Source organism: Lissotriton vulgaris, chromosome 3_1 (assembly GCF_964263255.1).
Source record: "Lissotriton vulgaris chromosome 3_1, aLisVul1.2, whole genome shotgun sequence".
In the NCBI taxonomy this organism is placed as follows: domain Eukaryota; kingdom Metazoa; phylum Chordata; class Amphibia; order Caudata; family Salamandridae; genus Lissotriton; species Lissotriton vulgaris.
Window position 1 is genome coordinate 719,485,532 of NC_141689.1, and position 144,179 is coordinate 719,629,710.

Below are 144,179 nucleotides of genomic sequence, written 5' to 3' on the forward strand. Positions count from 1 at the left end.
CTATATCTAACCGGAAAATTCCAGTAGAATAGCACCCCTCCCTGCGCTCCTGCAAGAGCCCCCCTACCTCTCTATTTGTGCCTAAAAACAAAACGGAGACCAAAATTTAAAGATGTCAGCACCATATATAAATAGTGAAATACACACTCTAATTTGTGTTTTCTTAAACCCATTTCTTATTTTCCTTCTGTTGTTTATATATTTTACACAGAAAATTATTATTATTTTTTTTCCTTTTTTTTTTTCTTCTACCAAACTTATTTTACTACTGACCCTATTCTGTGTATTGATGCTTACCCATACCCTACTCCTGATACACAAGAACTTACTCGGGATCTCCTAGGATTTGCTACCCAATGATAGTAAGAGCTCGTTGGCCGCCTGCACAGATCTTAAATTAAACATTTTATTATTGTGCGTAACTTTCAAAGCCACCGGGAACATCAATTGCGCTGTTGCCCCCAGCCCCCTAAAGGCATCCAAGCGCCTCCCAAATTCCCATTGTTTTTCAAGTGTGGTGCGTGATAAATCGGATCTTATTAGGAAGGCAAATCCTTTACCTTTCAGTGAACGCTGTTTCAGGGCAAGATTTAGAATATGCTCCTTCAAAGCGTACTGTTAGACCTGACATCTTTTGGCGTGATTACCCCTATCTTTTTGCCTCTGCCTCCTGTATTTTTGATGCTGTGCTGGATTCGTTTTTGCTGGTTTAGATGCTTTGGACACTCTGCCACTGCTGATCAGTGCCAGAGTGTAAGTGCTCCCTAGGTAAATTGTTATTCTGATTGGATATACATGTTTGGCATATTTGTATCACCATGAAGTCCCTAGTAAAGTGCACTGGGTGTGCCAGGGCTGGTGATGACAAATGCTACTAGTGGGCCTGCAGCACTGATTGTGCCACCCACAGGAGTAGCTCCAAAATGGTGTCTCGGGCCTGCCACTGCAGCGCCTACGGGCAGTTTAGAACTGCCATGTCCTCCTGGTCCGCGTCCCCGCTGACCAGGCCTAACCCTTCCCTTTTCGTGCACATCAGTCACCCCTATGGAAGGCCCAAGGTACCCCCCTGGGCAGGGTGCAGCGTATGTGAAAGGTAGAGCATGTACTAGTGCAGGTACCATGCTCTGGTAGTGAATTACCGCCATTTTCGTTTTTCACTATTGTAAGGCTATCTTGCTCCATAGGTTAACATGGGGGATGCTGGCTACAGTGGTTAACAGCATTTCTTCCCATAGGAACAAGATAGGACATAAGTATCTGGTATCCCTGAACTCAGAATTTAATAATACATCTTTTAGGAAAGGTGGTTTTTAAATCCTGTGTTTGAGAACAGCACTTTTAGAAAGTTGCTGTTCTCTTGTCTGACCCTTCTGTGTGCCTGGGCCTGTTTGTGTATTGACTGTCTGGTTTGTGAGTGACAGGGGCTGGGGAATCCCCCCAGAGGCTGGATGAGTCAGCACTAGGCTGAATGAAGCAATTGCAACCTGAGTGGTGGGAGGAGTTAGCACCTGGGCTGAATAGGGCTGTGCCTGCCTGCCACAATGCTGGCTCCACCTCCTGCTGGGCGGCTGAGGACCCTGCCCCTCACTCTGAAAGGAAAGATGCAGCCAGCAAAACAAAGTACTCAGGATCCACCCAGAACTGGTTCGGACCGGGCTCAGGGCCCACATGCACAGAGAGAACAAAGACTTTAGGGGTATAAGTACAGGACCCCTGACAACCGAAAATTAGATCATCCTGGAAATCAAGAAGGAACCTCTGCCAAGGAGAAAGCTGACGTGGAAGAAGGAAGACTGTCCTGCTGTTGCTCTGCTGGACTGACCTGCTGTTGCTTTGCTGCCAAGGAGAGGGGAAGGACTTTGCTGTGAGCTGTGTCCCCTGTCTTGAAGGAATCTCCAAGGGCCTGAGAAGAGCTGGCTCCCTGTTTCCGAAGTCCCAGGAACAAAAGGACTTCACCCCCAGTCTCCCTGAACTCTGCTGAGAGAGTTCTGTCCTTCCTAGAGCGCTTGATCCAGTTGTGGGGCCTCTGGAAGTTGAACCTGAGCTGGGAAGCTTGAGACTAAGCTGAGAAACTTGTGAAGCTGAAAAGTGTCGCATCGCTCGCTTGCGGAGCGCATCCCCGACAGTGCGAGAAGTTTCCCGCCGCTACGAAGGTCGAGATCGGCGCAGCGCCTGACATCGCTGCCGGAGCCGTCGCACCCTTCGTTTGCGGGACGCACCAGACCGGTGCGGGAGAACCGAACATCGCTGCGAGTGTCGTCGCAGAGCCTGTCGTCGCTGGATGAGATCGCCGCACCGCTTGCTTGCGGACCGCATCACGTCGCTGCAGACATCGCTGCAGAAACATCACATCGAGGAGCTGCGAGAGAGAGGATCACCGCTGGACCGCGCATCGTCGCCCCGGAGATCGTCGCAGCCCCTCCGAGATCATCGCATCGTGCCTTTGCGAGAACAGACTTCCCACGGAACCTACGCACCGGAATCTACGCAAGCTGCCTTCCTCCCCATACAGATCGGATTCGTCGCAACACGCCCGCTGCTGCAGCGGGGCTGTCGCATCGCCTCCCCAGGGTCTCAGGAGTAACGCATCGCTTGTTTCCACCGCACCAGCTTCCTGCTTGTGGAACTTTGTTGCATCTAAAAGGTACTGTGAGTAAACGTGACGCAACTGTGAATTTTTCACGCATCTGTGGATCATTTGATCACAACTTAAAGAACTTTGATTACAACCTGAAGAACTCTTTTGAAACCGTATCCTTGAACTGTGTATGTTGGATTTTTGCCGTTTTGGTCTTGTGTAGTTTAGAATAAATATCTTTATTTTCCTAAACTGTTGTGGAATCAGTTTGTGGTGTTTTCACTGTGTTACTGTGAGTGTTGGTACAAATACTTAACGCATTGCCTCTGGTTAGCCTAGACTGCTCAGGCCAAGCTACCTTGAGGGCGAGCAGGGGTTATCTGAGAGGATTATCTCCTTGTCCTGACTAGAAGCAAGGGTCCCTATTTGGACAGTGGTACCTACCTCTGCCAACTAGAGACCCCCAGTTCTAACATTGGTGGTCAGGCGGTGGGATTTGAACTTGTATTTGTACTTGACCCACAGTAATTGGTGTACATCACTAGTGAGTGCAGACCATTACGCCACCGCATACTACTGGTTTTTGAGTTTTTGAATTCTGTTGTTGAGTAACTCTTCGAAAAGCATCATGTCTCAGAATGGGAAGGCACCCAGTGAGAGGGCAGAAGAAGCAGAATTAGAGTTTTGCATTGAAGATTTGTGTTCATACAGAGTTGAGCAACTGAAGAAATTCTGCCTTGAGTTTGAGTGCCCCATAAAAAGCACCTACGGAAAGGAGGAGCTACAGAGAATCTTGAGAGCCCATTGGGAGGCACGAGAGGAAGATGATGTGGATGTAGAAAATGCTTTTCAAAGCACAGATCTGCCAGTGGGCAGAGTAGGCTCAGGAGCTGGCAGCAACCTCTCCGGTAGGGGCCTCACCCCAGAAGAGTTACAGGAAAATCAAAGAATAAGAGAATATGACTTGGAAGTCATGAAAATGAAACTGAGGCAATTGGAGTTGGAGAAAGAAAGGGCAGCGGAAGACAAGAGAGAGGCCCGCGCCTTAGAGGAAAAGAAATTGCTTTTGGATCATGAATTGAGAATAAAAGAGCTGGATCTGAAAAACAAGGAGGTGGATGCCAGTTCTAATGGTGGCAGCGCGCAGCCAGTGCATGGGGGTAAAGTATATATTCCCAAGGACCTGGTACAGAATTACCATAGGAGTGAGGATATTTATGCCTGGTTCACTTCGTATGAAATTGCATTGAAGATGAATGATGTGCCTGACAAGTATTGGGGGGCGGGCCTGTGGAAACATTTTGAGGCGTCTGGGAGGAGTGCTCTAGAGCCTTTAGAGTTGACAGGTGCCATGACCTACCCCAATATGAAGGAGGCCTTATGTCTCAGGTATGGCCTTACTCCAGAGCAGTACAGACTGCAGTTTAGAAACTCCAAGAAGAAAGAGTCTGAGACTTGGATGGAGTGTGTGAATGGGTACTCGCGTGCACTGGAAGGTTGGATGAAGGGCAGTAAAGTAACTGATTTGAAGGGGTTGTTGCATTTAATCAGTTGGGAGCACTTGAGTAGTCTTTGTGTTCCAGAGCTGCGCCAGCATCTTTTAGACAGCAAGCTGACAGACCCCATTGAGCTTGCTAAGGAGGCGGACCGCTGGTCCAGTACCAGGGTCCACAAAGGAGTTGTGGGTACCACAGCCAAAGGTGGGCAGGGTCCCCAGCAGAAGAGTGGGGGGGACAAGGGTAACCAAAAGGAGTTCTCGCAAGGGCCCCAAAGTAGTTCCCAGGAAAAGGATTCCCAACCCCCCAAGCCTAAACAGCCATGGCCCTCTAAGGGTAGGCGGGACAAGAGAAATAACCAGGGTCCCCCTACCTGCTATCACTGCAACGAGGTGGGCCACATTGCTCCGAAATGTCCCAAGAAGAAGCCCGCACCCACTGGTGCTCCCGCCCCAGCGTTAGCTAGTGTAGCTTTGGGTGGGGATTTGGTTTCTAGTGATTGGGGAGAGCTAGCAGTTATGACCCTTGTCTCGCTAGGAGACCGAGAGATGGTCCCGGAAACCTTACTGCCCTCTAACACTAAGAAATATGGGCAGAAGGTGACCATCAATGGGAGGGAGGTTGAAGCTCTGAGAGACACCGGAGCCAGTGTGACATCCGTGAGGTGTCAGTGGGTGTCTGACGAGCAAATCATCCCTGGTGTACTCCGCCCTGTAGTGGCCGCTGACAGCTCAGTGCGCCTCTGCAAGATAGCGAAGGTTTCCTTTGAATGGGGAGGAGTCTCTGGTCTTTTGGAGGTAGTTGTCAGTGATGCCTTGCCTGTGGACTGTCTGTTAGGCAACGACCTGGAGAGTTCTCCATGGAAGGACATAGAACACCGAACTCACTTGGAGATGTTGGGTCTGCCTGCGTGGATCTGCGTGACCACGCGTGCTATGGCAGCCAGTAAGGGTGAATCAGCAGAACTGGAGCCTGAAACAGTGGCCCAGAGACCTGCCAGGAGAGGAAGAGGCAGAGGGCGCGGGAAACCAGCCCCAGCCGTTCCTACGGTCCAGGAGGAAGCAGAACCTGAGGGGGATGCCCTGGAACCTACAGGGGAACAAGTGGCCGAACTGGGAGACCTACCTGAGCTGACCCATTGGCAGCAAAAAGGTGGTCCCTCCAGGGAGGAGTTCTGCAGGGAGCAGAAGGAGTGCCCTTCCCTCATTGGTCTGCGGCAACAGGCTGTAGATCAGGCAGCAGGTGGAGCAGTCAAAGATCACTATGTTTACTGGGAAGGTGACCTACTTTATAGCGAGCCTAAGTTTGCTGAGCCCGGTGCAGCCCGTGTGCTGGTGGTACCCGAGCGCTTCAGAAACTTCCTAATGGGTCTGGCTCATGACGTGCCTCTCGCAGGACATCTGGGGCAAGACAAGACCCTGAACCGGCTTGTCACCCACTTCCACTGGCCCCAGATGAGGAAGCACGTCGGTTCCTTTTGCAGATCTTGCCAAACCTGTCAAGCTAGTGGCAAGACTGGAATGAAGTTGAAGGCTCCCCTTCAACCCTTCCCAGTGGTGAGCACCCCTTTCGAGCGGGTGGGCATAGATATCGTAGGGCCCCTGGACCCCAAGACAGCCTTAGGCAACAGGTTCATCCTGGTCTTGGTGGACCATGCCACCCGGTACCCGGAAGCAGTCCCTCTCAGGACAATCACAGCACCCGTGGTGGGCCGTGCATTGATGGGGATCTTTTCCCGTGTGGGGTTCCCCAGAGAGGTGGTCTCCGACCGGGGTACCAACTTCATCTCTAGGTACATGAAGTCTCTGTGGGAGGAGTGTGGGGTAACTTATAAGTTCACCACTCCTTACCACCCTCAAGGAAATGGGTTGGTTGAAAGGTTCAACCGGACCCTGAAAGGTATGATCATGGGCCTAGCGGAGCCCATGAGACGTAAGTGGGACGTCTTGTTGCCATGCCTTTTGTTTGCCTACAGGGAGGTGCCTCAGAAGTCCTTAGGGTTCAGTCCCTTCGAACTCCTGTATGGCCACCCTGTCAGAGGACCTCTCTCGCTGGTGAAGGAGGGTTGGGAAAAGTCCCGTGGGAAAACCCCCCAGGATGTGTTCAGCTATGTGCTGGCCATCCGCAACCAGACACAACGCTTCAGGAAACTCGCTCAGGCGAACCTGGAAGCAAGCCAGGAAGAAATGAAAAGATGGTACGACCAGAATACCACTCTGGTCGAATTTCAACCTGGGCAGAAAGTGTGGGTGATGGCGCCAGTGGAGCCTTGCGCGCTCCAGGACAAGTGGTCTGGGCCATACGAGGTGGTGGAAAGGAAGAGTGAGGTAACCTACCTGGTTAACCTGAAGACTCCCAGGCAGCCCCTGAGAGTTTTGCACGTGAACCGCCTCAAACCACACTTTGAGAGGTCTGAAGTAACCATGCTCATGGCTACAGATGCAGGGATGGAAGAGGATAGCGATCCTCTCCCTGACCTCCTGTCAGTTAAGGAGCACGATGGGTCAGTGGATGGTGTGGTCCTCTCGCCCACCCTGACCCCAGAACAGCAGAATGACTGTCGCCAAGTGTTGGGTCAGTTCTCCTCTCTGTTCTCCCTGACCCCAGGAGTCACCACCTGGTGCGTCCATGATGTGGACACTGGAGACAGTCTGCCAGTAAAACAAAAGTTTTACAGGGTAGCCGACAAGGTCAGGGCCAGCATCAAGGAAGAAGTTTCCAAGATGTTGGCGCTAGGGGTGATTGAGCCCTCCAGCAGCCCCTGGGCTAGCCCAGTGGTCTTGGTCCCCAAGAAAGCTGCTACCCCCGGTGGCCCGCCAGAACTCCGGTTTTGCGTGGACTACCGTGGGCTCAATGCGGTCACGAAGACTGACGCACACCCTATCCCCAGAGCTGATGAGCTCGTGGATCGGTTGGGAGCTGCCAAGTACCTCAGTACGTTCGATTTGACTTCGGGGTACTGGCAGATTGCCTTAACTGATGGGGCCAAAGAGAGGTCGGCATTTTCAACGCCAGAGGGGCACTTCCAGTTCCGTGTCATGCCCTTTGGGTTGAAGAATGCCCCTGCCACGTTCCAGAGACTGGTTAACCAGGTACTGTCCGGGCTGGAGGAATTCAGCGCCGCATACCTGGATGACATTGCTGTGTTCAGCTCCACGTGGGAGGAACACTTGCAACACCTCTGCGAAGTGTTGAAGGCCCTGCAGAAGGCAGGCCTCACTATCAAGGCCAGCAAGTGCCAGATAGGGCAGGGATCTGTGGTGTATTTGGGACACCAGGTGGGGAGCGGCCAGGTGGCGCCCCTACAGGCTAAGATTGATACCATTCTGGCTTGGGAGCCCCCCAAGACCCAGACAGAGGTGAGAGCCTTTTTAGGACTCACCGGGTATTACAGACGGTTTGTCAAGGGATATGGCACCATTGTCGCCCCCTTGACAGAACTCACTTCCAAGAAGTTGCCCAAAAGAGTTGACTGGACTGACGCCTGCCAAACTGCTTTTGAGGCCCTGAAGACTGCCATGTGCACAGCACCGGTGCTCAAGGCACCTGACTTTTCCAGTGAGTTCATAGTTCAGACGGACGCTTCAGAGCATGGTGTGGGAGCAGTACTCTCACAAGCCACTGAGGAGAATGGAGACCAGCCAGTAGCTTTCATTAGTCGGAGGCTACTCCCCAGGGAACAGAAGTGGAGTGCGATTGAAAGGGAGGCTTTTGCTGTGGTCTGGGCTCTGAAAAAGTTGAGGCCCTACCTGTTTGGGACTCACTTTCGTGTTCAGACCGACCACAGGCCCCTCAGGTGGTTAATGCACATGAGGGGTGAAAATCCAAAACTGTTGAGGTGGTCCATCTCCCTACAGGGAATGGACTTTACGGTGGAACACCGCCCTGGTACAGAACACGCCAACGCTGATGGTCTGTCCAGGTTTTTCCGCCTTAGTGAAGAGAACTCCCAAGAGGGTGGGTAGTTCTCCCCACTTTCAGCTGGAGGGGACACGTGTTAGACCTGACATCTTTTGGCGTGATTACCCCTATCTTTTTGCCTCTGCCTCCTGTATTTTTGATGCTGTGCTGGATTCGTTTTTGCTGGTTTAGATGCTTTGGACACTCTGCCACTGCTGATCAGTGCCAGAGTGTAAGTGCTCCCTATGTAAATTGTTATTCTGATTGGATATACATGTTTGGCATATTTGTATCACCATGAAGTCCCTAGTAAAGTGCACTGGGTGTGCCAGGGCTGGTGATGACAAATGCTACTAGTGGGCCTGCAGCACTGATTGTGCCACCCACAGGAGTAGCTCCAAAATGGTGTCTCGGGCCTGCCACTGCAGCGCCTACGGGCAGTTTAGAACTGCCATGTCCTCCTGGTCCGCGTCCCCGCTGACCAGGCCTAACCCTTCCCTTTTCGTGCACATCAGTCACCCCTATGGAAGGCCCAAGGTACCCCCCTGGGCAGGGTGCAGCGTATGTGAAAGGTAGAGCATGTACTAGTGCAGGTACCATGCTCTGGTAGTGAATTACCGCCATTTTCGTTTTTCACTATTGTAAGGCTATCTTGCTCCATAGGTTAACATGGGGGATGCTGGCTACAGTGGTTAACAGCATTTCTTCCCATAGGAACAAGATAGGACATAAGTATCTGGTATCCCTGAACTCAGAATTTAATAATACATCTTTTAGGAAAGGTGGTTTTTAAATCCTGTGTTTGAGAACAGCACTTTTAGAAAGTTGCTGTTCTCTTGTCTGACCCTTCTGTGTGCCTGGGCCTGTTTGTGTATTGACTGTCTGGTTTGTGAGTGACAGGGGCTGGGGAATCCCCCCAGAGGCTGGATGAGTCAGCACTAGGCTGAATGAAGCAATTGCAACCTGAGTGGTGGGAGGAGTTAGCACCTGGGCTGAATAGGGCTGTGCCTGCCTGCCACAATGCTGGCTCCACCTCCTGCTGGGCGGCTGAGGACCCTGCCCCTCACTCTGAAAGGAAAGATGCAGCCAGCAAAACAAAGTACTCAGGATCCACCCAGAACTGGTTCGGACCGGGCTCAGGGCCCACATGCACAGAGAGAACAAAGACTTTAGGGGTATAAGTACAGGACCCCTGACAACCGAAAATTAGATCATCCTGGAAATCAAGAAGGAACCTCTGCCAAGGAGAAAGCTGACGTGGAAGAAGGAAGACTGTCCTGCTGTTGCTCTGCTGGACTGACCTGCTGTTGCTTTGCTGCCAAGGAGAGGGGAAGGACTTTGCTGTGAGCTGTGTCCCCTGTCTTGAAGGAATCTCCAAGGGCCTGAGAAGAGCTGGCTCCCTGTTTCCGAAGTCCCAGGAACAAAAGGACTTCACCCCCAGTCTCCCTGAACTCTGCTGAGAGAGTTCTGTCCTTCCTAGAGCGCTTGATCCAGTTGTGGGGCCTCTGGAAGTTGAACCTGAGCTGGGAAGCTTGAGACTAAGCTGAGAAACTTGTGAAGCTGAAAAGTGTCGCATCGCTCGCTTGCGGAGCGCATCCCCGACAGTGCGAGAAGTTTCCCGCCGCTACGAAGGTCGAGATCGGCGCAGCGCCTGACATCGCTGCCGGAGCCGTCGCACCCTTCGTTTGCGGGACGCACCAGACCGGTGCGGGAGAACCGAACATCGCTGCGAGTGTCGTCGCAGAGCCTGTCGTCGCTGGATGAGATCGCCGCACCGCTTGCTTGCGGACCGCATCACGTCGCTGCAGACATCGCTGCAGAAACATCACATCGAGGAGCTGCGAGAGAGAGGATCACCGCTGGACCGCGCATCGTCGCCCCGGAGATCGTCGCAGCCCCTCCGAGATCATCGCATCGTGCCTTTGCGAGAACAGACTTCCCACGGAACCTACGCACCGGAATCTACGCAAGCTGCCTTCCTCCCCATACAGATCGGATTCGTCGCAACACGCCCGCTGCTGCAGCGGGGCTGTCGCATCGCCTCCCCAGGGTCTCAGGAGTAACGCATCGCTTGTTTCCACCGCACCAGCTTCCTGCTTGTGGAACTTTGTTGCATCTAAAAGGTACTGTGAGTAAACGTGACGCAACTGTGAATTTTTCACGCATCTGTGGATCATTTGATCACAACTTAAAGAACTTTGATTACAACCTGAAGAACTCTTTTGAAACCGTATCCTTGAACTGTGTATGTTGGATTTTTGCCGTTTTGGTCTTGTGTAGTTTAGAATAAATATCTTTATTTTCCTAAACTGTTGTGGAATCAGTTTGTGGTGTTTTCACTGTGTTACTGTGAGTGTTGGTACAAATACTTAACGCATTGCCTCTGGTTAGCCTAGACTGCTCAGGCCAAGCTACCTTGAGGGCGAGCAGGGGTTATCTGAGAGGATTATCTCCTTGTCCTGACTAGAAGCAAGGGTCCCTATTTGGACAGTGGTACCTACCTCTGCCAACTAGAGACCCCCAGTTCTAACACGTACGTATGGAAATTCACTAGAATTTTGCGTGGTTTAGTCCTTTGGGGGTTACGTCGAAAGGGTCCCTATGTACTCGTTGGATATCAAGGGCAAGATCCTCCACTGAGTGGGTTAGGGACAAAGACTCCTTTAACAGAAGGACAATAAATTGCTTAATTTTGGACCCTTCAGAGCCCTCCAGGACATTAAGAATGCGGATATTACTTCGCCTCGAGTTGTTTTCCAACGATTCCATTCTATCAGCTAAATCCATATCCATTTTTTTTTTGTTTAGAGATGTCATCTTTAGCCTGATCCAAGTGAACCGTTAAAACTGCTACCGTCTCTTCCAGGGCTCCGGTTCTGGCAGTAAGACCATCTATCTTATTGTCCAGCAGCTCACAATAGTTCCTAATCTCCAGCTGATTAGCCGAAGACTCCTCAAAACCCTTTTTTTATGTCTTGAGACAAAGAAGAAAACATTACTGCCAGGGGATCTAAAATAGCAGCCTGCCCGTCTGTTGCAGAGGTAGATATCTGCACTGAGGGCCCTGGATGTACATTTCCAGGTAGACCAACCCTACTAGGGCCCCCCGTGGGTATAGCCAGTGTTTGGTGATCAGGAAAATCATCCTGCAGACCCACCTGAGAATCAGGGCTAATAGGATTAAGGACTGAGACAGATGAGCCAGGCAAGAGGGCTAACGCCATGACTGTTGACACTGGGCCCAAAGCTCCCTCGGAGGAGGACAGACAAATTTGATTAGGAGAGAGGGCAACATCAGATGGAGGGGTCACAGTCTCACACCCAGGCAATGCAGAAAATGCAGGCAATGTAGCAGGTAGTGTAGCCATCTTAAGAGTATCCTCCCCTAAGTCAAGCACCTGTGGGACAACCTTAAAATAGGAACGTCTAGAGCCCCAAGGGAGGTTTGACTTCAGTTTGTTTTGCCGACCTGAGCCAGTGCGCCCCCGGGTTTCTCCGGGGCTGCAGAAGTGGGTGGTGGCCGCCCTGGAGTTGCGGAGGGGTAGGAGAGTGCGAAATTTGATTCCAGCAGTTGGGGGCAAGTCCGGTGTGGCGCAGGGGCGAGATAGCAGCTTCAAAGAAACTGTGTTTGAGGTTGTGCCTGTCTCTTTGCCTGAAATCACGGCGGAAGGTGGTACTGAGGTGTCTCCCGGGAGGGGTTGTGACGAAGGGGCTAAAAAAAGTGTGCAACATTTAGCTTTACCCCTCTCCTCTCCTAAGCCTCATAAAGTAAAAGGCAGTCGAGGGCGAAGGAAGAAAGAAGTGCCTAAGGAAGTAATTGTGGAAGTTGAGGTGGATGATCTTCCTACTCTCCCAGGCAGGTCGGAGTTGGTGAAAAAGAAGGCCTCGTCCTATTTGTCTACAAAGGTCAAAGCAAAGAGTCTAAGATCTGCTAAATCCTCTAGAATTCTTGGGGGTAACCTGGGCACGGACTTAAAAATTACGCCTTCGCTCTGTTCCTATTTTAAGGTTGTCCCACAGGTGCTTGACTTAGGGGAGGATACTCTTAAGATGGCTACACTACCTGCTACATTGTCTCTGGTGCATAGTGTGCACTCTTCTTCTTGGTAATAAGCTGCTAATAACCAATGATCAGATCAAAAGGTTGTCAATAAATAAGCAGCGCCCAAATGTTCCACTAGCTCATTCACTCTGGGAAACTGTGCAACTGCCTAGACCACCTCATTGAGGGCACCTAGTCCACACAAAAATGCAAGTCTGTGGATCGTTGCTTGGGCACTAATACCACTTGACTGGCCCAAGGAGTCTGGGAACTCTTAAACACCAAAAAAGCCCAGCATCTTAGCAACCTCTGCCTTGAAGCTTTTCTGGACTCAGTCTGATATCCTGTAAACCTTGCTCTTCATTGCCAAGTTAACCCAGTATCTATGTTGTGCACACAGCAAAACAAGATGGGAAAATCATCCCAGCACCACTCAACATTTTCTTTGCTGCTTAAGTGTCAGTCAGTTGAGGGACAAGTTGTACCCAAGCCAGAGAGATATCATCCTCATTGCTGTGTAATTGGTGAGCAAGTGGTTCATTGCATTAACCAGACTTCTCTGATATTGTCAAGATGTTGAATATAAGATCTCTCTACAGGTAGAGTTTAAGCCTGTTCTTTGGCTACTGCATAGCACCTCTGGTCACCAGGGGCTCACTCTAGAAACCTTTAGAACTTCATTGTATGCTCAACACCACTTATCCTCTAAAGCACTTGGACAAATTACCTTAAACACCAAATCCTCGTGACCTTTTTGGTACCCAGTCAGCTTTCTGATCATACCATTCCTTTATCAGCTTTCAGTTTGCCTTAATGTTTGTCTTCATCAAACTCATGCATTGAGCCATCAGCTTCCTGAAGCCAATCACATAGTCCCCCACATCCTTTTCAGGTGAATGACGTACCCTCCCTCTCGACTAAGGTGAGTAGGACACACACTGGGTGCCCAAACAGATGCTTAAGGGGACTTCTTGGTGAAAATGAATTAGTGTAAAACTGTCAGGATAATTTTTAATCATGGAAATTATTGATCTATGTGTTCTAGAAATCATTCCTAACTAAACATTTATTAAATATAACTGATTACTTTATATATTTTCTATTTTAGAGTCATGTTTCGGAAGGAAAATAAATATCTGCGGATTTCACTAATTTTCACAATTACTAACATGGACTTAAAAACAAGGGCCAGAGCGGTGGAAGAAGGGGCCAGGTGGCAGCCACGGTCTGTAGGAGGTAGCAAATGATAGGGATGTGGAAAGCGTTTGTGTGTGCTATTTTCGTAGACGTGCACGTTACCAGGAAACGTCTACAAACAAAACATTCCATTGATTATTTTAAAATTATAGTCATTCTTCCGAGTTCCACGACTTAAGCCTGTTCCAAAATTGAAACGGTGGGCGTATGGAGCACTCTACTCCACTAGAGAAACTTCTCCGTTGGTGTAAACAAAAACCAACTCCAAAACGCTAAAGTGACATGTTGAGGATCAGGCAGCGGCCATGGCAGAGTCAGGCGACATTCCAGAATTAATTTAAGTCTGTGCCTGACCCCGGCTCTTCCACAGTAAGAACACGTTTGTCCTTTGCTAACCTAGGTATGTTGAAAATAAAAAACACTTCAATGACCAGCTGGAACGTTCTAACCTTGCATTTACTAAGGGTGGCCGTCAGACGCATTCGTCCTTCTTCACTTTCTATTTAAGGGTTCTGCCTTCCGAGAACTTAACACGAGATCGGTGTATCGTCGCTCGTTTATTAATTATTTTTTCCTAACTGACGCCCTCCTAATATCTATCAACAAAGTGGAACATCGAACTTGAACCAACACCTTTCGTGTGCGCTCTCAGCCTATTCTTTGTTTACGTCACAAGCGGAGCCCCGCCTTCTTGCGCCCTAATTCAGCGACTGTTGCGTTGGAATGCGGGTTCTTTAGCAGTTCATTGGTTGGTACGAAGCTGACAGTTGCGTTGAGTCATCGGAGGTAGGTTAGGTTGGCTTCTCTTCCTCTTCTAGCAGTCAGTCGTGCTGCTTAAGTCCCCTGTCCGCTTCCTGTTCCGGGGGCGCCCGAAGAAGGCGTCGAGCGAGGTGCCGGCTAGTTCGCGTTGTTTTATGAGTCGAGGGTGTTGGCCATGGAGGAGCGGGACGTCCGACGCCATTGGAACGGTGGCTGCAGAGCTCTGTGAAGGTAGCTTTAGTCCGGAACGTAAACGGACTGTCAGGAAGGTCGGAAGGCGGGGCTTTTTTTTAAAGGGGCGGAGCTATCTGGATCCTTTTTTGGGGTTCAGGGAGCTTGTTCTGATGGTTGTTATAGTTAATGTGGTCTTGTTTTGGGTTCAATGGGTCCTGTTTTTGGTGTAGATAAGGTAATACTGATGTGGGGCAGCAGTGATTAAGTGATCTTTATTAGAGAAGAGGGATGGTGCTAGCGGTGGGGTTCCCAGTACTTGGAGTCAAGAAGCAGCTGTTTGTGTGTGGGGGCCAGTGTTCTTGTAATTCTGGGTTCGTTGATTGTCATGTGACATTGGCTGGAAAGAAGGCATGAATTATTTTTGGGGAAAATTTATTCACGGCATCGAATTGATCGGTCAGTGACAGATTCATATTTGGTATTTTACTTGAATTCTGACATACTGGTCCTTTGAAAGGACGGGATTTCCGCGCGACAGATGGTATTTCTTCCCTGGAGATGGCACTGTTGGCTGTTCTACCTGACTGCGAGGTTGCTCCTTTTCTGAATGTGGTGGGTGGGCCTACGGGCGGTGGAAATAGTTACTGGAGCCTCGGAATCCCTGCTGCTGTAGGGGGTGAGTGAGTCACAGGCGGCTACAGAAGCCTGGTCTCAGCTCACGCAGAGACTGGTTCCTGGGTGTCCCGGGGAGGCAGTCTACATACAGGCGCTTATGCCTTCTGATGTGATCCTACATGTGCACCTGCCTGAATGGAATTCAAAAGGGATGGTGAAGTGCAGGATCTCGGTGTCGGGCGACCCTCCGAACAAGTGTGCCAGGCTTGGTGGTGTGGTGTATGACCGCTATGTTCTTCTCTCCCCACAGGTGTGACCCTGGGATCTTTGGGACGGATGCCACCCGCCACCGCTGAGCCTGCGCCGCAGCCATGGATCTGAGGACGGCCGTATTCAACGCAGCCCGCGATGGTAAACTGCGGCTTCTGGCCAAGCTGCTGGGCAGCAAGACTCCGCCCGAAGTGGTGGCACTGGTATCGGAGCGCACGGGCGGCGCCACCCCGTTGCTGATGGCAGCACGGTATGGCCACCTTGACATGGTGCGGTACCTGCTGACCCAGTGCAGGGCTCCCGTGGAGGCCGGCGGTGCTGTCAGTTTCGACGGGGAGACTATCGAGGGTGCACCTCCACTCTGGGCTGCCTCGGCCGCGGGCCACCTGCCAGTGGTGCAGGCGCTGCTGGAGCACGGGGCCTCGGTCAACAACACCACCTTGACTAACTCCACCCCTCTGCGGGCCGCCTGCTTCGATGGACACCTAGAGATCGTCAAGTACCTGGTGGAGCACAAGGCCGACCTGGAGGTGGCCAACCGGCACGGCCACACCTGCCTCATGATATCCTGCTACAAGGGCCACAAGGACATCGCGCAGTACCTTCTAGAAAAGGGGGCAGATGTGAACAGGAAGAGCGTGAAAGGTATGAGACAGAGAGCAAACGTGAAATTCAAGATCACATGTGCCCTAAGGTATGGGGGGCACACATGTAATAGTCATGATGTAATAGTGTCTTGGACAGCTATATACTCTATAGTGTTTGCCTTAAACTGGCAGAAGCACAGATGATGGGGCAGTCATTAACGTACATTGGTTTTTTTTTTTTATTTTTTTTATTTTTTTAGGTCTGACATGACAGTTAAACTGTCACTTTGCCTTTAACCTACACCGATGTTATTCTACAGTTCTCTACTTCCACACGAATACATATTAATTCCCATACTATTTACTTGGAATGCTTCACATTACCATGCTACATTCCTTTAAAGCCAGGCCTATTGGTATTGCCAATGTGTTTTATTTTAATTTTATTATAATCAAGTGCATTTTGTAGTACATCATCACTACATAACAAACATAACTGTAAAATGTTGGAGTGTAAAAGCAGATTACTTGTTTGCCTTTTTTCCCCTTAGTGCTTTTAGGTTACAATAGCAGGGATTCAGTTGCTCCAAGCTCAAGGGAAACATGTAATTAAACAAGCATTGGCAACACACTAGAGTTGGTGGTGGTTAGTAGTTCTTAGTTTTGTTAATGCGTGTTTTATTTAGACATAGTGTTTGTATAACTTTATTGTTGTGGGGGCTGATGGCTCTTCAGCAACGTAACAAAAAGATTAGCTGAAGGAAAAGGTTTTTTTGGTCTTAAAGCACACATTGTCATTTGGAGTCCTTGGCACTGAAGACAACGGCTTTGTATGCTGGTGGGCGTTTTGCGAAAGCTAAAGGTAGTCACTCGGTGAAGTTAGCCACATAGAGGTTTTTAAAATCGTTTTAATAAAAAGAAAAGGGCAATGGTTATTTCTGGACGTCATCAGGGGCTCAATTATTAAAGAAAGACACAAAAGTGCACCCTTGGTATATGTCCTTGCGTTGGTGCAGATTTACAATCTTCATGAATTTACAGAAGTAGGCCTGGAAACCTTTCTCTTCTCAGGAGTACATTTTCCAGCACCGGAAGAGATTATTAAAAAGATGGTGAAAAGCCTTAAATATGAAAGTTTGTAGGTGTGCACAGACAAAATGATTACAACCTTGGAACTACCACTTCCAGACCGTTATAAGGCAATTTTTTTTTTTATTTTTATACTTTTTTCTTCATAAAAAAACAGCCTTGTTTCATTCATACACAACAAGCTTCATCAGGGCTAAGCACAATTATTCAAATCCACAATGTGTTGTCGTCTGTGTTTGATCCTTAGCTTAAAAAAATAAATACGTTTTTCATAACAAAAGCCATGGGGCAAGTGAGACTTATCAGGCAGAAAAGAAAAAGAGCTGTCTAAGTAGACAAAAATTCCCAAATCAAACCTTGCATGTTATGGTAAAATTAACAAACCAAACAAAGGCTAGAAATGTACGACAGAAGAGAAAAATAAATGAATGGAGGAGAGCATCGTGAAAACCCTAAAACGCCACAGACTGAGAGTACTGTTCCTGGGAAGCAGCTACCTCTGCCAACCACCCCCACACTGGACCCCCCCCGCCCCGTGCCAACACCAGTTTAGCTAACGTGATAAAGAAAAAATAAAACCCAGATAAAAAAAACCGGAATAGCTGACGAATGTCTCAACGTGATCAACTTTAGATATGCAGCAATCCTCAACTTAGAGATGCCTGCTAGTTTAAGATGCAAAGACATGTACCTAATTGCACCAGTGCGTCCACAATGGAAGCAGTGGCAATCCAACCGAAGCTTCATAGCATAATGTGGGGGGTGGAGGGGGGGGGGGCTGGAAAGTCATAATCTTGCCAACACCAGTCAAGCTAATGTGATGGAGAAAAATTAAAACCCAGATAGACAAACCGGAATAGCTGATGAGTGGTTCAACATGATCAACTTTGGATCCCCAACAGTCCTCAACTTGGAGATACCCCCAGATTGTCAAAGACAGATTCCCAGAAAGCAATGAATGCTGGACCGGACGCAGAGACATGGATCGAATTGCACCAGTGCGTCCAGCAGTGGCTAGCCAACTGAAGCTTCATAGTATAGAGATGGTGAGGAGTGTAATGCTAGTCTTTAATACATTTAAGATGGCATACCTTGATACAGGGCACATTCAAAGCTGAATGAAACCACATATTGCAATACCTAAGATCAGTGCATGTGACTTCCATGTTGAGCAGAATACTCCACTTATGAGCCCTCTCCAGAAAAATAATCCATCTGGTTATTAGATGAGATAGTTTAGGGCATAAACCAGCCCAATATTTCTCTTGGATAGAGCATTCCTAATAAGGTCAAGACAGTGCTTGCCCACACAACTCCAATCAGCTTCTTTAAGGCTAAAAAGAAAATTACACATTTGCAAATATCTAAAAAGACGGTTGATGGGAGAGGAACCTTTTGGATTACCAAATGAGGTAAAGACTGTGCTGTCGAATAGCTGGCCTAAGGTCAGAAGATTGACTTTTACCCAAGTCTCCCTGAAACCCTACTGAATACAATATGGAAAGTTGGGATGTGAGCTGGTTGAAAGGGGAAATGCCAAGAAATATTCTCTTCAAGGAACCCCAAATAAAATGGAAAACGTAATATATTAAACAAGGTTTGTTTGAAATATATCGTATCCAATCACCCCCCCTACCCCCCCCCCCCCCCAAAAAAAAGAAAGAAAACGAGAGGAACTCACTAAACATACGGGCCAAGAACCAACCAAAGTTGGGAGAAGAAAGATGCCCGATAATAATGACTTGCGACCGGGAGTGAACCCCGCCCCCTCTCCCTTCCTTGGACTACTGTAAAAATTGGATCTTGCAAAGGGGCTTCTGATGTGACCAAAATAACTTCTGCCCTAATGACTCGACTTTCTCTAAAAAAGAGAACCAGTAGAAAAAGTGGGATAGTGCAAAATAAATTGAGATACTGAGGAAGGATGATCATTTTAATGAGATTAGTGTTCGATGAGCCCCAGATGCAAACTGTTCCACTTGAGAAACACCTCTGCTGAGTGTTGAAACAGCTTACCATAGTTATTTTCTAAGATCTCAAGAGTGTTAACAGTTAATGTAACCCTAAGGTATACCAGAGACTGACCTCACCTCCTGTCTGGTCTGGAGAGACCACATTGGATATAATCTGAGTCTTCTGATTTAACTTGTAGCCGGCAACTTCTCCAAATGAATGATCATGTAGACCACTAATTGGAGAAGGGGTTCAAAACCGTGGTCGTCCACGTAAGCTAACATTTTTACTTCAAGATTAACTTCGGGTTGTATCTCTAACGTAAGGGACTGAATAAACAGTGCAATATAAAGATCAAATAACTGAGAGGAAAGAGGACACGCCTGCCAGGTCCCACGGAGTATGGAAATGGGAGCTTATTGTCCCTATCCTACAAATCGAGAGAATTAAACAGGTCCCTCAAAACTGGCGCAAGGTACTGTGAGAAAGTAGCATTAAACTCTTCTGGTATCTGATCAAGGATCAGACGCCTTCCCTCTGGCCAGAGAGCTAATGGTGTCATTGACCTCCACAAGGGTAATGGGTAACTCCAACTTAGATCGCTGGGTACAAGTTGCCATGCGCTCAAGATGCTGCTGGCTAAATAGAGAGATATCCTTGGCGGAGGATTAGCAATCCTCTTTATAAAAGGCCTGATAGAACCTACGAAAAGTATCGCATATTGCTGCAAAATCATCAGGGATAAAGAACCATTCTTGTCCCTGATCTGCAGAATGCTATTTGAGCTAGAGCGGTCTATTACCCTAAATGACATATGCCCATTTCCTCATTATTTTCAAAATAGGTCAACTGCCTAGCCTTTCCTTTTTTTAACTGCTCGATTCCCAGATTTGTTACCTAAGGGAGGCTCTCAGAATCATAGCCAACTCTGTCAGTCGGTCGACCCATGGCCCATCCTTTACCATGAGACCATAGCCGAGGTCTGTTTCTATAGCACAGAGCCAGTCTGGCCGCCCTTTCCTCTCTCATTTCTGCCTTCAATCGACAGGTGGGAAATTGGAGAGTCTGTCCCCGATATGAGGCCTTAAGAGCATCCTGAACCACCTGGAGTGGAGATGGTTCAATATTGAATTCCAGGAATTTGCTTAAATGTACATTCATAGCGCTAACCTACCCATCTTTCAATAGCTTGAGTTCAAATGCCCACTTAGTAGAAAGGTGGTAAAAGCAGGGCATTGCTAGAATACAAACCCTGCTGTAATGGGAGTCCTGGCATAACCAGAGAGGCTATTATCGGATTTCTAACACAAGAACACTCCATAATTTGTCACCTCACTGCATGGTACCAGAGGGCCAAGTGACTTTTCTTTTACAAGACACGTAGATTTATGAAGCATCCTGGCCCATAGACAAGCAGATATTTTATAAAATTCCGCATCCACTGGTTAAAAAAGGTGATCCAGGGAACCCAAATTCTTTTTGTGGTATGCAATAAGATTAATATGTGAATTTTATTCTTGATGCCATGAGTTTGATTCTGTGACATGAATGTTCACTTGTGTAGTGATTCGATAAACACATTTTGATAATGCAGCTCCACCCAAAGACAATTTGTTGGCCTGGAAATGCTAATGCATATGGTATTAACACTTTAGGAAATTGCGTTGTAGTTATAGGCTATTGAAAAATATGCTCAACTGTCTTGAGGTTCAAAGTTCTATTGGGGCTTTCTCATAAATTAACCTTTTTTATGTGTTTTAAGCTCTTAATAATTTACATTCTAGAAGGTAAATCTAACATTGGTTCTACCTGTCTGGCTTAATGGACCCAAGATCACTTTCTACATGTTGGCTTTCTCAAGTTTAATGTGAGAAGACAGCAAATTTCTCCTCTTTAAGGGACTCAAGTTGCGCAAACTTAACAGGCACATTTTTTTTGTATGAAAACTGCTGAATATAGTGATATTCATAACGTTTAGTGGCGCATGCCTCCTTTTCATTCTGCATGCAATATACCTGCTTTTTTAGGGCAAGCATTCCAGCTGGTGTCATTGGGTTTAAACATAGCTGAAATCGGAGCCCTGGGAGGTTTTGGAGACAGTTTTTTTTTTTTGTGGAATATTTTTCATAGTTTGGAATAGTCCAAAAGGTCCAAGAATACACCCTATTGGGAATTTGTTGAAATGTGTTGTAGATCTAAATGTTGGCTAGGCCATTTATATCTGAAAAACAGCACATGCTCCCAGGAATGCAATCCTGCAGAAGAGAAAATTGCTCCACTGTCAATTTTTTCTTCCCTACAAATAGAAGCAGTTGGTTTCTCAGTAAATGTATTGGTTAACAGTGTGTTAGCTTCATATTGTGCTAATATTTCTCTGTTTATAAAGTGGATGTTGGTCAGAATTATGTTTGATATACTTGGCTTTAACTTTTGCCTTCGTCTCAATCATTGACCAGTGATGCTGTTTATATTCGCAACTGACGGAAGTAGGCATGTTTACGTTTGAAGTCTGGTTTCTGAGAATACCCACTCCCCACATTTAAATTGATCGCTCCATTTCATTCATTAGAATTACTGTCACTTTCAAAAGTAACTATATGTATAGTACTGGGGCAACAAATGATGGATAGAATGCTGAATAAATCAAACCCCCGCCCCCCCACCTCGCCCCCCAGTTAACAGATCTGGGTTAAACCCATCGTTCTTTTGGTCACTATGCCACTTCAGTTTGAGGTGTGCCATATGCATATCAGTATTGACCCTGTTTCTCATGGGATCAGTCCAGCCCAAACTGCCAAGCTAGGTCCTCCCTGTACCGTAAACAACCATCCTGGGACCAGTTTCGTTGGTATATCACCTTTTCATCAGCCAGGTTGTCACTGAATCCAGTGGTACAGCGAGCAAGGGACCCACATCTGGGCATACCCATCCCCCTTAGGGCGAAAAGTGCTGCGGCAACAAATGATGGACAGAATGCTGACTAGGTGGGAGTGGTTGAAAAGTTTGGTCACTCTGTCTATCTTGTTGTGTTTGCTATGTTTGCTGTAAGTAGCCAAGGGCACGCCCAGACGTGGATCCCTTGCTCGCTGTGCCACTGGATTCAAGCTAGTCTGGCTGATGGTGGGCGAAACCCCGAAACAGGACCCAGGATGCTTGTTTCCGGTCCAGGGAGGACCTGGCCTGGCAGTTCGGGTCAAGACTGATTTGCATGTGGCTGGGTCCAAACTGGCTTGGCATAGTGAGCAAAAGAACAAGGAATAAACTGAGATCTCTTGACTGGAACTCCCTCCATCATCTTGTTGTGTTTTGTTAAAACATGTATAGGCGTTTAATTTGTCAGCAAAATGAAGCTGGAAAACATAGTATGCCCTTTTTATACCAGTTCTTACTTCAGACATTCTCAGGGTCTTTTGGTGAGTTCTTGATCTGGCCCTAGTAACAAAGTAAGACGTTGTCAGCTGTCAAATCAATTATCTTGTCCATGTCTGATGGAATATTAGAACCAATTACTAATTCTGCATATGTTGGCTGAGCCTTAAGCAAGTGTTGAATTTGAGCCCTTCTGATAACCGTTACTTTGTCACATTTTTTGATAGAAATAGAACATAGATGGCCCTGCTTGTCGAACTACTGTACTTTAGATATGACCGTGTGGAGACTGAGGGCCAGGCTTTCACTGCCCTTGGTTTCTTGTGTTCAAGTAGTGCAAGGGTTAAGAATTGTTAAATTCCTAAATAAGTGTTAAACACCACTACATGTTCTATTTAATTCTCTTATAGCAATGGTAGTAGGTGATAGTCATAGCTGTAATATGATTTGTTTTCTTTCCATTCACTAGGATCCATATCATAGGCTACCCCGTTTTTATGATGAAAGTTACTTTATCCTCTGTCCTTTCATGTGCATTTTCTTATGGTCACTGTGCTCCCTAACAATCACCATTCATCACCCATAACACCCCCACCCCTGTTGCCCTATGGCCCCTGTAGTGTATTGCACGGTCTCGCCTGTAGATTGTCTACTTCCTCTCCTGGTTAGTATTGAATATGATTGTGTTTAGGTCGAGCCTAGGCAGCACTTGTACTGTCTCTTCGAAACATGTTGTATATACTTTGTGGGCTTACAGCCTGCCCATTGCTTTTCACTTGTTTCTTCGAGTGTCCTTTTAATAAGCATTGCTTCCTAATCTTTCCTATTTGTTCCTCCTTTCCCTGGGTTGGTCCCTTGTAAGGGGCACTGCTCCCTTACATGTAGCCTTGCACTTATCCCATTTAGGAAATGTTTTTGGGACTACTTTAACAGCACTTTTCATGATTCTCGTGTTTTCACTCACTCCCTTGTTTGCACAAATACTAATGCCATACCCTCTGCTCTCTCGGCCCATTCAGCACAACGCCGTTGTAGCCTTCTTTCCTCCGGAAGGCTCGCTCTGTACTAAATGCCTACCGTTCACTCACTGCTCTGGCCTCATGCCACTCCACCTTCCCCTTGTTAAAGGCATGCACAGTCTACTTGGCGTATATATTTATTTTTAGGTTTCACCTGCATAGCTCGTGAAATTGTTTTTAGCATATCTTAAATCAGTGGGGAACTTTTGCTGCCCTTGTTGCTGTTGCTCTGCTTTGCCCACGAGTCTTCTGTGGACCCCTGACTGTTTCCAAAGACCCGCCCGCCTGTCTCCCGCTGCCCGGCTGCTCTGTATCCAGCTAGAGCGGGGCCGCCGAGAGGAGACCGGCGAGGGGCGAACTACATCCCCCCAGAAGCCCTTGCGGTGATCCGTGTCACCTGGGAGCGCCAGGCGGCGCTTTAAAACGGCATCAGACCCGTCTCGCGGGATGCCGGGTGAAGCCCGGGCCGAGGGCGGGCCCGTCCTATCCCGTCGCAGACCGGAAGAGACTGGACTGAGCCCCCCCTCTAACAGTGTATACAAGGTAATTCTTTTATCCTGCCTGATATACTGTTGCTACACTCATTTGCGCCTAGACAGCCTGCTATCATAATATAACAACATATGAGACTGCACTTGGTCATCGACTGTCTTTCTACGAGTGTTCGATCATCTTCCTCCATAACAAATGTCACAGAGGGGTACCAGAAGTAAAACACTTCTAAACATGGCTAAAACCGTTGGGCCCATTGATCAATTCATTACTAAAGCCAACCAAACCATTGATCAGGGTATAATACTACTAGATCATCGAGTATCGTACGAACTGGCACAAGCTAGACGGTCGTCATTAGGACCCCTGATGTTAGCGCAAACACCTCTAACTCAACCGGAGAAGGAAGTTGCTCCGGAAACACGCGCTGACATCCATAGCATCCAAAACCTGGTCGATCTGTCCGCGTCTGTCATTGTTGGACTCGCAATTGACCCAGGCGCTTGAAAAAACGCCCGATATCTTTGCGAGTCAGCCTCTACAGGACAACGACCCCGACCAGAACGAAGAAAGGGGGCTAAGGGAGGGAGCAATTCCGAAACAGAAGAGCAAAAGTAAAAAAAAAAAAACAGACGTCAATGCATCAAAAATAAGCAAGTTACAACCTACGCCACGTCCCAAGAACCAGAGAGGGAAATAAACCAAATGAGCAAAGGCAGAAAAACAATACCTCTAACGAAGTTAGAGCAGACAATTGTGCCATTAATTCCCATCTCAGCGCGAATGAAAGTAATGATGACAGTGCTCATAAGGAAGATCTTGACACTGACAAAGGATCCAAAATAGGCGATCCAGATCAGCATCTGTTGGTTCGGATAGCTGAACTAATAAAGCATCAGCTACAGCCCATTCAAAAGAGTCTGGAATTTATAGAGAAGCAAATAGTAGTATTAGCCGCCACTCTAAAAAACCCTCCAAATTTAAAGAACTTAGGGCTGACAAATACGGGAGGATCAAAAAATAAAACTGTTAACACCATGTCAGGACAACCTTCCAAAAATGGTATTGCTGTAAGTAATACCCCTATCATTAAGATAGGAGAAACTGTCAAACTCAACTAGGGTCCCTGCAACTCCAACCTCAAAAATCAGGTCCCCACAAAAGCCCCCTAAGAAAGTTTGAGGTACAGAAAAACCCACCTACAACACATATTCTCCCCCCCCCCCCCACCACGAAGCCACTTCCAACAAATACTCCACATCATGAACATCCACAGAGGCATAATACACAGGGAGAACGGACAAAGAAAGGATGGACTAAGCCCATAAACCTCCCCCTGAAGCAACCCCGTTTGTAGTTATTTTGACAGGGGTGCCTGAACTAAGTTATGACACAGATGAACCAACTTGGTCCCTATTAAACAAAGTTCGGCATTGGTTGAATGCCAACAAACCAAACCCGCAAAACTATGTTACTAGAATTACCACAGCACAAAGGGTTTCATGGATAGGACACCAACAAAAAACAATCCCAGGCGATTGTGTTATAGTTAATTTTGAAAACCCTCGGGCAGTGGACTACATTTGCTCCTGGGATACAGTGGACAGGAATGGAGGTATAAACACCAAAGTCTATCCTTTTTTTACCCCCCCGATATCCCATTATCCTGAAGGCCCAAATTGGTCCGCAAACTGGTCCTGGAATCAGACAGACAACGGGCAAAGGGGTTGGAACCAGGGAGGATGGGGACATGAAAACAGAGAATGGGCTGATTGGACAACCAATGGTAGGAGAGTACAGCTACAATCACAAAGGGAACCTTGGGGTGGAATACCAACATTCAATAGTAACAGCTGTCTAGAGATGGTTGATTGACCACCATCACAAAGGGAGTGTGACATGATCAGCCCAATAAACACCAGAGATATAACCACTAATATATATTAGAAAATCCTACAAACAACTGTCTCCATGAGGGATGCCGTACATCAGCAAAAGGATCAATTGGACTAATTAATCCAATTGTACACCCGATCATGGTAGATCCAACACACGAGCTCCCTGCCTCTCTCAAGGATTCCACTGATACTGTTTCTTCCACGCAAAATACCATAGAGGCGCGGGGAACCATTCCAAAATCGAACCACGAAATACAGTTAAGTTACCCTGAAGGAAGTAGTACTCAGAGTAGGATATCAATCGCTGCAAGTTCCAACTCAGAATTAAGATTACTATTTTGGAATGTGGCGGGTTTAGCCTCCAAACACTCTGAAAGTAGTTTCCTTTATTTGACAAATTTAAGTAATCTAATTTTCCTCCAGGAAACTTGGCTTAACGACCCTATACATCTCCTGGGCTACAAAACATACTTCTCTGCAGCCATAAGATCTAATGCAGGTAGGAGTAAGGGAGGGTTAGCAACATATGTCTCAAATCTCTGGCCCTGCTGTGAAATAACTCCCTTAAAATTAGAGCAGAACTACCAGCTTATTATTTTACGTGGAATTAGACAAGAGGTCTATACCATCATCAATTTTTATAATATGACCCTACCTGAGTTAACCAGGGTCTTTAGCGAGATTCCCCATCTGGTACACGATCTCGCCATAAAATATGTAAAGGAATTCCACACAGTAGTTTGGGGAGGAGATTTTAATTTACATCTATGCAACAAGAGCGATACCCCTAACTGTGGGATAACTGATGAAGACGGAAACTGTCTAACCCACTTCACACACACATCTGAGGGTAACAACATGCAGATGATAATGGTAGAACTGGAAATGGGGTTCGCCAATAAATTAAAAACACCTATAACTGAATTTAAGCCAACCTTTCATGGCAGGGGCTTTAAAAGCTTGATTATGTTTTAGTGTCTACCAACAAAGCTTCAAATATTAAGACCTTTGAAGTACTTCACAATGCACTTAGTGATCATTCCCCCATTAGCATGACACTTCAAGAACCAAAACCACACCAGAGACGAGATATGGTCCAGTTAAGCCTGTTACACCAACAGACATTAACATTGGATAGGCTAAATGGTTTTACATTAAAATGGGGCAATTCAGATCAGGAAGCCATAACTACAAAAATAGTAAAATCCAGCAGAAATGAGATAGAAAGATGTCTAGATCCCTCTGCAACTCCAACTGAGATCTTGGCCAGTTACGGTGATATTGTAGAAAATATTAAGAAAAAACTAACCAGGGACTGCAAGCAAAATAAGAGCACCAGAAAGGGATGGTTTAGTACAGAATGTACCAAAGCTCATACCAACCTAAAGAAGGCCCTAGCTAAAGCAGAGAGAGATAGAGAGGAGATCATACAATTAAGAAAGGCCTACGCGTTCGCAATTCGAACCAGGAAAAAGGAAATACAAGCTAATCTATGGGCCCAACTACAGAGAAGTAGCATCCTAAAGGACAGCACAGCCTTCTGGCAGATAGTGAAATCCCCTTTCCTAACTGATAAAGTAGATGCACCATCTCTAGATGTCGTAATTAACGCAGGGGACTGGGTGCAATACTTCTCCGAGGTTTTTAGCAGTAAAAAAGTCCCTGAATCAGAACATCCAGATTCCCTGACACCAGTGAAATATCCACTAGCCCTCCACTTTACATTAAATGAGATGAAGAAAGCAAAAAAACTGCTATATCCGGAAAGGCACCAGGACCGGATTCAGTCCCCGTGGACCTTTTTAAACATAACCCAGATCTGTGGTCCCCATTACTTACTAACGTATTGAATGCTGCCTAAGAGATCGGCTTGGTCGATTCCTGGTCGTCCTCGATACGGATTCCGATCTTCAAAAAGGGAGATAGAGACAGTCCTGCCCGCTATCATCCCATCTCGCTCCTGGATTCGCTCGGGAAGATGACAGGGCGTATTCTCCTCGACCGTCTTCAGGAGTGGACGAACGACCATGAGGTAATCTCGGATCTGCAATACTGGATCAGAGCAGGATTGAGTACGGTGGATCAGGCCCTAAACTTGACATTATTAGCCGGAAAATATGTAGAGGCAAAAAGCTCTTCTTTGCATATGGTATATGTGGATCTAACAACAGCGTTTGACTGCGTTGTACACTCAAGGCTATGGACAATTATGCTACAAATGGGAATTGATCCCCCAATAGTTGACTTCCTCCGTGAACTATATTCAGGGGCAACGGGGAGAGTCAGATTTGGTACTGGAGGCCAGCTTACCGATAGTTTTTTTATAGAGAAGGGGGTCAGACAAGGGTGCGTGCTGGCACCTTTCTTATTCACCTTGTATACTAACGGGTTATAGGCCGCAATGCTCGAGGGTGCAACAGATCTCCCAGCTGTCGGCAGATACCAGCCTTATTATACGCCGACGACGCGGTGATCCTAGCCAGAACCCCAGTCCAGCTCCAACGGGTTTTGAACAAGTATTGCTCGTTTATGACCAGCTTAAATCTCAGAGTAAATATAAAAAGACGTACGTGATGCATGCTGGCATAAAACGTAAAAAACCCAAGACAATTTATGTGGAAAAATCCCCCCTTGAAAGAACGGAAACATATCCCTATTTAGGAATTGTAATTGATGAGGCTTTTAAATGGAGGGCAGCTGGCAATTCCAGCAAATTGGCTTTTTTAAGGGCCGTTGGTGCACTGAAGGCTTTTTCACTCCGGTTAGGTAAAAGACCCCCGACCGAACTGCTTAAAATATATAACGCAAAATGTCTCAGCATTGCGACTTATGGAGCAGGGGTCTGGGGTGGGGCAAATGTAGATCAGCTCAGAAAAATTGAAAACTCCTTTTTAAGGTTCTTGTTGGCAGTCCTAAAAAGTGCCACAACATATGGTTGTCACCTTGAACTTGGATTGGACTATATTTCTGACATTATCAAAATCCAACCAGTCATGCTGTGGCGAAGGATTTGGGCAACAGAACAATGTCATCTCACGAGAACAATTGTCCAAGACGGCATGAAACTTGACAATATGGGGAAGATCAGGTGGCTGGTTTACGTCAAAACATTCCTCACTGACATTGGACTTGCAAGATTTTTTGATGATCCCCATCAATAATGGACCTTTCGAAAAAAGATCTAAAAGCAGCATGCTTGTCCCATCTATCCCAAACGCGTCTAAGTGAAATAGGGAAACCAACTGTACAGCAATGTCTACTAATACAGCTCGTTCCCGCTATCCAACCATACCTACAGTTTAATTTAAATCACTATGGCAAATTTCTGTTGACCCATTTTAGGTTTAACATCTTTAATCGTATGATTTCCTTTCCTTCTCAAAATGATTGGTCTTTAATCTTTCCCGCAGCCCTAGCGATTTTATTTCTTTACAATCTACTATTCATGTAATTTTTAGGTTTCGCCTAGCGGAAGCTGCGCTCTGCGCAGCTTTTCCGCGCAGGCGAAATCCTGTTGAGAACCGTAGGGTGCTTTGGTTCGGCCCTCGTCGTTGATTGGCTGGCTCCGTAAACGGAGCCTTGCCATTGGACGAGGGGCCTGTCCGTCAATGCCGGACCAGACACGGGGGCGTTCCCGACATTCTTTGGCTTTTGCCGACGTCACACGACGCCGGGAACGCCCCCGTGTCTGGTCCGGCATTGCCGGCACCCGCCTTCCTGCTCCGGCCGTCGTCAGCGTCTCTCCTCCCCCTTTCCCGCCCCCTCCCGCTTGCTTCCTGATGCCTGCCTTCCTGCTCCGGCCTCTCCTCCCCCTTTCCCGCCCACTCCCGTTTCCCAGTGCCCGTCTTCTGCTCCGGGGCTCGGGGAGGCTCTTTCAATCCTGAAAATATCTCTCCTCCCCCTTTCCCGCCCCCTCCCGCTTGCTTCCTGATGCCCGGCCTCTCCTCCCCCTTTCCCGCCCACTCCCGTTTCCCAGTGCCCGTCTTCTGCTCCGGGGCTCGGGGAGGCTCTTTCAATCCTGAAAATATCTCTCCTCCCCCTTTCCCGCCCCCTCCCGCTTGCTTCCTGATGCCTGCCTTCCTGCTCCGGCCTCTCCTCCCCCTTTCCCGCCCACTCCCGTTTCCTGGTGCCCGTCTTCTGCTCCGGGGCTCGGGGAGGCTCTTTCAATCCTGAAAATAATCCCCGCCGCTCTCCTAGGACAGAAATAGTTAATCTCGGCGAGCAGCGCCGCGGAGGGGGAGTTGCCTGGCCTAGGCAGCAGCAAAAACACGAGCGCGCATTCCTGCTTCTCCTTCAGCTGCCAACATCTGATTAGAAGCGGCGGCAGCACAGTCCGCCCGGCTCTGAGTGGCTGCTCCGGGCTGTCGGGGAGGAGACTGCGGACAGGGAGCCGGGTAGGAGGTACGAGAGCGGCGCAGACTGCCGGACGGTGGCTGCAGGCCCTTGGCAGCGGGAGGAGCCGGCGGACACCCCAGCCCCGGGGGACGTGCGGAGAGCCTGAGGCGTCAAGGACCTGCCTGCTGCCGTAAGTAACCGAGGATGCTCGGTGGCTCGTGCGCTGCCGTGGGGTGTCAGATGGCAGGGTCTCCCGAGGGGGGCCGGGGCAGGCAGCATGTCACAGCGTGGGGCGGTCACTGCAGGCGCGTAGCTAGGGGGGGTACCCAAATAAATTATGAAGGCCGCCGCAACGGGCCAGTGCCGTCCGGGCCGCCGTTTGAAGAACAAGCGCTGCGCACGCAGCAGCACCGCACGTGACTTCCTTACTGCAGCGTCAGTGGGTGTTTGCATTGCCTTGCTCTCTCCGTGCCTGAAATTAGTTGTGTGAGGCCGGGCGCAATAAGCGCGCCTCTGCTCACAAGCACGCAGGAAATATTTTCAAAAATGTGTCTCAGTGGCTGCTACTGGACTCACCCGACCCAACGAGTGCCAGTTATCAGTTTCCTAAAGATTAATGTGTGTTGGAGTGGAGCGCGGTGCTATTCGCACTGCCGGCTTGTATGGTGCGTGCTGCAAGCCTCTCCAAGGTGCTGCGGCGTCTGGACCGGAGTTGGATCTGTTGCTGTTCAGTCCGGGAGAGAAATTAAGAGGAGCTTGCAGCGCGCCTAATGAGTCCGGACCATAACTGCCGGAGTCGAGTTTGGGGCCTGCTGCCTCCTAAAAGCTTGTCTGCGGTACCGTGGCGTTCACTCTTGAGGCCTGAGTCTAGACACAGGTAACATACATCCTAATTATATTTAACGTTAAAGCATGAGCCATACGTGCCGAGTGCCTGTTAACTCTGCGTGAACATTGTTTTCCCCGGGAGTTATTGCGGCTACTACGAGGCAGCTGCGCAATACAGAATTGCCGCACGTCTTGAGTCAGTGCATAGAGTGAAGTAATGGTATCTCACACTCTGCTAGTTTCTCATAACAATAAAGATGTGCTTACTGCCTTTTAAACTAGCAGCGCCTAGTGCGCAGTCATGATTATCTTTAGCTGCCTGCTCTGTTACAAGCTGTAATTTTGCAGTCACTCACAGCCTGGGTCAGTTGAATCACTCGTTTTCATGAAACGCCCCACTCCACATACAGCCACACTAAAATCGTGTTAGGCCGTTCGGTGTTTTTGAGCCACACTGTGTCACTTAAGTCAATAGAGCCTAGTAAAGCTCTGACAGTATGTGGGGGTCATGGTGTTATCTGTGCCTTGGACAGATAGAGGTTCCCTAACCGGGGGAGGGGTGGGCGCAGACCTCTCAGGGTTAATGATTTTTACTATTGTTGGTCAAGTCAGCTTTTGGAAAAAACATTCCTACTCATTTATGTTGCATTTTTTTATTCAACCCCAGTGTGTTTCCCCCGTCTTCATTGCTTAATGTTACTCTCGTGAAGGTTTCACTCATTGTCATTGAAATGTCACTAATAATTTCACTGAAATTATGAAAGGTCACACATAGCAGTCCGAAACCTTGGCAGCTATGGTCCTTTCTCTGTTATGTGTAGAGGAAGTGGGTTGCAGGCTCTGGCCTTGGACACAGGGACAAGCCAGCACAGTAACAGGGGGAGTGTTTTAAATGGGCCTGCACTTCAAAATACTCTTCTCTTCAGTGATAGAACTTTTGTTTTGCAGTTTTGTAGCAGTACAGAGGTGTTAAAAGTACTACAATGTTCCTTGTATATTGAGCAGTTTTCGGGGCACTCACAGTGTCAAGTAAACTCTGGTGATTAATTTACCTGCTGGAGAGAGATGGGCGTTTCCTCTAGTGGCAGGTTTCATTTGTGTGAGGTAGCACAGGTGGTCGACACATAGCAGTCCGAAACCTTGGCAGCTATGGTCCTTTCTCTGTTATGTGTAGAGGAAGTGGGTTGCAGGCTCTGGCCTTGGACACAGGGACAAGCCAGCACAGTAACAGGGGCAGTGTTTTAAATGGGCCTGCACTTCAAAATACTCTTCTCTTCAGTGATAGAACTTTTGTTTTGCAGTTTTGTAGCAGTACAGAGGTGTTAAAAGTACTACAATGTTCCTTGTATATTGAGCAGTTTTCGGGGCACTCACAGTGTCAAGTAAACTCTGGTGATTAATTTACCTGCTGGAGAGAGATGGGCGTTTCCTCTAGTGGCAGGTTTCATTTGTGTGAGGTAGCACAGGTGGTCGGTGGTCAAACCCAGTGTGGTGGACTGGTCTGTAGACATTGCTGAGATCATGGGCGGGGCAGACAGGGGACAGGGGACAAGGGTCCTGCACAAGCTGTGATAATATTCGTGAGATGTCACAAACAGGGTAGGTAGAACTGATGTATGTTTTGGGTTTTCTTCTGCTTTTCCTTCAGCGGCGTAGCTAGGCGGAGGCGGTCCACCCCAGGTGGCACTATTTTGGGGACGGGGGCTGTCTAGCCCTGGACCGTGTCATGTATGTGCATGTAACTTGCATGATCGAGGTAACTTTAGCGGCGATACTACGTGTTTCTCAGACCTCTTTCAGGTGCTCACCGTCCTTTTTCCCCAACACTTCCCCAGGGGGGCGGCAATCTGAAGGATAGCCCCGGGCGCCACAAGCTCTAGCTACGCCACTGGGTCATTGGGATGCCCGGCAGGCCCTGGGGGTGAGCCGCATTCTGCAGCACATTCACCGCTCTCCAATGCCTCCCTCTGCAGCCGGTCGCCGGCCCGCAGCTGTGACACCCGCATTTCTTCCGCTTTGTCCCTGCCATGTTTATTGTATCACGATCTATTTCTAGGGGGTGGCGGCGTGTGCCGCTGGCTGCACACAGCATCACCCTCATTTGTACTCCGCCTTGGTACTGATTTGATGAAAAGCCCGTGTGTTGTGGCAATGCATGAATACCTTCGCGTGTTCTGTTAAGAGCACCTATCGGCGACCTTCCATGCTCGCCTCAGGTGGTGGGGTGTATATGCAGTGAATTGAAATGGCCCCAAGTAAGATGTGCACGTCTAAGTAAACTGTGGTGTCTCACTGGCCCTTGGCATTGTCTGCTTTCTCAACACTAGAATGCACAGGTGTGCATGTAACAAAAGGTACATTTGACACGTGCTGGATGTATCCAGTGAGCGCATAGACTTATTTTGTTTCTTTCTGTTTATTGCGCATTTTCTAGTATTTTTCTTGCATTTTTTTACGAAGCCTTGGAGTTGTCACTGGTGTACTGTGGACGATGTTAAATGATATAATTTTTGTTTCTATTTCACTGTTGGTTAAATTTCTTTTTGTGTAATTAATGTTTGTAAGCGAAGGAGGCAAAAGACCATGCAGAATATTGTACCTCTACCTTTAAAAAAAATGTTTCATGCTGCCTGGTGAAGAGATACAGTGAAAGATATGGAAGAATGTATTTGTGCACTATGCGCCTGTGTGTGGTACTGCTCTTTCTGTTGAACAGAAGAATGCCCTTCTTTTACATTGGCTAGGCCCAGAAGGGCAAGAGATCTTTTAATACTTGCCTACCCTGACAGCGGATCAAGCAGGGGAGTTGAATGATTTGGAGATATGTTTTAAAAAACATGATCTGCATTCTTTGCCCAAGACTTCAACGTTTCTCGAAAGATATTATTTTGGCGGGAGCATGCAGAGAAAAAGGGGAGAATGTTAAAGAGTAGATAACTGTTTTGAGAAAACTTGCTTCTATGTGTAATTTGGAGTGGAATTGAGATGAGCATTTGTGAGAGCTGTGTGGGCTGTGAGAGCTGTGTGGGCTGTGAGGGCTGTGTGGGCTGTGTGGGCTGTGTGGGCTGTGAGGGATGTGAGAGCTGTGTGGGATGTGAGAGCTGTGTGGGATGTGAGAGCTGTGTGGGATGTGAGAGCTGTGTGGGCTGTGAGAGCTGTGTGGGCTGTGTGGGCTGTGTGGGCTGTGAGAGCTGTGAGAGCTGTGTGGGCTGTGAGAGCTGTGTGGGCTGTGAGGGCTGTGTGGGCTGTGTGGGCTGTGTGGGCTGTGAGAGCTGTGAGGGCTGTGAGAGCTGTGTGGGCTGTGAGAGCTGTGAGAGCTGTGAGGGCTGTGTGGGCTGTGTGGGCTGTGTGGGCTGTGTGGGCTGTGTGGGCTGTGTGGGCTGTGTGGGCTGTGAGAGCTGTGTGGGCTGTGAGAGCTGTGTGGGCTGTGTGGGCTGTGAGAGCTGTGTGGGCTGTGAGAGCTGTGAGAGCTGTGTGGGCTGTGTGGGCTGTGTGGGCTGTGAGGGCTGTGTGGGCTGAGAGAGCTGTGTGGGCTGTGAGAGCTGTTGGCAATGTAAATAACAATGCCATTTATTTATGAGTTAAAAAAAAAAAAAAGAAATGTCATGAGCAATGCCAATAACTCTAACTTTTCCAAAGGCGAAACCATTGCATTGTAAATGCTTGTTTCTGCAAGTTTTATGTTTCACCACGTAGGCGGTGGATAATACCACTTTTGAAGGTTCTAAAGTTGCGTCAGTGTCGTCCAGCCTATCTGGCCTTACAGTTCTTGGAAAATGAACCTATGACAAAATCTATAGTGCACTTCCTTAAATTTTGTGTTAGACATCGCACTAACCTATGACAAACTGTTTTACGTGTATAAGAAAAACCGGTAAAGAATAGCTTTTTTTATACCTGAAACTTGAAAATGTAAATTTTTATTATTGTTTTTAAAGGGTTTTTATATATATGAATATGAAATTTTTATGGTCTTTCAAAAATTATGGAAAACCGAATAAAGATGATTTGATTTGACATCCTAATCAGTGAAACTTTTTTCTTACATTAAAGCTGCACAACATTAACTGTTTACAGATACTTATCTTCCTCTGGCTGCATTCATTTAGGATACTTCTCTTCTACTACAGCTGTTCACACTGTTTAAGCCTCATTCACTGTCACAACTTCAGAGAATGTTTAAACTGTAAGATCTCTTCCCAGGGAAAAGGCTAACCGCTTCTAACAGTATGTGGGAATGATTGCTTTTTTGTTACTTTGTAGTGTAAAGCAGATGATTTAGCCTTAGAACATTTGTGGTATTTCCTATTCATGCATCACTACCTATCTTTGCATTTTGTAGGCATTATTGGATCGATTTTACTACTATACAGTCAGTCACAATTGCAGTTAAGTGGCTTAATTGGTACAGCAGGTGCAGTGGCAGCTGGCCCAAATGCTCTAGGGACTCCGAAAAATTGCTACTTTTTTAGGTCTCGCCTGTCGATGCGCATGCGCATCGAGCAAGGCGAGAGTATTGCGAGTTATCCACTCTTTATCTGCACTGCAAGGAATCGTGGCGATTCCTTGCAGTGCCCGTGACTTTTAAGGTCAATGCGCATGCGCATTAAGCTTATGCGCATGCGCATTGACCTTAAAAGTCACGGGCGCGTGCATGTCCGTCTTTGTTTACCCGCTCCGCCCCCTTCCCGCCGTCTCGCATTTCCCCCTGCCGCATCAAAGGCTTTCACGGCCGGCCGGCCATGCTTTCAGTTTCACGACCGGCCGGCCGTGTCAATTACATTTCTCTCCCCGCTCCGCCCCCTGCTGCGGCCGTGTCGCACTTCTCCTCCCCCCCCCCTCCCCACAGCAATGCCCTCCGTCTTGTTTCAGTTTCTGTCACACAGGCAGTAGAATCGAATGTACAGAATTTCCCGGCTGTTTTGTTCAATAAAAAGCTTCGTTAACATTGCACCTCACCAACACTCAGAGAGGTGGGGCACATGGTTTAACGCCAGAATGGGCAGTAAAAACGCATACATTTGTGTGATGGATGTTGACCGTTCAGCGATGCACTACATCGAAGCCGGCCATTCCGGGGGCACGAACGCTTGTATAAAGTACCAGAGCCAGTATATCGTTTGCACTGGTCCCAGTGTCCCGGCTGTTTTGTTCAATAAAAAGCTTTGTTAACATAGCACCTCACTCGACCAACACTCAGAGAGGTGGGGCACATGGTTTAACGCCAGAATGGGCAGTAAAAACGCATACATTTGTGTGATGGATGTTGACCGTTCAGCGATGCACTACTTCCGGGGGCACGAACGCTTGTATAAAGTACCAGAGCCAGTATATCGTTTGCACTGGTCCCTGTGAATACCTAGCTCGGACGCAGAATCTAACGGGGTGCACCAAAGATCTTCCTCGCACGTCACCGGCTTACTCCTTTTGGTAAAGGTGGTGAGGAACTGCCATTGTAGGCTGGCCCGACCTCAGGGATGAAGGACACCGATCCCTGCAGCACGCACAAAACCCGCCGTGTAACGGTGGCTGACACGTGGGACTCATCCTGTGCGACGCAAGTCACACGGTGTTGTTGAGACAACAACCAAAACGCCGAAAATGCCCCCGTTCCATCTGCCTCTGTCTTGTCTGGCATTGTCTAATGGCACTAGGAGTAGAAGCTGATGGCATGTCCGGCTCCCCGGCTCATGCAAACTGCCCTGCGTACTGCCTAGCTCCGCCCGTCTCGGCATTAATGAGCAAACACACACGGAATGCTTCTCCCTGCCTCTTCACCTTAACCTTTCTCACATCTCACTACTTCCCCGTGTGTCACTTTCGCAAGACACACGCTCCTTCTTACTCTTCAGGACGCTGTGAACATTTCACGACATTTCACGTGACATCTCCACCTTTCACTGTATTTACGTGTGTAAAGGAGACAAAGACAGCAGGTCTCTGTGTTCTACGATGGTAATAAGCATTAAGTGCTTAGTGTAGTCACGTGGAAACTGATTACTGTGCAACTTGTATCATGTGCTCAGTGCAGCCGGACACAAATGTAAACAACTCAATATTCATAGGGTGTTCTTAGTGCGGTCAGACCTAGGTTGCACACGGGACTATATGTGTCATGCTTACCGCACCAGACATATACAAATAGCAAACACTGATCGGTTTGCATCATGTGCTCAGTGCAGCTGGACACAACTGTAAACAATGCATCATTCGAGAGTGTTCTTAATGGGTAAGACTTAGGCTGCAACCACTGGCACATCACATTTAGAGCACTAGACGTACACACATAGTAAACACTGCACTGTTTGCATCATGTGTTCAGTGCAGCCAGACACAACTGTAAACACTGCATCATTCGTAGGGTGTTCTTAATGGGTAAGACTTAGGCCGCACACACTGGCACATCACATTTAGAGCACTAGACGTACACACATAGTAAATACTGCACTGTTTCGATCATGTGCTCAGTGCAGCAGGACACATCTGTAAACAACCAATATTCATAGGGTGTTCTTAGTGCGGTCAGACCTAGGTTGCACACGGGATTATATGTGTCATTACCGCACCAGACATATACAAATAGCAAACACTGAACGGTTTGCATCATGTGTTCAGTGCAGCCGGACACAACTGTAAACAACGCATCATTCGTAGAGTGTTCTTAATGGGTAAGACTTAGGCTGCACACACTGGCACATCACACTTAGAGCTCTAGACATGCACACATAGTAAACACTGCACTGTTTGCATCATGTGCTCAGTGCAGCCAGACACAACTGTAAACACTGCATCATTCGTAGGGTGTTCTTAGTGCGGTAAGACAGGATACACACACTGAGTTATGTGTGTCATGCTTAGAGCAGCACACATACACATAAACACTGCACTGTTTGCATCGTGTTTAGTGCAGACACAAAAATACATCTGTAAATAGCGCACTATGTGTTTCATATGTTAAGTGCAGACAGACAAGCAGCAAACCTTGCACTAGGTGTTGCCTTTGTAGGGCAACCAGACAGATGTACTGTAACAACGGCACTATTTGTATCATGTGCCTGGTTTAGGCACACACAAAATATACCCTGCCATTTGAAGAGCATCATATGCATAATGCAGCCAGACACCTGAACATTATCTGTAAATACTGCACTGCGTGTATGATGTGCTAAAATCACATGTAGACAGTCTCCAACCAATGCAAGATGTTTATCATGTACATAGTGCAACTAGATACACACACACAAACTGTAACACTACATTAGTTGTATCGTATGTTTTTAGGTCTCGCCTGTCGATGCGCATGCGCATCGAGCTTGCGAGACTATGGGGGCTTACCAACTCTTTAACCAACTTGCAAGGAATCGTGGCGATTCCTTGCAGTGCACGAGAAATTTAAGCTCAATGCGCATGTGCATTGAGCTTAAAAGCGCGTGCACATGCCCCCAGCCGCCTGCCTTGCCTACTCTCTCTCTCACTGCCTCCCCCAGCTCCGCCCCCTCACTTCTTGATTGCACGGCCGCTAGGCCGTGCCTCCCCTACTCTCCTCCCCCTCCCCCTCCGTGTTACGGTCTTTGCAACTCCCCAGCCATATGTTAAAACCCCTCGCACTCCAGGCCCCCGCTCCGCCCCCTCCCCTGCCCGCCGTGTCGCATTTCTCCTCCCCCCTCCCCTTATCTGCCTTCCCTCCGTCTGTTCCCTCTCCCCGCTCCGCCCCCTCCCCTGCCCGCCGTGTCGCATTTCTCCTCCCCCCTCCCCACAGAAATGCCCTCCGTCTTCCCGTACTCTCCTCCCCCCTCCTCCTCCTACTCTCCTCCCCCCTCCTCTTCCTACTCTCCTCCCCTGCCTGCCGTGTCGCACCTCTCCCCGCTCCGCCCCCTCCCCTGCCCGCCGTGTCGCATTTCTCCTCAACACTCACTACAGCTGTTTCTTTTCCAGGTTCGGGCCCCTCCTGCTATCTGCCCCAACCTCTCCCCTCAAGTGGCTACGGGCCCTGTCAGTGCTTTATTATCAAATGACCACCTCTTCTAGATGCCCCCCCTTGCAGGAGCCTGAAGGCGTACTCATGCACATGCCACTCGTGCCGACACTGCTCCCTTTCCACCGCCGTTTGCATGAGGTTCCGAGGCTTCTCCCTGCGTGTATCCCCCCTCTCCCCCGAAGGCTCAGCCCCCATCCACCATGCCCCCTTCTAGAAGCCCCATGGTGTATTCCATGCAGAGCACACTCCTTCATGTACACACCCCTTCCACGAGCCCCCCCCCCCCCCCCCCACACACACATAAACACCCCTACAGACTCACCCTCCTTTTCATTAGGGTCAGGCATCTATCTCCCTGGCCGTATCCTGTGCAGAAACTACCCCCCCCCCCCACCCACCCCCTCCGCGACTCCACCACCATGCCCCTTGTAGGAGACTCATGTTGTACTCCATGCACATGCCACTGCTGCAGGCATGCGGGCGCATGTCAATCAGGCCCTCTCATGTGATAGCTGTTGCCAGTGACGTGCCAGCCATATGCCCTGGCACCGCGGAGGGTACTCTGCTTGAGATGCCACTCTTGGAGGGAGGAAGGAGGCAGCACCTTGAGGAGCGGGCTGGGCTCCCCGAGACGGCAGAACAATGAACTAGGCGCCTCCGCCAGCTCTGGAGGTAAGGGCTGGCACCCCACGCGCACTCCTGCCCTCATCCACGCGCTCACCTCTCCCCCGCACCCCTCTATCGGGCTATGCACCTCGCTCCCGCCGTGCCAGCGTCTCATACCTCACCTGGCTGACTCACACGTCTCACCCGCGACCCTCCTCGCATCTCAACCCTCACCGCATCCCTCACCTTACCTAGGCATCTCACCCGAAGCCCTCGGCACGGCTACTCGCCTCGTCGTGCCATGGAGACCCCGTACCTCACCTGGCTCACATCTTTCATCCGCAGCCCTAGACCCAGCTACACACCTCGCCCCTCACCGTGCCAACACCTCGTCCATCACTCAAGGGAGGGCGTCTCACGCATACACCTCACTCAAGGGAGAGCATATGATCCTCACACCTCACTCACGGGAGGGCATCCCACGCATGCACCTCACTCAAGGGAGAGCATATGATCCTCATACCTCACTCACGGGAGGGCATCTCACGCATACACCTCACTCAATGGAGGGCAACGAACTCACCCACAGACCTCACTCTAAGGAGGGCATCTCGTCCGACTCCACACCCTTCACTCAAAAGAGGGAATCTCACGCATGCTCCTCACTCACGGGAGAGCATCTCGCGCATACACATCCCTCACTTGAAAGGACATCACAGGCTTACAACCCCTCTGTCCTAGGCATGCACTCAGGCAGAAATACTCATTAGGCAAGCCCCACGCCGGCCAGGAGACCGAGTCGCCTCACCCATCAGACCTTGCTTAAACGGTCATGTATTTCTCGGGCGGAGATTTCAGAATAATTCAAAATAATAACAATATCTATCTTTGCCAAACAGTTAGGGGTTTCTTTTTAGGGGGGGGGGGGGGATGCGTTGTGGTTTTAGATGCGCAAGCTGGTTTGCGGTGTGTTATTTACATTTTGCATTTTTTAAAATTAATTTGTGTGCTCCCGTTTTCCCAGAAGTGGTCCCTTGCAGAAAAAAATAACATGATTGTGGAATTTATTTTAAACTGTGGTACGTTGTTTAAACTCCACAAACATGTCCTGCTGCACAGGGTGCAATCTTCGGTCACCGTCGCTCGCGGTCCCCCGGGGGATGTTTCTCCGTATTTACAGACTTCGTTTAATGAAAATGTGCAGAAAGAGACAAAAAAGACACTCTTTGACCCGCATTTCGTTCTATTTTTGTGGGGAGCGCGATTGGGGAGATCTTCTATTAGAGAGGCAAAGGGGTCTCTTCACCCCAAGGCCGGATCGGCCCTCGAATATTTTATTCAATTTGTAAGTTTGAGTCCTTAGATTTCTCCGCACATCCACCACCACATCCACCACCACTTCCACCGCATCCACCACCACCACATCCACCACCACATCCACCACCACATCCACCACCACATCCACCACCACATACACCACCAGGTGCAAATGCAATGTTCTTGGATTTTCGTCACAATAAAATACACTGAACATAATCTTCACAAAATTAAATTACAGACGATTAAGCTATTGCCATTTATAAATTACAATACATTTTATTTAAGTATTAATTATTTACAAAATTAAAAGCCATTGTTATTTGCAATATCAATACATCTAAGTCACGTAAACACAACACACATTGCATTACAAATGCTATAGGTGTCACATTTGCGAAAGTTAAAACTATTGACATTGTAACTGACAAAGCTATTACTTTTGCTATTTTCAAAACCAACACATAAATAAAAAAAAGTGTCATTTACAATACCAATTGCTCAAACTTTCCTAATGCGAGACCTATTGCATTTCCAATGCTTGTTTTCTTAACGGTCAGTCACAAGTGCTAGGGTACTGATTTCAATGCTGCTGCAGATGCATTGGCACCAGTGCCAAAAGTTGTCAGAACTCATCTAAACACCAAATATTGCTCTATTTAACAGGCAGTCACAAATACAGTTATCTTGCGGGCAATAGGGTCATGATTTGAATAGTACAGCAGGTGCAGTGACATAGAGCCCACAAGTTGTCAGAACTCCTCTAAACACATAATATTGCTATTACATCAATTCTATTATTGTCTTCTTTAATTTTTCGAAATGTTGCTATACTCTCACTATACCACTAGTAACGGCTCCATATATTGCATTTTTTGTACATAAACAAGTCAGAACACTTTAACAGACTTTCTGTTACTTGTACAACTACTCGGCAAGCTACAACTTAAATCAAAAACAGCTTACCAATCATATAGGCAAAACCTAATGTATTTAGCAATGCTTGTTTTCATTACAACATTATAATTGCATCCTGTCATTAATAACCTTTCAGACCGATTAATACTGTTCGTTTTTTGCAGTGCACAAGACTGGAGTGCAGAACTGCTATTTGCTAACATGAGGGGCCTGGTATGGCGTTTGTCTATAGCTATGGTTCATGAAATTGGCTATGTTGCTCCGTCCTGTCACCACCTAACCCGAGTTGTGCCCTTTACGGCATCATTACTAGTGTAGATGCTTTATTGGGTGGTGAAATCACCTTCTAGGATACCTGCATTTGCCACAGTGATTCCAGGCCTGCGATTGCTCTGTAGTGTTGTAGCGGGATCTGTGTATCTTTTTTGGTCTTGAGGTTGGCAGCATCGTCTTTCAGTACATCTCAAGCTGTCCATTTGTTCATGGACGCATACTGCCTCTATGACCCAGTCAGATATTTTTAGGTGCGGGAGCTCTCCCCCAGCTCAACGCTAATCTGCATTTAGCCAGTATCAACATCATTGTTACAAGACTCCTATCTGGCACAGGAGTTTCTTGTATGTATCTTTACCATGCCAGTAATTAGGTGAAAGAAAACACCATAGCTAATGTTTGATAGCGTCGCGTCCACTTTTGTCAAATATTTAAATACCTTTTGAGCATTGCCAAGCCAGATGTAAGAAACATGCTGTGGTTGGGCACATCTTGCACAACGACCGTCTTATCTGAGCCCTAACTTGTAATAGGCGACTGGGCTATGATCTATTCTTTTTTTTATATTTGAAATGTATCAAATGAAGTTGTTAGTTTGGGGTGAGCTCACCAGTCTGAGCATAGCAGTAGTCCATTGCACATCTGTGGAGGAAGCTAGTAACTCCTCCCCCTTTTGTTTAGACTTGGTTTGGTATATTGGCGCTGCCTCCTGCATTAACTTGTAAATGTGGGGCCCTAGTTTCCTGGTGGATGGTGTCTCTGCAGTGCTTTCTAGTGTGCGAAACTCTTGCAGGTGCAGTAAAGGTAGGATTATTTTACTGTATGCTTTGTAAATTCTTTACTACAGGAAAATATCTAGATGTGTATTCTCCTTATGGTCGGCCACCTCACTTGGATGTATAAATGTCCTTGTCTGGTATATATCTCCCACATATCGGAAAACCATTACCTGGACCTGCATGTATGCTCTTTGGTCGCATGTTGATGGAATGCTCGGGAGGAAGGCTAGCATCAGGCTTGGGGTGCACAAAGTTTCTCGTTTTGCACAATTTTTAAGTTTGCCCTAGGCCCGTACCGTGAATTGTGTGGTATCCGTTTCAGCTAGTACTGTTTCATGGTTTATATGATGTCTGGTAGTGCCAGAAGTATATGCTCTGTACTTGAGCACTGAGGTAATACACTTGAAGTCTGGCACTGCCATCCCTACCTATTTATAAAGAAGAGTCAGTCTGTCCCACCTTAGTCTAGGGTGCTTGCCTGCCCATGCAATGCGAATCAGTTCGGTCAGTAGCCTCACGGAGGATGCTTTAGTTAGTGGCTTGGGTATATTTTTGAACTGATATAAATAATGAGGCAGCATCACTATTTTTGCCAGTACTAGATGTCTGGGCATTGACAGGCAATTTAATCTGTTTCTCTATTCCATTTTCACCATGGCTACTACATATTTCTTGCTTATTACAACATTGACATTTTTATTCCCTCTAATTCCTTAAGTACTTTACCATATGTTCTTTCTATTGTGAATGATGGTCTTAAGTCTAATCAACTCATATCTTGGTCAGTGGTAAAATTGTTTATGGTGATGCCAGCCTGTCTTTTTTTTTTTGTCTATTCTTTTTATTTGATTTTCATTGCGCACAATAGGCAACTTCATTAGCTGTTAAATTTCACATAAGAGTTTGTACATGCATTTTAGTATGTTATCATTTCAGCTGTAGGCATTGTTATCATTTATCACTTTACTGCTTCACTTTATATTTGGTTTAATTATAATAAAGATTTGAACTTCATTGTGTACATCATAGCGGTATTTGTCACTTTTCATTGGTTTGAATAGATGCATAATATTGCTCCGCAATGGGGAAAATAACTTGAATCGAGGGTGAAATCAATTGGGATAGACTGTGTAGGAGGATATAGATGTTGCTGGACGTAGGCAAGCCTTGTAGTGAGTTTTTTAGTTTCTAGCCACTAAGTCTGAGCTCAAGAGGGAATGTCGTAGCTGGGTATGAGATCTAGTGTTTGTGTTTGTCCCATATCTATACCCTGCGGGTTAGGCGCTGTGCGCTGCATGAGTAACATTCTTCCTGGGGGGCCTGAGAGGAAGGTAATGTTATCTGGAGATACTGCATGTGGTGTAGTATGCTTTAAGGTGTGGAGTAGTGTTGCCCTTTGCATGGAGGTGGGATGTTTCCGAGAACCTCAGACCTCTTCGAGTCTTAGCACATCTTCCTCTGATGCTCCCCATTTAATGACTGCTCCTCTCCAAGCCGCCAATGGAGGTCCCACCGGGGTCCTCCAGTGCATAGCTTAGCTTCATTTGGTTAGTAGAAGAGCTAGAGATGCAAATTGCATCTCTACTTTGTGATGTTTCCTACGCGTGAATATACCTAACGTACTGGCTTCCCACGTGGTAATATCTGCAAGTCCTGTCACCTTGTGTGGGGTGTATCGTGCTCTAGTAGGGTTGTAGTGTTGGACAACTCCAGAACATGTGGAGAAATGTCGCCCTAAGTTGTTAGCATTTAGGGCATACGAATTCGGGTAGTAACAGTGGACGGTGTCTGGTGTTGGGTATGCCCGATGAAATAGAAAGTATTGTATGATTTTGAATTGGTGATTACAGGATACTTTTTTAGGGAATTCCAATGCTTGTTCCCATTCTCGATCATGGAGTGACCTCTGACATTCCGTCTCCTACTTTTCCAAAAGAAGGGTGAATGTGACCGTGCCTAGCTCTCGGATTGCCTTCTATAACCAGGTCCCTATTTGCCGTCTGGGACCCATCTGTAATATTGCATGAATGACTGGGTGCGTAGATGGCTCTGTGTCAGTCATATGCCAGGTGCGGCAGCAGTCTGCCACCAATTGCCCATGTGTGAGAAACTGTCCTCTCATTAGATCCGTGTTGGCCATTAGCCCTGCGAATGAGAGCAGCTGACCGTTTGTAAACGGGGAGCTTGCTTCTGTCAGTGAGTGCGGGGAGCTTGCTTCTGTCAGTGAGTGTGCTGTCAATGTGTGTAGCGTTTGCGCTGTATAATGGTCACAGGGGTGGGGGCAGAGTACAGAGGGGTTGCACGTGACATCCAATGTATAAGTTTCATTCAAGTGTACGCTATTGTCATTTGTAGTGGGCACCTTAGCGTAGGTTTGGCCCCCGGTAATAGCGTACGTCAAAACACTGTGGCAGCGATTGGCCCAGTGCTTGTATGGGTCTCTCCCAACGTAGGCCCCGCCATCCACTGCGACATCCAGTGTAATTGAGATGCTAGGAAGTATGCCTCAATAGTCCACCCTGGTCTATTGGTAGTTGTAGTTTGGTCAGGAATACCAGTTTGCGACTGAGGCCACAATAATGTATCAAAGGCCTTCTTCAGGCACGTAGCACGTGGGAAGCGACCTTGGATTTGATCCTACACATGAAACAGCCTCTGAATATTATGGGAGGTGTTTCTCCCTGGCACAAACCCACACTGGTATGAGTGTATTAGCAGAGAATTGAGGAGTACCGGTCTACTAGGATTTTGCCATACTTTTTATAGTCTATGGGTAGCAGGGCTATGGGCCGGTATGAGCCCAAGTGACAGGGGTCTCGGTCTGGCTTTAGGAATGCGACGATTATTGATTCCCGCATAGAGCCTAGATTGCAGTAGATCGGCCTCCTCCATTGCTGCTTCGTATAGTTCTACCAATCGGCGGAATAACTGGACTGAGAAAGTGCGGACGAACTCCACGGCAGGGCGCCCAGACCTGGTGCTTTGAGTGTAGCCAGTGAAAAAACAACACTGGGTGTGGGCTTCCCACAGTAAGGCCAAGCCTCATCAATACAACTAAACAACCAGAAAGCCAATACTGAGACCTCTATTTAACTAAAGTTTCCTGCGCGCAAAGAATTGAACTAAGTGCGGGACAGTGACACAGTTCACAGATTACATCTTTTATTTATGAATACATTTTTGAAAAGACTTAGTTGGTTCAAAGTTTACCAAAGATTCAACCCAATTTAGAACACAAACAATACAGGGAACAATATTCATAATAATGACTTTTTTTAAAAACAAACATTGATAGCACAACAGTTAGTGAAAAAACATACTATCATACCAAGTTGATCAACATTTACAATCATAACTCACTCTCTCATACACAACATACACTCAGGACTATATATACAATTATAATGTCACAAACGAATTATTTGAATGAAAATGAATGGGGGAGGGGGAGCACTATAGACAAAAGCTTTAGAAAAGCAAATCAGCTTCTTTTTATAAATTCCCAAAAATATTGTTTAAATTTGACGGTCTTATGGTGTTGTAGAATGGTCTACACATTTCGAACCCTTAATAATTTCATGGGGTTCTCATCAGGACCTCATAGCTTGTATGAGAACTCATACTGTGAATGGACACCCGGACGTTGGCTGAAGACACAACGGTGTGGGATAGACTAATTATTTGTATGATGTGCTCAGTTTTTTACAAAGGGAAAGTTGTCAGATGCAGTGATGCTCAAATTGAATGAATCACGGGCCTTGAATTGAAGCCGCCGCCAGTCCTCTGTATTGGAGTCAGCGAGACACAATCCGTGTCACGGCTTTGACCTCGATAACGTGTTTTTTTGTTTCTTTAATCTTTCTTTTTCACTCCTCGTTTATCACATCGTCACGCACTTTGCTTCTCGCATTACTAAAAATGATGGCTTCATATAGTCTACTGTTTATGTTCACCACATGATTATGCTTTCATTGGTACTATGCCTGTTGCCTTTTGTATATAGCTTTTTGTATATAGCTCATTGTATACAGACTTTTTACATTATCTCTCTTCAGATTCCCCTGACGAAGGGCGCGTTTTATTTGCCCGAAATGCATTGGGATTTATAATTTGAAATTCCCCACAAATTTGTTTGGACTTCACCTTTCAATTTGAAATTCAACTATGAACTTTATGTATGGATATAAAGATATTCTTCATACAGCTTCAAGGATTACATGTCTTCTTATTGCTTGAAATGTTTGTTTTGAAATTGTAATGTTTGTTTTGTAAGTTGTAATGTCGCTCAAAATGTTTCTGAAACGTGATAGAGACTATTGTTGAGCCTAGTACACTCATTTAGAGTGACTTGGAGCAGTGCACCGGGGCTACCCGATCACCATCTGGTATTCCTTTGTTTTAAGAAAATTTCATTTTTATGAATATTGTTCCCTGTATTGTTTTTGTTCTAAATTGTGTTGAATCTTTGGTAAACTTTGAACGAACTAATTCTTTTCAAAAATGTATTCATAAATAAGAGATGTAATCTGTGAACTGTGTCACTGTCCCGCACTTAGTTCAATTCTTTGCGCGCAGGAAACTTTAGTTAAATAGAGGTCTCAGTATTTGCCTTCTGGTTGTTTAGTTGTTTTGAGTGTAGCCAGGACTTGGATAGCTTGTCACTTCTATTGCAGTGATATACTCATCTGGGGTGCCTTGGTCATTTGGTGTTATACAGAGCAGAGGGTGTGCATCCAAGAATCTGTCCAGTATGTCTGGGACTACAGGGCTAGGAGCCTTATATAGGGCTGAGTAATATTCCCGAGACGCCTGCGTTATGAATGCTTGGGAGTGGACTTAGGTTTCTGTAATGGTGCGGTAATCGGCTGTGAGGCAGTGTCTTGTTTCACTAGCCAAGCTAGCAGTTCAACAGCTCTGTTTACTTCCTTGTGTACTCTGGCCGCATGTGCTCTAAAGTTATATCTTCGGAGGTCTGCGAGCACCTCTGTGTATGCCGTTTTGGCCTCTATTACCTGTGTCGGCATGGCTTCATTTCTATTATCTTCTTGTGTCAATGAGGCTAGTTTTTGTTCTTTTTCTACTATATGCTGTTCTAGAGTTTTATGCACTCCAGAGATGTGTTGGATACACGTGCCCCTTATCACTGTGAATGTGTCCCAATCTACTGCCCTGGTTGTTGCTGTGTTAGTGTTTTCTCTAAAATAGTTTTGGATATGTGTTTGAACACTGGGTCTTCTAGGCATTCTCACGGCAGGCGCCAGCTGGGAACTGGCGACGCAATTGGTTGCCATGCTAGGGTAAGCGTATGAGCCGATAGGACCCGGCCCAGGTACTCTGAGTCCTGAACCATAGGAATTATGGGGGGAGAACATAAGCGATCGAGACTGACTAAGGTCATGTGGTGTAGAGTGAAATGAGTACAGTCGTGCATCGGGGTGCTTGGTACGCCATGCTTCCGCCAGTGCTCCATCCATGTATTAAAGCGCTTGGTTTGTGTTTTTGCCGGGTAGGCTGAATGCGGCGGGCAGGATCTATCTAAGAGGATATTTTGTACACAGTTGTAGTCCCCTCCTAGTATCCAGGGCATCTTGGTGTATTGGGCCAGATGGGTGGCACATTGGAGAGAGAGATACAGAATTTCTCGTGTTCTGTGTTCGGTGTGTAGATACTTCCCAGCAGGACTGGTTGGCCATCTAGGAGCCCTTGTAATAAAGCATATCTCCTCTCTGTATATATTGTTTTGGATAGTTCCCGGAACTGAACTACTGGTCGTAACCAAATAAGTGTTCCCTGTGCAAACGCAGAGTAGGCTGCGGCACACAATGTACCGTGCTAGCGTCTATGCAACTTTTCAAGTTCTCCTGCCACTAGGTGCGTTTCCTGCAGCAATGCAATCTGTGCGTTTTGTCGTTTTTATGTAGGCGTATACTACCTATCTCTTGCGTGCTGTGTGCAAACCGTGCACATTGTGTGTGAGGATGTTAATATCTTTATGTGCCATAGGGTGCAAGGAGGGTCTGGGATCGGTTAGTCCAACAGGGTGTGGGACAGTATTGTGGCATATGCACCTCTCTGAGTTTGGCCTCGTTGCCCCATTCTAGTTTAAATGCCTCATCTATCTGCAAGCAGCTCTTCAGTGTAGTGGTGGGTAACAGAATTGGGGCTATCAACTGGGGTGGGGTACTATCCCAATACAGGGGAACTATCACAACAGGTGGTACGTCCAAACAAAGCATATTGCAACTCTTGTGGGGGTTGTGGTTTCTGCTGCTAAGGCTACTCTGTAAAGGGGTACTTGCAGGATTTTTGTGTGCAGGGGAGCTGATCAGTAGTCTATTGCGTGCCCTGTGTAGTATTGCAACATATCATTTATGATAAGGACTAAGCTACTTTAAAGTGCATGGCAGTAGTGGCGGCGGGGCTATAACAACGTGGGGAAAACATGGCGGCCGCTGGCTAGGGCGGTGCACGCGTCACTAGCAGACCTCTCCTCCACCCTGGGGTAACGAACGGCGTTCATCGGCATTCGGCATTCGGCATTCTGCTTGTAGTCTTTCGCGAGTCCTCCACCCGGCAGCCTTACAGTAGAATAACCCCCGGAAAACACTTTCTACACTCGAACCAGCACCTCGAGGCGGCGTGTCAAAGACTGCTCCCTTTCGCCTGGGGATTACAGCCGATGTGCTAGAGCCTGAGCCTGACACCGCCCGCGCCTCTCCCGCGGTGGAGGAAAGCCGCGGTAGAGCTTCGACAGGGCCGCAGCGCGGCAGCGCGCGGTCTCCTGAGAGGGAGTACTCGCATCTCGGGTGGAGAGAGAGAGTCTGAGACTCTGCCACAGACGGAGCTGAGGACTGCTACGACTACTGCAACAACAGTTTACGGATCTCTCGCAGTGCCAGGTGACAAGATTTCTAGAAGTAAGGAGAGGGCACGGGGGCCAAACTTTGAGCAGCTTAAAAACAAAAAGCATTACTATTGGAAGGCGTGGGGGAAAGGTCAAAAGACAAGGGAAATGTGCCAGAGGAGGCAATTCTGTGGTGGGGTCAGGTATGCACGAACTGGTCTCAGAAGGGGCAGGTGAGCCTGACTGTGAAGTGAGGGCGGAGGTTGTGGCTTCTGTGGGCAAAATTCATGGGTCCACCATAAGAGAGGGCTCTGCCTGCCCTACATCAAGCACAAGAAATGGCGCCAGTTCTGGAACCCAGCTAAGAGGTAAAAATAAATCCAAAGGGGCGCGCAGGGGTTCAACACGAATTACGCCATCATTGCGTTCCTGTTTCAAAGTATTGCCCCAAGTCCTCGACATTGCCACCGACAACCTCTGTTTTTTGTACAATCGTGAAAATATCATGAGTGACATTAACATGCAGTTGGGAGAGTCCCCTGCCTCAGCTAGCACTGTAGTGGCGCTTGAACCAGTGTCGGCAGTAGATTCTGGGGGTACTAAACACATTAACAGAAGGTGTTGTTTGTACAAACGTTGGTCCCACCATTGGCATAGAAATTGGGGGCAACTCGGTGGAGGAACTTGTAACGGCAATGAGGGAAGAGATCAAAAATGGCTTTGCTGAATCTAAGCTGAATCAAACCGAGATCAGGGCGGCATGTGAGTCCCTGGAAAAAAAGTGGATGGCCACTTTGAGAGAACTGAATGCTTGGAAGGGTTAGTGGCGGTGTTAAAAGCTAGCTTGGAGTCTGCAGAAATCAAAATCCAAGGCCTTAGGAGAGAAGGGGACGTAATGAAGGACAGGGTTGAGTCCTTGGAGAACTACTCGCGAAGGAATAACCCCAGGCTCTTAAAGATCCCAGAGGGGAAAGAGGGGGGAGATATCAAGGCATATGTGGTGTCTTTGCTGAAGAACGCCCTTAACCTGGAAGAAGAAACGGAGGAGCTGGAAAAGGACATTCAGAGGATCCACAGAGAGCCCTTCCGCCTTAACCCGGGGAGAGTGAAGTCGAGGAAGATCTTAGTGAACTTCCTCACCTATGCCATAAAAGAAAAGATTTTGAATCTAGCTTTAAAAGCAAAGTCGCTAAAGGCACCCGATTTCACTTTTGAAGTCCGCTCAGACTTGTCAAAAACTACACTAGATAGACAATGGGAGCTGGGTCAGAAAATGGAGAATTTTAGGGCCTTAGGGGCAACTGTACAGATGAGAGTCCCCGCCTTATTGAAGGTGATGTACAACAACAAAATGCATAACATCCATTCCCCTTTAGAGGCTGACTAGTTACTAGCATCCATTAGCGATCACTCAAGGGGGGGGTCACTAAGGTCCTGCTTCCCCAGTATAAACTTCCATACAAAGGTCTTGGAATTGTCACGCTTAATGTCCTGCTTAAAGAAATAAATAAATTAATATGTAAAAAGAGAGTAGTGCACTTTAGTAAAACAAAAAAAAACAGGAATTCCCCCCCCCCCAAAAAAAATAATATATATATATATATATATATATATATATATATATATATATATATATATATATATATATATATATATATATATATATATATATATATATATATATAATTTAACAACTCGACTAGGTGTTCACGTTGGTTGCACAAGGTTTTGAATCCTGTCACAAATGTCATAACTGAGGGTGGGTGGTGGGACACCCCACCCTGATAAACCAACGCCTGCATAACAATTATCCAGTAATGAATGCCTGTGTCTAGCTGTATCTCATTTAGACATAGGGTTGGCAGGGCAAGAGGAGAGGGTCTGTCTAGACGCAAAGCTGGCTATCAATCTGGTCCACGTAAGTAGGGGTGGGTTTTCAGAGGGGGTGGGGTGGGAAAAGGTTAAAAAGTCCTTATATGCCGGTCCTCATTTCTAACGTTTTGATTTGTAACTTCATTAAGCGCCCCATTAATAGGGCAAGCCAGGGTAATAGTTGGCGCACTGAAGATTTAAGAACTGATGTCTCTACAGGTGGGTGGGAAAAACTGAGAGGAAAAAGGGAATGATGGGGTTGCAGTTCCTATCCTGGAATGTTAATGTCCTGCGTGTCAGGAGTAGGAGACATAGAATCTTACAATACCTGAGAGACTCCCCCACGCAGGTCATCATTATCCAGGAGACGCATCTACTTAAAGAGGAGGTCAACGAGATGTTGAAGAAGCTGAAGTGGGTTGACAAATATTTATGCACGGACCATAATGCTAACATACGGGGAATCCTTATTATTTTAGAAAAACAAGCAAAAGTTCAACTTATGGATTATGAGGACCACACTGGCAGATGGCTTCTTTCAAATATTCGGTTAGACGGCTGTCCTCTCACACTAATGGGGTACTATGGCCCGAACCTCGATGGTCCCTCATACATGAATAGGATCGAGAACCATTTGATCTCTTCCCCAGACCCAGTAATATGGGTGGGAGACTTTAATATAGTTTTAAATCCAAAGCTGGATAAGACCCCTAATTCCCGTGCGATGAAGCAGTCAAAATCTAGGCAAACCCTATTAGCAATAATGCCAACTCTGGGTCTAGCGGATATTTGGAGGGAGAGAGCGGGGAACACTTTAGGAGTTTCCTTTCACAACTATAAATATAAACATAAATCAAGAATTGATTATGCCCTCCTCAGTTACTGTCTTAAAGACGTATTGAAGGAGTTAGTTTACCTCCCCTCGCACTTGTCTGATCATTCAGCCATCCTTTTCACCTTACATCTTCTTCAGCAATCAAACACTCCTCCTGGTCCTTTGACCGATCGATCTTGCTGGAAGAAGAGGAGACAAATTTTCTTACGGCTGAATCAGTCTCCTTTTTGGAAATTAATGTGAACTCGGCCAAGATTGTGACTGTATAGGAAGCTTTTAAAGCCTATTTAAGAGGGTGCATAACCAACCGCGCCTCTTATAGAGCAAAGGTCTATAGAGAAGCGACCACAAGTATAGAAAGGGAACTAGCTCTCTTGGATCCGGGGAGCGACTTAGTCACAGGATCTTTAATCGACCAAGAGAGGCGGGCGGAACTAAAATTAAAACTGGAAAATCTACTTCAAGAATGGGTGGCTAAGAAGTGGGAGGCAAGTAAGCTCTCACAATTAGAGTATGGGGAAGCAGCAGGTAAGGTTCTGGCATGGAAAATCAAATCAGACCAGGCCAAAAAATAGATCAGAGAAATAAAAGTGGAAGGGGAAAATACATCTAGGACCTCAAACCCAGCAATTGGAAGTGTTTTCATGAATTTTTTCGGAATATCTATAAGGAGGAGATTGTAGATAATCAAACGGCCAGGGACCTCTGGCTAGATGCAGTTAGATTGCCCACCCTCTCACCAGAGCAGAGCAATTGTCTGGATGAGGCAGTAACTGAAGCTGAAGTCAACACAGTTATCAGTAAACTGAAGTGGGGGAAGGCTACCAGACCAGATGGCCTTCCTGGGGAGCTCTACCGAGTACTGGATCCAGCTGTTATTCCAACTTTGACTGCCCTTTTCAATGACATCTTTGTGAACGGGGGGGCAACTCCTGAGACGTGGAATGAGGCAACTATTGTTTTGATCCCCAAACCTGGTAAGGACCCGTCTGACTGCAGATCCTATCGGCCTATCTCTCTCCTAAACGTCGATTATAAGATCTTCGCTGCAACTTTGTCGGCACGGCTTGGGAGAGATATAGGCTCAATTATCCACCAAGACCAGAAGGGGTTTATAAGGGGGTGCCAGATGGCAGAACTCACGCACGACCTGGTAGGTGCAATAGATATTGCCTCAGCTTTTGGTCTCCCCCTGGCTACCTTGAACTTGGATGCTACTAAAGCATTTGACAGGGTCAACTGGCCCTATCTGGCTGCAGTGATGAGGAAATTTCAGTTTGGAAATAGATTTTGCCGAACCATAAAACTTCTATATCAGGACCCTAGACCCAGACTGTTAGTCAATGGTGCCCTTACTGAGTCTTTTCAAGTTATGAGGGGTACGAGGCAGGGCTGCCCTCTTTCCCCGCTATTGTTCAATCTATATATTGAACCCTTCGTGCAAATATTGAGAGGAACATAACACCCCCCCCATTTGAATTCAGAGGTTGGGAAAAGGGGTAGGACTCTATGCGGATGATATCCTGGTGTATACAATCGATCCAGTTCAAGCTTTTCCTGTAGTAGTAAAAAGGGGCGGAGGAGTTCGGGCGAATCTCGGGGTATGAAATCAATGTGGGAAAAACCGAGATTATTACCTGGAACATTGACAACCTACAGCTTGTAGCGACTCCATCCATGCGCTACTTGGGAATAAGGATCACTCAGGACATCAATACCCTGGCACAGACCAACTTGGATAAGGTCTTTAGAGAATGTAGGGCGCTGTTAAAATCTTGGTCTTTCCTCCCTTTGACTGTTCTCGGGGAAAATAAGCTTGGTGAAAATGTCTTCTTCCCAAGTTTACGTTTCTTTTCAACTCCATTCCAGTAGCCTTCGACTCAAAACAACTATATAAATGTCAGCAGGAAGTATTATTTGGTGCTACAAGGCAACCAGTCTGGCATGGAAGAAACTAAGGAGGAGAAGGGAAAAGGGAGGACTTGCACTGCCAAACCTAGAATACTATGCTTGGGCATTCTTGCTGTTTCATTCAAGGATGCTGTTGAAAACTCCCATCAGACCCGGCAAAAGGGATCATGTTTAAGGCTATGTTAACTGGGGCGAATTTACCACTAGATGGATTCCTATTCAAATTCGGAGATCAGAGGTACTTCAAGAAGGTGAGGTTGAAGATTCTGCAATCCTTGGCGAAGGCTTGGGCACAAATTAAAAGAAAAGTAGGGTTAGCTTCTATTCAGCCCTTGCTCCAATCTGGGATTCCCCAGGGCTCCTGTTGTGCTTAAAGGACAGGCTTGCGGTCCCCATAAGGGAGGCAGGAATTCTAACATGGGCGGAGTTACTAGTAGAAGGATCACTGGTCAAGTGGGAGGGTTGGTCCTGCCTTATCCAAATTCAAATATATACAACTTGTTAGTTGGTCCCAGGAGTTGATCAGGAAAAAGGCCCCAGTTGGGAGGAGCAGCCCTTTAGAACAACAATTGGTAGAGAGGCAAGTGGGGGGTAAAGAGGTAGCCTTCTAGTACTGGACTATTTTAGAGGACGTAGATGGGGAATTTACTCTCCCGGAAGAACTATGGGGAGAAGTCCTGGGTGGCCAGTGCGAGGATTTATGGACAAGATCGTTTACTCTCTTGTTTAAAACAGTTAAGCCTGCTTGGTTGAGGTGTAATCACTTGTTTACGTTACACCGTGCTTACCTTTCCCCACTTAAATTATCCAAGTTTCAATCTGGGAAGTGTTGTAACAAGTGTCTCCTCCCCGCAGCTTCCAACATTCATATGTTTTTGGATTGTCCGCTTATCAAAGTTTTTTGGGAAGAAGTAAAGGGCACTCTGGACTCGATCCTTAAAACATCAATACCTTTCACTCTGTCCCTTTTTATAATATTTGGTTTGGATGAAATATCACCGGGCCTGCAAGGACCTTCTTGTTCTACGCAATTCTCCTCGGGAGACGACAGATCTGCAAATTCTGGGTTGAGTCAAACGCACCATCACATGCAGGCTGGCTAACGTCTCTGTACGAAACATCAAAGGTGGATTTGGCCAGGTCCTGTAGCAAGTCACCTTCTGGAACCTGTTGGTCCAGCGGAGTTAGATCAATCGCCAGGTTCACCTGTTTTTTTTTTTTCTTTTTTCTCCCAGGTCAAATGATTAAACTGACACACTGCTCGAACCTGCTTATGGCTTCGCTCATTAAAGTGGGTCCAACAGGTTGTAAGATGCCTTGACAGAGCAAAGATTCCTTAAAGCTTCTCACGCCACTCTGATATTGTCAATCTGGTCTGCGACTATGGTTTCTACACTGTGCCAAATGTTACTCAAGGTGGTTGGTGTTTTCTATGGAACGAGAGTTCGGCAAATGAGGACACAAAAAAACGTGTTTGCTGTCTGTGGCGTAACCAGTGGAGGGGTCATTGAGCCTGCTTATGACTCTGTTTCTTCGCTGCCTTCTTCCTCTTCTGATGTGAAGATGTGCAGATCTTTGTCTATATCTGTTGCTGGTGAGGTTGCCGTAATTCTGCCACTGCCTGTAGGGCTTTCCTGCACTCTGCAATGATTTGCTTCAGGTCCGAAAACCCCATGGACTGGGTGTAAGGTTCCGGGTTAGGATGCTTGTCTTGTGTTTTGGGGTGACGTCTATTGCTGCGCTGTGTGCCTAAAGTTCAAGCTTGGATGTTTGTTGCAGTTGTGGTACACCCAGTTGTGGGCTGCCTCTGGGTCCGTGAAGAAAACAGTAGCTCCACCTTGCATAATTTTGAAGCGTGCTGGGAATGGCAGTAAGTATTGGATTCCATCTTGCCATAGTCGCCGCTTCACTTCTAAAAACTAAGATTGCTGGCTTTGCACTGCTCAAGAATAGTCCAGAAAGAGCATTATTTGTTTGTTCTCCACTTGAATGGGGCCATGTTGTCCGGCCGCTTGGAGCACGGCATCCCTGTCTCTATAGTGCAGGAACTTCATGAGCATCGAGCGAGGTGGGGATCGTGGTGGAGGTCTTACGAGCTGGCACTCTGTGGGCTCTCTATTGAGAAGAACATGGTGTGGTGTGCGTCTGCAGGGCTCGATAAAACTTTAAAATGTCACTAGACCTGCAGGTCTAGTAACTTTAATAATCTACTCGACCTAACTGTAATGTTCTTAACCTGTGAACTGGACTCCAATTGTGTGATCCTAGGCAAATATTTTGTTGTATGGCGTAGCCTTTTTTTGATTCTCAAATAAAGCACCTTCAAATATGCAAGTTCACTATTTCTGCTGAACAAAACTTTTTATTTATTAGACTTAATGTTTGCTTCATGTATACCCAGAATCTGATCATATTTAGGTTACACATGATTCCTGGCTTGCCTCTTTGTTTACTAATGGCATTGTCATCTGGGCAGGAGCAGAAATAATTCTCAGTTCATGTTTAAAAACTCACTTTTCATAAATAAATTACCAAACCATGATGTGGTAGAGTGCAATGTCATTTACGGATAGCATATTTTCCATTGAAATGGACACAAAACCTTCCCACTGACATGTAGTTTTACTGATAATAGCGCATAAACAATTTTTGCAAATTGGGTTTCAGCAGAAATATTTAAAATTTGCACATCAAGTAAAGTGTTCTAATTTGTTCCTATAAAAATATTTTTTTCACCACAGAATTACAAAAATAGGTCTTCATAACTAGTGAAATATATTTGAAATGTTTGAACAGTCCACTTAGCTATTTCAGTGTTGTTAGAAAAAAGCCTGACCTGTTAAGCCTTTCATTTATCATGCTTTGCACAGTTCAATCGTCACACAGTTCACTTTACAAAATCCTTTAACCTAAGGCAGAAAGAAAAATAAATGTAATAAGATAAGCTGACATTTGACCTCTGATTCTGAAAGCCAGCAAATATGACACAATAAAAAGATTTAATGGCGTTTTTATTACTCTTTCACTTTGTAAGCAATAAAGATACATTTAAACCTGGTTTTCTTTTCACTTTTACTCTGTTTTCAGAGACCTAGGTCAAAAGTCAGTTTGTCTTCCATGAAGACGGAGGATTTTCAACCCCAGAAAGGGCAACTAGTCCCTAAAAATAGCTAGTCCTGAATAAATCTTGCTTGACCATGTGAGTGGGTGAGTGAATTTTTCAAGGCCTGGTCAGGAGTGAACGACCTGGTCCAATTTTCCATGTACTCAATGGCATGGGTTCCCTCAACGCCCTCCGAAAGGCATAGGTCACAGATTTTACATTGTCTCAATCATCCTGCGAGGTAATCTGTGCGTTCCTTCATGGTATGTCATCCAGCCTAATAAGTCTGCAATGTTTCTTGGTGTGTTTTGACTGACGGTGGCATAGTAGCGATTGTTTTCTCCCACTCCGCCACACTGTCTGCAAGTGTGCGATGATCGTCTTGAAGCAGACTAAGGTCTTTATCTAGGGTGCCAAAACGCTCTTCCATTGACACTCTGGAGTGCTCAATAGCTTTTGAGACCTTGTCTAGTTTCTTGAACATGGTCCGTTCAAGAAGAGCCGCCATGCCTTTCTGCGAGGCTTTGCACTCGTGGGGCCATCTGGCGTTGCAGCAGGCGTAATGGAGCTTTGTGTAGGCACGTGGTTCCCTCATTTTGTCCTTAATTAGTTGCGTTTCGCAGCTGAGAAGCCTGCGCACCGGTTCAAGATTGAGGTTCGGTCGTTTGCCAGACTTCTCAATACAGGTATCACATGACCTGCTTATTTGTGTTAGTCCAAGCGTATGGTGCTCCGGGGACCGTGTGAATTTCTTTTATTGCCCCTGACCTTTTCACACTGCCTCTGTAAGTGAATTGGAGAGTGTGCTTAGTGATCGCGCTGTTTTGGTCCTTTCGATTGGTCCCTGTGTGTGCCCTTGATGGTAGCGGTGGGGTATGCTGTGGCATCTGTCTCGTGCTGGTAGCTTGCTCTAGCTAGCGTTGCCCTCACTCAGTACCTCGCAACGTAGCTACTGCCAGTTTCTGTGAGTCTTACACTACGTGGTATCTCCACGACTGAATATTGCCACGGTTCGTCTCAGTAACTACTTGTGGTTGCCACTTGGTTTGTCTGGTAACCAGTCTCTGAGATGTGAGCCCAATTTGGTGGCGTGGGGGGGTGTAGTATTTCTTTCCTGCTGACGTTACTTGGTCTTGTGCTTGAACACCTTTGGTGAGTTACTGTGTAGTTTCCCTTTGTCTGTGCCCTGGCTCTTGAGGGGTGGTGACCTTGCCCTGTACTCCGGAGGAGTTCTGAGGGGCCCAGAGCGGCTGCTCAAGTGGATGGGGGGGCCTGCCTTTTGCGCTGATAGTCTCAGGGATTGCCTGGGTATGCGCTGGGGCCCCCGCTCACTTACCAAAGTCTTCAGTCATAGTGGCTGCCTCAGACTGTTTAGTTTCCTGCTCTGTGTATTTTAGCGCAGCCTCGCGGCTCTCGCTGGGCCTTGTGTCCTGTCTTGCCACTGTTGGGGGGGGGGGGGGAGAGAAAGGGAGTTGGTCGTGTTATACCCAGCTCTGCGGCAAACCCCCTCTTGCCTCTGCTCTCGCCAACTCCCTGTTCCACAATTGTGTTGCCGCCTTCGCTGGATGCAGTGGCTAGAGCCCAGTGGAGACGTCCGCAGCTACCTGATCTGCCTTACCCCGTGGGGCCTGCCATGTTGGATCCGGGTCCGCGAGGGCTTCACAATCCACCGTCTCGTGAGTCCTGGGTGAGTGCACGACCTGTACGCGCTTCCACTGTTGTTCAGGTAGCTGTAGGTTCGTGCATGGCTCCCCTGGTTCGGTGAATCTGGCGAGGTTTGTACTTGATGTCAGAGCTTCAGCTCGGCACGTCTGCCATCGTAACCTGCTTGGCCACACCCCCGTGATGCCAGCCTGTTGAGGGAGCAAACTTCAGGAAGTCTTTTATTAGTGGTGGTACCTTGACTCCAGGCTGCCTGAGAGATAGATAGATATAGATATTCTGTCTCCACTGCTGGGGCGTGTATCCGACCTCATGGTCACAGGCTCAAATCCCGGAGGGTCTACTTAGCCTTTCATCCATCTGAGGTTGATAAAATGAGTACCATTGAATTGGGCGACAATAAACGTCTTTCAGCGCCAAGATACCTTTGGGTGAACGTGCGCTTTACAAATTCATGTTATATAATAGGACTTTGTCTAGATTTAAAGAGTATGAGCCTTCTAGAAGAGCATGATGTTGCCGTAGTCTAGCCCCCAGGCAGCAACTCCATCGATATGGCAACTAATACAGGTAAGAGTGGGCAGTCATGTTACTCTGGGTATGAACAATGGTACTGATATTACTCTGTTTAGCCTAATCCTTGCTGTAGGTGCAGTGTTGAGTGGTTTAACACATTAAAGAAACTCTACAATAAATCCCATTCTTCTTAACAGTCTAAATGGGTATGGGCACTCTAGGGAATCATATGCTTATGTAGTATCCAAGAACACTGCAGCTGCGTCAGGTTTAAGGTTGAGCAGTGTAAATAAAGAACAGTGGTTTGCATTATGGATCTCCCAGGTATGAAACCTGCTTGATCCTTTCTCAGCAGGCTGGCTAGCAGTGACCGAATCGGATTTGCTGGGAGTTTGGCAGTGATCTTGTTCTCTGTGATAGGCGCCTGTGTGAGTTGCTTTTTTTTCAGGAGGCTTATTCGGTTTTATTAATATAATTATTATAGCTTCTCTTAGGGTTGGGGAGATTGACTTTCCGGTATCAATCTTTGTTCATGGCAATGAGTCTCAGTTTTATTAGCTGCACATATTCTTTCTAGAACTACGCTGGCGGCCCGTCCGGGCCAGGGGCTTTTCCATTTGGTAAATTAGTGATTCCTTCACCAACTTCTTCGGGGTAATGGACATCACTAGATAGTGCATTTGGACACAGGAGTTTGAGGAGATCCCTTATAGCCTATTTGTAGGGTACACTTCCCCCTGACAAAAGGCCTCCAGGACTGAAATGCATTGGGGATCGGGGAAGCATGGGGTTGTAAAGCCATTAATTAATGATGATGAAATCTAAGAATAAAGTGGTTACACACCTGGATGTTTGTCATACCTTGGAGAAATACTAATGAAAAGAATGATTCATGAACATTGGATATTTTAGGTTAAGATGGATGAAATGAAACTACAATAATGTTGATTAAGAGTAGACAGTCCTCGCAGTACCTGAAGGAGTGCTTAAGGGGATGAGTGTAGTTTTCTATACTTGCATATGGTGTTTGACTTTGTCTCACCAATGAGTTGAGTAATACCCACGAGCACACTAACCAGTAGAATTTTGATTAACTATTTATAAATTGGAGTACATTGAGTGCAAAGTTTTTTTCTTTCTATTATGCCTCCCTAGATATTTCCTTTGTGTAGCCCCTAATAAGGCACGTTCACTGGTATCTAGAAACGTAGAGCATCTGCATTCAGGTTAACTTGGGAGGTGTTTTGGCTCTTCTAGTACTCTCCACTCTGCTGAAATGTGTGTGGCCTTGTTTTTTTCTTAATTTGACCTCCTTCTCTAGCCCTGTAGTTTATTCATCTTTCTGATTATTATTTTTTACCCCCAGGAACTCGGCTAGCGTTTTACTTGGTAATCTTGCCCCAGTATGATCTAGCCATGGCTTCTTCACCTAAATAATTTAATTTGCTTTGTGCAGCCTCGTATTCATCTAGATTAGCCTTCAGCTAGGCTAAATGTTTTGTTCTTCCTTTTTAAAGGTGGTATCTATCCAATGTTCCGAGATAGGGTTCCACCTTTAGCATTCCCTCCAGTTTGGCAGGTCAGAACCCGGTATGACTGGTCTAGATGTCTCCTTATACTGAGGGGCTGGCCACTAACTCAATTGGTAGGAAAATGCCTCAGTCTCTTGCCTAATTTAGTCTGTGGTGTCCAGTCCACATTGTATGGTAAACTGCGTCCCTCTCCTCGTCGACTGCACGGACAGCGTGGCCTGGGCCTCCGGGCACTGGGGCAGCACCTGCTCTACCGTATCTCACACAGAGTGGGTGTAAACGGCCAAACAGACATGACCTGACATGACATACCGACCGCAGTCCCAAGCTGGAGGAAGAAAACCTCTCCTTCCCAAGATGGTCCGTTTTTTGGATTCCCTATCAGGTGGTGCGGTAGGGAATGCGCCTTTGGGCGTCGAGGCTTGGATCTCCAAGCTCTCAGGGGTGGGGTGTTGGGAGAGGAAAGGGGGTCGTCCGGTGCCGGGCGGTGGCGTCAGGCAATCATCCTATCCACAGGAGTCCGTGTTGGGCCTGTACCAGGTGCCCAAAAGGATGTCGGTTAGGGCTTTATTGAACGGCAGCAGGGGCTCCAAAGAGCTTGCTGCCGGTTGAAGTACCTCTGTCAGGAGGTTAGTCCTGACTGCCACCGTAGATAGCTCCAGGTTGAGAGACTCTGCCGCCCTATGCAACACCACTGCATTAGAAGCTCCCTCCTTTTTAGCCACAGTAGGAGGAGACAACTTGCCATGGTCTGCGGAGGTTTTCCAGACCACTGGCCGTCCCCCGTCCCCCCCCACCCCCCAACTCATCTCTCTGGGTAAGGTGTCTCCAGGACCCCTCCCAGTGCTCCTCACCCTCCTCTGGTTGCCAATCTGGCCTGAAAGGAACACCAGGGTTGAACAGGGGTACAAAAGTACCAGTCGGTGCCGGATCCGGCGTCGGTCCGGCTCAGTGTCCATTCATGGTGTAGGCCGGGGTCAACACTGGCTGCGGACATAGCTGAGTCATCTGTGGACATGGTGTGGTGGAATCTGTGCCGGGGGAGTTGTTAAAAGGTCGACCGGTACCGATCCGTATCCGGGCCTGAAGGGGACCCTGTGGTGCCGGAGCTGCCGGTGTTGAAGGCCCAGGCCCCCTAGCCATGTCCGCGGGGCACCAAGGCGTGCCGGCGGAGTTGGGTTGCCCAAAGATGGCATGCATCACTTTGTGAAAGCTTCGAAGCTGGGCAGGGGTCGCTCTGGCTCCCAGAAAGGGAGGGAAACTCAGAGCGGACCCTTCGGGCTCTGCCAGAGGGGCACTGGCCACAATGCTTCTTCGACTTCTTCTTCTTGTGCTTTAACTTACCTGAGGAGTGCCAAGATCTCAGACGAGTGGTGGCTCCGCGACCGGGACCTTGAACGGCACGGAGCAGACTGCCATGCCTTAAGAAGCTTTCGGTACCGCTCCCGCCAAGGCTTTCGTTCATGGTCCAGCAGTCTGAACACGACTTGGAGTTGTAGTTGTATTCCAGGCACCACAGGCACACTCGGTGCAGATCAGTCACCGACATCCACGTACAGCAGGACACGCAAGCCTTCCCTACGTGCACCAGGAGTCAGTAGCCTCAAAAACGGTGTCAAAGTCTGTCAAAAAGTGACTGGAGGTACTGCTCTCTGAATCTGCGCTCCAACGTGGAAAAAGAGCTGACATCCGCGCGTGAGGGCGGTGTCCAAGTAGATACCGTTATGTCATTCAGGCGACCACAACGCCATCGATTAACGCGCAGTCGACCAACACCACCTTTTGACGCGCAGGGGTACCCCTGGTGAAAAAATTCTCCGGATTCAGACTGACGTTCGGGGGTAATTCTAAGGTAAGGAATCTATAATTAATCCAATTCTCTTACAGATATATTGTTACTGAAGTTAAGTAACTTGTTCTTCAGAACCCTGTATGTCTCCCCTTGTACTGAGGGACTGTCCACTAACTTAATTGGTAGAAAAATGCCTCAGTCTCTTGCCTAATTTTCTCAGTGAACACAATGTCCTAAGAGCTATATTTGGGAGCCTCCAAGAAAGTTCTCAGAGCCTCTGCCCTTATATGCTTATCTTCAGTAACACTGGATAGTGGCTGGAAACTGTTCTCGGAAGATGATCTACACAGGTGGCCCATGGATAGATGTCTTTTGAGAGCAGCCAATAATATCATCTGGACTTGGTGCAGTCTAAGTTGGACATGCATTTTCCCTCGTGTATCTCTGGGTTTCTAGCATGCGATACATCGGTTTGTTCTCTTCTATGATCCCAAGCAAATGTTTTGTAGCAATGGGATGTGGGTGCCTGCTCTCGCTTGATCTGGCTACACTCTGATCTAGTATTACATCAAAATCGCCACCTCAGATATTCGCCTCCTCCAGTTTCACGGTGCCACCTTTTGCCATACCTCCTGAAAGGAGGACGGACTATCCATGTTGTGGCCAAATGTACTTATTATTGTATATGTGCGTGTGTACCGGAGTATGAAGTATAACGTAGTGATCCTCTGATTCAAGGATTTAGTGTAAGTGATGGATTGGGGGTGCAATTAGAATGGCAGCCTTACTGGTGTTTGGCTCTTTTTTTGTGTGAAGTGCATCTCCTACAGTATGCTGATATCCATTTAGTGCCTTTGTTGGTACATCAAGGCTAGTCTCCATTTCACTGGATCATTACGTTCATTGATGCTTCATATAATCCGCTTAATTGGTCATATTACTTGCCTCTGGTGCACCCACCCTAGATGCGCACAATGCAGCAGCCTCCTGGGATATGTTTACTTTGTAGGACTGGGACCCACTATTACTGGATAGTTAGTAACCTAGTGGAATTGTATTCCACCTTTCATAATACATTGGTGCCACAGCTGGAGCATTTATATGCCTCCTTCTTGGAAAGAGGTGTGTTGCCCCTACCATGGAACAGGCCCTGGTGAAGCCCGGAAGGGTGCCTGCTAACATGTCGTCATATAGGCCCATTTCACTACTAAATACAGAGTACAACATCCTGAGTAAAGTATTGGCTCCTAGGCTTCTCCCCCTACTTCCTAAACTTATATCCATGTGGCCCAGTGCAGATTTGTACTTGAGCACAGCTCTAAATATTCTCCAACTCTACCATGTCATGGATGCCGTCCCCACAGGCGGGTTGCCTTTCGTTAGATATCTGCCAAGCGTTGGGACACCTTGAGCTGGTATTACACGTTGGCCATCCTTAGATGTTTCCAATTATATATGTTGGGTTGAATTGCTACACATCTCTCCCATGGTGAGGGCTCAAATAGGGGTGTACACTTAAGGCTTCTCTGAGGCACTAGAAAGGGCTGCCCACTCTCCCCAATGTTATTTGTAATTGCGCTAGAACCACTAGCACAGAGGCTTCGAAAAGATGCTCATGACTGGGGAATCTCTATTGGGCCTACTGTTCATGTTTTGTCGCTCTACGCAGAAGATATTATATTGCATTCCAAGGATCTTCACGAGAACCTACAAACATTAGCCCAGATGTTTACACACTACATTGGTTGTCCGTCCAATGCTGATCAGTCGTACGCTTTTCTCTTTGCTGCCATGCCCCTTGCCCGACTGTTCCAATTGGAGATGAACAAACCAGGTAGCACCCACTACATTCAGATACTTGGAGTCAAGTATACAGAGACACGCTGGATCTACTGGAAGGGAGCCTTCAGAAGGCGATCACTTCCCTACTCTCCAATTGCCTTTTAGTCCTTGCGGTCACTCTCGGTGGCCGGCCGCCTGCCTAGCGATCTCCAAATAGGTGATTCTTCCATGCCTTCTCTACTTGCAAAATATACCAGTAGTGCCACCAGCTCAATATTTTAAAACCCTGAATAATCTACTGATAAACTTGGTGTGGGGTCATGGTAAAAGGCGCATCTGTTTTGATAAGCTGCCACTGCCATCGGACGGCAGGGGGGGGGAATGGGAGCACCAAACTTTAAGTCTTATTGCCTTGCGGACCAGCTACAGTGGCTTTCCTATTGGCTGGCCGGCCGCAACCTTGATGAGATGCATTACATGCAAGGCATGGTCAGGCAAGGCAAATTACACTGCCCTGTCTCATCCCCTCCCCTCCACAAGGGCCCCATAACTACATACTGGAAAACAGCCATGAGATACTGGCCCAGCTGTCCCCTACGCCCCTAATATACCTTTGCTCCACGACTGCTGGTACACTAATGTGGTGCCAGCTAAGAGTGTAGGAACACAAAGGAGTAACAAGGGGACTGTTGGGCCATCCAGACTTTATTAATGTGCAGGGTCTGCCGTACTCTTATCAAAAGATACTTACATGTGTCAGGAACAATGTCGGACAACCCTGGACCCCGGATGCGATAGAACCACCCACACACACACATTCATACAGTCACTGCATAATAGGCAGACATTTGAGAATGTGGCTATATCAAGGACTTCGCTCACATCTATTAACCTCTATGGCTTCTTTAAAGGCCTGGTGGGAGGCGGATATGGGTCGAGAGTTCAAAGATAATGAATGGACATTCCTCTTTTAATTCCCTAAAAACAAATGCCCAGCAACTGATTTCAATTTATACCACGCTCTATTTTTCACTGCGCATACCTTACACTACGTAGACTCCATGCCATATTCCTTCTCAACATGCGCCAAATGTTCTGAACAGGATGCTGACCTGATGCATATTCTGTGGGCTTTCCCCTCAATATCTTCATACTGGGCACAGATTGGAGCCACACTGGAGGCATTAATTGGTGGAACCAACTGGCATTCAGCCGAGAGTTGTATTCTGGGTCTCTACCCACGCCTCAAAGGCAACAGGGTGGGTGCACGGTTTGCGTGCATGGCACTCTTTCTGGCAAAGTGCCTACTGACAAGGAGGTGGAAATTAGCAACTCCTCCAATGCTATTCCTGTGTGTAGGGTGGAGGTAGAGAGGTGGGGGTTTATCAGAGAGCGATGTTGTTCGCCTGGATTAATATCATGGGTTGTGGAAGCGACCAATAGTGATGGAATGGGACGTACTGCTGGAATCCTTTAAGGCTCTAGGGTTGCCCAATACCTGAATACTGATACTTGCAACCCAATGTGATACCCTAGATATGCGGCAGTTTTGACCCATCAATTGTCTCTGATGGGATGCAACGACTGTGCGTCACCTATGGCTCTACGAGTCTGGGGACTGACTGAGGAGCCATATTGCTAGAGACTTTCTGTTAACTGCTGGTATGTTCGCTAACTGACCTACTTGCTACCTAATGTGCTGAAGTGTTTGAATGGATGAATGCCATGTTACGGGGGAGGGGACTGTTAATTTGAATACTGGTTATCACCAAATTCATTTAGGAAGCAATGTTTATTGCATTATCCTACACTTATGATGTACGCATAGACGAGAGTAGCATGTAATATATGAATTCTTCTATATGTTCCTGTTTGACATGATTGCGGTAATGTCAATCCTCCAAGCTGTGTCTTTTGTAACTCTGTTTGTTTAAAATAAAAAAAGAATGTATAGTTGACAAATAATAAAATGTTACACCACATTCTCTGTGTACTTGTACCACGGCCTGTGTCTGATACCCCATCCAGCCCCCCCAAAAAACGTTAAACCTCAGGTACAATGCAGTATTAACAAAACTGTACAACTTAATGGTCTTACATTTGAAGTGGGTCTTAACAGTGTGCCATCCCATCTTGTTGTTCCCTATATTTTAATCTTATCCGTTAATAATAAATCCATGAAGGGGGTTTCCCAGTGGTGAGGGCAGAGGGTTGAGAACTGTGACTAGCTCCCAACTCATTACTGGAGTTGGTAGCCGATGTTGATCTAGGTCGAAGCATCCAGCTTCTACACCGTATGTTACCAGCACTGGACAGTTTGCCATGATTTTAAAGTTTTGAGTGCAGAATTCAGGATATCTGTTGTGTGCACAGTGCATACCCTCATTGGTGATTTTCGCTGCCTGTTGGACCATCTCTTCTAGGGACCTGAAATGTTCATTCTCACACTAATTCAGTTTGTTGCTCATGCTGCTATGTTTGGTACTTTGGGTCACTTCTTTGCGCGCCGATGAGCATAATAGATTTTGCTTTATGAATTGGTTAGCTGGTGATCCTTGAAAAACGTCTATGGCTTTCAATTCATTAGTATGCAAAACTTCTCATACTATAGCCTGTATTCTATTCCTGCTTTCAGTAAGCCTCTTTTGACTAGCTTGTCTATCTGTGTTCTTTTAAAAAAAAAAAAAAAAATTATTTAAAAAATATATATTTTTATTGGTATTTACATGTTACAAAAGACAATGTGACCAATAACATATATCAAGTTTCTCGGACATTCTCAGAGGGCAATGCGGTGGTTGTTTTTTCAGTCTTCGCTTGTCTGCCCCACCGTCTAGCACACATATAACACTGAACATTTAAGTTATGCGATTGGACGCGTAACTAGTTGGTACATAAAATATAGAAGTGTTGGGTGGTTGTTTAGTGACAGAGCGCCGGGCACTTGTGGAGTTGCGTATAGCTGCTTTGGCATATTTTGTTTATGGGGGTTTGTCTGGATTTAGGAATAGATCTAGTTTTAACCACATCCCTCTGTTGGGGTTCCTCCATGGTGTGAGTCTAAGTGCAGTGTTGTCAGCCCCCGGGAGAAAAGTCACCCAGTTCAGCCACCCCTTGTATGTGGCTTTGGAGGTGTCCTTCCATTTGGTTAGTACTGTTTTGACTGCTGTCTTCAGGAGGAAGTCCAGAAGGTTTCTATCCTGTTGTGTGGCGATGTCTGCGGTTATGTGTGCTGTGGTAGTTGTGGCAAATGTTTGTTCTAGATTACAGCCTAGGGTTTTGTTGATGAAGCTGAGCACCTTCCCCCAGAAATTGCTGACCTTTAGTGCAGTGATAGATGAGATGTGCGAGGTCTCCCTTTTCTGTGCCACAGTTCCAGCAACTGTTGTGTCTCAAGCCTATCAAGCTAGGTGAGCTGGTCTCCAGTATGCTTGATGTAATAACCAGAATTTCATCTCTGCTAGCACTGGAATATCCTATTTTTTGATGGGGCCGCCCATAAGGTTTATAGTTCTTGTTCCGTGAGTTTGGATCCTAGCTGAGTTTCCCAGTAGCTGGTGTTCTTAGCGTTAAGTTTGGTGGCGACAGGACGGAGGAGTTTGTATAGGTGTTAGACCTGGTGACCTGTCATGTTTATGGTTTCCATGTACTGAAAGATTGAGGGTTTGTGCTTGGCTAATTTTGACTTTGTTAAAGCGGTTCTGATTGCCAGGAGATTGTATAGTTCTATGTCTGGGAGGTCGTGTTGTGTTTTCAGGCTGTTGAAGGTGTGGGGGACCCCCCCCCCCCCCCCCCCCCCGCTTCCAACTGAGCTGGATCTGAGAATCCTAGTTTTCTCCATGACTCTGTAGAGGGGCTTTCTCCTGTATTTAATCTTGGGGTTTGCCCAGAGTGTTTCCCAGTGCGAGTTTTTGATGCTGTATTCAAGCTACTGGTCTACTTTGAGCAGCGCGTGCCTTGTGATCTTAAAGATCGGGTTGTTCTTTTTTGCCTGCTTGTTGGCAGTGAGGAGAGTTAAAGGGTCTGTGTTATTTAGAGTGGCTTTCTCTATAGAGAGCCATGTCTGTGTGTATTGCTGTTTCGGAAGTACCCAGTGCATTCCCTGTCTGGTTATGAAGGCTAACTGGAAGGTTCTCAGGTCTGCCACGTTGAGACCTCCCCAGCCCTTTCTCTAGTCTTAGTTTTGGGAGGCCTATTCTGGGTTTCTTATCACGCCATATAAATTTGTTTAACATTTGGTCTATCTTCCTGTGAAATTCGCCCGTGAGGGCCAAGGGAAGCATTCCTGCTAGATAGTTAACTATGGGAGTAATCATCATATTTACTGTGTCTTTTCTGACCCACCAGGTGATGAACCTGGGCGACCAGGTTTCCAGTAGCCCTTTGATCTTTTCCAGGGTTGTTTTCTCATTTTGTTCTAAGGTGTTTCTTAGACTTTTCCCGAATTGAATACCCAGGTATTTGACAAACCCAGGTTGCCAGGCCAGCCCTGAGGGTCCCATTACCTCTCTGGTTGTGTGTATTTTGAGGGGCATGCATTCTGATTGATCTCTGAGTTTGTATCCCTAGTGTTTAGCGTACATTTCAATGGTGTGCATGAGTGCTGGTAAGGATTGACCGGGGTCCTCAGTTATTATGAGTAGGTCATCTGGGCAAGTTTGGCTGTGGTGGTGTTAATGGTTACGCCTGCTATATTACTGTTTGCTAGTATGTCCTTAATCATAAGTGCTAGTAGGAAAAGCAGCAGGGATAGCGGGCAACCTTTTTCTCGTCCCCCTCTCAAGGTTAAATTGGGCCAATGTTGTTCCGTTAATAGCTATCTGTGCTTTAGGGTTTTTGTAAATTGCCATGACTTTTTTCATGTAGCCATCTCCTAGGTTGTATGCTTGCATGCTCTTCTCTAGAAAGTGCCAGGATACCCGTTCAAAGACCTTTTCTCCATCTAGCGTGATTGCTACCGCCGGGTTATATGATTTAGAGGAGTGCTCTATGACTTGGCAGAGGAGTCTTGTGTTATCGTGAGACATGCGTGTTTTCAGGTAGCCTACCTGTGTGTTCCCAATCAGCTGTGGTAGTACTTGGTTAAGTCTTGTCGCTAGGATATTGGCGTATAACTTGCAATCTAAGTTTGTAAGTGAGATGGGGCGGTAGTTGGTTTGTGACATAGATTCTGTTACTACCCCCTCCCTTCCGCAGTGATTCCAGACTTTAGTCAAGACTGGAAGTAGCTAGTCTCTGAAGGTTTTGTAGAAGGGCACTGTATATCCATCTTGTCCTGGGGCTTTGTTGTCTTTTCGTGACTTTATAGCTATAGTGATCTCAGTCATTTTTATGTCTTGACCTTGTGTCATCGCTTCCTCTGCTGTTATCTTGGGTAGGTTTAGTCTGTCTAGGTAGGCTGAGCAGGCCACGTGGTAGAGATTGTCGTCTCTTCTGTAGAGCTCTTTGTAGAGCTCTTTGTAGAATTCCATGAACCTGTGTAGGATATCCTTGTGCCGGGTTTGTGTCTTGTTGTTCGCATCTGTGATTGTAGAGTTACAGTGTTGTCTTTGTTTGTGTTTGAGATGTGACGCTAGGATTTTCCCTGCTTTATTAGCTTCGCAGAGGTGGATTTGTTTGTATTTTTTCTATCCATAGACCGGCCCGTTCGCTAAGAATCCTGTTGAATTCATACTTTTTCCCTGGAGTTCTACAAGAACGGCTGCGTTTGAGGTGTCCCAATATGCTTAGTTTCTAGTTTTTGATGTCCCATTCTAGCTGTTCTATATGAGCTCTTGTTTCCCTGTCTCTTCTTTCCTGATTTTTATTAGCGTACCTCTGGTCGCCTTAAGGGCGTCCCATAGGTTTTTTAGATCTAGGTCTGGTGTGTCGTTTTCTTTGATATAGTCCTTAATGGCCTTCTCTATTCTGTATTTGTCCTCCTGTTTTGCCGTCGTTATGTTGTTGAACCGCCATCTACGGGTGATCTGCTTGTTGTGACGACCTGTTAGCTGTAGGCTGATGCAAGAGTTTTGAGATTATTCTTGCTGCAGTTTGTGTGTTTTATCTGGTGTGTGTGCCTGAGATGAGTATGCAGTCAATTCTGCTGTAGGAGTTGTGTGGGTTGGAGTAGAAAGTGTAATCTCTGGTGTCTGGGTGTTGTAAGCGCCATGGGTCTTGCAGGTTGAATCTGTTACATATGTTCTTTAGAATGTTGTGGGAGGCTGGAGGTCGGGCTTGGGTCCCTGATTGTCTATCTAGGGTATGGTCTAGAACTAGGCTGAAGACACCTGCCACGATAGTCATGTAAATCGACTGATTTGCCTCTAGATCCCTCATCACCCCCCCTCCCAGTATGTTTTGTTGTCTGTTTGGTGCATATATGTTTGCTACATATATGTTTGCTACTAGTATGGTTCCTTCGCCTCTTTTCAGTTGGGTGATCAGTAGTCTACCTTTGTTGTCATATTGTTCTTTCTCTATGGTTAACTTGGATTTACTGTTTCCCAGGGTGATTACCCCCCGTTTTTTGCCTACCGCCGGACAGCAGGCTAGCTGACCTATGCATCTCGCCCTAAGCTTTCTCTCATCGTCCATGGAGAGTTTGGTTTCCTGTAGAAGGATAATATCACTTTTAGTCTTTGCCAGGTAGTCTAGTACTTTTTTTCTTTTAATCGGGTGGTTTAGACCTTTGACGTTGAGGGAGACCTTCTTTAGGTCCGCTTGCAGTGTGCTGTTGTTCAGTGTGCTGGCATACAGATCGCGGCTCTACATGAGTGTACTTACTGCGGTCTTAGGGTGTGTGGTCAGTCTGTGTGAGTCAAGGTAGCTGGTAGTGGCGGTTGCTTTGACCCGGACATTCTGTCTGAGAGTTTGGTGTGGACATAGACGAAGACGCGGACGAGACATACTGGGCGAACTTGACAGACCGGACAAACATAACAAACGGAACAACCCCTCTCCTCCCTCTCCCCCTCCGAAACCTCCCAACTCTCTCCATGCCCCCCCCCCTTCCTAGTGCGTCGTACTGTAGACGTTCGACAGCAAGGTCCCTCCCCCCGGGCTAGTCTAACACTTTGATCTAGTTTGCTTATTCTATGCTCGCCGCATTAAAGGGCATGCATGTCTATTGCATTTCACTCCTAGCACCTTTTCATTGGGCCTCTTTGCTGTGTTTTCAGTTTCCGATGTGTTTTTTTACATTTTTTTTAATAGAATTGCCCCAGTCTTCCTCCTTGAGTTCCCACATGCTCTGTCATGCAGTCTAGTCAGTCCATTAATGTATCTATGTATGAAAGTCAATAGGTCTGTAAGAATAGATTGTTATTACACTTTGGCAAAGCCTTTCAACAGTTATTTTGTGACATGGACTCTCGTGGATTACCATAGTAGGTTGCTTAACTTCTCTAACAAGTTCTAAGGGTTGAAGATTTGACCTTTGACAATCTCGTATGTGCACATAAGAGTGGTATACATAGTTTTGTCGATTATTTGGTATGTATTTGTAAGGTTATGACTGTCAGTGGTTGCCTTGAAGGAAAACCTATGTTCTGTACAGTAGGCTAGAGTTGATTATGGTGACATGGTTATGATAAATTCTGTCGGCCAGATAGTTTCGTTGGGAATATTTATATCCAATGCCATAGGTCTGATCGATTTTATGAAAAGATGTAACTAAAGCAATAGAATTAATGGGAGAAAAACACATTACAAAGCAAATATGCTTGTTTGTTACACAGAATCGTCCGTGATACCATAGCAGGTAAGGATTTTCTGGGTTGTTACCTTCTCTGACAAACCCTTACGGCAGAAGATTGGCATTGAGAGAATCCCAGTTAGGCTCACCTATTAGGTGATGTACATTTTTTTGGTAACTGTCATTTTGCACTGATTAGCAACTTTATAACTATTGCCATGTGGGGGATTTTTGTTTGTGTGCTCAATACAGTGGGCCTGAGCTGGTCATTCCCACAACCCAGTGAAAAGATTATAGACCGGATTAGTTCGCTGGGAAGAGTTTTGCCCGATGCTATATACTTGATCTGTGTTAAAATCAATAGGCCTTTAAGGGTGGGTAGATATTGCATTTGTTAAATCCTGTAGACAAGCATGCTATTGTCACAAAGTATCTTAGCGATTACAGTTATATGTAAGAAATGTTTTGTTTTCCCTCCTATGACAAATATAGGGTAGAAGATTTTCATCTGCTAGTGCATTGCACCCTTTTTTGGCAGAAGCTTTATATTTTTTGCCATCTTTCTTTTTGTACATCTTTATAGTTTTTTTACACTAGGCGGATGGTTGCTTTGTGGGCAACTTGGGCTCCATATAGTAGGATTGATATTTCTCGCTTTCTCTCGCTTTCACTTTCTCCCTCTCTCTCTCGCTTTCACTTTCTCTGTCTCTGTCTCTGTTTCTGTCTCTGTCTCTCTCTGTCTCTGTCTCTCTCTGTCTCTCTCTGTCTCTCTGTCTCTCGCTCTGTCTCTCTGTCTCTCTCTCTGTCTCTCTGTCTCTCTCTCTGTCTCTCTCTCTGTCTCTGTCTCTGTCTCTGTGTCTCTCTCTGTCTCTGTCTCTCTCTCTCTCTCTGTCTCTCTCTCTCTCTCTGTCTCTCTCTCTCTGTCTCTCTCTCTCTCTCTGTCTCTCTCTGTCTCTCTCTCTCTTTGTGTCTCTCGTTCTTGGAATTGATCACCCCCTTATCCTAGGAGATTTGCATCATGAAAATCCTTGGTAGGCCTGCTTAAGAGCGGGTGTATATTGTTTTGCTAACTATCATTTGGTACATATTTGCAATTTTGTGTATGTATGCCCATTGTTTGCCTTATGGCACAGCTTATGCTCAGTATGTAGGCCGTTTGTTCATTATGGTAAAAAGTCAATTCCTACAGACCTCCTTGAAGTTATATCCGATGCCTTATGACTGTTCATTACAAAAACCTACGAAAAAGGCAGCGGTACTAACTTTAGTCGTGAATTGTTACACCATGTAAAACCTATAAATAGGAATTTTGTTACAGGAATCTGACAGATTACAGCAATAGGCTACAGTTTTTGGGGTCTGCTACGGACCCCCCCCCCCAAGTGTGGGGGTGGATTGCATTTGCGAATCCTTGTTAGGCCTCTAAGGACGGGCTGTAAATTGTTTTGCCAGTTGAAAAGTTATGCAGGTTTGTAATTTTATTCATAGTCTGTAATGGTTTTACTACGCTAAGATGACAGTCCTATTTAGCAGCAACATTCAAGCCCTCTTGGATTGCTACAGCAATCATTCACTTTTCACAAAACATCCCAAAATGGCCACAAACTTATGATTTTTTTTATTTACTTATTCCTAATTAAAAACACATGCCTGTTAGGTTTATATAGTAGTATTTTTCTACTTTTGTTCTTTTAATTTATCTCGCATATGCTTGTTGAGTTTCTGTGGTTTCCTGTGTATGAATGAAACAATGAATTGATTGGTTGATGAATAAAGGAATGAAAGCAGTGATAAGTAAGAATGCACGTATGAATTAGGCATTGAATATCTTTTTTTTGAAAATATTTGTCATATCAAGGGCACATTTATACGCACATCCATGTCTTCATCAATTATTTACATATTATCATATGGTGCCATTACAGACTGACCAACTATCACTTTTTTCCCTTTTCCTCAGTAGCGACCCTCCTCTCCATGACCGTAAAATTATTAGTGATTAATTTCTTTCTTGTCCAACTTGCGTTAACTAACCCCCTCCCTCTCCCCCCGGCACTTTAATGTGATACAGGGCGTTTTACTTGCGAGCAATGTCCATTCTGTAACTTTTCGGGTCATAATGACCATTCGTCTTGTCACTTCCTCTGCACCATGGTTTTGCAAGATGCTATATGTTCCAATCTTGCGGCCTGCACTCCGTGCATGCAATCTCCTGCGCCTCTTGATCTATCTGCCGCGTACGTGACCCCTCATGCACTCTCCATTCTCTATCCCATTCAACATCAGTACAGGAATTTACTGGATGTGCGCCTCTGCACTCCTTTCAAACTCCAACATCCTCTAGTTCCAGTCTAAGGAAATCGGCAGTTTTCGTAGGCCTCTTCGCTCCTCCCTTTGTAGCTCCTGTTCTTCCGCCTTTCCCCATCTCACCACCTCATTACTCCAAGACTCCACACTCTGCGGTTTCACCGACTTCCATTTCATGGCTATCATCCTCTTTGCTAATAACAGTGCTAGTTCTATAAATTTAGTGACCACACTTCTCTTCTCTTTGTGTCCCAGCCCCAGAATGATGTATAGTACCGATTCATAGGGTCTTCCCGGGGCAACTCCCGCTAGGATGTGATGGATTGTGGACCAGTAATATCCCAACTTGGGGCATTCCCAGAACATGTGAAGTATACCCGTGTCCTCATGTTGACATCTGGGGCATTGATTGGACGCCTCGGGGAACATGGCTTGTATTCTGTGAGGCGTTGGGTATGCTCTATGTACGATCATGAGTTGGATAAATTTGAATTTAGGGTTTCGTGACACCTTCTTGGGGAGCTGTAGTATCCTCGCCCAGTCCTTATCGCTAATGTCTCCGCCCGTATCCCCCTCCCAGCGTGTACGGAGTGAGTGCAGCGGAATATCTTTGCTTGTCCTAATACCCTTGGTGATCCACTTTGTCAAGTGACTGCCTGAACCCATGAGGTATTGCGTAGTGAGTAGGGCCGTCGCTTCCGGTTCCACGCCATCTTTAGCCCAGTGTGTGTAAATATAGTGCACGACTTGTGCATGTAATAGGAACATCGACCTCAGTGCCTGGTGTAGTTACATAAAGTCTGCATGTGTTAAAAGTCTACCCTCCGAGAAAAAGTCCCCCACTTGTGTTACCCCAGCCTCGTGCCATGAGCTCAGCTTGCGTTCTGTGAGCGTTCCGGTTCCAAAGGGGATGCCCAGACGAGGTATCGTGGGTGCATAGGCCTGATTGCCATTGTACCGTATCGCTGCCCTCCACTGCTGTATTGCAAGTTTGAGTAGGGGGGGGGGGGGGCTGACTCTGGTATTTTCGCCTTAGGGAGCAACAATCGGTGTACGTGGCACCTGCTCCTGTCCTCCTCTGACATGTTCAATTCATGCAGGTTACGACCTGCCAGCCGTTGAAGCTGGCAAGCGTATCCATACGCCATTATGTCAGGCACTTCCAGTCCTCCGCCGGCAGTTGCAGTTTAGCTAAACTTATACATTGTCTGCCCGTACCCCAAACCAATTCAGTCACCAGTGCGTTCAGTTGCTGAAAGAAAGCCTTGGTCACTAGCACAGGCACATTCGTGAAGTAGTATATCAGTCTGGGCAGGACCACCATTTTCGAGATCGCCACTCTGCCTGCGACCGACAATGGTAATGTGATCTAAAAACGTATTTGTGGCTTTAGCGCATTAAGTGCTCTGCCCAGGTTGCCCTCAAATAGATCTTGGGTATTTCTGTAAATTTGTATTCCCAAGTATTTGAAAGTTACTGGCGCTATTTGGAATTGGTAGGGGGCGAACTGTATATGCGAAAACTATACCCGTAGGACTTAGACGCGTTGATCGTGAGGCCCGATATCTTTCTAAACCCCTCAAATACTTCAGATACCCGTTCTAGTGAACCTTCCATGGTGCGCAGGAATAATAAGATGTCGTCTGCATATGCTGAAATGATATGGCGGGTATTGAGTCGGATTATCCCCATGGTATCCACCATGGTGCGGACTTTTATCATCAGGGGTTCCAGGGCTTTTTAGGCATTGAATATCTAACTTGACTTGTAACTGAAATGCCAGTTTTTAGGTCTCGCCCTGGAATTCGCATCCGAAGGATGCGTCCAGGGCGGAGACTTATAGTCGGCTGACACGGGGGAATGAGGGACACAAAACTGTGACGAGCGTGGATTGAGCTGCGTGCACGCGCGTCAACATTCACGCATGCGCACATCACAGCCACACGCATACACAGCACTCACGCATGCGCACATACACACGCATACACAGGCACACCCCCGTCACCTACACGCATACACAGAGACCCCTCCACACACACCAGCCCCTCTCCTCTCGGCTCCACACACACGCACACGCATTTACACTTACACAGACACGCAGGCACCCAGACAGGCAACCCCCCCCCCCCGTCACACACACGCATACACACAGACTCCAGGACACATACATACATGCACGCTCACACACATACACAGTCCGCCGCCGCGCGCGCGCACACAGATGCCCCCCGCCCCCCCCCAACAAGGCGACGCCCCACTCACCGGCATCCTCAGTGCAGCGGCTCCCACCGGCAGCAAGACTCTTCTTCCCTTCTTCGGCACCGGGGCGCAGGGTAGGCTCCTGCCTGCTCCGGTGCTCAAAGCAATCGCGGCTCTTCCGTGGGAGGCGGGGTAGGCTCCCGCCCTCCTACTTCCTGTTTCCGGTTGTCCCGCCCGGCCTGCCTGACTTCCTGGTACAGGCCGGCGGCGGACTGCAGCACGCGTCATGCTTGTTCCAAGGAGAGGCCGGCGGCTTGAGCAGGGGGATGGGCTGTTTGCGTGGTATAGGGAGGTGAGAGCCCAGCAGGAGGACGACAACTTGGAGTTTGTTCGCATTTCATTATATTTAATTACACCCCACACTTACCACGTACTGGCGCCCCTTGCACTCACATGCCACCTCTACACTCGCACATTAAGCGCGCATAGCCTCCCCCCTCCCAAGTTGAGGACACCCACGCTCACTTTAGTGCCTGGATGTAGGTTTTTCGGCGGGGATACGGAGGGTGGGTGAGGGTTTTCAGTGGGTTTATGTGTTGCAATAGCAGTCTGTTACGGTGTGCCTAACCCCCTGTAATAATGTCACATTATTGAATGTGAGAACATCAGATATCTCATTTACTTGTTCTTGTAAGCAGGAAATTAAACACTGTGCCATCCTGAAATGTAAGTTCCTCGATTGTGAGTATTTGGTGCTTTTTGATGTTTATCACCATGGCAGTGCTTGTTGTATTCACATGCAGCTTGTTACAACTCGCTTGCTGACGAAACGCTGCAGAGAAGGCAATCGGTCTAACTTCCATTTAAGAACCTGGTGGTAAAGGGCGGTCATGTGGGATAGCAGACTAACAGCAGCGAATGGCCTTGTCGATCCTTCTCGATCCCGGGTCCAAGAAATTCACGGAGCACAAGTTCTCGGTCTCGTGAGTGGATTGATAGACGGATAATGAATGCCATCTGTGTGAGCTGCTACATTCAGGCGGGGTGCGATAATCATGTGGGGGGTGCCTGTGTTCGCGCCCCCGCCCCCACACTCCTCTTCTGCCCCCACTCTCCAGGACGCAGCCCCCAGGCCGCCAGACTTGTGTAAAAGCAGAAAGTCTGTCCAAGTCACAAGTGCGTAGCGCACGTGGCAGCCATTTACTGACACTGCCAGCAGGATAGTTCGGTGGGTTCGTGTGCCTGCCGCACAAGGTTTGCCTCGCCAGAGGAAGCTTTCATCCTCCCCAGGTTGATACATTCCGAGCTGCTGTGCCGTGTAATATTAACCCTGCCGTAACCACAGATCATCAGACACAACCCACCCGTGAAATTGCTCAGTGGGTTGAGGCACTGCTGCATGTCTGCAGTAAAAAAAAGTGGTTCCCTTGTTTGGCACCGCGGATAGCCGGTAGTAATCTGTATTCATGGTACAGTACGGCATTTGGCATTAATTTAATGCCATGATAAATTGCAACTCTTCATTGCAGAGCTGATTACCACAAGTGTGAATGAGCACTGATTTTAAATGACAGCTGCTGTTGTACTGAGGTTTACATATTTTGTATGTTTATTATTCGTTAAGTTGCAGTCTACACACAACATTGTTATTGCCTCTAGAGATGGTGAGTGTACTGATTTATAGTCTAGCCTGGATCATAAGGGTCAGGTATACAGGATCTAATGTACTCGACCAAAGTGCTTGCCATCCCTGCCCCATGGAAAATAAACCCTTCCACCTGATAAAAACCCAACATGGTTTGTCCCATTTACATTATAGCATACAAGGCTCTTTAAAAAAAAAATATATATATATATATTATATACACCTTTACAAAAAACAATTACAATATAATGCAGTTTTACCTTTTATGGGTTTTGTTTTCTAGACTGTTGAATTTTTACTGCGCACAAGCTGTGGCAGTCGGGACCTATATGAAATAACTTCTGATGAATGCACACAAATATGTATGAATTCTTAAGTTTTATAAAACGTTATGTTACCACTGTCAGTTCTTCCGTAGAGTCCAGTGCAGTCAGTCAGTGGTATCATTTCAGGATTAGCTTTTTTGCAAGTGTCAGTTTTTCATACACAGTAACTTTCCTCAAAATCGAGGCAGGTGTTACACTCGATTTGTTGTGTGTCGAAAGCCTCAGATACGTATAAATTGACATTCTAGCCAATCCAGCAAGTACATTTCCTGATTTTCCTCTATTGTTTATTTCAGCATTCATTTGCACCCCACCCACTCCCCAGTGCGTGCAGAGTGACAGTGCGTGCAGAGTGACAGTGCGTGCAGAGTGACAGTGCGTGCAGAGTGACAGTGCGTGCAGAGTGACAGTGCGTGCAGAGTGACAGTGCGTGCAGAGTGACAGTGCGTGCAGAGTGACAGTGCGTGCAGAGTGACAGTGCGTGCAGAGTGACAGTGCGTGCAGAGTGACAGTGCGTGCAGAGTGACAGTGAGTGCAGAGTGACAGTGAGTGCAGAGTGACAGTGAGTGCCGAGTGACAGTGAGTGCAGAGTGAGTGCAGAGTGACAGTGAGTGCAGAGTGACAGTGAGTGCAGAGTGACAGTGAGTGCAGAGTGACAGTGAGTGCAGAGTGACAGTGAGTGCAGAGTGACAGTGAGTGCAGAGTGACAGTGAGTGCAGAGTGACAGTGAGTGCAGAGTGACAGTGAGTGCAGAGTGACAGTGAGTGCAGAGTGACAGTGAGTGCAGAGTGACAGTGAGTGCAGAGTGACAGTGAGTGCAGAGTGCGTGCAGAGTGACAGTAAATGCAGAGTGCGTGCAGAGTGACAGTAAATGCAGAGTGACAGTGCGTGCAGAGTGACAGTAAGTGCAGAGTGCGTGCAGAGTGACAGTAAGTGCAGAGTGCGTGCAGAGTGACAGTAAGTGCAGAGTGCGTGCAGAGTGACAGTGAGTGCGTGCAGAGTGACAGTGAGTGCAGAGTGCGTGCAGAGTGACAGTGAGTGCAGAGTGACAGTGAGTGCAGAGTGACAGTGAGTGCAGAGTGACAGTGAGTGCAGAGTGACAGTGAGTGCAGAGTGACAGTGAGTGCAGAGTGACAGTGAGTGCAGAGTGACAGTGAGTGCAGAGTGACAGTGAGTGCAGAGTGACAGTGAGTGCAGAGTGACAGTGAGTGCAGAGTGACAGTGAGTGCAGAGTGACAGTGAGTACAGTCACTCAGCACCACCACATTATCACTCAGAACCACCACAGCACCACTCAACACCACCACAGCACCACTCAACACCACCACAGCATCACTCAGCATCACTCAGCACCACCACAGCACCACCACAGCACCACTGAGCATCACCACAGCCCCATTCAGCACCACCACAGCATCACTCAGCACCACCACAGCACAAATATGTTCTCTCAATGTTTCAAGCTTTATTACAAATGTCACAAAAAGATGTTAATATTTCACTTCTGTTCTTGGATTTCGTTACAATAAAATACACTGAACATAATCTTCACAAAAGTTATTTACAAAAGTTTAAGCTATTGCCATTATAAATTACAATCACTTTTATTAAGTATTAAAAAAAATTAAAAGCCATTGTTATTTGTAATATCAATACATCTAAGTCACGTAAATACAAATGTTGCATTACAAATGCTATAGGTGTCACATTTGCGAAAGTTATAACTATTGACATTGTAAATGACAAAGCTATTAATTTAGCTATTTTCAAAACCAACACATAAATGAACGTTTGGTGAATTACCATTAAAATATTTGACTTTTTTACTAAGATATTATTGTACTCTTTTATGCAAACAACATTTAGATACTGCATAAATAACTTTAATAAAACATATTTTATATGTAGCTTTTTATGTAAAAAAAAACTATAGCACAAAGCAAAAAACAATTGCCATTTACAATGCTAATAGCTCAAACTTAAATAATGCGAGACCTATTGCATTGCAAATGCTTGTTATATAAGTTCGGCTTATTAGCATTGCCAATGCTTGTTCATAACTTCATTTTGGGAGGGCGGCATGTGAAGCAGGACACATTGAAGGTAAGCTTAAGGGCGATGGAAAAGGTTGAGTAGGTGAGGAATTCAAAAAGGAGTGTGGTACATAGTATGCCTCATGACAAGCATTTGGATCCCTCAGTTTTCTTTCTGGTATTGCATCCAGACGTGTGACACAATTAAATTCGGCTAAACAGGCCAGACCTATTGGCTTTTCCAGTGCTTGCCCGCAGTATGAGATCAATGAGTAACGACAATGATTTTCTTAGGTCAATAATTATAATTGACAGTGTTTACATTTCGAAATAAGAGACTGAATTAAACATTACTATGGTCTGTCAACTGGTCTTCAGAGTGTAGCCGTCACTCTCGTTTTCCCGTAAACACCACATTCCTCTGCAGTCTCCCTATTTTATTTACATAATTTTTTAATCTTTCTGAAATCCATCATCTCTATCTTTATCACTATTTTTTTTCACTCTGCTCTACTGTACTTCTTTCTGTGCCCTTCCCATCATCCTAGCTCCTCTCTCACACACTCGCAAATTTTTTCCTTCGTTAGTCTGTCTGTTAATAGCTGTGTATACTACGCTCACACATTAACATAAACAATAATTGTACTTGACCCGTATGTGACTATTGTTCCGTGTGCTACGGAGAGAGGCCAAGCATGTAATCTGAATACTTCTTTGACCCACTGAAGGGGACATTGGTAAAACTGGCTGTACGTTCACGTTAGCCTCCACTCCAGAGCGTTCATTTGTTCCCTGTTATGAATAGCCATCAACCTAGATGAATTTTAATTAGCAGTATGCACGATACAAGAGTCACTCGTATGGTGCTTGAGCAAAACTACAGGAACCTAAAATCTGGAATAAAACAAATGCTCTTGGGAATTGAAGACTAAGCAAAACGTGAAATGGGACTACATTTCTGAAATTATTACCTTTTTTTACGTTTTTTTTTTTTTAAACCTTTATTTTCAGTTTTCGCATGGAGAATGAAATTAAACATTTCAGTGCAGTTCGCATAAATGATGGCAGCAGATCATGTACATTAACAAAGAGATTGCATCACATACAATGGTCACAGATCTGGTAGTGAGCATGAAATACAGTGCAGTAAGATGTCGGGGTGTGCAGACAGTTTGCAAATCATAGAAGCACAGTATCGGAGGACATATAAATCATAGCAGTGAACACATTGCACCTTTATAAGTTATCTAGGCAATAGCAGTGGGCGTCGGGTTTAAAGAGGTATGTAGCATCTTAGCAGGAGTTGGCATTCAACCAATACCCTCAGGTGTAATGCCACTAGACACTGGTGTGTCCCGCTCTGTCCGCTTCTTATCAATGTACTCTCAGTAAGGCCCCCAGATATCTATAGGGCGGGAGGCACTGGGAATCAAGGAGGAGTATTCTTTGCAGTTAACATTGCAGTAAGCTGAGCTGCGAAGCCAATACTGCAGTGAAGGAGATTTTTTGCTGCCCCATAAAAGAGCAATTTCACATTTAGCCAATAGCAGGCCCAGAGCTGCTATCCTCCTGAACTTTCGGGGGAAGTTTGCCACATAGCCCAATAATGCGATTTCTGGGGTGGGTATCAGGTGCATGGATAAGATTTTCCCAGCGTGGTGTGTATTAGAACCAAATATTGGTGTATTTTGGGCAGGTCCAGGCGAGGTGGATGAAGTCAGCAAATGGAGCCAGGCATTTCGGGCAGTGATGGGGCCTGTTAGGGTCGATTCTATGGGAGCGGGCAGGAGTATGATATATCCTACGAAGGAATTTAAAATAAAGCAACTTGTGTTTATTGTTTTAGGAAACCTCCTTGGTGGCCCTGCAACACCATTCCCATTGTTCGTCGGTGATAGGCCTACCCAAATCATCCTCCCAGGCAGCTCTAACCTTAACGTCAGATATGGGCTTATATGTCCCGCATTGTTTGTAGATTTTTGAAACCAAGTGTGCACCGGTGGGACTCTGTATTAGCAGTGTCAGTGGCGGAGCAGGGTCAGGGGCGGCAGGGAACGAGGAAGAAGTAGCGCGGAGCATGGAATAAACTAGTTTCATCACAAAGGTGTCCATGAAGGAACGGTCTGCAAAGCGGGCCTCCTCTGACACCGAGAAAGCGTGACCCTCTGGGAACAGATCACCCACTATGTTGATGTGAAAGTTTGCCAGTGTACGTTGGACTAGGACTTCACCAGTGATTGGAAACAAAGAAGGGTTGGGCAGGGGCAGCGCCGGAGAATAGAGCGTGTCGAGCCCGAGTAACTGTTGCAGCTTTACCCACGCCCAGCACGTTTGTGGAGCCTGTTTGGATGTCACCGGTGGTTTCGTTTGAATCCCGTAGGTAGAATGTTAGACAATAGACGGGGGCGCACCAAGTCTGCTTCCGGTTTAGAATAGGGAATGCATACGTCAGGATGAAACCAAACGTGCATAACAGCATTGCGCTTCGAGATAATATAAATAGAAATAGAAATCAGGATCTCCAAAGCCCCCTCTTTCATACGGCAAGTCAAGGTTTGCCAACAAACCTGAGGCGTTTTATCCGCCCAAACAAGGTGCAATAATAATGTATGTAGTTGTGTAAAAAAGGTTTCTGAGGGGAATGGGGATCTTGTTAAAAAGATACAAGAACCGGGGGAGGACAACCTTTTTGATAATGGCGACTCTACCAGCCATCCATAAGGGCAGGCGCAACCATTGTGTAATTTGCGACTCTAGGGAGCCGATGGCTCTGCCCTGGTTCAGACTAATGATGGTAGCGGTGTCGAGATGTACATATATTCCTAGATATTTAACCGCGTCATTGCACCATTCAAGTGGGAACTCGCAGGGCCAGGCCGATGTGCTAGCCGTGAGCGGGAATATGACTGATTTATGCCAATTGATGCAAAGCCCGAAGAACTTGCCAAATCATGCAATTTCCAAGATCAAGGGTTCCAAGTTTGTTGGACTTGGCCTTTTTCCCCCAAAATTTTTCGCTTTTGACCCCCTTACCTAGGATGTCTCCCCCATGGGATTAAACCTGTATAGGCCATGAGTGGTGTGAGACCCCTTTTGAAAAATGTAATTACCTGACATAATGTGAGCACTTGTAAAAAACCCCCATTTTAAAACTGCACCTGACTGAAATGTATTGCTTTTAAAATGGATGCCATGGCCATGGGTTTTGCCACTGGACTAACATAGGTCAGCGGTCTAGATAATACTACCCAGCTACCCCTAGCTTTTGGAGGGAAAGCCTGGCACCCAGGGTGCTCACCCCGTCCCCTAGAACCAGTTTAGGCTAGATGTGCCAACATTCTAGAAGGTCCTGGCACTGCCTGGGAGGAGGGTATAAATAGGGGCAGCGCAGGGACAAGGAAGGGAGGGGACCTGCTGTGAGGTGCTACCGCCACATGGGCCTGTGAGCTGGGCCCTGCACCCCTATAAACCCCCCCGCTGCTGTCCCCATGGGCCCCTGACAAGGGAGGGCCCCTACCCAGGTCCCTGACACTGTGGGAACCGGGAGTTACTCCAGCGCTGAGGGAAAGAGGTGCCCACATGAGGAGGAATGCTGTGGGCTTGAACCCCCCAGGAGGTGAGGAGTGTGCCCCTGGGGCTGGCTGTGGAACTGTTCACCCCCCCTCCGTGAGGTGCGCCTGTCAGACGCTGTTTGGGGAGGTTGGTGCCCCCAGGAAGCTCTGGCCCCCTTTGGAAGTGCTGCTGCTGCATTGCCTTAAGCGTTGGACTGGGAGGAGCTGCGTGTCCTTAGAAGCCCTGGACTGCCTACCCAGCGCTGTGGGAAGAAAAACGCGTTGTTCTGAGGGCCTGCTGTGTCCCCCTAGGAAGCGCTATAATCTGGAAGCGCTAATCTGCCCCAGAACTGCCGTGTGGGCGCAAGGAGCAGTGCGCTGTGAATAGCGCTGGGGTTTGAGTAGTAGTGCGCGGTGGAAAACGCTGTTTCCTGAGGAGACTGTGGCAAAGAGCAGTGTGCTGTGAATAGCGCTGTTTGAGGAGGCGCGCTTCTGTCGCTATATAAATAATTAGAAGGGAGCCTACACCTTATTGATGCCACCGTCACCGCCGCAGCCCGGCGCCGCCAAAGAGACCCCCGCCGTGTTCGGCGTCGTTGCGGCGGCCCCCGGTACCAGGAGAGGGCAGCCGAAGTAAGGAAGGGGCCGCGGCACTCACGTCATGTGACGGGGCGCCCGGCTGCGTCATTGGCCCGCCCCCGCCAACACCACGAAGGGATTGGTTGCCGGCCCGGGCGGCCGGAAAGGCAGGAGGAGGTCGAGTCGGAGCCCCGGGTCCCCGTGAGGTAGGAGGGGGACCCGGGTGAAGCTTTGTTGCGGAGCCCCGAGAGAAGCACCCGGAGCGGGAGGCCACCCCGCCGGTCTGTGCCCCCACGCGAGGGGCCGGTGAGGTAGGCGGGGCCGGGGCACACTGTCGGTGCCAGCCCCGCCTCCTGATCTGAGGCTCCCGTGAGGAAGGAGGGAGCCCCGTCTGGGCCTAGCACCACGCGGAGGCTGCATGTAAGTCCCGGGCCCCCTGTGAGGAAGGAGGGGCCCGGTTGTTGTGAGAGACGAGGGGGCAGAAAGGCACTCTATCGATGCCTGTCCCTCCACAGAGGAGAGCCCCTAGCACCGTGCCGGTCCGAGGAGACCGAAGGGGAGAAGGACAGTAGCCACGAGGGAGCCCCGTGGGGGTCAGCAAAGCCCGGGCCTCGAGGCACATTGTCGGTGCCTGCCCTACCGCGAAGGAGGCCCTGGACAGCCCGGTGAGTGTGGGCAACTGTATATGGTGTGGGGGGTAGAGAGGGCAACGGGACACAGGGTCGGTGTCCGCCTTCTACCCTGCCTCTATTGACTAAGTGGGGCCCAAGTGCCTAGAAATCAAATAAAGGCTGTTGGTGACTGCTGCCTCAGAGCCCCAGGATACCAGGGAGGCGTACTGAACTGCTTATAGAAGCCCCTGCTCATCCTAAGGATCACAGGAGGAAGGTAGAAGGTTGTAGTGGTCCCCAGGGAAAGGGTTGTCATGCACAGCCAAGTGAGAGGCCCATTGGAATGCATCTTCTTGCTTGTTGCCTAATTTTCCCTGAAGTGTTTTAGACCTGACCTCCCACTTCTATAAGTATGCCCCGAGGAGGGTTGCCCTAGGTTGATGGTAGAGGGAGCCTACCCGTTTCTGTACAGGTGTTCCTTATCTATGAGGAGGGCCCCTACCTGATGTTAATGCTAGGCGATGTATGTTCTGCCTGATGTTTGATACACCTAGCCAGGTGACCTGCCTAATGGAATGCCATTGTTACCTGTTGCCAGATGGTCTCTGAGGTTAGGCCTGGCTCTTAGGTTACTGTTTATACGTTTGTGGTGAGGCCACTTTCCTATCTAATGGTTAATTGCATGCTTTTGTGCCACCGTGCAGGTGATTGTGCCTTTTATTACAGGTGCTCCTATTTATGAGGTACTATGATGCCCTGATGTTTTCTTTCACAGGGGTTGGGTTGGCGTGATTGTGCATGATATATATATCTATGCTAATGTGGTATTTTGCAATTACAGCCTTCCCTGTAGGATGAGAGTCTGAGTTGGCCCCGCCAGATTGGGCTCCAGATCTAATGACAATTTTAACCCATCCTTTTTCCCTTACAGCATGGACTTTGGACTCAACCCTTTTTATCCCCTGTAAATAATCCCCCTCTGAAGTACTTGGCTCTGGTGCCAGTTGGCGCCGTGTTATGATGACACTGTTAATGCATTTTTGCCTTGCAGGTTGGAGATACTAAACTGCTTAATTTTCCAACTCAAATTGGTGTCCTGCCTCTTTTGTAGTGTGCCTGGTGTGTTGACTGAGGGTACTGCGTGAATGCTTCACATGTCCTCGAAGTTTGGCCTGCCCGCTTGATGCCATGCTACCCCCTTTGAGACTTGGGCAACCCCCATTTCCAACAAAGTTCAAATGAGGCATTGTTACATACAAAATGGTATCATCTGCGTGTAGCGAAACCAGGAGTGGTCCCGTTTGAAACTAGAGGCCGTGATGTAAGTGCTTTTCTTGGAAGTGGTGGACCAGTGGATCCATTGCTAGGATGAACAATATCTGGGATAGAGAGCATCCCTGTCTAGTACCACGGGACAAGGCGACCGGTGAAGAAAGGGTACCATTGAGGCGCAATCTGGCGGTAGGTCTGGTATATAAAAGCGTGACTGTGGAGGCAAAGCATTCCGGCATACCCATGCAACGCATCACTTGAGAGGAAAAAGGGCCACTCAAGGGAGTCAAATGCTTTCTCAGCATCCAGAAGGACCGCCGCAGCTGGTGTGGCAGGGTCAATTCTGTATAATACCGTGAATAAGGTGCAAAGATTAAGGGAGGTGAACCTATGGGGGACAAAACCTGATTGCGCTGGAGAAACAATGTACTCCATTAGTAACGATAATTGTATTGCAATAACTTTGGCTAAGATCTTGTAGTCTGTGTTTAGTAAAGATAATGGCCTATAGGAGCTGCATAGAAGGGGTCGCGACCTGCCTTAGGTAAGAGAATGACTGCTTTCCTGAACGTTGGGGTGAACATGCCTATCTCGAGTGATTCTGCATATACCGTGACCAGTTTCGAGACTAGAATATCTTTGTACGTCTTATAGAAATCAGCTGAAAAGCCATCCAATCCAGGCACAGAGGAGCCTCGAAGGGCCTCAATGGCCTCAATGATACTGTCTGGGGAAATAGGAACACATTAGAAGTCTTGCATGTATTTTTCCAAATATACTAAAGCAATTTCAGACAAATACTCCCCCTGTTCCTGCAGGTTGCTGGTGACCTTGGAGGAATACAATGTTTTATAATAGGCGAGGAAGTGTTCGCAAATCTCAGGAGTAGAGTGCAGTAATTCGTTGTTCGCCCCTCTCACCACCGTTATGTAGATGGAGTCACGTGGAGGGCGCAACATTTGTGCAAATACCCTTCCCGGTCTCAAGCTCTCGCCATAGCGCCGCACAGAACACCGCTTACTAAGGAACAGTAGCTCCCGTTCAGCCACTTCTCTAAATTCTAGTAGTAGGGCCAAGCTATTTGCCTCACACGAGGCAGAAGCCGAAAGCAATAATTCCCGATCCACGGCAGCCATGTCTTTTTCAATCCGATCTAAGGTCGAATGGAGATCGCGCAAGACTCCAGCATGTTTGGCAATACAGACTCCTCGGATGTAGGCCTTAAAGCCTTCCCAGAGGACTGCTCAGGTGTCGACTGTTCCGGTGTTAAGTTCAAAATACTCTTCAATCGCAAGACGCACCTCTTCACAAAATACTTGATCCAACAGCCCATGACTGGGGAAGCGCCATTGCCACTCATAGCCACCTGGTCTAGGAATGTTAAGTCGGAGAACAACAGGAGAGTGATCCTAAAGTGTGCAGGGAAGAGCAAATAAGGTATCCAGCTAACCCGCCACCCCTGGGGATACCAGCCAATAGTCTTTCCTGGTCCATGTATTATGAAACCCGTAGTGTGTAAAGTTCGGGACAGAAGAGGGAAGTCGTCGCTCGACATCAATTAAGGAAAAGTATCAAGAGCCCGGGGTCAAGGGACAGAAGTCTGATCTGAAGGTCATGAAAAAAAGGTCGGGGAATCTCTATTCGGGCCGTAAATCCCCACAAATGTGACTTTGTGCCCCATTAAGGAACCCTTAACAATCAATGTGCGTCCATCGGAATCAGTTAGTTTTGTGCAAAGAGAAAGGGACCCACTTGTATATTAATATTGCCACTCCCCTGGCATATCGGCTGAAATTAAAGAAATATCTGTGGGCGCCCCAGCTCCAAGCAATGGAGGCATGGCCGGACAGATGTGTCTTTTGAAGGAACACTACATCAGCATGGTGTCTAGTGACATAGTTGAGGACCTGTCTACGCTTCCTAGTGTTATTCAACCCCCTGACATTCCAAGATATCAAAGAGAGCCTGGAAGGGCCGGGCTGTTGTCCTAGCAAAACCATAAAGGGAAGGATGACCCTATTATAAGGCAATACATGTCTATCGCCTGCCGCCAACAGGCTACACGATCAGAAAAATGACAAAAACTAGTCAAACAAATCAAAATTCTCCCCAGCCTCCCAAGAACACAGAGGAGGCATACCATTACCCCAGAAGCAAAAAACCTGTGCAATGAACATAATGCATCCATTTCAGGAGTCAAACTGGCACACAGCAAATAGAACATAGTAACAAAGAACATTGTGATATACACCATAGGGCGTAACAATGCCACACTGGCCGGGCATTGGATGAAACGTCATCAATTAAAGTAGGAATAAGCATGAGAAAGAAATGAGCATAAATATGATGCAGTAGAATAGAACCAGCCAAGCGGAGGAGTAATCAGCCAGTCCCCGGCAGGGAGAAGAGGTCAGCACTGTTTTGTGATCTACTGGTGGACGGGGAAGTCAGGCGTGACACAGCTGGAGAACCAGGTCGATTTTTTTTCTTGTAGTTCTTGCAAAATTCTTGTGAGTCTTGTGGATTATCAAATATGCGAGGCCTACCTTCCACATCAACCCTCATTCTGGCTGGATATAACATTCCATACCGGAGGCCTACATTTTTCAAGGCAGCCTTGACACTCTGGTACTTGTGTCTCGCCTCCTGAACCATAATGGTAAAGTCTGGAAAAAAAGCTAGTTTGCTGCCCTGCCACTGAACGTCTCCCATGTCGCGAGCTGAGCGCAGAGCAGCATCTCTGTCCCTAAAGTTCATGTGCCGAGCAACAATGGGCCGCGGGGGGAGGCCTGGCCGAGGTCCCAGTGACCTGTGTGCACGCTCAACCACAAAGTCTTGTGTGATGGTCTCCCTACCCAACAGATTGGTAAGCAACTGTTCCACAAAGGTGTCCATACGCCCAGTGGCCTCGTCTCCAATACACCAATGATTCGGTTAATATTTTGGTGACACAGAGGTTCTAAATCTTCATTTTTGATGGCCACTTCCTTGAGTATTTTCTCCATTCTGTCTAGCCTTTTCAGGGAGGATGATGTACTGTCCTCAATGTCAGATACCCTGACCTCTACGACATCCAGCCATTGGTCATGTGCCTGGATCTTAGTGCCCATGTCTGCCAGTTTCTTGTCCAGAGCATCAAAGTGGCTATCCAGCGCTTTAAATCCAGCCCGCATTTCAGTTATCATGGCTGGTGCCAGAGGGGAGAGGTCATCGGAGTAGTCGTGGCCCGCTGCTCCATCCGGCAGAGCCTCTGAAGCAGGTCAGTAGGTCAGTAATCTTATCAAACTGCAACTTACTCTGCCTGGGGTCCTTCACCATCATGTCAGAAGTAGTTAGTAGCGTGGTTGTGAACGAGCAGGATCTCAAGCATCCCAAAAGGTCAGCAGGCGACAAAATGAGGGGCAAGCAAGTGGTGGCTGGCTCAGGTATAGAGTGTAGAACGCCAGTTATGTCTCAGGTGAAAACGGCGATGGGAAAATACCTGGGAACAGTAGGTCAGGTAGGCCCTTTCAGTGGGAGAGATCAGCAAGGGTCCCCCACAGGCAGCGGGAAGGGCTGCAATGGTTTGAGGAACGTCTGGTCCCCAATACGACAGAAAGATGTGCAGCTCAGCGGTGGGAAGACAGAGCAGGCTGAGATGGTGTGCTTGATGGTGGGAAAATGGGGCGCAGTATTCGGGGGTTCCCCCGCAGACACCAGCAGAAGACGACATCACCGGGGAGCAGCGGTACATGAAGGGCCAAAAGTCCGTCATCTTGCCGGATCACAGCGCTCGGCAGCAAGCAAGGCATAACAGTGCGCCCACGCGGCAAGACATAGGTGCTGGGATGGGCTGCAGGAGGAAACCGGGGGAGAGGCAACGCACCAGACTGGAACCAGCGCCACCACAGCTCTGGGGAGTGGCGTAGGGGCCTCCTTGCTAGCCTGCCACTTCGCCCGCCGCGAGCAAAAATCTAGACCCTGGCGTGGACACGCCCATAAGGCTTATCGGGCCTCATGAGCACCGCACCATGAATGGGACCCAGAGAAAGCCATAGCAGGGGGGGCGGGGGGAGAAGGGTCCGCAATGAGCAGCGTTGTAGGGAGGACAGGGTAGCGCCAGACACCTGCCGGGGCAGTCACTCACCGCACCCACTCAGGCCGAGCTCTCCGCCGGGGCACGCCGCCAGGCCGCATCGGGCCGTTGCGCAGATCACTTGAGCATTTGTTCCTGGTCTTAGCCGATCACATAAAACACCGCCGCAGGCTCCGCAGTGTCAGGGAGCCATAGGAGGATGTCAGTTGGCATCTGGTCGCTCCTACATAGGGCAAATGGAATACGAAATAGCCCGGCCGGCAGAGCTTCAGTCGGTTGCGGCCATCTTGGTCGCTGCCGTGGCCAAGTCCCTCACCTTCATGGTTTTAATGACACTTTTGGTGAATCAAGGGCATTAATATAGCCTATTTTTAATTACTGCTAGGTCTCGGCCCTGGTGATACCCATCCCACGTAAAGCCTGATTAGGCTTTATCACTGCTCAGGCACCTCCACATATCACCTCTGTCGGGTGCTCTTTTGAGGCCAGGGCACAGCCATGCTTTGACTTGGAGAGTGCCTATTATCAGCTGAATTTGTGCTCTCTCTCGCCAACCTGACTGTTATGTTCCTCGGAAGACCTGCTAAAACTTGAGAGCCTGTACATTCCTTCCCATCGGATCACTTTTTTTCTGTCCCTCTCCTTTGCTTGCTACCATTTATTGTGTGTATCCTTTCCCTGGAGCAGTGCGTCTTTACCATCTTGTTGAGTGGCTGACTTGTATCCTTCCATTTCTCGCATTTAAGGAATTGCTTTTTGTCTTTTTCATTAATCATTTCAGGAGAACTGGTTTCTTGCTCTCTTGTGTCCAGGACATCCTTTATTGCTCACTGTGGAACTCAGCTGGTAGTAACTAAGCATAGGGGCATTGTTCCTGCTTTGCTGCGACCACCCATGCTGTTTAGAAGGTGATGCAGGAAGAGAGATCCACTGCTGTATACTTGGAAGCGGTGATGCATTTGAAGTTCATTTTGTCTTGTGATCTGACACAGGGGTGAGGAATTGAATAAAATATCTACTTGTGCATGGGGCAGGTTACATCATAAATCGACTTGTTGTGTAACAAAATCCACTGGTCCCTTTCTTGCCATGTACTGCTATGACAAATTATGGAATCAGTCTCATTATATAAGAGCTCTGATAGAGCCTCTCTGATTTATGCCAGGGCTCCTTCCATAGTAGGGTTTGACTACTAGAAATTTACATATTTTGCCACCTTTCCGCAGATCTATGTACTGGGGTTGAAGGTAGTGATAAGCAACAGTTCCAGGATTGACATGTCCTAATTAGTCTGTGCAAACCTACTAACGTGCATGTTTTAAAGGTTTTCACCAGGTCTTCTCTAATATTCCTATACTTGGACAGGTTGGAAATGTATTTATGATAATGGCAGAAGTAATCGGGCAGGGGAAAAAAGTTGTTGGATGGAAAGTGAACGTGCAAACACTCAACATATTTTCACATGAGCAAATATACACATGCACGTTTGCTCAAGCTAAAATGCAGTTTATTAATATTTTTTCCAGGAGTACGATTTCTTTACCTACTTCTGTAAATTATTGTGAATTAATGAAAGCTGTAAATCTGCACTATTGCAATGATATATACCATGGGTGCACTTTTGAGATTTCTTTAATTTTTGGGCCCCTAATTAGGTCTGGAGTTAACCAACACCCTTTGTGTTCATTATATTTCTGTCTGTCGGTCTCTCTCTCTATCTGTTTGCTTCTCTATAAGTGATTGCAATCTGCTCTTTCACAAGGGGCATATTGGTGTACACAGGAGTTGTGTTCAATGCCAGGAACTAATGTGGTAAAGTGTCCTTTTTTTTTTTACCAACATTTTTTTGTTCTGCTGACCAATACTTGTGATAATGGTGAGAGCCGGACAGCTCCCACGCCAATATGGATTTACAAAAACCATGCCAAAACAAGACATAAATTGACTAAACCAAAAGGCTGTCCACCGATTTCAGACATGCTGACTCTGCCAAGGCTTGTTTTATTATTATTTCCCGTAATTTTTTTGACACTGGTTACACTGTTTTTTGTTTTTTTCATTATGAATATTTTTGGGAGATATTAGCATGCATCAGCAGAGTTTATAAATGATGCTGCAAAGAAATGGTACCTAATCTTTAACGATGGTTTAGCAACATTTTGTTATCTAGTTGCATTTTTTTGGTGAACATTTTATTCTGAAACCAAAGAATCCTCCATCTTGCTTTCAAGCTTCTGCAAATATTTGCATGTAATCTGAGAGCATTCTGGAAGCATTATACATTATCTCCTATTGCTAAACTTTTCAAACGTATGTACACATTTATACTGGTACTGCAGTCCGATCTTACCACATTTTGTTAGAACTCTCACCCTAATAGTAAAGGCTTTGAATTAATGAACCATGAATACCCGTCTCAACACCATTAACGTATGAACACAAATGTTATCTTAACTGCAGACAATGTCCTTCCCTAATCCATAATGTTGTACTGTAAACTGGCAGCCAAAGGGTTTGTGCTGCAGGGGGTTGGGCCTACTTGTCCCAAGGACAAAATACATATGAAATCTTGTCCTTGACCCCAAACAAATGTCCTGGGCGTCGGTTTATAGGAATTCCACACCCCTGCTGGCATTGCTCCATCTGAGACAAAGGACCTAAGTTATGGAGCAGGTGTTACTTGTGGCAGTTCTTTAAGCAAGCCACACAGTATTTCCTTCTAATGTGGTCCTTGATGGACAGTTGGCTGTGTGAAAACAGTCAAAAGTAATGCATAGTTCACAGGGGCAATGTGGAAAATAGCACGACAATGTGTACTATGACAGAATCCTGGCATATTTGAGCAGCTGGCCGGAAACTTAAGCAACACTTTGAAAATCTTTACAGGACCCAGAATGTAAGTGCAGCACTCCAATATTAAATGACTATTGCTTGGCATTTAGTGGTAGTACCTTGGCACGCAGTATGAATCTCAATGGTAGCTTGCGTTCTGCCCCGGAAAGTTGTGTAATGTAACGTGCAACCTGACAATGAACTCCTTAAATTCCTGCACCTGCAGACACTACATAGATGACCCTCTTTCTCATCTCGTTTTAGAAGCTTGCTTCACTGCTGCAGGCACTCTGCTGTTGAGGTGAACAGAAGTTACTGTATCCCACCTAGGTCTATGGCACAAAGGAAAAGCGGACCGCAATGGCAAGTTCCCTGGCGTTTGGAAAGTGGGATGTTTTGTAACTTTTTACGTTTATCCTTTCCACTTTTAATAGTAAAAGGGATCCGTTTATTTTGATGCCAGAAGTGTTAAAATTAGTATTTTGACCGTAGTGAGAAGGGAGCGTAATGTTTGCCTTAGTTCCCGAGAGAATACTGTGCTGCATTTCGTTTAACGTCAGTGATTGAACCAAGTCTGTCGAATCTACATTCAGAATAAGCTTTGGTAAAATCAATATGCCTTGCCTATGCTTGTTTACTTTGGCATTGCTAATTTTTGTCTTCGGGATAGAAAAAGCATCCCAGAGTGGCTGACAATTTGTGAATGTATGTAGAAACCACCAATTAACATTTCCTTGAAGCAAAAGAATACCCATTTCAGTAGGGCCTTTGCTCACGCACATACATACAGAAGTTAGCCTGTTTAGAATGATTTTTAAATCTATAAAACCCACTTCCCAATAACTGAGCCTTTAGTGGCGGTGAGAGCAAGATGGTCTTGATGAGGCCAACTGGTGGGTGTGGTGACTGGCACAAAGGATTCATTGGTGTGAAAGGAGAGTAGGAGGGGCAAAAGGATAGAGGAGCAAGGAGATGCACAGGTAGGGAATAGTCCCTCGTGTACTACACTACAAATTTCTGATCAGATGTGGAAGGATAAAACTCAACCAATCAAAACATATATTATGAAAATAGGTTTGGTGTAATGGACACAAGGATAGGAAGGAACGCCATTGGCTCATGAGTAGAACTGGGATAGACTGACATACCTAATCACGAGCAAGTGGTGGATGCAAAGACTGCTCTAAACCTATACTGGTTTCTAGGTCTGTGACACCAGACAGCTAAAGCTAGACGAGGCCTAAAAATCGCCCTCTTGGTTAATACAAAAACAGCTGCCAGCCTTTTTCAGTCAGATAGCGTTTTATAGTTATGGTGCCTGCCCATACATCAGAAATTACTTTTACTACTTGATGGGCCCCTAATAGTTCCAGTGTTGGGATAACATCTGTGTGTGGTTATTAGGGATGGTAGAGGATTTTCCACCTATTTATGCTCTTAGCAGTGCTGTTTATTAAGATTTGCATCGTATATTGAAGTGTTAATCATTGTCTTCTTGTTTGCATAAAACCCTGTCACCTGCAGGGTTGTGCCTCCACACCAGGCAGAGCAAAGAATGTCCGCGCGTCTATGTGTGGTGAAGTTTTTCTTTAAATTACGAGAAGATAAATATTTTTTATGAGTGGGCCTGAAATATAGGAAAGGTCTGCTTCAGTACCTGGAATAGTATACTTGTCATATATAGTTTTGAGTAAAAGGAAATATTTACCCTCCAAGCAGATGGGAAAAAAAATCTCTATCTAATAAGTGTAAACCTAAATGTGCATTGCATATTTTTTTAAATGTTATACGAATTATTCTGCAAGTATATTACCTCCTTGGATCAACAGAAAAATGAAATTGTGGCTTGCAGTGTTTGTTGTGACATCTCCGATTTAAATGAACTCTCCAACTGGGTTTTGACTTGAGGGATGTCTTTGGATGTCTTTAGAAGTGACTCTCCTGTTCGGCCCCTAAGAGGATCTGCGAGGCCTATTCCCAAAGCCATTCCTGGGCTGAAGGCTCACTGTTGACTTTAAAAATATCATCACACCTTCTAGCTTGTTTATAATAATATTTCTATTATTTCAGGTGGTTCTTTTTCTGACTTCATACATTTTCTTACCATATAAAACCTTTTAAAAATTGGGAGTTGAAATTGTATGGCATATCTATTTCTGGTGATTATGATTAGTTTCTTGGGGGTACACCTTAAGCGATCTACACAAATGGTCCATTGCTGAATTTAGAATTTTATAGAGTTTATTTTTAAGGAGTGTACTGCTTTCCATGTTCAAAGGGAGAGGTGTGGCACACCTGCTAGAGCGGCTGACTCTGGAGCATGGGGCTCCCAGTTCAATTACCCGGCAATTGTGGAAGCTCAGCACCATGTGACTCTGGCCAATAGCTCGCTTAATCTCCCCGGCCACCCCCAGCGCCTTGAGAAATACTTGATTATACCGGATCATCATCATGTTCAACGTTAGGATTTCATACCATTTTCTACCACAATCCGCAAGTTTGTTGAAACCACAAATTAAAAACAGGAAAAATGGGCTACCACTTGGAAAAATGATTTTACGGCAAACCTTTTGTTGATGCCATTTTTTTGTTAAAAAAACCAAAAAAACTTGCACAGCATTTTTTTCCCATTTTTGTAAAACCTTTTTCTCCAAAAAGAAAAACTATATTGGTTATATTTTGGCTATTTTCTTGGACTCCCTCCAGGGGAGTTCTCCAATCCCTGGATACCTTTTGATTCCTCTCCCCCCACATGAGGTAGGTAGGAGGAACTTGCAAATTTGGCCTGTGTACCTTTTGTGGAAGAATGCCTTGAGTGCTCCAAACATCAAATATAGGGCTCAGTACTGGCGGTGGAAAAACCTCAGTAGCTAAAGGGATAAAGGTGATTGCCGAGCTGTTGGGTTTGCCGGTGCCTGTTTGAATTGGCAAAAAAAAATAAGCATTTGCAATGCAATCTGTCTTGCCTTTGGCAACTTATAAGTATTTAGCTATGCAGCACATTAGCCTGGGTGCTGAAACATCTTCTGTTCTTTAACATGGAGGGAAAGTAAGCACCAAACTGCATGACATGGTGCCAGGTATGGGAACACATGGAGAGAAATATTGCCTTTCATCTGTAAATGGTAGTCCAGAGCTATGTTTTTTAATATAAAATCATGGCCTTCGGTGGCCATATCACCGAAAAATCAAGATTTGAATAAAAATATTGTCTAAGAGTGCTTGTGAAAGACCATTTCTATCGACTGGAATCTACAGAATGCTAATGTGATTCTGATATTTTACTGACCTCTGCTGGTCGTTTTCTATCAAGAAAGTTAAATAGAGGCAGTTGCCAGAAAAATAAAATAAAGTCCCTCGGCAGTAAGCAATTCTGGTAGTTGACTGACCTCTGCTGGCCATTTTCTATCAAGACCGTTAAATAGAGGCAGTGGACAGAAAAAAAAGTCCCTAAGCGGAAGCAGACACGTCCTAGGGCTGATCTCCAGAGCCTACAAAGTACATACACATATAAGTGTATACTAAAGTATATACAAGATGTCTCGAATGCTCGACTTAATAAATTGCTGCTCGTGCATCAGACTCATAACGCATGCACCCATCTTACTTGAGGAGGTCCACGTTTTTTTTTTTTGCTGTGCCAAGATGGCTAGGAGCCGTGTTACAATGGCAAATAAAGAAAATAAATGTATATACGTGGAAAAAAAGTGAGGAAACCAGTAGCCTTATAGAGTTGCCTGGCTTTTGCCAAAGCAATTTACGTTTTAAAGAGGGAGCGGCTGGGGGAGATAAGTGGAGAAGCGGAGCAGAATGGAAAATTTTCAGAGTGTCTGAATGTGGCTGTAGATGTGTTTGTGGGAGAGAACAAGGAAAGCTATGCACTCACAAGCAGTTGTAAATGAAAGTTGCTTCATGTCAGCAGTGGATGGATTCAAATCATGTAATCAAAAGGTGATAAAGATAGTGCTATGGGGGCAGGGCAAAACAAATTAGGTAAGAAGTCAATCTAATAAAGAATTGGAATAGACAAAGCTATCCTGTCTTGATCAAGAGGCTGGCCCAGAGTCCAATCTGTTGTATTTTTAATAGGTCTCACGTATATGCTGCTTCAGCTGTCTGTTCATGATCTTCTGTACATAATACATAAAGTGGGCTTTGGATCAGTCCCTTGCTCATGACTGATTGGTAGCACCCCACACCTGTGTTGCCACCATGTCTGATCACAATTTGTGTTCATTAAGAACACAATCCAAGTGCTCTCTATTAGAAACCCAGCTGCTCTTTCATTGCTCCTCCATGTTTTGGCATCCTGTTCCCTCACTGTTTTTTACTACTACCTTCATCCCCCCTATGCCAACCCCCCCCCCCCCCCCCCCCCCAAAAAAAAGTGTGTGGCACCTGAGGAAAGCAGTCAGGCTGTTCTCTTCCCTTTTTTGATATTACCACACACTTTATTTTATATTTTAATTTACCTTTATAATATGGCATTTGGCCATCTTGGAACAGTAAATGGAAATGCCAAATATCCATCTGGGTGTATCTTGACACATAGGCAATTATTTGCATGCATCAGCAACTCTCTTTGGCTTTTCTTGATTAGAAAACCTGGTCTAAAATGGCAGACAATGCATTTGCGTGCATCATCTGGCCTTGGCAGGCATGTTGAAATTTCCTTATGACTGTACAAAAAGCATTGGTAAAGCTAATATTTTGCAGTTTTAAAGGTGATACCGGTTTGCTTTGCCACGGAATATAATTTACATTGATTTATTTTAATATTGACTAGAATGGAAAATATTATAGTATTGTTTTTAGCGTATGTATAATCAAACTAGTAACTTTATATAAATTGCGACCCTGAATTTATTTTAAAGACCATTTATAAATGTTACTGCTCAGTTAAACAAGAAAACCATAAGATGAATAGTTACAAATCTGTGAATGCAGACACACAAAAACCCCTGGCAGTGCAGTAAATGCCAGAGTGAGTAAAGTAAATGTGTCTCTGGAGAAGTGTGGCTCAGGGGTTAGAGGCGGCAGACCCGGAAGCTGAGATCGGCCCTGGACCAGGGTTCAATTCCCCGCCCCGACGGGGGTTGGGCTCAATAATTCCACGGACTCGATAATTCTCGCTCCGGTGCCTACTCGACTCACGGGTTCACACTCTGCGACTCTGGGCAATAGCTTGCTTAATCTCCACAACGGCCCCTCGCGGCGGGATGCCTGGCTTTCACCTTGTGGATACCCTGCCGGGGTATCTCACAGGGGAATACCAGGACGGGTTCCCTAAGCAAGCGCATAGATGCCTGCGATGTGGGCGATTTGCGCTATATAAATACATGTACATTTACATTTATGAAAACCAGCGAAGGCAATGTACCTTTCTGAACCCAACAAGCTGTGAGACTGAATAAATGCTTCCGATTAGTGAAGCTGGTTAGATCCCGTGGTTCATTTGACAAAAAGGCCCATCAGTGGTTTGTGAGTCCAGAAGAATGATTTCTAGTGCTATTGGGCTTTTATCCCTGGCCTTGGGGTCTCATGCCCTCCTCTTTCCTTATACCTACCTTAATAAAACAAATGAAACCTATAGCAGATCTCCTACGAGTGGTGGTGAAGATATGAATGTTAAAGAAATTCTGTAGTTTTAGAACAATAGTCCTGAAAAGCCGTATGCCAGACATATTTATTATTACTATTATTATAATAGAGATTTGTTAAGCGCACGACTACCCCCAACGGGGGTGTCCCGGCTCTAAAGACAGCAACCACCAGAAATCAGGCTAGAGAGTAGAGAACAGCCAGGTCTTTAAGCTGCGCCTGAACAGGGGTTCCGAGTCGATAAGACGGAAACTAAAGGGAAGCCTGTTCCAAAGCTTAGCTGTGACCACTGCGAACGCTCTGCCACCTTTCCAGTGGCGTTTAAACCTGGGGGGGGGGGAGCATCAGGCGGAGGTGATTGGATCTGACAGTGCGGGCTGAGTGCACCAGCTTAAGCCTACCCCGGAGATAACCAGGTCCCCTATCGTTCATAGCCCTGAAAGACTGGACCAGGGCCTTGAACTGGATGCGGGAGGATACAGGGAGCCAGTGAAGTTTCTACAGATGCGGGGTAATTGAGTGCCGGTAAGGGATATTGCAGATCAGCCTTGCGGCTGCTTTTTGTATGATCTGTAAACAATGGATGAGATAGGCTGGAGCTCCCACATAAAGGCTGTTGGAATAATCCAGGTGGGAGGTAATGAGGGCGTGAATGACTGTCCTGCACGAGTCCAGAGGGAGATAAGGAAAATTATTTTTAATCATGCGTAATTTGCCAAAGCAAGCAGAGGTGACTTTATTGATTTGGACCTTGCACAGCAATTCATTGTCCAATATAAAGCCCAAGTTTCTGGCCGAATCAACTGTGAGTGGAGGAGGGTTGAGCTCGGCCGCCCACCACAGTGATGGTAACAAAGGGCCTTTTGATTAAAAAACAACACTTTAGTTTTATCAGTGTTTAACTTGAAGGTGTTACAAGTCATCCATGATACAATATTTGTGAGACATTGTTTGAAATTAGAAAGGCCGTTGTCAGAGTGATTTCTAAAAGAGTATACTAGCTGAGTGTCATCAGCATAAGAGACCACTCTGACCCCGCAGTCCTCTATAACCTCGGCTAGCGGTGCCAGGTAAACATTAAAAAAGAGGGGGCTGAGAGCCGATCCCTGGGGGGACTCCACAGCTCAAGGTTTTTTTTCCTTTGGAAATAAAAGGCCGACACCAGACCTGCTGAGTTCTTCCAGTTAAGAATGATCTTATCCAGGCCAGGGGAGTGCCTCTAATGCCTAGGTTATGGAGTCTGTCAAAGATGCTATGTGAGACAGTATCGAACGTCGCAGACAAATAGAGGAGCACCAACATGGCAACCTCACCTCTGTCCATGCTCTCGCGAATAGTCTCAGACTTCCAATAAGGCAGTTTCCGTGCTTCCGTGAAATCCAGATTGCGAGTCATGGAGGAGTTCTCTGGATTCCAAATAATCAGTTGTTCCTGCACAACTTTTTCCAAAATCTTTGCTGGTTTTGGAAGGAGTGAGCTAGCTCGATAATTGCTCAAAACAGCTGGGTCGGCCTCAGCTTTCTTCAAAATGTGCAGCAACATAGCCTGCTTCCATACCGTTGGGAACTGACCTGAGGATCAGGAGGAATTCCATGTTGAGACTAAAGGGGCAGTGGTAACTGGGGTAAGAATGGTAAAGATCCGGGCTGGTACTGAATCTAGTGGTGAACCGGATTTGCACTGTCGCACTTTCAACAGAGCTGTGTCCAAAGAGACCGGTTCAAAACTCCATAACATTTTATTCTGAAAGATGGTAGCATCGTGGGCAGAGCTCTCTGATCGGCTGACAACAGGTTGTTTAAAGCCAGAAAAGATGTCAATGATCTTATTATGGAAGAAATCGGACAGGCAATCGCACAGCTCTTGACTGGGTTTAATCTTGCTGGCAACCGCCGTAGGGTTCTGATCTTGCAGTGTATCTTCAACCCCCGCATCGTTCATGTGTTTCTCTGCTGACAAATGTTTTAAGTCCAAAATAGTTATAGGTTTCACTTACTATGAAGGCCTTCATCCTAAACGGTGTGGAGAAAGTTCCCCTTTCCATTGATTCCTAATGATGCAGAGTTTCTGCTCTGTTAGTGCGTTTAGGTTGCTTAGTGCAAGTTTGGTACTTCTCTTTGGTTTTTTGCTTGCTTTAAAATAGTTTTGGGCAGACCGATTATTTTTTTCCGCAAATCCGTGTTTACTAATGAACTTGAAAGCTTTCGAGATTGAGAATTTAGCGTCTTTGCCGTTGGAACATCTTGACTAACAGTTAATTATTTATCATTTGGTTTGCATTTATGTAAAGCAAGGAATAAATCCAGATTTTAATACCTAGAGTGGCAGCAGAAGAGACTTCACTTGATCCGAGGTGTATGCAGAGGAAGTTGACTTTAGATTGATTCTTATTCACAGAGAAAAGTGTCGCTCTGTAAGGGCCCTCTAGTTAAGTAATGAAGCTTGCATTTGACCTTTACGAAATGCACCCACTTATTACCCGAGTCTCTCGAGAATTTTGAGGGCATATATGCGTCTGGAATAAAAGGCAGCGGTCCAGAATTGGGTTTGAAGCACACATTAAGAGGCTACAACGATGCACTGTAAAGTGTTTATTTTACGGACTGAATCAGTTGAGAATTGAAAACCGCGAGTAATCGAACGCAGCATGAACAAACTGTCGTTTAGTGTAATCTGACAAAATCAATGAAAAGAGCTGCTTCTGTTACATTGAGGTGGTCACCTGTTGTATGAATATGACTTAGTTTATGATCTTTGTTTTTGACATTGAACAGCTTGGTGCTGCTTATTTGGCACTACATAAAACCAAATGTATGTATTTTTATTTTGTGTCCTATTGTTTTCACTGAGGCTGAATAGTTCATTTGGAATGGCTAGTAATGGTGAGGCTTGTTTATGAGGCTTGTTTATCAGGTCGAGCCTGGGCAGCACTTGCGCTGCTCTTGGAGGCATCCTGTTTTGAGGTATGGACTTGAAGCTCGGCTGACTCTCTGCCCATATTTTTCATTGACTTGTATCATTTTTCACTGTAAACTGGCTTTTCATTGGTCAATAGGCTTAGTAGTCCCTTCATAGTACTGCCTTGTCTCATTTTGTAACCTCACATGTGGGCACCCTCTGTTTCGTGTGTTACTCAGTGGGCTTTAATTACAGCCTTCAAGCACAATTTTTCAGATGGCTTTGTCCTGCCTGCTGCTGCAGGCAGGTCACGCTCTCTCCTAATGCTTTAAAAAAAATATATCTTTATAGTATAGGTGCCGAACTCAAGTCTTACTGTTTCACGGACTCCTTCTTTTCCCTGTTGTGCCTTTTGTCGCCTTGCTGCTGTGCTGCCCGGAGATCCCAGGGGTGAACCTTGCCCCTCAACTAATCCATCGCCACCCTCGTGGACCGCGGACTGCCAGGGCACTACATCCCTAGAAGGCAGTGCGGTCTCGCGAGAAGAGCCGCGAGAGGACCAGCGCCAGCAGTTACAATCAGCTGGGAGCCCCTGCGGCGCGCGGGCAAAGCCCGGGCCAAGGGTGGGCCCGTCCTGGCCAGGAAGAGGCAGGGCAGGGCCACTCCCCTTGGCTGCTGCTTTCCAGGTGCCGTCGAGGAGCGGGTAAGACTTCCATCATCTAATACTTCCCTTTCACTCAGACGTGCGACTAACTATAGACTTACCCGCAATAAGACTCTGAGACTCTAAGCCTGTGAGACTGCTACTATTTTGTAAGTCACCAGATCCTAGGGGGCCTGACGACTTACCCTGACATTTGTAATAGTACTTGGGGGAAGCCTCAAAGGACCTTTGATGTGTAAACCAATTGGGGGCGAATGGTAATTAAATCTTAATGAAATAAGGTCTATCCATAATTGCAGGGGCTATAGGAGAAAAGCAACAAGTTAGCACGTCAGCTTTCACTGTTAAGTTTTACACCATTCTACTTGATTTCTAGCTCACTAGCTTCCCTTTAAATAACTTAGGCTGCTATTGTATTCTTTTTGTAAAGAATAGAAGCGAATAGCTCAGGAGCATGTAGAAACGCAAGAGTGCGGTAGGCACTTTAGATACTTTTCTAGTTAGAGCTGAATCGCTTCTCACCCATGAGATCCAGCTAACAGAAAGACGTTTATCTCTTGACCCCACTCTGTTCCCACTGTCTACAGAGCCCAATATTCCCCTGACACCTAGAATTACTGTTCAATATAGCAATGATCACTCTCCATTGGCTAATCAAATCTCGGTCCCCCTGAGTCCAGAACAGGTCGCAGACCATAGCCCTAACTCGGGAACTAGACCACGAACTAGAAAACAAATAGAAAAGGCCAGCGATCAAGGCAGAAGTGTGTTAAGGGGGGGTACTGATCGTAGGAACACAGGAGCTCTATGCTCAAATGCGCAAGCAATTCAGCAAATAGAAGAGCACCCAGTGGTAATTCAAAAAGCGTGTAGTTCGCAGACAGAAGCAGATATTTCCCTCATCCCCCCCCCCCCCCCCCCCCCCCCCATGATCCCAAAAAACATGCAGTTTTTAAAAACCCACTTAAAGGGATTCTAGAATCAACTTTAGGTTTAATGATGAACCAGATTACTAGCCTTATTGATGATAGATTTGGCCATATGGAGCAGAAGATTGAGTTGTTGGATGAGGCAATAGGTACTTTAAGAGAGAAAATAGATAAAATCCAACCTGGCACTGAAGTACGGGGAAAAAGCACGATTAAGATGGAAGAGAACCAGTCCTTGGGCTCTGTAGGAGCAAGCGGGTGGTAAGGGGAAGCTCACGCGCCCACTCTTAACAACCCGGGTAGCAGAGGCCACAAAAGAAATGGAACCCACTACGGGGGGGGGGGGGCGAAATGAGTGAATCCGGGCCACCCAGTTTGAATTATTCTCATAATAGGGCTTTGAATCCTAGCTCGGATACCCTAGGTTTACCCCCAGCTTCCTGTCCATATGTAATCATTTTAACTGGGGTGCCAGTATTAAAAAACTGACAGAGCGAATCCTGGATGGCGCTCCGAAACAAAACTGCGAACTGGCTGATTATACATAAAAGATTTAGACCCCAGAGTATTAACGAAATTCTGATGGTCCAAGAGTAGGGTGGGTTGGCGATTCTCTAAAGACCATAGACGGCGACTGCATAGTTATGAACCTTTGCCATCCGCATTTGGTTCGATCTCTACTAAACATTAGGGAAGAATTCTATCCTCAAAGCACGTGTATAAGCGCTCTCCCACTGTTTTATTTTACAAACCGATCCACAGGCCGAGAGGTAATGGTCCAATTTTAATGGTAAACATGTTCGAGGCCCTTTCCTCCCTAGACGCTGTCGAAGGACAACCAAACTATATAGCTAGAGCGATGCCCAGGTTGGTGAAAGGTATAACCAATATTTACTCAGGGGACCCCTCTAGTCCTTCTCAATTGGTGGGACAGAGGGACCCATTAGAACATTACACATCTAAATCGAATACAGCAACTAGGGAGGAAGAGCAAAAATTCTCAGCAGCCACGTTAATAAACAGTACTGTTAGAGAGATTGGTCTCGGATTACATAATTTTACCGAACCAGGGCAGTACTGATAGCAGTGTAACTCTAGTCGATTCAGGAGGACCTGTAACATCAATTCCCGCCCAGGCAAGTTTGTCAACCGCATCAGGACTTAGTATTGTTTTCTGGAACTTTGCAGGACTGCGCTCCAAAGTCATTAAGGATGAATGGCGTAGTTTTACACGGAACTTTAATATCCTTTGCCTCCAAGAGACGTGGGCCGTAACAGTTACCCATATTAACGGATTTAACTTTTATTTTTCACCTTAGATTCCCTCTCCATGGGCGTGCAAAAGGAGGCCTGACTGTGTTCATCTCTAATCTTTTAGTAATCCGGGAAATCACTCCCTTAAAATTGGACTCGAATTTTCACATAATTACTCTTGACTTGAATAAATCCGATATTTTTGTTTTAGTTAATTTTTATAACAATTTTCCAAAGCTCCATTTCATAGCTACTCTAAAAGAGATCCGGTACATCCTTATGGAATTTAATAACAAGAATAAAAAAAAAGAGTTTCCGTTATCTGGGGGGGTGATCCTAATTCACCACCATGTGGGCTAAATGATCATTTAACCTGTGGTTTGCAAGATGAGAACACCAACAACCTGACCCATTTTCCACATACATCGAGCGGGGATTGTCTAAATGAGACCCTATTTGTGTTAGATCTTGGTCTGGCAAACAAATTAGTGGTCCCCCTCAGTTCTCCTTATGCCGACCTTTAACGGCAGAGGTGCATCTTCTTCCATAGACTTCATATTTGTGTCAAGTACTGCAGCGTCCCGTATATTGTATTTTAAAACCCATGATAACGCTACCAGTGACCATTTTCCCAATAGCGTTACCCTTTCTCTTCCTATATGTCGAGAAAAGACTAACCAAGTGAGTATATTTGGTCAGGAACACCTGGTACTGAATAGAATAAACGGATATCCGCTGAAGTGGGATGAAGCAGATCCACTTAAGATCACTTCGGAAGTAGTAAAGAATTCCATCAAGGCCATAATGTTTGGACCCGTCCTCTACCCATCAAGAGATATTAGAAGACTTTTTGGTTATAACTAACGCAGTAAAGGCAGCTTTATGTATTTATCCTAAAGGGAACAAGAGGAAAATGAAGGGTTGGGTTAATAACGCCTGCACCAAAGCATACTCCTACCTAAAGTCTGACCTCCACAAAAAAGTAAGGGATAAACCATACTACTTAGAAAGACTTATAACCATGCAGTTAAAGCAAGGAAAACTGAATTGAAGCAGGAACTATGGGCAGAACTTCATAAGAGCTGCCTGATGTAAGATGGCACTTCCTTTTGGAAGATAATTAAATCTCCATTCTTGTCTGAACCCAGGGTTAATGATAAAATTGAAGTAGCTATTAATGAGTTAACTTGGGTGGAACACTTTTCTCAGATATTCGGATCATCTGCTAGAGAACTGACAGATCAAAAAGATACGGAGATGAGCCCCTGCCAAAAACCCTACATTTTCCATCTTGCACTTGATTTCACCCAGTTAGAAATCGAAATGGCAAGCAAAGGGGGGGAAGTTGCCAGGCCCTGATGGGGGTACCGGTAGACTTTTAAAAACACAATATGGATCTCTGGTTGCCTATATTGGTCAGTGTACTGGAAGCCACTTGCACGGTGGGGCTGATGGAATCTTGGTCCGATTCTATCCTGGTCCCGGTATTCAAACAAGGGGACCGCCAAAGTCCACTCTGTTATCGCCCCATTTCACTATTGGATTTATTGGGCAAAGTTGTGGGGCGTATTATCCTTGAGCACCTACAACAATGCGCAGACGATAACCACGTATTGTCAGACCTCCAATATGGGTTCAGGGAGGGTATGGGCACCACTGAGCAAGTTCTAAATTGGACTTTGCTAATGGGCAAATATGTGAACGCAAAGGGTGGGACTTTGCATATGGCTTATGTAGACTTAACCACAGCCTTCAACTGCGTAAGCCATTCGAAATTGTGGGGCATTTTAATAGAGATGGGGAGTCGAGCTCTCCCTGGTCAACTTTCTCTGCGAATTGTATTCAAATGCTACGGCCAGGGTGAGGTTCGGAGCGGGGGGGACTGACGGGGCTGTTTAGGATTGAGCAGGGTGTCAGGCAGGGTTGTGTCCTGGCGGCCTTCCTTTTTACTCTTTATACAAATGGCCTTGAACAAGCCATGCTGGAGGGGTACCAGGACCCTCTTCTACTTCACAAATGCCCGATACCCGCTCAACTCTATGCGGACGACGCAGTAATTATTGCTCGTACCCCCCTGGAACTCCAAAAGCTCGCTCAATAGGTATGACACCTATGTCTAATTTAGATTTCAAAATTAATATTAAAAACACCTTTATCATGAATTCAGGGCCAAGACACAAAGGGAGAGGTTTTCATCAATAATACCAAGGTGGAGACCACCAATACATATCCCTATCTAGGAATCTTAATTGATAAGTGCACATGGAGAAAAGCTATTGAGACCAGAAAGCTGTTATTCATTAGGTCTACCTCTGCTTTAGTAAGCTTTGCGCAGAGGCTAGGTAAGACACCCGGCAGAGATGATCCAGATTTACCAGGCAAAATGCATTAGTACAGCCATTTATGGAGCAGGGGTGTGGGGTTACGGTCATGTGGAAGCCCTTCAAAAAGTTGAAAACAGCTTTTTGAGGTATCTCCTAGCTGTCCTGCGAGGCACCTCGACCTTTAGCTGCCACCTAGAACTAGGTTTGCCATACATTACTGGCATCGTGAAAAAGCAGCCAATTCTTTTGTGGCACCGCCTCTGGTCCTCTCCAAAGGCCGTTTTTAACCAACGATTATTAAATGACTGTGTAGCACTCGAAAATTCACACAGGATCGTTTGGCTCTCATATGTCAAAAGGTCTCTGCATGATTTGGAATTGGAAAGATATTATCCTCACCCTCACTTATTGCTGAGTTATCAAGGAAAGGGCTGAGAAAGTTATGCTTGACTCACCTGGAAGATCCGAGACTGATTATTGGGGTAAAAAAAAACTCGGTTCAACATTCATTGTTGATTAAATCCCAATCCACCATGCCCATGCAGCCTTATTTAATTTGTAATCTGAGTGGCTATGAAAGGTTCCTGTTGACCCGTTTCAGGCTGAACATTTTTCATCGCCTGGTAACTTTTCCTAGAATCAATGATTGGTCGGAGCAGCTTACACCTTGCCCCTGTGACGAAGGGTCTACCCAATCGCTAATCCATGTAGTTCTTTTTTGCAAATTCTGTGAAGAACCGAGAACGCACTGGATAATCCCAATTTTACAAATTTTTGGCTTATGCCACTGTTGTCCTGCCCTAATAGTGCTGCAACTCTTGGAGACAGATTGCCTTGTGACAAATATTGTTAAATGTCTGAAGTTTTGTATTAGCCATAGGTCTAATTTATAACAGAAATAATGTTGTCCATATTTCTCCAACCCACTTTTTGCTACTGATCTATATGAACATATTAATGGTTTTAACACTACTTTTGTATTTTGAGATTTTATGTAGGCATGCTTGTCTTTTAAATTTGTATAATTATTTTTTGATGTACGTGCCTTTTTAACTATGAACTTTTATGGTTTTTTGCTATGGAAACCGAATGAAGTAATATTTGAAGTGCAATGCAATAGGTCTCACGTTTGCGAGAGTTTAAGCTGTTTTCATTGTAAATGACATTGCCTTTTATTAGTTTTAAAAACCAGACCTAAATAAAAGGCATTGTCTTCTGCAACGTCAAAAGCTCAAACTCTCATAAATGCAAGACCTATTACATTGCAAATGCTTGTTTAAGTTGCATGCCAAACAAGCATGCGTTGCTGCCTCAGGCCGAGACCCATCCACTTTGTAGAGTTTGTATTCTTCCTTTATCCATCAAACATCCATTAAGTTGAATTTGGTATATTGATGGTGACTTTATGATGCAGGCCACCCCACGTAACCACTTTTTGTCATATTAGGCTAATTACTTGTATTCTCTGTATAAGTGAAAAAGGGCAGTATTTTGTGTGATATAAGTTTGTTCAGTAGTTGTCTGACATCAAGAGATGCACATCAAAGACTTTAGTTTGAAAAAAGAATCTAGTCTGCTGAAATAAATGAAATGCACAAAGCAAAGTCCTAGACGTTTTAAATGTTGGTGACCATAAATATCATTGTATTTTACATATGGATAATTAATAAAAAAAACAGAAAATCCACAAAATCATGCAGTAGATTGTAAAAAAATGAAACTGATAGAATTGCATCAGTTATTGACCTTTTTTTCTGGCACCTTTTCTAAAGCTAGATGGAAAAAAAAACAGCAAAGTTAAGTATCTGGGCAAGTATCGTGGGAATTTATATTCTGTATCATTCTGGCTGTCTCTAAAAGCTGTATTGGTGACAATGTTCTGCAAGTCCTCACCCACCGGCCCCACATCAAACCCCCCCCCCCCCCAAATCATTAATTGATGTGTCCAACTACTGCGCCCACGGCTTAATATAGGTATCCCTTGTACCAGTATGTACCTTTGAACCGTTTTCATTGAATCATGTTGAGCATTCCTAGTTTGCTGACCAACTTTGAGAAGGCTGCCTTAGAGGCCATATCTGGTTTGTTAGACCAAATTCTAGACCGTTCTTTTGACTTGGACTTGTGCTGTTTAGCAAGTTAAATATCATCCTGAATGGCGGCACATTGAATTGGCAATGCAAGTTGTAGCTGCTGTTGGAAGGGCCTCTTGGTAGTAAATAAGAGAAGGGAGTAATTTACTTTCAGCATTGCCTGTCACTGTTAATGTGAAGTGAACCCAGTTGATAGGGCCTTTGTGTTTTTTTTGAGTGCTGAGATTTTTTCCATGAACACGTGATGCAAGGCTTGTATTTGTGGTTTTGCCGTACCTCTCTCTAATATTTTAGCAACATTTTCTAAGCATTTTCACACTGTAAGCTTAATGTTGATATTAGTTCTATATTCTCAAGCCTCGAAACAAAACAAACCTAATAAAATTTAAATAAGTGTTGCATTGTTTGTATTTTTTTTTTAACTTGATTGTCTTATTTTTTCACACGTTATCCTTTTCTATCCTAACTGTGCTGTCTTATTTTGTCTAGGTAATACTGCCCTGCATGATTGTGCGGAATCTGGAAGTTTGGACATCATGAAGATGCTTCTCAAATATGGAGCGAAAATGGAAAAAGATGGCTACAGCATGACACCACTTCTCTCTGCTAGCGTCACTGGTCATACAAACATTGTGGATTTTCTGACACAACACCCAAAGACCAGCACTATCGAGCGCATCAATGCCTTGGAGCTGTTAGGGGCCACCTTTATAGACAAGAAACGTGACCTACTGGGTGCTTTAAAGTACTGGAAAAGAGCAATGGAAATGAGGTACAGTGATAGGACTAACATCATCTGTAAACCTACGCCACAAACCTTGGTGATGGCTTACGATTATGCAAAGGAAGTAAATACTGCGGAAGAGTTGGACAACCTTATTGCAGACCCTGATGAAATGCGGATGCAGGCCCTGTTGATCAGAGAGCGTATTCTTGGCCCCTCCCATCCAGATACATCCTACTACATAAGATACAGAGGTGCTGTCTACGCAGACTCTGGGAATTTCAAAAGATGTATTAACCTTTGGAAATACGCTTTGGATATGCAACAAAATAACTTGGATCCCTTGAGCCCCATGACTGCCAGTAGTTTGCTGTCTTTTGCTGAACTCTTTTCTTTCATGTTACAGGACAGGGCAAAAGGCCTTCTGGGTACTACTGTTACATTTGACGACCTTATGGGAATACTGTGTAAAAGTGTCCTAGAAATAGATCGGGCTGTAAAGCAAACTCATTGCCCCCCAGACCAAATACAGTTAAACAAAGCTCTCTCTATAATTTTGCACTTAATCTGTTTGCTGGAAAAAGTCGCATGCAGCCCAGAACAGGACCATATAAAAAAACAGAACATCTATAGGTTTCTCAAGCTGCATCCAAGAGGAAAAAATGACTTCAGTCCCCTTCATCTTGCAGTTGATAAGAACACAACATGCGTGGGGCGCTATCCTGTGTGTAAATTCCCCTCTCTACAAGTGGCCGCTATCTTAGTGGAATGTGGGGCAGATGTGAATGTTAGAGACGCCGATGATAACAGCCCTCTTCATATTGCTGCCCTTAACAACCATCCGGACATCATGAATCTCCTTATCAAGTCTGGTTCACATTTTGACTCCACAAACTCTCAAAATCAAACTGCAAGTGATTTGCTAGACGAAAAGGAGATAGCAAAGAATTTAATTCAGCCCATTAATCATACCACACTACAGTGTCTTGCTGCCCGTGTGATAGTCAAACACAATATATTTTATAAGGAAGAGATCCCCGAAAAACTAGAGGATTTTGTTTTGCTTCATAGATGATGGCTACCTGTAGAGAATAAGTTGGTGGCGGACTGTTTCCTTCTCAAGCACTATTGATCAGATACACCAGCGTTTGTTCAGTTTGCCTCATGCACACATTGGCTCTGACATACTTTGCATCAGTTTGCATACTCTGCTGCCCAATATTTAATATGACCATGCCACATACAATTTTTTGTTATGTGCATTGCTCAGAAATGTTATGCCGTATTCCAGCTCTTTAATTTGTCTTGCCAAAGGCTCGTTTATGCTACAATTGTGGGTGGTTGTGTTTTTTTTTTCTTTTTTGAATGAGTTTTTTTTCGGTTCTAACTACACACCTCCCTGGTTTGTAGTTTTTTTTTTTTTTTTTTTTTTTTTTAATGGGCCGTTTCTTTTTTCTCCCGCTCGTATATTTTAACCCCAAATTTTGTTTAAATGGACCACTGCTAAAATGTACGTGCTTTATGAAGTGTTGATGTTGCAATTACCATAAGTGCTTTAACTTCTCTATGCACTGGCTCAGACATGACTGTTGTGTGGCAACATATTTCTATGCAGCAGCTTAGACCACTTCAACTGAAACACTGTTTTTGTTGTTTTTTTGTTGGAGCTTTTGTTTTCTGGGAGGACTTCAGTTTCATAGTATTGAGTTATACAAATGTTTTGACATGGCGCGCTAAAACTGGGAAAAGTGTCTGTTATTGGTTACAATACCACCTTCACCCTCCTGAAATTTGAGTCCTTAGAATGCATTCTGCAGCAAAACGAAGGGTACGTTTATTAAAACAGTCCTTCTGCTTGTGCTGACGCAGTTCAGTGTGTGATGAGATTTTCTAGAGTTTGCTCAATTTGAAATGTAGTCGCACAATTTACAATAAAAACACAGAAATCCAAAATCCAGCACCCACTATTATTTTTACTAGGAACAGACCAAAGCATGTCAGTGTCCTGGTGCTTTGCCAGACTAGAATGAATCTAATTGTCTATCGCAGTAACTGGTCATAACCATGACATCCAACATTGTGACCGTGCCATCCTTTCAGTTTTGAATTCATTTGGAAGATCTGCATGCATTATATCCATTTTTTCTGTCTGCTAATCAGAAACAAATCTAGGCTCTGTCATGTACATCTTGCTTTATAGGCATCTTTTTTAGTATATGCACAATAGCTTTGCTGTTGTGACAGAAAGGGCTCTTTTGACTTGATAAAACGTAAGTGAAAGAATAGAAATGAGAAATATTCAGGTAATGAGTGTAATGCAGCACTTTATTGTTGATTCCAAATAACATTTATTATGGTATATTAGCCAGGCACATGTCTTAATTAAAATGTTCTCAATTTAAGTTGTGCTCGTGTTTCAGTTATTCATATTGTCGTATGCAAAACTGAAGTGTTAAGCAAGTAGAATGTTACATAAATAGGTGGTTTTTTTTCTCTTTGCTGTTTTCTTTCAGAATTCCAGTCCTTTATATTTACTTCATGCACCAAGGATTTGAACTCGTACAGATTCTGGCTAATGTATTTGTTTTTTTCAATAAGTTTAATTTCCATTCAGTATCAAAGATCACGTTCTGCCTTTCTCCTTCATAATTTGAAGCCACAGAAACTGTGATTTCAGAGGATACTAAATTGTCCGACTCCTTTCGTGTATTAAACCTTAGTAATGTTGAGCCAGAAAACGTACTCTTTTGGAAAGTCGAGTAAATATATTTTATTGTATCAATTGACAAAAATTGTTACAAAAAGTGTCCTATAAAATATCCACAAAACTTGCTTGCTACAGTAATCCTAGTTAACTGCTACAAATTTGGATGCACTAGATCCTGTAAAACAAATCCTAAAAATACAGATCATGGATAATAAAAACTTTAAAACCCATGTGTCAATTATGAATTCAAGGCCTTCAAAGGCCTATTTTGGAAGAGATTCCAGCAAAGTGCAAAATAGATACAGCTTGTTGCAGCGTGCAAATCAAAGTCTGGGCATGCCCGAAGTGCAGTCTTGAAGTTCTAAAGTGCAAGGTGCGTTACTTAAACGTTCTTTAACTTTAAGTGCAAATTTGGCGAACCTAGCCAATTACATTGGTGTTTCCAGGCTAAACAAGAGTTTCATGGCATCCTTGCAATTACGTGTCCCATATTTTAAAAACAATAGCCTTAGTAAAGTGCAACATGCTTGTATTCGGCAATGGCATATGCAGACCAAATGGACCATGGATTCTTCATGCTGGTGGCAAAGTCTGCAGGTGGTAAATGTAAATGTATTGGCATTTATATAGTGCACTACTTACCCGTAGGGTCCCAAGGCGCTTCGACCGCTGCGAAACCCTTCCTGGCTTCCCTGAGAGATGGTCCCTTAATGGGTATCTCCAGGGTGAGACAAGGCATCCCCGGCGGTCTGGTGGGGCCGTTAGTGAAGATGAGGCAAGCTAATGCCCAGAGTTGCCGAGTGTGATCGCTGATCAGAGTGGGCACCGAGGCGAGAGAATTATCGAGTCCGCTGACCCTGGTCCAGAAACCTGCCGCACCGGGAATCGAACCCTGATCCCGGGCCGTCCTCTGCTCTCGGGTCTGCCGCCTCTAACCAGTGAGCCACACTACTTCACGCCTCTAGGGATTTCCAGCGCCTGATTTGCTTTAAAATGATCTTGTTTAATGCAGAATCGAGGTATGGTTGCCATAACCGATCTTCATAGGAGCTTACAAGTATCCCAATGTTACTTTTGGAACGATTCAACTCCTTCATATCTTCTCTGGATAATGCTCTAACTTGTTTTTTTAAATATAGATTTTAGTGTACCAGGCTGATAAGTCTGATCCTGCAGTTTGGTCATGTCAAGCTGCATTGCAGTGCAGGCAGTTTTCAGGCTGTTGCTCCATGAATTATTGGCTTTCATAAAGCTTATTTTCAGGGTTGACTTTATTGTGTTTGGAGGGGCCGCACAAACCCCTCGGTAGTACCGCACCAACGTTGCCCAGTGCTCGTAGTTTTGTTTGTTCAACCTAAATTCCAGTCGCACCAGGATGTTTCGTGTATGCGCTGGGATCTGGAAAATTCGCTTGTAGGCTCGGCAGTTGATATATTCCAGGCTATTAACAAAAGCCGCAGGAAATTCTAACTGGCCATATGTTATTGAGGGAAGCAGCTTGGCCCTTATAACTCTTCTAATGGATTTTGTTGTTGGGCTATTTAGTTTAGCATTCAGCTTGCACAAGGCGAATGTCACTGCCTTTGCCTTTGTTTCGGCTGAAGCAAGGTAAGCTGTTGATTTCCCATTACTCATCAGCCAAACCCCTAAGTAAATATATTTGGGCACTGCTATCTTCAAGTTGCCCAACCTCCAATGCTGTCAGAGTTTGTTGGCATACTTTCTGAATATAATTACCTCTGTTTTTCCTGCATTTGCTCATAGGTCATTCTTGTTGTTGTCGAGATTTGGAAAGTCTTTATCCCGTTTTTTCTGGCTGGGGCGCTAAATCCAGGAAGAGGTGGTCTATTAAAGATCTAACAGGTCTCTTGGTCACTGAAGGAGGGTGGATTCTGGGTGGAAAACGCACTTGCAGCAAGTTCAGCCAACAGTACCAAATGTCATGGCTCAGTCATAATTAACTGACTGGTCGCAGTCAACATTGTTGATTTTGCTGTAGCATCTGCTTAGACTCCAAGATGGTTCTGGTCCTCGGATGATGCACCGGGAAAACTTGCCGCACAGATACGATGGGTGGAAATTCGGGATGCGGCGGCGATCAATGCGGTGGTAGCACTGCGTCTGTTTCTTGAGCCGCGATCCCTCGATGCGTCTGTTCTTGCAGCAGCGACAGGCATGGCGTCGGTTCGACAACGGCGCAGCAGTACGTGCAGATTCTTCTGGCACTGCAGTGTTACGTTGGATAAACGGCCGCAAGAAGAACAATGTGTCGATTTCTTCACATCTTTAGATTTCCTCCAGCTCCCAACAGCAGGAACAACCTCCAGAGGCCCAGAACTGGAACACACACCTCCTAGCAGGTCAGAACTCTCAGAAGCAGACTTATTGGGAGCTGGGGGTGAAGTCTGTGTCCTGGAGACTTCAGGACAGGATGCCAGCACACACAGACCCTTCGAAATCTTAGAGCAGGTTCACAGCAGAGTTCCAGTCTTTGTCCTCTCCTTGGCAGAAACACCAACTGCAGGCCAACAGCACACAACAAAGGGGCAGTACTCTTCCTCACAGCTCTACAGCTCTCCACCGTGGTAAAGGTTCCTCCTGAGTACAGAAGTAATCTAAAGTTCTGGGGGTTTAGGTCTAAAACCTACACCCCTAAATGTCTTTGTTCTCTTTGTGCAAGGGTCTCCGAGCCAGTCCAACCCAGTTCTGTCCTCACTGGTGCAGTATGACCACAGGGGGTGGAGACGGAGCATGGTGCAAGGGACAGCCACTATTCAGGTGCCAGGAAATCTCCTCCCACTACTCTAAATGCAGCAAAGCCCCCTTTCAGCTCAGCTCTGAGTCATCCAGGAAGGGCCAGGCACATCTTGGCCTCTTCCCCCCCCCCTCCCCCCCCCCCCCCCCCCCACCCACCCTACCCTCCTCCCCACCCTCCTACCCAGTGGCTGTCTACAGTGAATGCATATACCTAGTCACTCCAAAACCAGACGGTCATTACACAAACAGGCAGAGGCACACAAAATGGTTAAACAAGAAAATGCTTACTTTCTAAAAGTAGCATTTTCAAACACTCCATTTAAAAATTTAAAAACCATTTTTTTTGTGTTCAAATCGTTTTTATTGAGCGAGAAAAGAAAATAAGGAACGAACAATAATACATACATACATAGTTCCATTGCACAATAAAATAAGAATAAAAATATGCATCCACATAGCACGTAGAGATCAGATGACATATCTATTGCTGAATTATGTATAATTGGGCTGAAATTGAGATCACCTTGTTATACACATTAGAAGCCGTCCTAAAACCGAACATAATTCTCCAATATGTAGACTATAGCAGCTAAGACCTCATCATAAGAGAAAATAAATCGAGCTTACGTGGACTAAAGAAGAAAACAATGGACATATATTGTTATTTCTACTGAATGCGTTCTTTAGTTAATAACATAAGGGAATACAAGATAACTCTATACCTTTTGCCTAATACCACATCTACCAGTTTGTTCTACTTTCAGTAAGTTGCAATATTACCTGTGTCTCATAATTCCAGTGTAGGGGGATTTGTCAAACACACATACTGTACAGGTATCTTCCGAAGGTGGATCAAACGAGAAAGAGGAAGCGTCAAGAGCGTTCCACAATTTTTTGTTAGATACACGCCATGGGGAAGAGTGCAAGGCAGTGTTGTCAGTCCCTCTAATGCATGACACCCACTCTTTCCACATTCTGAACGAAACCTCCGTGGCATTCTTCCATTTGCACACGACAACTTTGCACGCTAGTGTAAGTAGTAGATCAAGTAGTTGACGGTCATGTTCTCTGGCTAGCGTTGAGTCAATGGCATCCAATAATACGTAGATGAACTCCCTCTTTGGTTTAATCTTAAATATGTGCTCAATGCAATCAAAGATGTTGGACCAGTATTTTTGTAGTAAGGGGCAGTGAAAGAGCATGTGTGGTAGATCGCCTTCAGCTAGGGTACAATTCCAGCATGTGGGGCTGTCTCTTAGGTTCAGCTTGAATCTCTTTTGGGGGGTCCAGAAAACCCTGTTGAGCAGCGTGTACTTGGTTTGGGAGAGGATCGGGGACACCTTGTGTGTAAGAGCCGAAGCATGAATTTTATCCCAATCAAGGTCTATGCCCGTGTTATTTGGTTCCTCTTCCCACTTAACCTCGTTTCTTCTTTGGGCTTTGCCTAGCGTTGGTAGAAGCATTTTATAAACTTTCGAAACAAAGTGACCTTTATTCTGAAGGCGTGGGAGAAGTGATTTCAACCAAGGTTCTAAGGGTGTAAATGAGCGTGTGGATAAGACCGTTTTCAATTTTAAGAATGCATAAAAGTCTATTGGTTGAAGGCAATGTTTAGCTTGGATCGTAGAGTACGGTAGTGGTAGTTGACCATCATATAAGTCCGAGACAATGTTGATGCCCTTTGTTGACCAATGTTCCCAGAAGGGGGATGCCCCATTAATCCGGATATTTGGGTTGTGCCATAAGGCTGAGGAAGTCGTCTTTTTTTACCTGGAGGCCAGTTTTATGGGTTTGATCTAGTCTCAGGAGTGTTCTCCTAGTGTTAAGCATAATGTACTTGGAGTGTGTAAGGTGCGACAGGTCCATGGTAAGTATCGCTGGGAGAGGGGCTTTGTCTATGATGGAGCTCTCTGTTTCAATCCATAGTGGTATGTAACTTGAGCCTTCACTAAACCAGTATGCCCCTTGCTTGCACAAAAAAAGCAGTTTGATAGTTCCTAAAGTTGGGAAGCCCCAGGCCGCCTTTTACCTTAGCTAGTTGTAGCTTTTTCATTGATACCCTGGGCTTCTTCCCTTGCCATAGGAATGTACTGAATAATTTGTCTATTTTTTGTAAAAAGTCTTCTGAAAAAGTTATAGGGAGCATGCTTGCCAAGTAATTGATAAGGGGAGTGACCATCATTTTCAGTGTCTCCGCTCTTCCCTACCACAATAAATATTTTGGAGACCACCCTTCTTGGAGTTTGTTTATTTTCTTTAAGAGTTGCTCTTCGTTAATTTTTAGGGTCGTAATTAGATCTTTTTCAAAGTCTTAGCCCAAGTACTTGAAACTCTTTGGTTGCCGTGTGAGCCCCGAATTACCTAATATGTCTTTACTACCCATATTATTCAATAGTTTGACCTCAGTTTTATCTTTATTTAAGGAGTAACCAGGCACGTCGGAGAATTCCTCTATGGTGGATAGCAAGGCAGGTATTGCTTCTTCTGCTTGCTCAGTTAGAACTAAAACATCATCCGCATAAGCTGTAAGTTTTATAATGCAGTCGTTAAAAGGAATCCCTGGGATGTTATCATTGTTGCAGATTTGATATAGGAAGGGCTCAATTGCCAATAGGAATAAAGAAGGAGATAAGGGGCACCCTTGTCTAGTCCCTTGTTGTAATTTAAACGGTGAGGAGAAAGCCCCTCCCGCTCTTACCCTGGCCGTAGGGCAAGCATATAATGACATGACCATTTTAGTGAAAAAAAGGACCCAATTCAAACTTGTGCAGGACAGCCTCCAAATATGTCCAGTCCACTTTATCAAATGCTTTCTCTGCATCAAGTGTTACCGCTGTAGTAGGCGTGGATAGAAAATTTGTCTTCTCGATAACGTGCGCCAGGATTCTAGTGTTGTCGCTTGATAACCTATTTTTTGTGAGGGGTGAATTAGGGTTGGAAGGACTTTCTGTATGCATTGTGCCAATATTGAAGCCAGAAGCTTACAGTCTAGGTTGATTAGCGAGATGGGTCTATAATTCTTTGGAGTTACCTTCTTTTGGTAGTACGGCTATGACTGCTTCAGCTAGTGTCCCTTTCACCTCTCCGGTCTCGCCAATCTCGTGGAACATATTTAATATTGGTGACGTAAGTGTCTGGGAAACACGTATAAAATTTTGCTGTGAACCCGTCTGGGCCGGGAGCCTTCCCACATAAGTGATTTGATCGCACTTGAGACCTCCGAATCTGATATCGGTTTATTAAGTGTCTCACGTTCTGTCATGGTAAGTGTTGGCAGATCACATTTGCTGAGATAGCTTCCCACCCTATCCTTCTCCACATTTTTGTTTTTGGCATACGGTTTCTCATAGAATTCTTTGAACAGTTCTGCGATTTTAAGGGGGTCTGAATTAGGTACTCCTTTGTCATCCATCAAGGACTTGATTATGTTTTTTTGTATTTTAAATTTAAGGTATGCTGCTAAACCCTTCCCTGCCTTATTTGATTCGCAGATTTTAAACTGTTTTCTTCTATCCAACCAGACTCCTGCTCTTTCACTTATTAATTTATTATAGGCATACCTCTGGTTCGTTAAGTTGTTAAGCATTTCTGCAGATCTATTTTTTAGATACTAGTTTTGGAGTTTTGAGATGTCTTTTTCTAATTTTAACAGAGCAGCATTATGATTTATTCACCGCGGACGTTATCTTGATTATGAGGTCCCTTATGGTACTCTTCAGAGCTTCCCATCTAATGGAGTCAGTCGCTGTCTAGGGTAGAATCTAACGGGAGGTTAAAATCGCCGGCAAGGAAATGGACCGCGGTGTCCAGAATAGTGTCCAATTGGTTTGTTAATTCTGACCAGAAGGAGGGTTCGTGTGAGTTAGGGGCATATACGTTTGTGATGTAGGACTCCGTATCATCTTTAATCAATTTCGCCGTAACCCATCTACCTTTGGAGTCCATTGAGGAAGAAACTATGGCCTTTTTTGCTATTAGTATTACCACACAATTTTTCTTTGCTATGGCCTCAGATCTCACAAAATCCGTATACAATTTATTCCGTAGGGTATGGAAGTGTTTTGCCTCCAATTTCGATTCCTGCAGCAAGGCTATGTCTCCCTTCTGCCTGCAGAGGTAGTCTAGGATTTTCTGCCGCTTAATAGGTTGGTTCAGACCCTTCACATTTAATTAGAGTATCTTAAGATTACCTATTCTCGTCGTCCCTATAGGTGTGTCAATGGAGGATGCCATGTGTCGGAGACAGACCATCTAGAAGAACAGATTGAACCTATGTGTCGACAAGCCCCTGTAACTATTGATCCCCAGAGTAGGAGTAAGGCAATGATCATGATTATTGCTGATGAAACCACACCGTCAACAATTATGTGAGACACTCTGTACTGTATTGGTAGGCGTACTTTTTGTGGGTTGAGCAACTGTAATATGGCGTGAACACCGGTATTAGTGTAGGCAAGGACGATTGTTGATTTCAAAAACAAAATAGAAAGCACAGTAGGAAGCATAAAAGAAAGCAGAACAAAACATCCCATTCCATCCCCTACCCCTGGACCCTCCCCCCAGCCCCCACCCTCTCCCTCGTCCCTCCCCTCCCACCCCAATTGTAGAAAAAGAACATGGCGACTCTGGAACGACCACAAGACCGCCTCCAAGCAACTTATTCAGGTCTAATATGGTTTAGGATCTGCAAATACATTTCTGAACATGAATGTAGAACAAATAGGGATCCTTATGGACCGTCTCCAAAAAACTATCATTTGTATCTTGTAGCAATTTGTCAATATGACTCAAACGGACAAACTGAAGCAACCCGTTAACATACCGGTACGTCTGTATTAGCTTGTAACCATACCTGACCTCTACAAGGCTAATATTGTGCATGTAGATTTAGGAACATTACGTAATTAAGAGTGCTGAACATATTATTTAGTAGTGCCAAAACATAATGTGATCAAAGTTGCATTACCACATCGCTATTGGTTAGGCATCAACATGTAGTGACCAAAAATATAGCATCATAACACAAGACGGAGTCAACTGACAATGGGATTCACGCATTTGATCTCACTTAGCTGGTGACCGGGTCACAAGCGAACAGTGCAGAATCAATGTTGAAGGTACTATGAGATTTCAGTAGCTGGTAGTCACTTGTAGCCAGATGCAGTCGCTCCCACCAATTCCGGTGAGGTAACTTCCATACAGCCTTCCTCCTGATTATGTATGAAACGTCTGAGTTTTTGTGGATTGGAGAAAACATGGGTTACACCTTGAATTGCCACTTTAAATTTCGCTGGGCCTATGAACCCATATTGGTGACCCAATGATTTCAGTTGAGGCCTCAGCTCAAGAAATGCTTTCCTGATGTCCATAGTCTCTTTGCTGTAATCCTGTGATATATATATTTTGTGACCTTTCCACAAAACATGGTTATGTTTGCGGACAAATGCAAGAATTTGTTCAACATGTTGGAACCTCAGTGGTTTACATATTATCGCTCTTGGACCCTTCTGATCTTTTGTTGTTCTTCCAGGAACTCTGTGCCCGGTCGCACTCCAATGGTTGAGCGAAGGTGAGGTTTGTGGCCTGTGTAAACCATTGCTCGAGGAAGGTTATGCAAGAACCTTGGGAGTCTTCTGAATTTTCTGGAATACCAAAAATTCTCAGGTTCCCCCTCCTATTTCTATCCTCCAATTCCGCCATTTTCCTTGAAGTGTTCAGAACTCAAGGTGAGATTTTTAATAGCTCCGCAGGTTTTGTTTTCAGAGTCTTCCAACTTGCTTATTCTACTTTCAGTCTCTGTCAACCTAGAGTTAATATCTTTGATGTCCTGCCTGACCGCAACTACTTCCTCTTTAGTGGATTTGGCAAGATCTTTAACTTCCCCCCAATCTGCTTAGAATAATTTCCATAGCTTCACTAAATTATTTTTTCCCTTTAAATGGTGAAATTGGAGTTGGTGGGTCTGCTTTCAGACGCTTAGAAGTGTTCCCATTTTCCTTATCTCCCATTTTGAAGTCAGGTGATGGGGTGATGCTTAATCTTGTGCCGCTCTTTTGTGCTACCAGGTCACAATTCCCCTAGTGTTTGCTTGTGTCGCACTATATCACAGACCTCGCGTGTGCCTCTACCGCCGCTCCACACTCGCCTGTGGGAACGATCACGGTCACTGCCCTACTTAACATTCATACCAGGCAGTACAAAAGAATCGTGCTATCTCTTCTATGGCACTTATTTTGGCTTGACAGATTTTCTCCTCGTTATACTGCTTCCAGCTTTGCCGGGCGTTAAATCCCTCAATAGCGCTCTCTCTCATGTGGCGGAATCCGACAGTCTTACTAGATCACATGGCCTTGTTCTGCAGCACACTTTACCTGTTAGCTGTGGTCTAGCACTACACTGATTCAGACAGAAAGCCTTTGTGCCACATATGTATCAACTACAGTTCTGCATTATTCCGAGGCAACTTTATCTAGCGTTTTCAGTGTTAAACAGAGCTCATGTGTGCCATATTTACTTGTGATTATCCCTTCAGTGCACGCTTTTGTACTCTAATCAGGCCAGGCCAGGAGACTCACATCGTATATTGCGCAGTAGTTAAGGGACTGGTGACCCCCCGCCCGTTCGTGGATTACGCTGCATTCGTGAAATTCAGCTAAAGAGAACTGCTGCATATAATGTTAAAATGTCGTCTGTGCGTGGCCCAATTTCCTCCTCCCGGCAGTATATCTTTATAGCATTAGAACAAGTCTGTCAATGTGCATCATCCAGCCTACTTTCGTGCTCAGCGTCATGGGTATTACAACACTGGCCGCCATTTTGTGTGCAGGCAAATGTGGGATCTGCAAAACCTCGTGTTAGTCGACTCCATGTATGGGGGTCTCGCTGGCAGAGGTAACTTTCAGCAGGCCCGGTGGTAGTATGACACAGATTCTATCTCAAGTAACACTTAAACACTGCCTCCGCTATTTTCGCTTCCTTGCCTACCCTCGTGGTGCTTGAAAAAACGATATGGCTCAGTTGGCGGGGCTCAAATAAAGCTCTCCACACTCCATAAATACTGCCTCTGTTATTTTTGCTTCTTAGCCTGCCCTCGAGGTGCTTGAAAACACGGTATGGCTCAGAAGCGGTGCTCAAATTAAAATCGCCACACTCAACAAATACTGCCTCCGCTGTTTTCGCTTCTCTGCCTGCTCTCGTAGTGCCTGAAACGCGATGTGGCTCGGTTAGCGGTGATCACTTCCGGATCGCTAAACTCTGGGAGCAGTTGACTGGCTTTGCTGCTTGTGTTTGCCTGTGTTATGCCTCTAAACCTGGGTTACAGGAGCGGGGAGGCTGGCCACATACGGCATTCACGCTGGGGAAAACAGTCGGGCCGCCATTTTGAAAAAAGTTATTCGCGCCGTTTATCCCCTTCACAAGTTCAAACGCGGCTTAGCATCAAGCACTCATTACTCACTGCCCATGACTGCATATTGCTGTTGTGCCTCAGTCCCTTGTTATCACCGTGGATACAGTGAAGGGATCCACCACGATCGGCAGCCGCGTTGCTCCAGCAGCCGCGTTGCTCCTGCCGCCGCCGAGTTCCGTCTCTTCCCGCACTCGCAAGCGGTTGGAACGAAAAGGGTTGTTTTCTCACCCCTCCTAGATCGGAAATGGATCAAACTTGCTCTGCATATAGGGGGTACACTCCGACTCCTGAATCTCTTTTCAGGTCTGGGAAAGCATCGGTATTGCAGCTCCCAGCATTGATATGTTGTTTCTACTTGGAGGAGCTAAGGATCACACCGCCATTCTTCCCGGCGTCCAAGCCACGCCCCTTTAAAAACCATATTTAATAAAATGTTATTACATTCTGAGTCCAGGTAGCCTAAACTTTATTTCTTTATCTTGTCCCAATGGGAAGTTATATTTTTAAGTTGTTGCAAAGCATTTTCCATTTTGTCGTATAGGGCAGGTTTGCCTTTTTAATAGTGAAAAACGAAATGGTCTGTAGGTCACAATCAGGAAATGTCACACACACCAGAACATGTCCTATCTTTCACATACACTGCACCCTGCCCATGGAGGTACTTTGAGCCCACCATAGGGGTGTCTTACATGTAACAGGTTAGGGCCTGGCAAGTGAGTGGCAGGTCTGAGATACCTTTTCAGGGCTACTCATGTGGGTGGCACAATCAGTACTGCAGGCCCACTGGTAGCATTTGATTTACAGTCCCTGGCACACTCTGTGCACTTTCCAGTAGGGTCTTACCAGTAAATCAAATATGCCAAGCAGGAAAACACCAATCCATAAACACAATTTATACAGAGAGCATATGCACTTTAGCCCTGAACAGCAGGGCTAAAGTGCCCAGAGTCCTATAGCCAACAACAGGTCAGGAAAATATAGGTGGAAGAAGAAAAAAGTTTGGGTATAATCCTGTAAAAAGGGTCACGTCCAGAAGGTGGTATGTTAAAGATCTAACCGGTCTCTTGGTCACTGAAGCAGGGTGGATTCTGAGCAGAAAAGGCTATAGACTATAACTGGGCCACATGCTCTATATAAATACAGCGATAGCTCAATAGTTGGTAATCATTCTTACAGATTGACATGGAGGGGCCCCTATCTAAACGTATATGCTGAACAAAGAACCAATCGGAGAAGTTGTGAATTATCTAAGCATATGCTATTGTAGTCATCCCATTCACTGTATAAATAGATTAACATGTTATTCTTTAGTTAGATTTTCTCTTATTTCCAAGTAGGCCTTCTGTTGCTTACATAAACCTCTGTTCATAAACTGGGTGGTAGAGAGGAGCAGAACTGAATAGTATGGGCCAGTAATGTAATTGCAATATGCAGTACACATAATGACTGAGGGAAAGGCCTTTACCACACCACATGGCTAGTCTTGGCTAACAATGACTCTGCAGTGTGCCTTAGCTTTGGAAATGAAATATCCTTCATAAAGTATATCCTGCAGTGTGTGCCATCTCCTAGCCAGGTATACATAAGATCCACCTCAGAATGACCATATTGAGTACAGAATGTGTTGATCTCCCATTGGTGTGTTCTACAATCTTTGCAGGGATTTCATATGAATTGATCTTTGTTTGCTACTTAAACGGTCTTGTGCTTGTGTGCAGCAGTAAGCCACTGATCATCTGTCAATGATGAGTCTAGTCTGCACTCTGACACTATCCTCCTGCCCTATGAGGTTTTATACATTTGAGACTCTAAATGCCAATTCTCTGGGTGGAAGTATCTGGGGCTCATGTAGAAATAAAGAAATATGTTTAGGTGTGAAATGTTTCCTTTAAATTGAGCAAACACCCCTCTACACAGATAGCTTTCATTTGCTGAAGTTCAAACCTAGACATTGTTATCTAGTGTTAGGCTCAGATTGAATTGAACAAATTCTGGACTGGAGGGAATTTTGGTACACCTTGGACACTAGTGGACACCAGGCTTGGTAAGTACATGCACCAAATTGATCTCTTTAGAAGTTTTTTATTGTGGATTGGCTAACACCCAAGGATACGCTATGTGAGGCTCCACGACCAAGTGTGATAGGACTAGAGTAGGCAGTACCAATAAGTAGTGGTGCGCACCTGAGCTGCATAGAAATACAGCTCAAAGTGATGTCTTCCAGTAAGTCGAAAGGAAACGCTATATCCAAGTGGGATTTGGCCCCCTACTGCCACTTGCAAGCTCCCTAAAAAAAATGTGTGGTGGCTAAACCTGCTTCCTAGTCTTGCTTCTGAACTGCACCTACTTAAGCAGCATCTAGAACTCGTTTTGACACTGACTTTGCAGCAGATGGAACAGCTCTGTTAAGCCATGCTGCATATATTTTACACTCTACTGGTTCCCCCTGGTGTGCCTTCAGACCCTAAGGAACCATTAGGACCTCCAACTGGAACTCAATCTGTGGACAATGTGAACCCGCTGCAGGTTGCTTAGTCTGGTTCTGACGCTGTACCCTCTTGCATAGATGCAGATGCCAGAAGACGACTCGCTACAAATAATGTTGCCTGATTCGGAGATTACCTCTTCTCTTGTTGAGACTGGGATCTGGCCTCTCTGGGGAGCAGCCTTACAGCAACCTATTGAATTCTGGCACATTGACTCTCCCTCGTGGCTGGGCACAGGTTCTTCATATAACCTCTTTGGCAGGGATTTGGATAAGTGGACTGGACACTTTGCCAGGGACTGGACTAGACCCTCCTCCTCTCGGCCTTACCACTGAAGGAAGTGCCTCCTTCACTGTGTTAATGCGAAGGGTGGTGGAGATGTTGAAGCTTCAGTTACCAATCACAGAGGTAAAAACGAATGTCTAGACTGAGGTCCTTCAGCCAGACTGGACTCGCAGAGCCTCTTCTCCCTTTTTAATTGTATCCTATCTGAGCTTGTATAGCTACCTGGAGGCATCCCAGCGCTGAGTGTGCCACAGAATATTAAGAGGGAAATGCAGGGATTCCTTTTGGAAAAGCCATGTTTTTGATGCTTTCCAAAAAGGAAGTTCCTTTCAGAGGGATTGAAGAGAATAGGGTAGGCAGTTGATGACAGGAGTCTTTGAAGAAAGACATTAGAGGAGTACAGCGAACTCTCTGGTATGTAAAAGGATAACAGAGTGAGAGATCACCGGCCTTTTGTCAGGCAGAGCCCTATGGGCAATACACAGTGATTTCAATGTAATCCTCTCAGCCACAGGGAGCTGATGAAGGAGATGTAAGGCTTGCCGGGCAGATTGGTGTCTCCATATATTGTACAATATCAAAGCAGCAGAGTTTTGGACTGCCTACAATTTCTTTAATGTGACTTTGGGTGCTTTCAGATACAGTGAGTTGCCGCAGTTCGGGCATGAGCGGATTAGTGCCTGGACCACCAACCCTTTTGAGATGGAGGGAAGAAGGGGGAGAATTTTGCATAACATTCAACATGCCACAAGTGGCAGCTAATTTAACAGTTTAAGAGTCACAAGTTGGATATGTTTTCAACCACATACCTAAACCTTTTATGGCTGATTTTGGGGCTGGAGGTGGACCTAAGCAGCTTGACCAACCCAAGTCAGAAGAGGGATTGATATTGTTGCCCAGGATCATAAGCTCTGTTTTGTCTCCGTTTAGTTTGAGATGTGCTTTCCATCCACTTTGCAAATCTTTAGACGGAGGCCTAGTGAGGGGGAAACAGGGCTCTGACTTTGAGTGAGTGAAAAGACCAGTTAAGTATCATCTTCATATATTATTGAGGGGAGGACATTATCTGCCAGAAATTTCATATATAAATTAAAAGGAGTAGGTCTCAACAAGGAGCCATGAGTACTCCACATTTAAGTGGGAGAATATCTGATGTACAGAACCTGAAAGGTCCTGTCTTTCATAAACGAGTTTAGCGAAGGCAGTACATGTAATTCTAGCACTCTGTATTCCATCTACGAGAATGTTCTAGCTTATGGTGTTGAAAGCTGAGTTGAGATTTTAGCAGATGATTGCTGCCGAACATCTCTGATCTAAAAACTTTTTGGCTTCTTCTACAACTGCCAGGAGAGCAGTCTCTGTGCCGTAATAGGAATGAAATCCATTGTGTGTAGCATGTAAAATGTTGTGTTCCTCTAAATTCAAAGAGTTGAAGCTTGGCATGTCTTTGAAGTATTTTACTTATCCCGGGCAGAACAGAAATAGGAAAACAATTCCCTAACTCTCAGGGATCAAGATTGGGCTTTTTCAGAAGTGCTTTAACAATGGACGTGTTTCCACACAACTGTGAGCAAACCTGTGGTTAAAGAAACATTAGCCAATTTAAGCAGGGACTTGAGAATCACCTCTGCTACTCTGCCTATAATACATGGGGGAGCCAGATCCTTTCAATAGCCTGAATACATTTTGCATAAAATATTTGCGGGGGGGGGAACATGGCGGCCGTGTGTTGAGCGGCCGCGGCTCTGCTCCCCAGGCTCAGGACGCAGAACATGAAGGATTAAACGAATGCCTGCATACGGATCGCCTTTAAAAAAGATGAGTTGCGGGGGACACCTAAAACGTTCCTAAAACATCGCGAATCGAGGTATGTGCATAGATAACTCACAGAGTGTGGAGAGCCTCGGGAGGTCAGCGGGAATCCAGGTGGGCAGTAACGGTGGCAGCTCCAGAAGGCACAGCCTGTGTGCGCGGTGGGCGGAGGCAGCTCTGGCACGGTGGAGACAGGACTCTGCTGCAGTGTTGTTCCAGTTCCGGGTTGCCAGTGAAGCAGTCAGTAAGGGGGTTGAGAGAGGTGGTGTGATTTTTGCTGGGGGAGTAGGAGACCGAGATAGAGCAGAGTGCTCAGAGGGAGACTTCCAGACGAACGCTGCTGAAAAGGGAGACTTCCAGACGAATGCTGCTGGAAAGGTAGGCAGTAACCAGATAAAAAAATACATATTGGAAAGATTACCACGAAGCCCCTTGTGCACAGAGAGCCTTATTAATTTAAAGAAGGAGGACCGATACCCCGGGTATATAACTAGATGGATGGATGTTGCCAGTGCTAGCGCCAAACTTGCAGATACAGCTGGTCAGGAGGTTGTAAAACTAGCAGCATAAGAGACATTAAAAAAAAAGTTCCAGCCCAGACACAGAACATCAAATTCAATTGTTACTCTCCGAGCCAGATTGGTCTTAGACCCCATAATGGATAAATTAGTATATCCACCTCGCACATCACCCCCCATCTCCGAGGTCCGAGTCAGCAACAGGAAGTGTAAATCTAAAGCCTGTAAATCAAACGAAGGAGTTAAGGTCACTGCAAAAAAGAGCGCAGCTGGTGTTAATAGAAAGAAGGAGAGAGTTAAGAAGTGTACGCCACCCCAGATAAAAGTAACACCCTCACTTGACATACTATAAGGTTATGGCTACCAGCAGTGCCTCAACATCTCATATAGCGCCTACAGCTCCAGCAAAATCCCTACAACTAAAGGCTGAGAGAGGGAAATTCATTACCCTTGACACAAGTAGTCCTGGCAATAAAATAGAATCAGTAAGCGCTGCAGCTGTAAAAGCATTAAGCAAAATCGAAGTAGAGGATGTCCCCCTGATGATACATTCAGACGTAAATCTCTCAAATAAATATTCAGCTCTGACATTTGGTGACATTGAATCTCGCCCCATTGCCGAGACACCCACAGAACCAATAGAGTATGTGGATGTGGAAAATATCGACATTTCTGCTGAGCCTCCATTGAAAACAACTTTAGAAAGTTCCTGCAAATCAGACGTCACAAAATTAGACTCAACGTCATCCACTCTAGCAGATATCCTCCTGGCTATGAAGGAGGAAATAACTAGTAGATTCACAGTCTCAGAATCTAATCAGGCAGAGATGACAAGCAGATTCTTAACCTCTGAGGCAATTCAGGCTTCCTGTGAAGTGCTAGCTTAAGTCTAGACGACGTGACTTTAATAACAGAAGCCATGGAAAAGGAAATCCAGAGGATGCGGGACTCTATTCGAACCACTGAAGATAAAGTAGCGAGATCAAGTGTACAAAATAAAGAGTCAAGTCGAACATCTAGGAAATCACTCTCGGCGGAATAACCTAAAACTGTTAAATGTCCCAGAGTCTTTTGAAGGAGCGGACCTGAAGGGATATGTGATTTTGCTGTTGATGGGAACTGTCTTAAAAGGAGTCAATGATATTGATTTAGCCCATGAAATTCAAAGGGTGCATCGGGACCCCTTTAGACGAAATCCAGCTAGACAAAAACAAAGTTTCTGTTTATTTTTTTGACCTACACGGTAAAGGAACAGATTTTGTCTTTGGCCTTGAAGGAAGTGTTGATCGCATTTAACAGTTCCAATCCCTTCACTTTTAAAATCAGATCCGATATCTCCCATGTAACAGCGATTCGCAGGTATATAATTTATAAAAAATCTGCATCCTGAGGGGGGGAGGGGGGCTGAGTAAATAGGCTTAGCCTATTGGAAGGGACGGTTCCTCATGGGATAAAAGGGTATAGGCACTGGGACTTGGGGGAGGGGGGGGGAGGGTCACCCGGGTGGGGAGCTTAGGGGGAAAAAAGAAAAAATAACCTCATCACATCATAGTCAGGAATATAGTAAGTGTAGGCAACCGAAGAGATGTCAGGGGACCTAGTATTGAGGGGGCGACAGGCCACATTTATCTCCTGGAACGTTAATGGTATGAGGTGCCCCCGCAGACAAAGACTAATCCTTAAGTATTTGGAATTGTCAAGTGCACAAGTATGCTTATTACAGGAGACCCATCTGAGCCTGATAGAAAGTCGGCTAATTTTCTCCAAAGTGCATTGGATAAAGTACTTTACAGTGTCTCATCAGACCTCACATTGTAGAGGGGTAGCAATACTGGTGAAACAAGGTATTTCCTGCTCTATTAAGGGGACCAAACTGACACATCAGGGAGATGGTTAGTTGTCACAATGACTTTAAATAACGTAGACATAACCTGTGCCTCTTTCTATGGCCCCAACATAGATGAGGTCTCATATCTGCTTAAATTACAATCAACGTTAACGTTGGAGTCTCCACCATACATTCTTGCGGGAGATTTTAACGTATTATTGAATCCCATAAATGATAGGTCTAACGTGAGCCATTATATAGGGGCCCCCAAGATTCGTCGAGCGTTGTTAAATCTGATTCACGACTTAGATCTAGTAGATGTCTGGAGAGCTAAAGAAGGTGCCCGACAGGGTTTCACATTTAACTGCAAGAAATCCGGGCATTCCTTTAGAATAGATTGTCTTCACAGACAATCATTGGTTAACATCAAGGAAATACTTGTCAAGCCTAGCCATATTTCAGACCATGCTCCACTACAGTTTGTCTTTTTAAGCAGTAGTCAGCAGGTTCAGTCCAGATGGACACTGAAAATATCAATGCTTCTAGATATAGAAATAATTGAATCTATTAAGTCATTCTCTTTAGAATTTTTTCCACAGAATATTGGGTCTTCAACTTGGGAATTTATCTGGGACGCCTATAAGGCCTGTTTAAGGGGACATTACATGGTTTCATCTGTTCTAAGAACAGGGCAGAGGCTGAGAAGTTGAAGGATATTGAGGGGAAAATTAGGCAGTTAGAACCATACAGATTCAATGTGAATAGTGAAGACTCAGAATGACTTTCACAAAATCTGCAGGAATTGGAAGAAGTTAGACAGCAGTATAGGGGAAAACTAGATGCAAAATGTAAAGCTCAATGGGACTCCAGGAAAATGGAAACATTTGAATATGGGGAGAAGGCTGGAGCGTTAATGGCGTGGAAAGCCAGAGCAGATCAAACAAAAAACTATATTGGATAACTAATCGTAAATTGCAATGGAGACATATCGAGCAAGGATGAGGACATGCAGACTTGCCTCCTTTCACTCTTCACTGAATTATATAAAGAAAACATAGCTCCATCCCCGTAAAATATACATTTATGGTTGAGCGACAAAATGTTACCAATACTGTCTGAGGAGGGCCGGATCAGTCTAGATGCCCCTATTACTCTGGATGAGATAATTGAGCAGATTAAGAAATCAAAAACTAAAAAGGCTGCAGGATCGGACTCACTCCCGAGCGAAGTGTATAAATACTTAGCAGAAGAACTGTCCCCTATGCTAGAAATACTCTTTAGTTCAGTCTATTCCCCAGTAGGCAGAGTGCCCAACTCATGGAAAGAGGCAAAAATAGTTTTGATCTTGAAGCCAGGCAAGGACCCCTTGCGGGCAGTCTCCTGCCGGCCAATCTCCTTGCTGAATGCCAATTATAAGATCTTTATGAGTGTTCTAGCTGGGAGATTGGCCAAACTGGCCCCTAGACTGATCCATACAGACCAGAAGGGGTTCGTGGCAGAAAGGCATATTGAGGATCAGACTCACCTCCTGATAGGCAACATAGATCTAGCAATTCAGATTGGATCCCATGGCTGTGGTCACATTGGACGCAGCCAAGGCGTTCGATAGAGTTTGCTGGTTATATTTCTGGGCAGTTCTGGAGAAGATTGGGTTTGGCCCCATATTCATTCAGACCCTACAAAATTGCTACAGAGGTGCCTCGGCGTGGATCCTCCTTAATGGTTTATTAACATCTAGCCTCAGCATAGAGCGTGGAATTAGACAGGGGTGCCCTATCTCCCCGCTATTATTTAACCTATATATCGAGCTCTTAGCGCAAGCTATTAGGTTAAAAGAATCAATCGTTCCATTCCAGATCGGGACCTATAGTTCTAAATTGGCTTCATATGCCGACAACTTGATCCTATATACAAACAATCCTGCTGCGGTGATACCTCAGATTGAGGAGCTGCTGGCAGAATTTGGATCTATGTCAGGCTTTGAGGTCAAGGGATCAAAAACCAAGGTCATGTGCTGAAATTTGGATCAATGGAGGGGTAAAGTGAGCTCCGAGTTCAGATATGTAGGAATTAATATTGTGAAGGATTTGGACAAAATCCCCCAGTTAAACCTAAATAGGGTTTCCAGAGAAATTCACCATCTATTTAGTAGATTGAGGAATCTTCCTTTAACCATGTATGGCAAAATCAACCTTGTAAAAATGATTATTCTCCCCAAGCTTACCTATCTATTTTCAACCATTCCTCTACCTTTTCCTAAAAAGTGTATAAGTAAGGTGCAGAGCAAGATAGGAAGCTTTGTATGGGGGGATAAAGGGGTTCGCTTGACCTGGAAAAAGCTGAGACGTAGACTGCTTAAAGGAGGGCTCACGCTTCCCGACATCAATCTAATTGCAGCAGCATTCCAGTTTAAGAGCATTCGGATGCTACTCATTAAACCAGATGGGTCAACCTGGGGCAGAGTGTTGGGTGAGATGGTGAGAGCAGAGGGAGGCGGCGGAGGAGAAGCTTTCTTATACAAATTTGGATCCCTGAGATTCTTTAAGCGGGTACGCCTGAAGGTTCTAAGGGCAGCTCTGGAGGTTTGGCATAGGGTAAGGATCAGCTGGGGTATTGGTTACTATTCAGATCTTGCTCCTATTTGGGACTCGTCCGGAACCCCAGAATGTCTAAAAGATACCCTTGCAGTGCCAATAAAGAGGGCTGGAATCACCACGTGGTCAGACTTGATTGACGAAGATGGGATACATCCATGGGAATATCTGAGGGCGAAGGTAGGGATTGGTTAATCCAGATTTAAATATCTTCAATTAGTTTCCTGGTCAGCCGGAGAGCAGGGTGAGATAAAAGGAAACTCAGAAATTGAGAGGTTGTGTCCATCCAACTCACCAGTTAAAAAGGAAATATCGATCTGGTATAACCACTTATTAAAAACTGAAGATTTTGGGATCCCTGCCTCAGAAGCGGTATGGAATCAATCCCCCATGGAAATGCAGGCTAAGACTCTTTGAGCCATCTTTAAAGACTCAATATACGTTTATAAAACCCGCCTCCTTAAAAAAGAATCACCTTTTTGTCATCAATAGACTTTATTATACGCCCTATAAAATAGCAAAATTTGCTCCAACGCCTCCACCCAAATGTCCAAGATGTCATACCCCATTAGCAAATGATATACACATTTCTTTTGATTGTACAGTGTGGACTTCTTTTGGGAAGGGGTTGGGGACACCCTGTTGGGAATATTTAAGACCAGAGTGGAGGTAAATCTCCCCCTGATCCTATTCGGGGATGATGGCCTATTCTGTCAAACTGCCTTATGGCAGGATAACGGTCTGCTGCTATATATGATCCTATTGGCAAGGATAGAAATCTGCAGGAGGTGGAAAGACCCTCTTCCCCCTTAAAGAGAGGAATGGCTTAAAGTAGCTTTCGCCATGGCCCGGTTGGAGTATGAGGCCGTAGAGGATAAGCTATTTAACATCTGGCATCCTCTGATGAGTTGGGGACGAAATCTAAGACTTATTTACTCGGTCCAATGATTGCACCATGTCCCCGTACAAAAAAGGGGAAGGTCAGGTGACCCAAGTGAATGTGGGAAGCCTTAAGGTGCCCAGATAGAGTTAAAGGCTGCAAAAAGATCCACAACGACTTGACAAGGTGAGATGAGGACAAAAATAAAAAAAATATCTGCGAGGCTGTCTGAAATCAAGGAAGGAAAAACTGTTGGCTTGGATAGATTAGTGACCTGCACGTGTCCCTTGGAGTTATCGATGTCCGAGTGAGCGACTTATTGAAACGTGCCATAGATCGTCTGAATTATTCTCTGAAAAAAATTTGCCAGGTCATTGCACTGTGCAGGAGAAGCTTCCGGATCATTTTAGGAAGACTCTAGAAGGGTTTTCATGACTCAAAACATTTTGCGTGGAGAGTTACCATTAATTTTCTCCTAAGTATACAGCTTGAGCTTTTTTATTTTTTTTTATTTAGGCCTGATAGATTCTGGTTGTGTCTCGATATTTGTGTTTAAATTTCTCCCCACAATCTAGTCTCCAGATCGTTTTGGCTTTATAACACACTTGCTCGTGTTTCAGAAGGTGGGTAATGAACCTGGGTGCAGGTTTGTCTTTAGCTCTTTTAATGTGAATTTATTTCCAGGATCACTGAATCAAGTGAGGACTCTAGCCAATGGGAGATCCTGTTATTTGCTTGAGTTGGGAGTCAGACCCTAGAAATGGCCTACCGGACATAAGAGCATGTTTACAGGCATCCATAGGCAGTTTCGACCAAACTGTTTTTCCGACTGACTGGTTTAGCATTTAAAAATGACTGCCAGGAGTCCAAAGTAAGTAGGATCAAAAAATGATCCAACCAAGTAATGGAAGAGGTCCAAGAACATTTCGAATATTTTCTGTAGAGCAGACCGGATTGAGTAAGTGACCCTTCTCGTGTGTGAGCCCTGACACCCTTCATAATAATTGAATGGCCTTCGAATCCTGTAAAAGGTCTGAGTGTTAGCTAGTTCCCCCAGGTGAATATTAAAATCTCATAGAATGGAGAAGTTTACCCTAGTGCTAACCATGTGTACAGCTACTTCAGGGAGAGAGTGATAATATTTTCCACTTGGGCCGGTGGGGAAGGGAGAGGTGGGGTTGGGGTGGGGGGTGTGGTGGGAGTTGTCTAAACAGTATTCCAGAGAACTTTGCAATTAGCTTCTCCTTCGCAACAAAGATCACGCTTTCACAATCTGAAATGTATGCAGGTTCAGTAAACCAGCTGAATTTGTGATTGCTAGCCCTCCTTACATTTTTCTCTGTGTTTGCATGTAGTAGAGTATCCCCGGGGGCAAAGCTTCAACATGGTCCGGCCCATACTCGCCATGGAGTCAGGTTTCCGTCAGGAAAATTGCATCCGGTTTCTTGTCCTCAATAAGGGCAAAAAGTTCTAGCTTGTGAGCCAGAAGTGACCTGTAAGTAATTAAAAACATTCCCCAACAAACTTCGTTGAGGTTTGTTTTTTTGCATCCCATACCCCCTTCAAAGACAGCAGTTTTTTACAGGTTGTTTCTACCGCGTAAACGTCAGTGGGATGAAGGAAACTTTCTATAGTTTCCTCGTAATACTGATTAATTGAGTAAAAGAATAAACTAACTTACTAATGATGGACCAGACAGGCATCCTGACCCATGGCTTCGTTAAAGTGTGGACAGATGGGGTTACCTTTGGCACGCTACCAGAGGCGCGTCTGCCTCTCATTTTATAGAGGAAAGCAAAAAAACTGGCGTTTCAACATAAATGGAGTCTCTCAGCATGTCCAGAAAGCGCAATATTGGGAATATAGGAACTACACTACAAGTGCTATAGGGTATTTGAAAGCAGTATTTTAAAAAATCGACATTTCCCTAAACCGAGTTAAAATCCACTCTCTCCCCGCTGCCCCTCACGCCCCCCCCTCTCCCCCAATTAGCAGCAAGTCAGGAAAGATTTACCCCTGTGCGCATGTATGGATACCGTACTAGGGGGCATTGGTAAAGCTTCAAGCAGTAGTCTCCTACATCCAGGCCATGGCAAACCTCCTATCTTCATTGGGGGGTTGCTATCAATGTGCCAAAGTCACAAATTGTTCCCTCACAGGTGCACCTATTTTTCAGAGCTATTTTGGAAATTTGCAGTTTTGTGCCTTCCCACGCAGAGCAGAGTCCAGGATATTCATGCTATAATCTCCATGTTTGAATGAGATTCCGCTGAAACTAAGGATGATGGATCTCCTAGCATTTAAGAAATCGCTCAAAACATGGTTATGTCGGCTTTAAATGCCTTGATACTGTAGTTCAGCGATTCTCAGTCATTATGCTAGCGCCGGGACACTCATCTGAGTAGCTGTGCGCTTAATAAAACCCATATAACATGACATAACTCCAACGACCTGGAGATTCTTCACTGGCCCTTCCACCTGCCTGTTAACTGAGTCTGATTCTTTTCTGTATAAATAGTTCCCAAACTAGAGAAATGCACACTGGTCTGATCTTCTGGTGATCTCTACATCTAGGGGAGCAGCCAGCCTAGAAGGCAGCTGATACCCGTGAGTGTGGGTGGTGCTTATGTGGCTCACGCATAACTTCCGGGGCAAAACAACCTTGGTGTGTAACAAATCACGCTACAAGGGATACTGCTTGAAAATTTCTGGATCCAGTCTGATGCCTTGGGAGTAGTCAAAAGGTGAGGAATCTGTGGTTAGAAAGACAATCCGACAGAAAGAGCACTACTGATTGGAACAAACTTTGTCTTCTATGACAAAGTGTTATGTACTCCTTAACCCAGTCTAAGAATAACACAACTTACTTTTCCAGAAACATGCCTTGCATGAAGGAAAACTGCCTAAAGAGTACACAATTAATTCTTGTCACGGACTCCTGGTGTGGTATCCCCATCTTGGACCAAGGCCTATGAACTCCGTTAATCTTCGCATGCTTCCTGGGTGGTGGGTGAGTCTTTGAAATATGTACCATACCTTCAACTTAATCCTTCAACCTCGCTGGATATATCATGACCGATTCAGGTGACCTGACCTGGTCAGAGCCGGTCGCTCCTCCCGCTGCGTGGCCCACCCCGAGGGTCCCAGTATCCGCCGCCGCTGCCAGTTCGTTCTCTGTGCCCCTGCTAAGTATTGTACTGCGCTGTTCTCCTGTACCCCTGATTAGTATTGTGCTTTATTGTTTTCCTGTCCTCTGTACCCCTGATTAGTATTGTGCCGTGATTGTTTTCCTGTCCTCTGTACCCCTGATTAGTATTGTGCCGTGATTGTTTTCCTGTCCTTGTACCCCTGATTAGTATTGTGCCGTAACTGTTTTCCTGTCCTCCCCCTGACTAGTATTGTGCCGTAAGCGCCAGGAAACCTCCGGTGTCAGTGCGCTTTACAAATGTAGCTTAACATTAACATTAACATTAACATTGTTTTGCCTGCCCTCTGCTTCCACCGCCGACCCACCCCGCTCCCTGCAGCTGCTCCCCCGCGGCCCCACCACTGCTCCACCACTGCTCCACCACTGCTCCCTCCAGCCTCACCACTCCCTCCCCCCCCCCCCCCCTCTCGCCACCCCGCTCCCGCCTCCCAGCTGCTCCTCCCTCCCACTTGATTCAAAAGGTGGGGTCCGCGAGGCGGGGAGCTTTGACCTGACCTGACCTGGTCAGAGCCGGTTGCTCCTTCCACCGCGTTGCCCACCCCGAGGGTCCCAGTATCCGCCGCCACTGCCGCTGCCAGTTCGTCCTCTGTGCCCCTGCTAAGTATTGTACCTCGCTATTCTCCTGTACCCCTGATTAGTATTGTGCCTGATTGCTTTCCTGTCCTCTGTACCCCTGATTAGTATTGTGCCGTGATTGTTTTCCTGTCCTCTGTACCCCTGATTAGTATTGTGCCGTAACTGTTTTCCTGTCCTCCCCCTGACTAGTATTGTGTCGTAATTGTTTTGCCTGCCCTCTGCCTCCACCGCCGACCCACCCCGCTCCCTGCCGCTGCTCCCCCGCGGCCCCACCCCTGCTCCCTCCAGCATCACCGCTCCCCCTCCTCTCGCCACCCCACTCCAGACTCCCAGCTGCTCCTCCCTCGCCCCACTCTCCATTAATGGCAGAGTGCATGCATACACGCAGCGTTGACGCGCAGCGGGCGCGCGCCAAAGGTAAGCCCGTCTGCACCCGTCCGCGCCTGGACCGCGCCCAGCGCCAGGCCCCCTGGCCCCCGAAGATGCCAGCCCACCCGCCGGACTTACGACCACGCCACCCTCAACGCACTCAACACCGGCCGAATCCCCGGCTGCCACCGAGCAACCCCTGGACGCACCCAGGGACCCTTCACATGCCAATCCTGCAAGTTCTCCTGCATCCGGACCTGCACCGCACCCGCCAAGCCGACCCCCAGCAGCAACCACCTGAAGTGCATCCTGCTCAACACTCGCTCCGTCCACAGGCACGCCGTAGAACTCTGGAACCTCCTCGACACCACATCTCCAGACGTCGCCTTCCTCACGGAAGCCTGGCTGAACGCCTCCTCAGCACCCGACATTGCCATCGCCATCCTGGACGGATACAAGATTACCCGGAGGGACTGCGTCAACCAGACTGGAGGAGGCATCGCCATCGTCCACGAGAACACCATCCGCATCACGACCAACTCAGATGACACCCTCACAGCCGCCGAACACCTGCACTTCCAGATCCACACCGACCCCAAGACCACCCTCAGAGGCACCCTCATCTACAGACCCCCGGGGACCACGCTCACAATTCAGCGAGGACATTGCTGACTTCATCAGCCCGCACGCCCTCCCCTCTGCTGACTACATTCTCCTCGGTGACCTAAACTTCCACCTGGAGAACAACGACCGCAACACCACCACCCTGCTGGACAACCTCGCCAACCTCTGACTCAAGCAACTGGTGACCACCCCCACCCACTACGCCGGCCACACGCTTGACTCCGTCTTCTCCTCCAGCAAGGACATCTCCTTCAGCCATGCCACTGGACTCCACTGGACAGACCACAGCTGCGTCCACTTCAGCTTCGAAAGGACCACAACCCACCACCACCCGCAACAGGTTCCCCTCAGGAGCTGGAACAAGATCACAGCCGACCAGCTCGCCACATCCCTGAGCCAGAACTCTCCCGCCAGCTCAGCGAACCCCAACCAAGCCGCCAACAACCGCACGAGGTGGATCAGCAACTGCGCAGACTACCTCGCTCCACTGAAGACCGCCAGACCCGGCACCAAGCAAGCATCCTGGTTTACCGACGAACTCAAGAGCTCCAAGAAGAACTGCCGAGCGCTCGAGAAAGCCTGGCGCAAAGACCCAACGACAGACCGCATGACCACCCTCAAGCTTGCCACTCGAAAGCATCACCAGCTGATCCACGCCACCAAGAGAACCGCATTCAAGGAACGCCTGGACAACCACGCCCACAACAGCAAGGAACTCTTCAACATCATCAAAAAGCTCTCGAACCCTAACGCCGGAAACAACGACATCACTCCCTCGCAAGACCTCTGCAACTCACTCGCATCGTTCTTCCACAGCAAGATCGCAAACATACACAACAGCTTCAGCACACAGCCGACGCACCCTACGACCGCACCAACGACCCCCACCACCACCACCCTCCATGCCTGGACCCCGGTCAGCAACGAAGACACCATCCGCACGATGAACTCCATCCACTCCGGCTCCCCAACCAATCCCTGCCCCCACCACATCTTCAACAAGGCCGACTCCGTCATCGCACCCCATCTCCGGGACATCATCAACGCCTCCTTCGACACCGCCACATTCCCAGAGAGCTGGAAGCACGCCGAACTCAGCGCCCTACTGAAGAAACCATCAGCGGACCCCACCGACCTCAAAAAGTACCGCCCCATCTCGCTCCTTCCTTTTCCTGCCAAAGTCATCGAGAAGACTGTCAACAGACAGCTGGCCGCCTTCCTCGAGACGAATGGATCCCTCGACCACTCGCAGTCCGGCTTCCAGGCCTACCACAGCACCGAGACCGCCCTCGTTGCAGCCACCGACAACATCCGAACCCTGCTCGACAACGGGGAAAAAGCGGCCCTCATCCTCCTGGAACTCTCCGCAGCGTTCGACACGGTCTGCCACCGCACCCTAGTGCAGCGCCTCAAAAACATCGGAATCCAGGAGAAGGCACTGGAATGGATCATCTTCTTCCTCGCCGGAAGAACACAGAGTCCGCCTCCCCCCCCTTTCAGATCCGAGGCCTCCGAAGTCATCTGCGGCATACCACAAGGATCATCACTCAGCCCCACGCTGTTCAACATCTACATGATCCCCCTTGCGGCCATCGCACGCCAACACAACCTCAACATCTTCTCCTACGCCTACGACACCCAGCTGATCCTCTCCCTCACAAACGACCCGCCACCGCCAGAACCAACCTCTACGAAGGGATGAAAGACGTAGCCGAGTGGATGATGAACAGCCGCCTGAAACTGAACTCCGATAAGACGGAAGTCCTCATCCTGGGATCTTCGCCCTCCGCCTGGGACGACTCCTGGTGGCCCCCTGCCCTGGGCAGCGCACCCAAACCAACAGACCACGCACGCAACCTGGGCTTCATCCTGGACTCCTCCCTCTCCATGACCAGACAAGTCAACGCCGTCTCCTAGTCATGCTTCAACATCCTACGCATGCTACGCAAGATCTTCCAGTGGATCCCCACTGAAACCAGGAAGACGGTCACCCAGGCCCTAGTCACCAGCCGACTGGACTACGGCAACTCCCTCTACGCCAGAACCACAGCCAAACTCCAGAAAAGACTCCAGCGCATTCAGAACGCCTCATCCTGGACATTCCCCGACACAGCCACATCTCCGGACACCTGAGAAACCTGCACTGGCTCCCCGTCAGCAAGAGAATCACGTTCAGACTCCTCACCCACGCACACAAAGCTCTCCACAACCAAGGCCCAAGATACCTCAACAACCGTCTGACCTTCTACACTCCCACCCGCCAGCTTCGATCGACCAGCCACGCCCTCGCCGCCGTCCCCCGCATCCAAAGAGCCACAACGGGAGGAAGATCCTTCTCCTACCCGGCTGCCAAGACGTGGAACTCCCTCCCCCTCCACATCTGCCTGACCCAAGACCACCTCTCCTTCAGGAAGCAACTGAAGACCTGGCTGTTCGAGCAGTAGCGGACCTCCCTCCCCCAGCGCCTTGAGACTCTCCGGGTGAGTAGCGCGCTATACAAATGCTTTGATTGATTTTTGGAGCTTCATTTTTATCTTTTCAGAGGCCCTTCTTGTTTCCTGCACTACTAGGGAAAAGTTGGAGAACTAGATATGGTCTTCTCATTATGCATGAATTCTTGGTTTTCCTTCCCGTTCTAAAGATTCAGAAGGCAGGCTATGATACAGCAGAAAAGTGCACCAGTGCCTAGTTTTATTTGATCTTGGGATTACAGTCCATATCACAATTAACTTTTAGGAAAGTTGAGATCTATCAAACATCTCGCCAAGAAAAGCTTCCACATGTCTTTCATGGCTGTGTTTTGCAAATGCTAAAATTTCCACAGTTCTCCGGTTGTTGCGACAGAACCGACCTTTCAAGCCCTCATTCTTTGTTTCTGTGATCTCCAGTACCTTCTCAGTTTACAATAACGTTCCATTTTTCATCGGTGTATACTCTTCAAAATGTGAAATAAGGTGGTTAGCTATGTTAATGCGAGTAGTATATTTGTCGGGTTTTTTTTATGCCGTTCCTTCATGTAGACTGTTTTCAGTCAGTATGTAGGAAAGCTCTTTATTCGTTTACAAGTGGAGGGTTTTGATTCAAGTCATCGCCGCCACAAAATCTGATTTCACACTTCTAAGTATTTCTGAATTGCTTTCAAATACTATTATTGCATGCTTGTGGGTCCAATGACAGCTTGTTTTGTTTCTGATCTCCCTACCCCATGTTCGAGGAGAAAGGGAAATGTGCTCAGGTAAAGCACAATTTGGTAAGTGTATTCTCCAATCAGGCGATGTGCATTCAAGGGATAGAGCTATTCTTATAGCCCTCAAAGCAAGCAGAGCAAACGTCGAGGGCAATCAGCAGCACAGGAGCAGCAAGTGGTCAAGTCAGTAAGTGGGCCTGAGCTTTACAACCATCACCAACTCGCAGACTGAGCGCCAGTGGGGATCTCATCAAACTAGTCCCCTAAGGTCTGAATCTTGTGTAGCAGAACACAAGTAGGATCATATAGTGGAAGCAGATGGTAGTGGACTTAACGTTTGCATAAATGGCAGCTAGCTGTGCATGGTGTCCTCACAGAACACATTCAGGTAGTGTTAATGAAGGCTCAGTCACAGTCCAATAAACTTAAAGATGCCTGCACCAGAAGTGCACCCAGTGCAGTACAAAGCTAAATTCAAGGTAACACCATGTGCAGCAACCAACCTCTAGCACCAAGCAGCAAAGCTGTATCCCACCTTTCAGTAATTTCATTTTAATTACATCTTTTTTTTTATTGAAAAATTCAACATCAGAACAATACAAACCAAATCATGTGCAGTGAAGTCAACAACACTTTTCAGTAATCGAGATATATTAGTACAGTAAAAGACAAACCGTCACACGGTCTACAATGTAATCACGTGTCATAGTTCCCATTGTCTTAAAAAAAATGACCGTATCCTTATCAGTTGCCAACGGTGGAGTATCGCTGAAAGGGGTATATAGCATACCTCTACTCACAATCCAATGGCCCCAGATTTTGTCCATTTACGCGGGCATACCCTGCTCTCGTAGATAACACTTTCCGCTTGTATACATCAGTCCATATCTGACTCAGTCAGTGTACCTTGGCTCAACCACTCCCTTCCATGTCTGGCTATATTGCGCTTCGCCGCCATGAAGCCCAATGAAACCCACAATCACTCACAGTGCTTGACAAATCCGTAGCGTCCCAGATTTTAAGGAGACAACGCCGGGGGAGATGTCAATGGGCTTATGACCTAACCGGGACAAAGCAAATACAACCTTTCCCCAGTACTTTTGGAGGATGGGCCATTCCCACCATTGGTGTAGGTAGGTACTGGTGTGACCACATCCTCTGGGACAGGCCCGAGAGTCAAGAACCCCCATATTAACAAGCACTGAACTAGTATAGTAGGCTCTGTGGCGTACTTTAAGTTGGATGAGTTTGAAACGAGAATGGATCGCCACCTCACGGGGTGAAACCAGGGCCTCGCGCCAATCTTCGTTGGCCATGTCCCCTACATAGTCTACCCATTTTGCACGGTCTGTCCTGGGTGTCAGGTGTGTTAAGGATTTTGTGGTAAGTCAATGAAATGGCTTTTTCTTGGAGGTAGTTGTCCAGTAGCCTGTCTTTTAAGGGCGAGGAGACCGGCAGGTCTGTTCATTTAGGTATTACTTTATGTAACGCGCTACAGGCCAGAATGTAGAAAAGTTCCCCCCCCCACCAACCCCCCCCTCCCTTGTAATTGGTAGTCTCTTTGCAGGTTGCTAAACGGGATCACCCCACCCTCCACCTACATATCCCTGACCCTTGAGAGGCCAATCGGGTCCCCCTTCTCGAACCCTGTTTGTTTTGTCATTATGCCCAATTGACAGGCTTCAGGCAGCAGAGTGACTTGTGTAATTCTATCTTTCTAACCAAGAGTAGCTGTTGCCTTGTGCCATAGAAAAACTGGTGGACGTTGGGGTGTGTCTGAGCGTGTGTCTTGCCCCACCATAGAGAGCCCTTAAGTAATTGCCAGGAAGTATATTATGCCTGTCCATCCTGAAGGCAGGATCTGTAACGGGTCGATGCACCCAGTGATTAAGGACCACTAACTGTGAGGCCCAATAATAGTATCTAATGTTGGGCAGGGCGATTCCACCTTCATACCAGCTATTTGTAAGCTTAGTAAGGGCGATTTGGGGGTGTACGGTTATTCCAAAGCAAGGCACGTACCTCAGTCAATTGACAAACTAATGAGGTGGAACCAAATGGGGCATGTTCTGTAGGGCATAAAGAAAACGTGGAAGTGCCATCATCTTAAAGAGGGCAGCTCTGCCTAATAGTGTAAGAGGTAGTGTGTTCCAGTGTTACACATCAGCTCGAAGGCGACGCATGGGAGGTACGAGATTCCGCTCATGGAAAACTGTAGAATCGGTCGTCATATATATATACACCTAGATTCTGAAAGCCGTCTAACTATTTTGGCTTCGCAACTAGCAGGTATAGTTGGGCGGTCCCAGCTCAAAAGGTAGATCAATGATTTATCCCAATTAATAGTGTAACCGGAGTAGTTTTGAAAGAGGGCAACAATATGCAATACCCGCTAAATAGAAAGCCGGGGTCTGGCCAAGTAGAGTAAGATGTTGTTGGCATAGAGGGAATGTTAGACCTGGCACCATTGGTGTGGATCTCCCTTCTATTTTTGCTGTTGCTTCATGTGTTTTTGCTGGTATTAGATGCTTTGGGAACTGTGCCACTACTGTCCAGTGTCACTGTCGCGATCGTCGGCAGAGCAAGAATAAACAAACACCACTAACCTTTTCTCTTGTGACCAGCAGAGACCATGCCTGATGTGATTCCCCCCCCCATATTCCTCTTAGTACAACCCCCTACAGAGGAAGGCATTCCATCTGCGTGAAATTGTGCCCAAGGGGAAAAGGGAAGTGGATAAAATAATAAACCAGCTGTATTGTCTGTACTCCCTTCAAGGTCTGAGGTTATAAGTGGTGTTTTTGACTCGTTCGAATATGGACGAGTTTGGTATCTATGAACCGCAAATGACCAGTTTAGTGGGTGTACGCGTTTTCGCTACATTGGCCTGAACCGTTCGTCTCATTCGTGGGTTTCTTCATCTGAACCTACGGGTTCCATTTTAGATACCGCATCCATTTTGTCTCTTGCCCTCAAGTAGCCAGCGAACGGCCGCTTCGTGACCCTGGGATTCCCAAACTCTTGCGG

General features: G+C 46.2%; 1 protein-coding gene across 1 annotated transcript; it reads left to right on the forward strand.

Moving 5' to 3' along the window:
• Nucleotides 1–14,002: 14,002 nt before the first annotated feature.
• Nucleotides 14,003–111,131, forward strand: FEM1C (fem-1 homolog C). The gene is made up of 3 exons (XM_086961035.1): nt 14,003–14,203; nt 15,072–15,676; nt 109,679–111,131. The coding sequence occupies exons 2-3, from the start codon at nt 15,133–15,135 to the stop codon at nt 110,986–110,988; spliced, it is 1,854 nt and encodes a 617-aa protein (XP_086817161.1). The 5' UTR covers nt 14,003–14,203; nt 15,072–15,132; the 3' UTR covers nt 110,989–111,131.
• The last annotated feature ends 33,048 nt before the right edge of the window (nt 111,132–144,179 follow it).

Bases quoted from the DNA above. Each gene is read 5' to 3' on its own strand.
- FEM1C (XM_086961035.1), top strand. From the start codon at position 15,133: ATGGATCTGAGGACGGCCGTATTCAACGCAGCCCGCGATGGTAAACTG. The intron at 15,677-109,678 runs GTATGAGACAGA...TATTTTGTCTAG, and splicing joins GAACAGGAAGAGCGTGAAAG to GTAATACTGCCCTGCATGAT.